This window comes from Musca vetustissima, unplaced genomic scaffold (assembly GCF_032173495.1).
Source record: "Musca vetustissima isolate MV318-11 ecotype Yass unplaced genomic scaffold, APGP_CSIRO_Mvet_v1 utg43337, whole genome shotgun sequence".
Classification (NCBI taxonomy): domain Eukaryota; kingdom Metazoa; phylum Arthropoda; class Insecta; order Diptera; family Muscidae; genus Musca; species Musca vetustissima.
In genome coordinates, this window is record NW_026875633.1 from 23,929 (window position 1) to 168,107 (window position 144,179).

The window sequence follows — 144,179 nt, forward strand, 5'->3', positions numbered from 1 at the left end:
TTTGTTAGATAGATAATATAACCCACGTAATGTAGCCTCCCAAATGAACTCTTCATAAGAATAGTTTCTAAATTCTTAATAACGGTACTGTGACTCCAGCTGTGGAGACAGGTGAAAGAACAAGAAAAAAACAAAAGACTTAAGAAGCATACTTTGCAGTGGCAAACAAAGCGGTCAACCACAGCAGAATAGAATAATCTGTCTGTGGTACTATTTGAAATATGTAAGTATGGGTAATTGATCTAATTTTATTTTTTTCCTCACTCTCTCACACACAAAGAGAAATTTGTGGAATTTTCAAAAACGACAGAAGTAGAAAAAAATCATTTAACAAACCAAAAGGAAAACGCAAAGCAAACAACCTTCATTATCTATAATTAAGACAGAAAGACACAACGCATTGGTTTAAATGTAGTTTCTTTTCTTTACAGGTCCGAATAATAACAAACGACTATTAATGCGAGGGGAAACCTATCTAACCACCGTAAATCCAACAAATCTTCTTTTTTGTGTTTTCTATCAAAAAGTAGCAACCACAACAAGAACAACAACAAATTCTAATCAACTCAACAATAAATAATTGCTTAAATACTGGCTAGCTTATGCAGATCAAAGGAGAACCAGTAGACACAATGGCTAGTAAACAAGACGCACAAAATAATGACGCCACATAGTCTGTGTTGACTGACTATCATCATCTAGAATGGCTACATCCAAAATAAAACAAAAATCGAATCAAGCCTAAGTAACGCGAACGAAAAAGAAGTCACACCAAACACAACATCGACAACAACAGCAACAAAATTGTTCGCTGTACAAAATTGCATAGAAAAGAAAGTGTTCACACACTCTCCTGTTTGTGTGTGTCTACGCACCTTAAACCGCATTTGTAATCTTTGGAAGCAGAAAGCTCCAAAAACGAAAAAAATCGCCACTCCATGACAATCCCATAAAAAATAATAACAAAAATGCAATTATTTGAAAATGCATCGGAAAATGGTATTTCCTCCCCTCCGCTTTTCTGCACTTCTGCTGTTGGCTTGTCTCAGAATGTAGTGGACAGAATTACAATGACAATGCAGATAACATGGACTACAACGGTCCATATTAACATCTGCTGGAGAAATAGGAAAAAATAGCTGTGATCGTGGCCAGGTTGATTGTCGGATATGCTACAAAATGTTAAAATCAAGGAAATTTAGGAATATAAACGTATTGTTACTATTAAGTTCAATGCACAAGTTCTGATACAGACGTATGGACTTGTAGGGGTTCTAAATCAACAGAGTAGTTTTAGAGCCGAAAGTTTTATTTATTTAGCTAGAGGAATGCATGCAAAATGATTGGAACCTCAGCATCCTATGTCCCGTGCACAAAAAAGGAGACAAGATGATATGTGCCAACTATAGAGGTATTAGTCTCCTGCCCATCGCATACAAACTGCTATCCAGCGTGCTGTGTGAACGACTGAAGCCAATGGTCAATGAAATGATTGGACCATGCCAATGCGGCTTCAGGCCCAACAAATCCACCATTGATCCGATCTTCACTCTGTTCCTCGACTATAAAGCCACCTATTCGTCGACTATAAAGCCGCATTAGACAGCCCTATCGGTTCAGAGGTTTTTAAAGCCATGTCTGCGTTTGGCATTCCGCAAAATTAATACGGATATGCAGGATAACTTTAACTGGTACAATGTCAATGCCCTTCAATACCGAACAAGAATTCAGACAAGGTGACAGTTTGTCGTGTGACCTGTGTAAAATCCTGCTGGAAAAGGTCATACGAGATGCAAATGTGAAGTGCGACTGACAGTAAATGGCAAAAAGACCAAGCCGATGGTATCAACGCGCAAGACGCCCAGTAGACTCGGACCCACAGTTTGTCCGAGGTAGTGAACGATTTTATATACCTCGGTACCGCCATAAACAAAACTAATTACATACTTTGAAATCCGTAGGATAATAGTGTTGGCCATCAGAAGCTACTATGGTCTGAGTAAGCAACTCAAAAGCAAGGCTACCTCTCGCCAGACCAAAGTCACACTCTACAAGATGCTGATATTACCCGTGATGTTGTATGGATCTGAAGCGTGGGTACTTGCGCTAGCAGATGAGGCAGCTCTTGGAGTGTTTGAGAGAAAAATTCTCCCGAAGATCAATAGGCCGATCTGCGTCGATGGTGAATATCGTCGTCGAATGAACCATGAGCTATAACATCTATTCTCGGACATCGACATAGTCAGACGAATCGAGCTGCAGCGACTGCGTGGGCTAGGCCATCTTGTGAGTATGGATGAAGATCCCCCACCTTAAAAGGCATCATAAAAGCACAGAAGGGGAAGGCCACGAATCCGATGGAAAGATCAAGTAGAAGACAACATCTCGGAAAATGGTCTTTCAAATTGATGAGGCATATAAAAGCACAGAAGGGGAAGGCCACGAATCCGATGGAAAGATCAAGTAGAAGACAACATCTCGGAAAATGGTCTTTCAAATTGGATGAGATGCACAAAAGACCAACGCGCCTGGAAATATTTTTTAAGCTCGGCTTATGGAACGAAAGTTCTGACACAAGCCAGCTATGTAAGTAAGTAAGATTTATGTGGGCGGTATCAGAAGGAGTGAGCCGACGGGTCTTACTTTCGGACTTGATTCAAGTTTGGAAATTCCATTCGCCTGGTAATCGGTTTATAACTATTAAAAAGTTTAACCATTTGTGGGGAGGTACCAAAAGGAGTAGGTCAATGGGTCCCATCTTCAGATTCGATCTAGGATTGGTAGAGATACTAGGTTGTGCAAAGTTTGGTTTAAATCTGACATTCCATTTGCCTGATATTGGATTTAAAAATATTGAACATTTTGACCATTTGTGGAAGAGATACCAAACGGAGTGGGCCGATGGGTTCTATCTTCAGATTTGATGAAGGTTTGGTAGATATACTAGGTTGTGTCAAGTTTGGCTCAAATTGGACATTCCATTCGATTGATATTGATTTATAAATATTGATAATTTTGACCATTTGTGGCGGGAAAAATGGTGAAAAGAGTGGGCCAATGGATCCCATCTTCGGACTAGATCTGGGTTTGGTAATGATAACAAATTGTGCAAAGTTTGGTTCAAATAGGACATTCAATTCGCCTAATATTGGATTTAATGGATCCCATCTTCGGACTAGATGGCTTGGTAAAGATAATAGGTTGTATAAAGTTTGGTCTGACCATTCTGTGGGGGAGGTACCAGAAGGAGTGGACCGATCGGTCCCATCTTTGAACTGAAAGTAAGCTTGAAACAAATATTACGATGTGCAACGTTTGGATGAAATAGCTTACTCCCTTGGAGAGTTATCATGTGCACCAGCCAGACAGACGGACGGATGGATATTTGTAAACCGACTCCAAACTGTCTAAAATGATTTTTGTCTTAAGAAACGTGGGGTATAAAACCAATATTTCGATGAGGAACATTTTTGCCGTAGCAAAGGCAATGAGTCGGTTGAGGGTAAAAGTTGTATATCAAATTATTCCTCGATATTTTATCAGTAATATTGCCGAAGACATTATATACCTAAAATGCAAGGATTTCAAGAAATCATAATTCGAAAATTATCAAAATTCTTGAAAAGGGGAAATTTGAAAATTTAGGGGTCAGGGACCACACTCTTAAGAAGAGCTAATGGACCATCGATTCTATTTCAATAAAAGAGCTGACGAACCACTGTCTCTTTTTCTATAGGCAAGTTAACGGACCAGAGAATGCAATTCTATAGGCAGGCTATTGGCTCAGGCGGTCTATAGACTTGTTGGCGAATTGTGTCTAATCTCTATCTATATTGCAGAAAAGATTGAAATCACATAGCAACCTCAAATGCTATTTTCCATGATATGACTCAATACCTCCAACTCACGAAGTTTGATTAGAATATCATTCATTTTAAATTCCGAATCTAATAAAAATTGTGATCTGTAGTGTATTTGCATTTTAGTTATGACTACATCTTCTTTATACTTCTTATATTCTCTCCGTTTTATTTATTCATTTATTTCATATCTTTGTATTCGCTGCAAATGGAAAGTTCATTAATTTTTTTTTAGAAACATGTAGTGGTTAGGAAGTAGCAACGCATCTGAAACACAACTTGGATGAGTCTACTTCAACAATATCTAATTTGGATGCCGTAGACATCATGACGATGGTGACAAGGAAGCAACACGCACAAACATGTAATAAACGTATACACTGAGAAGCATAAACAAAGTTTATAAAAAAAGTATTACTGTAAACCAACATTTAATTCTAAATTATATTAGAATTAATCACAATTCTAAATGACTTTATACAAGCGAGCTTTATATACAAATTCGACCATTTTAGTTCCAATATTTTGTGTTATAGGGGTCTCTTGATTGAAAGTCTCAACGTTAAGATACTCCAAAGAATGATGAAATAGAAATTTATTCTTGGCCTTTTATTCCTGTATTTGTTTCAACCGATTTTTTGCTGTGCATCAACAAGCAGAAATGTTCTACTTTCACCAACGCATCTACAAAATCTAACAACATTGGTAGCAAAAAAAAAAAACACTGCAACATTTTGTGACAAAAAACAATAACAATTAACGCAACAACAATTGTGAGGTACAAGAAGTTAGCAACAACATCATTATTAATTGTTGTTAAACACCATTGTTGTTTATCCACAATCTCGGACAGGTAAAGAGGAGGATGTATTGTGTTACTCCAACGGGTCGAACACAATCTGATTGAGTTGGTGGAGGATATTACATGAAGTATCTGATATATTGGGTCGCATATGATCGCATCAGAGGAATATTGTTTAATAACTTCTAATATATTCAGAAGGATTCTGCTCAATGTTGTCACACCCACACACTTAAATATATATATGTTTTAACCAGGAACCTTTTTTTAAAACAAATACATTATTATTTGTGAGTGTGTGTTGTCCCAATTATCAGAGTCCTTCTTTATATCCTATTCTTAGTTATTTTCTATAATTTATACATGTCCGTCCGTATTATTGAAGACAAAGTACAAATGAGTTGAAAATAGGAAAAATCCATGTATTTGGACCAAGGACGAACACTATTGAAATTGGTGAAAATTGGTACAGATTTTTATATACCCCACATATAAAGGTTTGCCTTTTCCACAATAGTTTATGAAAAAGCAATCGGAGAAGCTTTAGGTTTTAGGTGCACCATTTACATAAAATCAGGCGAAACCAGTAAGGAAAGTTCAAAAGTCGGACGGGGCCGATTATATTATACCCTTCACCACTTTGGGTGCATACAAGCTTCTGGTATCAAATAGTGGCGGTGAAGAAGATACCCCAGAACCAATAAGAGGTGACGGTATAGAGTATATACCACCACTCTGTACACCAAACAGCATATGTTACTCGCATAATGGTCGAACATTCCAAGCGGAAACAGCCACCTTTCAACGAATTGAGGCGTCTACCAAAGTGGGATTGGGAGTAAATGGCGAAAAGACCAAGATGATGGTATCAACGCGTAAGTCCTCCAGTAGACTCGGACCAACTGTAGCTTCTAAGTAGTGAACGATTTTATATACCTCACACTTTTGAAATCCGGAGGATAATGGTGTTGGCCAACAGATGCTACTATGGTCTGAGTATGCAACTCAAAAGCAAGATCACCTCTCGCTTACACTCTACAAGTCGCTACATTTCATACCCGATTCGTGAACATAGAACAAACACACCCTCCTCGATGCATCATTTACATAAAATCGGACGAAAATACAAATGGGAGTTATATCTAAATCTGAACCGATTCCAACAAAACTTCACATACATCAATCTGGACCTATTTTAGTACGCTGTACAGAATGTTGTCTCAATAGGACCAATATTGGGAGTTTGGTGCACCATTAACATAAAATCGGAAACAATACATGGAAGCTATATCTAAACCGAATTTCTCCCATTTGAATAGGGTTCATCCTTGGGCCAAATAAGTTACCATGGACGGACGTACAGACGGACATGCATAAATCGACTCAAAAAGTGATTCTATGCATATTCTCAAAAGGAACCATGTGTATATCTCGATTAATTTTGCTTGTTACAAACATTCGGTGTCAAACAATTTTGTTTAGTTTTTCGAATCTACACTAATTGAAGAATGTCCCTACAAAATGTCAAGTGAAAATCTCAAGAACTCTTGAAGATATAGTCGATTTATTGTGTCAGCATCAAGTGACGGCAAGAGTGACTCTCAAACTTTAAACGCATTTTTCTCGAATCAATATGGCGGGCACGATAACTCAAAAACTATTAACCCAATCGATTTCAAATTTTGGGACGTTTCTCTGTGAGTATATAGCTATCGTATGAACTAGGATAAAGTCAATCGGTGAAGATCTTCCTTATTTTTTAACCTAAAAAATAGGAGATTATCCAAAACTCGATTTGCTGTCCAAAAAATTATATTGAGGCACAAAACCAAGAATCGAATTTGTAACAAGCCGAAAAACCAACGAGAAAAACATATTCCATATAAGAGACGAAAAGGGGTTTGCTCCGATAATCCAAAGCTAAGTGCACCTAAACTTGCTGAAATCGCAGAGAAATATCTGGAAATGAAATTTATCCCACAAACAAGTCGAAGAATGTTATGTCAGTCATCTCTTTCACAAATTGCCAACATCTCAACCAATGGCATAATTATGGAAGGAAGTCTTATTTGAGAAATTGATAATTTGAGAAATTGTATATGTAACTCATATATCAATTTCAAATAAAATGAAAAATAAATATTTCCGTCCACATCCGACAAAGGCGAATCATCGCACATGTGGGACAGCATACACTCTTGGCTAAGACTGAAAGATGCGGTTTCCTAAATTATATTGAAAAGAAGGTGCATCTGTCTCTCGAGGCTCTTGTTGTATCAATAAGGTTTCGTTCGAATATAGATGGACGAATACACGACTGCGCCCAAGGTAGGCCACTATCGATAGTCTATGCGCCTTGACAATATTGAAATTATTTCCTCCGAGAATCTCTATCAAAACCCGCTGACTGCCTGTAACAACTTATTTGATTCGCAGTTATACAATTTATTTTATTGGGCTTTTCAATATTCGCAACCTGTAGATGTATCGGATATCATTCAACTTTGCTCCCCGTAGATGAACTCGATTACTTTGCTTACTGATTTTATATTTTAATTTATTTAGATTTAGATATTTGTAAATTTTTAGTGTAAATATACACCACCAATGAACATGTTGTGTTATAAAGATTTTTATCTCATCATATGTGTCACCTTTGCCCAAACGTCCAACATTTCCAACCCGCGCAAAAAAAAAAAAGATTTTCGCCATTCACATTCGAAATCGATGTAAGATTACAGATTTTCAAGGTTTCAACCGGAATAATAAAATCAATTCATTTCCGTTAACTGTCGTTAAATATGTAAAACAAAATCTCGACCGGACAGTCAGTCAGTCATAATAATAATAAATATTATAACACTTTTGTTTGCTTTCATAATAATCACGTTTGTTGCTTAAGTCTTTTGTTTAATCGTCATCATCACCCATCAATACAATGACAAAATTGGTTAAATTAACATAAATTATTATTGCAAATAAACGAGGAAAAATAATAACAACAACGAAAACAAAATAGAAATTTAACTAAAACACCAAAATCAAAAATTTCGATAAAAGCATTTAATTTACTTCCGCATACAAACAGACAATTTCTTTGGCAGTTGCAACCGATAATGCGTCATCTTTGTTTGTCTTTTGGCAGCTAAAACTTTTATTTTTCAAAAGCGCAGAACACACACACACTGGGAGGGTGCAGTGTAAAATTTTAGTTTTTGTTGTAGTTTTGCTTTTTTGTATTTTTTTTGTTATTGTTGGTGTTTGGTTTTGGTTCGTTTCATCATTTCGTTCGTTAAGGTAACAAATAAAATTTTTGCACTTTCACTTATTTGTGTTACCCTAAATATCAGGTTAGCGTCGGCAAACTAACCAAGAACGGTTACAAAAACAGCAATAACACCAACAACAACAATAACAGTGGTAATATCAATGTTGTTGTCGGCAAAAATATCAACTGGCATCATCGCCGAACAAAAAAGCCGCATTCATTGTGGGAAACGTTGGTTGGTTACGTTGGTGGTTTTGGTTTTCAAGCCAAAAAAAGGCAGAGCAACAAAAACAAAAAATCGAAGCACCCAACTAAGTAAATGTATGAACGTGCAAAACAAACGAAAAGAGCAACAATAAAAAAAGAATAACTACAACTGAAATGTTATAAAACTTTTTGAAGACGACAAAAAAAAACTCTCTCACACTTACACCGCCTCTTAACCCAACAAAGTTAGCCAGCCAAGAGTGCCGGCATGGACAGTATCAGTGCCCCAAAACATTGCCAACAATGACCACGTTTATGTTATACGCTATAGTTTTGTTTTTATTATAAGATGTTTTTGTTGTTGTTGGTGTTGTTAACTACAATGTAAGTGGATATGCGAAGCTGCAATCTCATTTCACGATTTGTTCTTTCTACTCAACAAGAATTGTTTTAACCCACAGTACTTGGGATTTGTGTATTTTTTTTTTTTTTTTGATTGGGGAGGTAGGTGAAAGTAAATATAGAAAAAAATTGTTGTTGCCAAAAAAATGGGATTTTAATGAGATGGATATAAATAATTTTAATTAGACTATATGAGGAACAACAATGTTTATGTGTTCTAGTTGGATGATTTTTGTTTAGAGCGGATATTTTTATTTTGAAGATACGTATCAAATTTGTAGAAATTGTCAGCCGGATTAGATTTTTCTCTGAGATGGCAGAACATTAGTAATTTAACACATTGACCTCTTAAGGTAACCCCCTCCATTCTCGGTTTCAAAAAATCGTTTTTTATTCAATAAGAATCTAAAACTTCTCAAAAATGTATCATTAAAATTTCAACAACTCCAGAAGATATAGCCGATTTATTGTGTCAGCATCATACGACGGCAATAGTGCTTCTCAAGTTTGGTTTTTAGTCGAAAATAGGCGATTTTCCAAAAAATAATAATATCCTAGTTCATACCTTCTAATTGCGTTGGAATTTTGATATTCGGTTATTACAGTGATCGGCAATCATGCCCGCTGCGAAAAGAAGGTTTTTTCATTTATTACAAAAGACAACAACAAGACCAAAGCAACATGTTGTCAATTTATTCTCTTCTTCTTTAAGTCTTCAAATACATATATGCAAAGTTGTAAGTCTTTCTGTCTGTATACATGTTTGCCAGCCGGTTGAAACTCGTCGAAATTTGAAATGAATGTTGGGGTTCCCTTAATTTCCCTTTAAACACAACTTCAATGCAATCAAAATGTTCCTCGTCGAAGGTTTATAACTTTGCACATATATATGAAGATTAAAAAAACCAAATCCATTTCTGGTATTTTGGAATCGATTAAGGAATGTCAGGTTAAGGATCTGGAAGGAGCATTTTGAAAAGGTTCTGGTATCAAATAGTGGCGGTGAAGAAGATGCCCCAGAACCAATAAGAGATGATGGAGTATATACCACCTAGCCAAGACGAGGTCAGAGTAACAATTAATCGACTGAAGAACTATAAAGCAGCAGGTGCCTATGTATTACCAGCCGAACTATTCAAGGCCGGTGTTCAGATGCTGGTTGCACCAGCATGCACCAGCTGATTACTACAAATTGGCTAGAGGAAAGCATGCCCAATGATTGGAACCTCAGCATCCTGTGTCCCTTGCACGAAAAAAGGAGACAAGACGATATGTGCTAACTATAGAGGAATAAGTCTCCTTCTCATCGCATATAAAGTGCTATCCAGCGTGCTGTGTGAACGACTGAAGCCAATGGTTAACGACATTATTGGACCATATCAATGCCGCTTCAGACCTGGCAAGTCCACCATTGACCAGATTTTCACTCTGCGCCAAATCCTGGAAAAAAACCCACGAAAAACACAACGTCACATTCCACCTATTCGTCGACTATAAAGCCGCATTCGATGGCCGTTCAGAGATGTTTAAAGCCATGTCTACTTTCGGCATTCCTGCAAAATTAATACGGCTATGCAGGATAACTTTAACTGCCACAAGGTCAGCAGTTAAAGCCGGAAAGGACCTCTCGGAGCCCCATAATACCGAACGAGGATTCAGACAAGGTGACAGTTTGTCGTGTGACCTTTTTAACATCCTGCTGGAAAAGATCATACGAGAGGCAAAGGTGAACAGAAATACCACTCTTTACACCAAACAACACCAGTTACTCGCCTACGCCGATGCCCGTAACAGCCAACTTTGAACAAATTGAGAAGGAGCCTGCAAAAGAGGGTCTGGCAGTTAACGGCGAGAAGACCAAGGTGATGGTATCAACGGGCAAGACATCCAGTAGACTCGGACCAACTGCGGAACTTCGAGGCAGCCAAAGATTTTATATACCTTCGTTCCGCCATAAATAAAACGAATGACATCAGTTTTGAAATTCGGAGAAGGATAGCGTTGGCAAACAGATGCTACTATGGTTGAGTAAGCAACTCATAAGCAAGGCCACCTCACGCCAGACCAAACTCACACTCTACAAGACGCTGATACTACCCGTGTTACTATATGGATCTGAAGCATGGGTACTTACGCAAGCAGACGATGCAGCTTTTGGAGTATTTGAGAGAAAAAATCTCCGAAAGATCTATGGGCCGATCTGCGTTGACGGCGAATATCGCCGTCGAATGAACCATGAGCTGTACCAGCTATTCTCGGACATCGGCATTGTTAGACGTATTGAGCTGCAGCGAATTCGTTGGCTAGGTCATGTTGTGGGAATGGATGAAGATGTCCCAGCCCAAAAGGCATATAAAAGCGAACCAGCGATGTTTCACGCAGAAGGGGAAGGCCACGAATAAGATGGAATGATCAATTGGAGGACAACATTGTCGAATATGATCTTTCAAACTGGAAAAACTGCGCAAAAGACACTGGAAATCTTTTTTAAGTTCGGCTTATGGAACGAAAGGTTCGTGGTACCTTCATTTTTCGAATTTTTAAGAGTTTACCGAGTATAAAGCTCCCATATAAAACTCCTATCATCTGTCTGTATTTTGAAGGATTTATGCGGATAATAATCTCATCAAAGTGGCTGAAATTCGGGGTTCCAAGTGATCGCGAAAGAACATTTTTGCCGAAGTTATTCGATGTAGGCTTATGTTTTGAAATGTTTTAGCTGTAATTTGCATTCGAGATTTCTGGTGAATAAATAATTTCTTCCCAGAAAAATTTTAATATGGGTCAATGGTACGTTTAAGTATCTAGTTTTTAAACATGAATATCTGTAATATGTATGTGTGTATTTAATTCAGATCATAAACAACCCATGAAATAGTATATGAAGATTCAGATCTTTTAAGAAGTTTTGAATGAACACCACAAAGTGGAGGGTATAAAAAAGCCCTTGGCTTATCAACAACTTATCTCATGTAAAAATTAGGGGAATTTGTTGAAACAAATTTGTGACATAAACAACATACTGGATATCTCACAAAAGTGTACCTCTGTCTATAAATAGCATACATCTAGAAGCACTGTTTTCCGAAACGTAAAACCTATGCAGATTTTATATTGAAATTTCAACTTTTGGACTTTTTCTAAACGATCACTATTTTCCGATGGAAGCTAAACGCTATAATTTCTAAATACAATTATTATGCGTAATCATGGTCATTCGATGCAGCGTATAAAATTCCTTGTCCACCGGTTGATAAACACTGTGGATTATTATCCAACTTGTCGGTAAATCCGCAGAACAATTGGTTCACAAAGTCGAAAAAAACCCAAATAATACCATTGGAAATTTTGTCATGCTTTGTTATTGTTGTCTGTATTTTTTGTTGTTCTTGTTGCCATCCATTTGATGATAAGCGCCAGAAATTGTGTGATCAAATAAAATAAACGTAATTTTCATGAATTTCGCAATAATTTGGCAAAATCTCAATGGGAGAGTGAAGAAAGACAGACCATAATAGTTGTTAAACTGCAACCACCACATGAGACATATAAACCGGCTTACCACATGGAGAGCGAGGGAGGCAGGGTGGGCAATACATGAAAGTTAACACCGTTTTCAGTTTCTGGTCTGGACAAATGTTGTCGTACAGCAGACATACATATATCATCGTTGTAATGATGGTGATGATGACGATGTTGTTACCGATGATGATGATGACGCCGACGATGCTGAGTTTCTTTGTTCCGATGACGATTGGTGTTTGTTGATGTTTGGATTTGGGCCTGTTTGGCGGACTGATGATGCTGCCTCTTGATACCAAATGGTGGGAGAAAACAAGGATTTAGGCAAAATTTTCACATTGTATTAGCAGGAAAGAGAAGAACAACAACAAAACACCAGCTTGGTGATACTGAAAAAAGAATGGAAGAGGAACTGTGGTCCCAGTGGAAGAAAAGGGATATTCTATAAAAGCTGAGGAGTTATTCTTCTATAGAGAAAGAGGAGGTCTTGAATATGACAGTTTTTTTCTGTTGAAGGCAGAAAAGTCTTTTTTCTGTTGAACATCAGGAGGTATTTTTCTGGAAGGAAGGATTTCTTCTGCTGAAAACCAAGAAGTCTTCTGTAGAACATCAGGAGGTATTCTTCTATAGAAGATCAGAAGATCTTATTCTATAGAAGTAATATTCTATAAAAGACCAGGAAGTATGATTCCATAGTGCATCTGGACGTCTTTTTCTATAGAATGTCTAAAGTTTTTCTTAGGTCTTCTTCTGGTGAACAGGGGGACTTCAGCTGGTGATTACCAGGAAGTCTTCATCTATAGAAGATGACGAGGTATTCTTCTATAGAAGCTCAGAAGATCTTCTACGTAGACCGAGAGATCTTCTTCTATAGCAGACCAAGAGATCTTCTATAAAAGCTAGGAATTCTGCTTCTATAGTGTACCTCGAAGGCTTTTTCTATAGAATGACTGGATTTTTTATTTATTTTTATACCCTCCACCATAGTATGGAGGGTATATTAATTTTGTCATTCCGTTTGTAACTCATCGAAATATTCATTTCCGACCCTATTAAGTATATATATTCTTGATCAGGGTAAAATTCTAAGACGATCTAGCCATGTCCGTCTGTCCGTCCGTCTTCTGAAGGAATTGAGATAGGGTGCGGAAATTTTGCATAGGGTTGTCTTTTGTCTGCAGGCAGATCAAGTTCGAAGATGGGGTATATCGGTCCACGTTTAGGCATAGCTCCCATATAACAGTACCCCCCAATTTTCGGTATTTTGGGGTTCTTGGGCGCGTTTTTCAACCGAATACGCTGAAATTTGGTACATTGAGTTCTTATTGGGTACTTAATGTCCCTACAAAAAATTATAAATATAGGTCCAGAATGTATCCCATAACAGAAAACCAGAAAGCATTCTTGCATAGAAAAAGCACACCTTCTATAGAAGACCTGAAGGTATTTTAAAATAGAAAATAGATGGTATTCTTCTATAGAAGACCTGGAAGACTTCCTCTGATAAAACCCATTATGTCTTCTTCTGTGGAACACTAGCAAGTTTCTTCTTCTTGTATACCTACTTGCCATCTATTCTCCTAGACGGCAAGTAGATCCTCTGTAGAATACCAGAATGTCGAATCCCTAGAAGACCAGGATGTATTCTTTTACAGAAGATGAGGATACATTCTTCTGTAAAAGAGTAGAAAGTCCTCTCGTATAGAAGACCAAGAGGCCTTCCACTATTAAAGACCAGTAGGTTTTATTCTATAGAAAGAACAATGTTGTTTTCTGATCTTCGACTTACAAATTAAAATTCTTTCCTTGTCGTCTTTATGACCACAGTTGTAAAGCGCCAGACCACCCGCCAGTCTACAATAAAAAATAAAAAAAACAACAACAAAAGTACATTCACTAACAACGAAAAGAAGAAAAGTCACACAGTTTCTCAGCAATCGGTTTTTCTTTCTGTTCCGACATCAGGTTTGAAATCCCGTTGATGGCTGTTGAAGAAAAAAAGTAACAACAACAGCAACGAAGAAAGACAATGAAAAAGAACTGAAATCCAGTCGAGTAGTAACACAGTCAGTCACTCAGTCAGGACAATTCCCACAACTTCCAATTTCATTATAAGTTGCACTTTTGCCACTTAATCATTATGCACCCATGAAGAAGCAACAACGGCAACAACATAAAAGCCGGCTACAAACGACAGCATCCGCAAACTTGCATACACACACACCACGAAGAAGGAGAATAACATCAACGGCAACAAATGTAGACAATAAAACAATTATTGTTGCTGTTTGCTTGTTGATGGTGGCGGTGATGGCAATGATGATGTTGCATGCAACATCATTTCATGATTGCGTTATTGTACGAAATTCACATATGTGTCGTTGCTAATCTGGGTATTGGAGGAGAGTACTTCTTGGTGTTTTTTTTCATCTGAATTTAGCAGACATTCGTCTGGTTAACAGTGTTGACATTAACACACGAAATTAGACAAATAAAATCTAAATTAAAGTAAATTCATTTTCAAATAAATCTGGATTTCTCTTTCAAATTTTTAGGGTAATGATTTTTGTCGTAGAATTTGATACACTTCGTGTCAACCGGTGAAACTTTTACTTAAACTCCAACGAACATACAAATGGGGATTATATCTAAATCTGAACCGATTTCAACAAAATTATATGTCAATCGTACAAATTTTGGTGCACCATTTCTATTAAATCGGAAGAAACTATATATGGGACATATATCTAAATCTGAACCAAATTTCGTGCAAATCGAAAGATATATAAGGACTTTGGTACACAATTTGTATAAAATCGGACGAAAACATATATGGGAGCAATATCTAAATTGGAACCGATTTTCCCAATTTCAATGAGGTTCGTCCTTGGGCCAAAATGAGCTGTACCAAATTTTATCCAAATCGGATTATAAATGCGACCTGTACTTTGTTTACAATTTAACATGGACAGACAGACGTACATGCATAAATCTAGTGATTCTATGCATATTCTCAAAAGAAACCATGTGTCTATCTCGTTTCCTTTTGCATGTTACAAACATATGCACAAAGACATAATACCCTGTACCACAGCGTGGTGAAGGGTATAAAAACATCATTGACATAGTATCAACATCAACAACATCGTCATGGATCAAACGTGGTAATAAAAATTGAACCAATAGATACGAAAAACCTTGGATGCAGCCTGATAATCATTCCAGGATGGACTCATCGTGTACCATAAAACACATTCCTGGTAAGATTCACAAGAACAGTTTAGACAAACGTTCATACGTTTCTACCCCTGTGAATTCCATAGTGGCTTAATGGATACCCACAATTGTCTTGAAACGTAGATTTCATCACGAAGTCCTACCTCATAAGGCGGAGTCTAACACACATCAATCTAGACGTTTTTATGCTCGTCTATCCGTATTGTATTACCGGTATTTTGAGGTTGTTGCCGCATTTTTCAGTGGTAGAGGCTGTAATTTGGCATTTCGGGATCTTCGACATTTTTTCGAATTCTCAGACACAATTTTCAATGGAAGTCTATGTTTTGTCGCATCCAGCCCCAATTTGGATATTTTTAATACATAAGAAGCATTTTCAATCGAATAGCTCTAATTAGGCATTTCCGTTAGTCACAGAACAAAATAAATCTTCGTGGAATATTTTCAATCCAGAAATGTAGTGGTACCAACGGTATTTGTATTTCTTTTTTATACCCTCCACCATAATGTGGTGTCGATTTATCAATGTCCGTCTGTTTGTCGAAATTTCGATAGAGATCGCAGTATTTAAGATAGAGTTTTTTCTTACATTGTTACTACTTCTATGATTTTTAGTTTTGCAAATGGGATAAATCGGTCCAAGTTTTGACTTATTTCCCCATATAAAGGTCTTGCCCAACTTTTGTCATTTTGAAGATTTTAACAACAGTGGCTGTGTTTTGGAATTTTGGATAGATGATAGATACCAAGAAACGGCTCTGATTGACTTTAACATCTTGGTCCCTCTTGCATCTCAATTGTGAACACTGACCTCCCCGCGGTGTCACCTGGGGTACCTATTTTCATCATCCGTTGAAATAGTGAGCTGATATGTACCGCGAGTTCGCCGATAAGAACTATAAAAAAATGGGTTGAGGTTGCCCAGTTGCCCTCATTCGGAAAAAGCTGTAAACACAACAGGTAGCAGAGGCCTAATCCGCTCAACTTACTCACCTGCTTGGCGAAAGCACTTCTTGTCCCGATAATAGTATAGAAGCACAATGGCAAAGAATTTCCCACACCCTACAAACTGCAGGAAACGCAACACTTGGGTACCAAGAACCACCATCAAGAAACCCACCCTGCACATCTTTCTGTAGAGATAAAGAAGGAAGCCTGGTGACAGATACAGACAGCGTGTTGAGGATCTGGAAGGAACATTTTGAAAAGCTTCTGGTATCAAATAGTGGCGGTGAAGAAGATACCCCAGAACCAATAAGAGATGACGGTATAGAGTGTATACCACCTAGCCAAGATGATATCAAAATAGCAATCAGTGGGCTGAAGAGTAATAAAGAGCAGACGAATTACCAGCCGAACTATTCAAGACCGATGGTCAGATGCTGGTCAGGAGCATGCACCAGATAATTAGTACAATTTGGCTACAGAAATGCATGCCCAATGATTGGAACCCCTACATCCTGTGTCCCGTACACAAAAAAGGAGACAAAACGATATGTGCCAACTATAGAGGAATTAGTCTTCTTCCCATCGCATATATAGTGCTATCCAGTGTGCTGTGTGAACGACTGGAACCAATAGTCTGTGACATTGTTGGACCACACAAATGCGGCTCCAGATCTGTCAAATCTACCATAGATCAGATGTTCACCAGATGCCAAATCCTGGAAAAGGCACACGAATATCTTATCGACACATTCCACCTATTCGTCGACTATAGAGCCGCATCCGGCAGCCCAATCCGCTCAGAGGAGTTTAAAGCCATGTCTGCAAAATTTACTACGGCTATGTAGAATAACTTTAGCTGGCATAAGGTCAGCTGTTAAATTCGAAAGGAATTTTCAATATTGTACGAAGGTTCAGGCATGGCGATCCTTTTTAAATCCTGCTGGAAAAGGTCATATGATATGCAAAGGTGAACAAAAATGGCACTCTGTTGCCTACGCCGATGACATCAACAAAATCGGTCGAACTTTGCTAGCGGTAACAGCCACCTTTGAACAAATTGAGAAGCAGTCTGTCAACGTGGGTCTGGCAGTAAATGGCAAGAAGACCAAGCTGATGGTATCAACACGCAAGGCGTCCAGTAGACTCGGAAAAACTGTGGAACTTGAAAACTACAGAGATTTCATCTACCTCGGTACCGCCATTAATAAAACAAATTACATCAGTTTTGAGAATTGGAGTGGGATAGTGTTGACCAACAGATGCTACTATGGTCTAGGTAAGCAATAAGGTAAGCCAGAACAAACTCACGTGGATACTGGCATCCAACACATGAGGCAGCACATTGAATGTTTGAGAGAAAAATTGTCCGAAAGATCTACTGCCGATCTGCGTCGAATGGTGAATATCGGCGTCGATTGAACCACGAGCTATACCATCTATACACGGACATCCACATAGTCAGACGTTTCGAGCTGCATCGATTACGGTTGCTAGGACATGTATTGCGAATGGATGAAATATATTAAAGCATGATCTTTTATTCTTGAAAAACTGCGCACAAGATCGATGCGCCTGGATTTTTTTTTAAGTTCGGCTTATGGAACAAATGTTCTGTCCCAAAATAGCTGAGTAAGATAGATGGTTATTTTATTTTACTAAATTTTAAAACTTTGGTTGGCGCATTCCTCATACGTCAAGGATGTCAGATTTCGGATTTCTTATTAGTGTTATTAAACTGTAAGGTCATACCCATTTGATTTATCATCAGTGCTAATTCTCAAATGAAATTCTGTGTTCACTGAATAAAATGGCGCCCAATATGTGTGTATGTGTACTTTTGTGATATATATGTTTGGCATCAGTTTCAAATCATAAATTGGAGTCTGAGCACAATGAAAATTATGACCCCCCAACGTTGGACAATTTATTCCAATATTCGAGCCTTAATGTGGGTGACTTTAAGGGAGGTTTCTTCTTGGATGACAGAAAGGCCCTATTTTTCTCAATTAATTGACATGCGATATGGTCTCCCTTTATTAGTCATCATTTGTGAAATTTAAAAAATAAACTCACCCCCATCCGTAACTATTGTCCGTTGAGTCATTCGAGATCTACAGATACCGGTCATACAATGGCTTAAAATTGTTCATTCGTTATTGTCTCCTTGACATTGTAAGGACTTGGGAATTACTTCTTGATTAGGCGTTTCATGATCAACATGACAACACCATGAATACAGCCAAAAACTGACATGGTAGGAATACAAATAATATGATGTCGCATGCATTTCAAATTAATGATTCTAAATAAAAGTTATTATTTTAGCAAATGACGCCCAACATGGGTTCAATATAATCAACACAAGACTAAGATATACCTATTTGAAAGTGAAAAGTAGGTGACAATTTCAGTATTTGCTATGTATCTTATTGTCAAAAGAATTCTGATAAGTATAGTTAGCTGCCTATTTTATATAACTTACGATAAAAAATATATTGTAAAAATTTTCATTCTGTATCTGTCTTCAAGGATCGATATTGATACACTGTGAATTGTATTTTCCTTCTCTGAGCATATATTTATTTATATTAAATCATGTTGAAGAAATAGTTTATAGTTTTTTTTATTTTAGATAATTCAAATAGAAGAGATGACAATAATCATCTTCCCGCCAATGTCCGACTATCATATACAGACTCTGTTGAATTTCGCATGTATCCAGAACACACTAATAAATTGTTTTGTTAAGCGTTGGAGTATAGTTAGCATAAAAATCATGACTAGAGTCGTGTTTTTCTTATATTTTTGTTACTTCATTGATTTTTCCGACTGTAGCTTAGCTGTTGTATTTCTATGTCGCTTTGCCTGTTTGTAGCAGCTTGTAAATTTGAATATTTAATGGCTGTTTTCTCATCTTAAGTGTTGGCGTAACATGTTGTTGTTGAGTTTTTTCTGCATTATGTTGCTCCGTTCACATGTAACAAAATAATGTAACTACTAAAGCGGTTGGGATTTTCTATTAAGAAATTCACTATTATTTTCCATGACTGGGATTTCATTGGCATCAGTTTCAAATCGGAAATTGGAATCTGAGCTCAATAGCATATTGGCCCCAATATAGATGTTTTTACCTAAACGAAGGAAATTTTTATCAATAGTAATAATTCGGAATTTTTTGTTTTGAGCCTATAATATTTTCCCCACAAGAAAACGGAGTGGAACTTTTCCACTTTCGATTTCTCGCCAATTTCAATTCTGAAAAGGAATTCTGTTGTCGCCCAATATAAATGTGTGTATTTTTGTGTGTGGCGAAGTTGAATTTTGAACTCATTGACCACCGACGTGCGGTGAAATATAGTTTTAGTATCAGAACAAAATAAATTTTTCGGAATAGTGTATAAACATGGGGCTTCAAGCTGGTGAGTTTAAGGAGCTAATTTCGAATTATATTATTATCTATCATATTCACATTGTTAAATGCATTGGACTTTTCACTTTTGATTTCTCACCAGTTTTAAGTCTGAAAGGGAATTCTGAGTTTTCTAAATAAAATGGCGCCCAAAATTGTAATTGCAGAATTATATTTTTTTTACTAAATTTTTGTATTGTCTAACTCTACATTCGGCTCTATCTGATTTAAATTTGCACCCATTTCTATACCTCTCAATAAATCTTAATTAAATGACAACAATAAATGACATTTTTTGAAATTATAACTTAATTGCATTTTGTTTTAATTGATGTTCGCAATACATTTAAATAGCTAATCATTCGCTTTGAACTTCATGTGACCCTTCATCTTCGTGGATCACATCGTAATGGCTAAATACATAAATCACTTAACTTTAACTTTTGCCAAAAACATTAACATGTTCATATCTATCTACCATGGTGAAATTTATTACAAAACTTCTCGCGAATTAAAATTCTCACAGTATTCTAATGCTGCTTTCACGATGATAGTTCTGCTGCTGCAGCAGCGGCTTCTACCTAAATGCTGTTTTATACCAAACCAGAGGGTGTTAAATCGTTAAGAAACCCACAAACCATTTATCATTAGACCGGAATACATGGACAAGAAGAAAAATGCATTGCCTTACCAAAAAAAACATAATGTTTTGTTTACAGTTTGGGATTTTGGGAAAAAGGGTTTTCAGATATTATGAGTCTAGAATAATGTGTGTTATGTGTCATTGAAAAATATCCACGCCATGGAGGACCTTTGAAAAAATATCCCCGCCTTGGAGGACCTTTGAAAAAACATTTGTTTCTAAATCCAAGCCTTGGAGGACCTTTGAAAAAATATCAACACCTTGGAGAACCTTTGAAAAAATATCCACCCCATGGAGGACCTTTGAAAAAATATGCACGCCTTGAAGGACCTTTGAAAAAATATCCACGCCATGGATGACCTTTGAAAAAATATCCACGCCTTGGAGGACCTTTGAAAAAATATCCACGTCTTGGAGGACCTTTGAAAAAACATTTTATTTTAAATCCATGCCTTGGAGGACCTTTGAAAAAACATTTGTTTCTAAATCCAAGCCTTGGAGGACCTTTGAAAAAATATCCACGCTTTGGAGGACCTTTGAAAAAATATCCACGTCTTGGAGGACCTTTGAAAAAATATCCACGCCATGGAGGACCTTTCAAAAATAACCACGCCTTGGAGGATCCTTAAAAAAAGTTTTAAATAAATCCAAGCCTTGGAGGATCCTTGAAAAAATGTTTTTAATAAATCCCCGCCTTGGAGGATCACTGAAAAATATTTTTAATAAATCCACGCCTTGAAGGATCACTGAAAAAAATTTTTAATAAATCCACGCCTTGGAGTATCCCTGAAAAATATTTTTAATAAATCCACGTCTTGGAGGATCCTTGAAAAATAGTTTTAATAAATCCACGTGTTGGAGGATCTTAAAAAAATATTTTTAATAAATCCACGCCTTGAAGGATCCTTGAAAAATAGTTTTAATAAATCCACGTGTTGGAGGATCTTTGAAAACATATTTTTAATAAATCCACGCCTAGGAGGATCCTTGAAATAAAATTGTAAATCATATATTCAATTTCATTCGATTCCATGACAATAGTCCTCCAAAGATTCTATGTTTGTTCTATAGAAACGATAGGAGCATTTCGGCCCATCCGAATTTGAAAATTCCGTACTATGTTCTCATTTCACTGTGACTTACTGTCACATTGCCATGCTATCTTATACTAATAAAAGAGTAAAGTGATTGACTGACTGACTGATTTAACGATTCATCAACGCCCAGACAAAACGGCTGAAGCTAGAATCTTGAAATTTTGGGTGAGGGTCACTCTTGGTCCAAATGTGACAGATAAGGCTGTGTTTTTGGAAATTTGTACTAGAACGGTACGGAAAGTACTAAAAAGTACTAATCTATACTAACAAAAAGGTAAAGTGATTGACTGACTGGCTTATTTAACGATTCATCAACGCCCAGACGAAACGACTGAAGCTAGAATTTTGAAATTTTGGGTGAGGCTCACTCTTGGTCCAAATGTGACAGATAAGGCTGGGTTTTTGGAAATTCGTACTAGAATGGTACGAAAAGTACTAAATATGGTATCATTTGTATTTGGCGAAACAGTAGATCTAGAACTCTGAAATTTGGATTGAGGGTCACTGATGGAGTGTAGAATAGATGCAACAAAGTATTTTTGGAAATTCGAACTACAAGTATCAGAAAAGTACTGAAATGTACTAAATTTGGTACAATTTCGTAGCATGTGAATGGATTGAGCTAAAAACTTGAAATTTGGAATGCAAATTAAGGTTGAGAAGTAGGGTCGATATGAGGAGAGTTGAGAAAGCGAGTACTCATGTGTACAAAAAGTACTATATGGTACTATATTTGGTACAAATTTGATTTGGAGCTCGAATTGTACCGAGCTGGAATCCTGAAAATTGAAAGTACCATTACCGTCAGAGTGTAGGATTGGGATATGTACGTAGTTTTGGAATTTTTTTACTTATGTTTACGAAAAGAATTAAATCGTACTATAATTGGTACAATTTGGATTTAGATGAAGCGATAGAGCTGGAATAATTAAATTTGGAGTTAGGATCATTGTAGGGATGTAACATTACGGTCAGGATTCAGTTTAACAAATTAATACTTATGGATACTAAATGTTACTAAATTTGGTACAATTTGAATTTTAGGTGAACCAATAGAGCTAGAGTCATGAAATTTGGAGTCAGGATCACTGTGGAGGTTTAAGATTGAAATATGTAGGAAGTTTTCTCTGAAAATAAAATAATATGTTAATACATTTTGAAATATTTCCTACATTCGCTAACGAAGTTGCGGGCATATGCTAGTAATATATAATTGAATTCATTAAACCAGTTTTTTCAAGTGCTATAGTTCATCGATGTAATCTTATCATGGACGAGGTTGATCATACATCTTTGTTCAAATTTTCGAGAAATTGCCCAATACTTGCGGTTCTATTAATACTAATGAATATAGGAATATATTGAACCCCGTGAATATTTTAGTATATACGACTACAAACCTCAAGACAAAAATGGCCAATTATAACTACAGAATATAGATGTCATCCTTGAACTTTATTTGGAACTTCATTCGTATTCGTAGGCCCTGTAAATATTTGAAGAAAAATCCCGCCTAACTATCCCACTACGCATAAAAAGTTTCAAAACCTATCACAAAATGACGATTTTGCCACGGCCACCCATAGCCCTTTAAAAGGAGATTATGGTATGCATAATCGGCTATAGTAATAAAAAATCAAAAGTCGGACGAAGCCGACTATATGATACCCTTCACCACTTCGGACACATGCAAGGCATCCTTATGATGATTCCTGTTGTATGGTACAGTATACACCGATTTCAACCAAGTAAACATACACCCTTCTCTAATAATTTGGTCTTATAGGTATAATAACCTATCAATAGAAGGGAGTACTGACAAGAAATCGGAAAAACTTAAATGTGTGCTCTATATAGATATTTGAAAATATTTAAATCAAATGATACACATGTCATTCTGAAAACTATGTTAAATCCCCTGTAAACTGAGCAGAATTAAGCCGAAGAGAGCATACGGACTATGACTGAATAAAAGTAATATACTCGGGACATTGCAAAAATAAAATAAAGCGATTCAATTAGTGGTCATACGTGTTTCCAAGCGTCAAATTAGCGCTCGTAAATCGGTACTAAGTACAGCGGATTTTTTAAAAAAAAAAAAAAATAAACGTTTTCAACACCAATTACTGAGGAAGCATGTCTGATGATAAGATAAATTAAAAAAAAAACGATTTAACACCAAATGGCGAGAGGGATCCAAATTCAACATGATCCTCCATATTGTAATATTGATTCATAAATGGATAGGATATCATATAGAAGGTCTTGCGGACTTTCTTGTAGTCCATACTCGACTTTCGATATCCTAGGAAAAGTTTCTCAGCTCGTAAATCTTTATTCAATAATATCCTTCTTCGAAGTATTTATTACCATTTACTTAGTTCCTATCCTCTTCAAGAATCAATGACACGTTAGGTTGCAAGAAAAGGGTAAATAAAAAATTGCAATTGTGCAGAAGCACTTCTTCGGCACTCTCATCGATATCATCGTTGTCATTGGGTTCCCCTATTTGTTATTGCTTTTTTGTTCAGTAGTCGTTACGTGGTGCTTTTACTACCAGAAAAGAAATTGTATAGAATTGACAAACAACAACAAAATTGTTGTTACTGCTTCTATTTTGTTGTTGTTATTATTATTCATATTATCTATGTACGTACGTAAATACGCTTTTTAAGCCAATCGATGGCACAACGTCGTTTTGTACTTACCACAAAAGAAGAAGAAAGAGAAGAAGACCACTACTGACCTACTAAAGAGTAGAGCTTGAAACTGAACAGCAACAAAAACCAAAGCAGAGCACGCGTTGCGTTACTTTTGGTTCAGCAATGTTTATCAATATGTATGTACGTATATATTCACATGTAAATACGTACATTGCTCTGTACGTACGTATTTTACTCTCTAGATATGTAAACTGGGAGATTGTCTAAAACCGCAAAGTTAGAATAAGTAAATATCACTGTGCTGAGTTTTAGAAGACGACAGAGGGGGTGTAACAAGCATATAACATGGGCTTAACAGAAGTAATTGGTGAATCTGATGTTATTGGTAACAGTGTCGCAAGAATAGAGACAACAGAATGCAATCGTATGATAAGTCTAATAGGAGGGAATGAATACCAAAAGTTTGATGTTGTTGTGACTGTTATTCTAAAGAGTTTATGTAATTTGGTTCGGAAAAATTTGGAAGGGTGAAAAACATTTTTATCGAAAAATTTCAATATTTAATTATGTTTATAACCTTCACCACACTGTAGTGCAGGGTATTATGTATTTGTGCATATGCATGTAGGGTGACGTAGGGGATGATAGATACCAAGCAACGGCTCTAATTGGCTTTAACATGGCGAAGCCTAGGCTTATCTTGGTCCTTCTTTCATGTCAACTGTGGACACTGACCTCTCCGCGGTGTCACCTGGAGTTAGAATAAGTAAATATCACTGTGCTGAGTTTTAGAAGACGACAGAGGGGGTGTAACAAGCATATAACATGGGCTTAACAGAAGTAATTGGTGAATCTGATGTTATTGGTAACAGTGTCGCAAGAATAGAGACAACAGAATACAATTGTATGATTAGTCTAATAGGAGGGAATGAATACCAAAAGTTTGATGTTGTTGTGACTGTTATTCTAAAGAGTTTATGTAATTTGGTTCGGAAAAATTTGGAAGGGTGAAAAACATTTTTATCGAAAAATGTCAATATTTAATTATGTTTATAACCTTCACCACACTGTAGTGCAGGGTATTATGTATTTGTGCATATGCATGTAGGGTGACGTAGGGGATGATAGATACCAAGCAACGACTCTAACCCTTTCAGTGTTTTTGTCGAATATATTCGACATTTAAAAATACTCTCTTTCTTTGCGATTTTTCGGTTATCCTATGTGCCGTTATTATTGTTGTTTTTGTTTTTGCTGAAAGACAGACGAAACTGTCCGATGATTAAAATGACAATTGCTATTTTTTCTAAACTATGCCCCTTTATATGATTTTAAATACAAAATTTTAGATTTTTATTCCGACAAAAATTTTTATTGACACTGAAAGGGCTAATTGGCTTTAACATGGCGAAGCCTAGGCTTATCTTGGTCCTTCTTTCATGTCAACTGTGGACACTGACCTCTCCGCGGTGTCACCTGGGGTTACTATATTCATCAACCATTGAAATAGTGAGCTGAAATGTTCCGCGAGTTCACCCATAACATAAAAAATGGGTTGCGACGTCGGGATAGTTGCCCACACTCGGAAAACCCCTCGTACTATGAAAAAGCAACGAAAAAGAAAACATAACCCGCATAATGTTGACGACCCCCGCAATCGTATAAAGGATCATAATCTGCGAATCTGCACTTGGAATGTGCGCAGAACAGGCGCAATTTTTGCCCTTGCGGATGTACTCAAGAAGTACAAAGCCGATATTATTGCCTTACAGGAAATGCGATGGAAAGGAATTGCCATAAGTAAAACAGATGATTACGCCCTGTATTAAAGCTGTCATCAAACGAGACGTGCATTTGGATGCGGATTTATGGTTAATAGGAGAATAAAAGATTCACTCCAGTAGATGAGCGAATTGCAATAATCTTATTTGCGACTATGCTCCGACGGAAGACAATTATGAACAGACCAAATATATATTTTACGAGCGCCTAGAAACAGCATATGACCGCTGCCCTGGCAATTTGGCTGGGAGATTTTAATGCAAAAATTTGAAGGGAAATATTTTTGGCCCCACCGTCGGAAAATTCAGCCTCCATGAAGAAACATCCGACACCGGCATGCGGGTGATTGACTTCACGGCAGGAAAAAACATGGTAGTTAGCAATAATAGATTCAAGCATCTCGATATAAACCAGGACTTCTCCTGACCAAACACATTCTCCTGTATAGATGAAAATGGAAACCTGGTGACAGATAGAGATAGCTTGTTGAGGATTTGGAGAGAGCATTTTGCATAGCTTCTGGTATCAAATAGTGGCGGTGAAGAAGATACCCCAGAACCAATATGAGATCAGAGTAGCAATTAATCGACTGAAGATCAATAAAACAGCAGGTGCCGATGGATTACCAGCCGAACTATTCAAGACCGGTAGCCACGAATTAAATGGAAAGATCAAGTGGAAGACAACATTGTATTTCAAATTGGAAGAACTGCGTAAAAGACCGACGATCCTAGAAATGTTTTTTATTCTCGGCTTATGGAACAAATGTTCTGTCACAAGCTAGCTAAGTAAATAAGTATATAAATTTTTTTTTCAGAAAAATAATAAATATATGCGAAATTTAAAAACAAAAATCTACTTTTGGGTTGAATACTTCGGAAATTCTTTATTTTTAGTAGGTGAACGAATTTTTGCATCGATATATTTTGCCAAAATTTGTAAATTTAGTTTCAACACACATACAGATTATAGTTTTAAGATAATTAACAAACTCCATAAAGTATATATGTTATTGACCAGAATAAAATACTGTGTCGATTTAGCCATGTCCCTCTGCCTGTCCGTCTGTTAAAATAACGATTGTGATCACAATAATAAAGATAGAGCTCTGAAATTTTGCACATACATTGCTAGTAATTTTAGGATGTTTGGTATTGGGATATATCAGTCGATGTTTTTGTATAGTCCTCGTATAACGGTTCACCCTAATATTCAGTATTTTGGGCGATCATGTGGACGTTTTTCAATCGAATTGGCTGTAATTTGGTATATTGGGTTCTAATCGGGTAGGAAATGGTTCCCTTTTTAAATATGGTGTCCATATAGAACCTATTTAAGTATAACCCACTATACAGTTTTTAGATATGTTTTTCAACTGTCAAAAGTAATTTTCGGTAGATCCTAGCCCAACATTAGTTTTCTCCTGGTAGCTCTGATCCATTTTTGGTATTTTGAATGCCCAACTACAAATTTCGGCCCGATAGAACTTAATGGCCAAATAAATATGGTCATAGGAAAAAATAAAAATTGAATTGTGACTCAATTCGTTGATTACACTCGATTTGATTCATTATCTTCCAATAATATATGAAGTATTGGCATTACTTCCCAATAGTTATGTTATGTTTACATTACTGTTAATGTTATTATTTAACTCTTTCTCTCTGCCCAATGTTTAGGAGAGAGCCATAGATCTATTTGGCCAGTTAGCTCGATGAAAACTGAGTTCCCATCAATAGTAAACCGTACAAAGAAACGAACATACATACACACACTCTGACCACTATCACCAACCGGCCACGATTGCCCCCCAAGCGTTTATTCATTCACACATATGAACGACATGATCCAAACGCAATGGCAACGAAGATACGGTTATTGCCGATGATGATGATGTTGTTGATGATGATGACTATGTGTAGGGATTGCTTTCTTTGACGACCGGCTAGCTGTTAGCTTACTGGCTGCTTAGCTTGTTGTTGATTATTCAGTCTTAGGCAAGACGAGAATGACTTTTTTCAGTGATTTGAAATTTCGCTCAATTTCAATTTTCTCTCCCCGTTAACATTTTACTTTGGAGCTTACAGCTAACAACAAACGACCAGCCAGTCAGCTAGCCATTTAGCCAAAGCGGAGAGGAAGCGGATGGTTGGTAAACATAACAATGAATGACTCGTTGATTAAGTGACTGACTTACTGACTGAGTAGTAAGTCTTCAGTGCAGAAACAGCTGGGAGTTGGTGAAAGCAGAGATGCCATATTGGGTGGAAAGAAAATAACACTTTGGGATAAATATATATATATATATATATATATAAATAATCATGATAAAATATAAATATAAATTGAAAATATTCGCATTGCACATTCCTTCCACAAGGAAGGTTCCTTGTTCACCAAGAATGTGGAATGCGAAATCACAGCTTCTTCGGAGATAAAACTTTCAAAATATTGTAAATAGGTCGAATCTTTTTTATGGGAACTGTGTCAATAGATGGCGTAGGGGATGATAGATACCAAGCAACGGCTCTGATTGGCATTAACATGGCGAATCCCAGCCTTATCTTGGTTCCTCTTTCATATCAATTGTGGACACTGACCTCCCCCCGGTGTCACCTGGGGTAGCTATTTTCATCACCCGATGAAATAGGGAGCTGATATGTGCCGCGAGTGTACCCATAAGAACTATAAAAAAACCCCCTACTATGAAAAATCAAAGAAAAAAACAAAGCCCCCTAATGTTGGCGACCCCCTCCCAAGCGTATAACGGACTACGATCTGCGTATCTGCACTTAGAATGTGCGCAAGTTGTACAGAACCGGAGCAGCGGACTCAAGAAGTACAAAGCCGATATTATTGCCTTACAGGAAATACGATGGAAAGGGACAGACGTAAGTAAATCAGAAGATTACGCACTGTATTATAGCTGTCATGAAATGAGACATGAATTTGATTTATGGTTAACAGGAGAATAAAATACCTCGTTTCCAGATTCACTCCAGTAGATGAGCGAATTGCTATAATCCGTATAATTGCGCCCATGCTCCGACCGAAGACAAAGATGAGCATATCAAAAACATTTTTTACGAGCGCCTAGAAACTGTAGGGCCTAGAAACCTGGCCATGACATTAAAATTCTGCTAGGAGATTCTGCTAGGAGATTTTTTTTGGTCTCACCATCGAAAAATTCAGCCTCTATGAAGAAACATCCGACAACGGCATGAGATTGATTGACTTCGCGGCAGCAAAAACCATGGTTGTTAGCAGCTCCAGGTTCAAGCATCTCGATATGCACAAGGCCACCTGGATTTCTCCTGATCAAGCAAAGAGAAATCAAATTGATAATGTTGTGATAGACGGAAGACATTCATCCAGTGTATTAGACGTTCGATCGATCCGAGGAGCGAATATCGATTCGGACTACTACCTTGTAGCAGCCAAGGTTCGCACTCGTCTTAATGTAGCAGCAAAGGTGCGATCTAACACAACACGGAAACTCGATATCGAAAAGCTACAAACACAACATGTAGCAGAAGCCTACTCCGCTCAACTTACCCACCTGCTTGGCGAAAGCACTCTTGTCTCGATAATAGTATAGAAGCACAATAGCAAAGAATTGCCCACTCCCTACAAACTGCAGCAAAAGCAACACCAAAAACCACCATAAAGAAATTCGTGGTACGATCAGGAGTGTCGTAATGCTACACAAGTGAAGCGTGTAAGGCAACCCTGCAGACAGTAGAAACACGCAGTGCGATGGAGAATTATCGGGAGAAAAGGAGAGAGGAGAAACGTATTTTCAGAAAAACGTGAGCGTGAGCAAATCGAGATTGCAGGAGTCAGAATGAAGTCTGGACATTTTACCAACGAGTAAACACCTTCCTGTAGGGATAAAGAAGGAAACCTGGTGACAGATACGTACAGCGTGTTGAGTATCTGGAAGGAGTATTTTGAAAAGCTTCTGGTATCAAATAGTGGTGGTGAAAAAGATACACCAGAACCAATAAGAGATGATGTATAGAATGTATACCATCGGCACAAGAACAATAAAGCAGTAGGAGCCGATGGTTGGTTACCAGCCAAACTATTCAAGACTGGTGGTTAGATGCTGGTCAAGAGCATGCACCAGCAGATTGGTATAATTTGGCTAGGGGAATGCATGCCCAATAATTGGAAACTCATCATCCTGTGTACCGTGCACAAAAAGGAGACAAGACGATATGTGTCACATATAGAGGAATAAGTCTCCTTCCCATTGCATATAAAATGCTATCCAGGTCTTCACTATGCGCCAAAACCTGGAAAAGATTCACGAAGAACACATCGACACATTCTATCTATTTGTCTACTATAAAGTTGCATTTGACAGCCCTATCCGTTCAGAGGTGTTTAAAGCCATGTCTGCGTTCGGCTTGGCACCGCATACATAGAACGAATTACATCAGTTTTGAAATTCGGAAGGGATTGTGATAGCCAACAGATGCTACTATGGTCTAAGTAAGCAGTTTACAAATAAGGCCACCTCCCGCCAGACCAAACTCACACTTTACAAGATGCTGATACTACCCGTGCTATTATATGGATCTGAAGCATGGGTACTTGCGTAAGCAGATGAGGCAGCTCTTGGGGTATTTGAAAGAAAAATTCTCCGAAAGATCTACGGGCCGATCTGCGTCGACGGTGAATATCGGCGTCGAATGAACCACGAGCTTTACAATCTATACACGGACATCGACATAGTCAGTCGTACTGAGCTGAAGCGACTACGGTGGCTAGGCCATGTTGAGCGAATGAATGAGAATGTTCCAGCTCAAAAGGCATATAAAAGCGAGCCTACTGATGGTTCATGCAGAAGGGGAAGGCCACGAATTAGATGGAAAGACCAAGTAGAAGACAACATCTTGGAATGTGGTCTCTAAAATTGGAGGAGATGCGCACAAGACCGACGCGCTTGGAAATCTTTTTTAAGCTCGGTTTATGGAACAACCGTCCTGTAACAAGCCAGCTAAGTAAAAAAATCCTCCCTTATAGATCTGACATGTAAAAAAAAATCCGCTCTTATAGCTATAATTTTTTCCGACCACTTTCAATGTGGCAACTCTCCTACCAAGATATTGTCGTGGGATTTGTTCATAGTAGTATAATTGTAAAGAAGCAGAAAGAAACAAAAAATAATAAAGAGTAGTAAGTCGATGGCTCAATAGTTACCGAATGATGGTCTTATGCTCGTACGGCGGTTTGGGTGTTTGTTTATAATGAACGAACGTACGAACGAAGTGATAGCGCGCAATGATGGTAACTGTGACTTGGAACTCTGTGTCTGTGTGTCACAGACCAGACCAGACGCGACCAGACCAAACAGCCAACACAAAAAAGCAGCCAAACAAAACAGTTGCAATCGTGAGTGCAAAGCGTGTGAACGTAAATTTTCGGATTGAAATACGATTTAAGATATAACAAGAAAAAAATCGAAACTATCTTTATGAATTGCGGAAAAAATAAACGAATTGTGATTTTCTTTTTGTGAAGAAAAACAGGAAATATATAATTTAACGATTTTCCCAAACCTTTTTTACATCCAATTTGAAAAATAAAAAAACAAAGGGTGTTTTAAGAAATATTGAAATTTTTATTGTCACCAAGCTGTTGTGTTTCTTTTTGTGAAAGTTTTTTTTTTTAATTTTCTGAGTGACAAAAATATTGAAAGAAAAAAAATTGTGAAGTGAAATATAAAAAAAATATTGTTAAAGTTTTGTAAAAGTTTTACGGTGGTGTTCACCTCAGTTCACATTGGGTCTAGACGTGCAGTGAAAATTAATAAACACGCTTTCAGGCACCAAAAACAACAACAAAAAATACAAAAAAAGAAATGAAAGAAATTAGTGTTGTGCTGTGATTTGATTTGAAAAATAAAATCGCTTTATTTATCAAGTGTTGTGGTGGAGGCTTTCTTTCAACCGGCATTTGCTATCAAATTCTGTGCGTTAATTAAGTTATCGTGAATTACAGAACAATTAAAAGATAACGAAACGCGATCAAACCTTAAACCCCTCTCACCGAAAATAGAAATAAAACGGTGAACCAGAAAACACCTTCGTTTTCATTAAGCAAAAAAAAAAAAAAAAAATAAATAAACACACGAAAGAAGCCCAGAAAATAGAAAGAAAAAAAATCCATTCTAAACTTGCCCTGTGGCACACTACCGACAGCAACAACAACAAATTAATGTCTTTCAACACCATTTGACAAGGTTGCTTGGTATTCTATACAAGACATTTGAAATCAACACCACAACCTTCACCACCTCTTTTACTGCTATCAACAAAACAACAACTAAGCAACAACTTCCAATTTCATTCAACATGGAATATATCAATATGGATAAACGTTTCAAAATCTCCAAAATATTAATTGTAAGTAATTTTCGAAAGAGAAACAAACAATTTAATTTATCGATCAAATCTTTTGGCTCATTATCGTTTGAAAGTTTGTGTCTTAAGTCTTTTGTTTTTTTATTGACATGTTTATGGGAATTTATCCCATTACATAATTAGTAAGTTCGGTTAGTTAGTGTTTTATTCTTGTTATCACCATGTGGTATAGGTTGTCACATTTAGTTTATCGTTTTGTTTCGATAAAACAATAACTGACCATCGTGGTTCTATGGAAGACATATTTAAGAATAAATTTGTGTTCTCAGCAAGTAAGATTTTCTTCGAACAGAGGAATAGAAAACAACACATAATTATTTAAAATGAGTTTGTGTCTTAAGTCTTATGTTTCATACCATATTTTGTAATATTTAAACCGGTGCTTTGAAGTTTTCACCAAACTTTACCACCAACGGTTATCGTATCAAGTTTGTTTCGTAAGTCTTTTGTTTTACAAGGCGTTTTCTATTTATGGGAAACCGTGAATTAAAAATCCAAAATTCGAAGCAGGCTTTTACACATTTATGGTCTGTTCCCGTACTGCAAGAATCTACTACATTTTACTATTTATTTCGATATAATAATGAAAAATTCGTTATCGTAGTAAAAAGTAGTAGTTTCTTGCAGTACGGGATCATACCATATATTTAAAAATTTAAATCATCGAAAACTCGGTGCTTTTATTAAATAAAATGTTGAAAAAACGTGTAACTATATACCGACTACCGGCTAATAATACCAATTAGAATAAAAGATTTAATTTTTTAAAACACACAAGAATGTGAGTTTCAGAACCTATTATCAGAGTGCCAGAGGATATTTTAATAGTTATTTTTTGGGACCGTTCATAAAATTTAAAGTTCTTGCCGATAATATAAAAATAGTCGTTGAAATTGCAAATAAAATGTAAATAAATTAAAATTGGCATGTAGTACAACAACATGTTGATGATAAAATTAGAAGATATTATGTTGGGGAAAAAGAAATCCATTATTTTTTCGCAGATGGCTGTACTGATAGATTTCTCGTAAAATATCGATCAAATAATTTCAGATTTATGCTCTTTGGAAGGGGACATTTCGCAGTAAAAAAAAATATTTTGCCGGTTTTTGTTTGTGCATTCAGTTGTGAGTTACAAGCTGATTAAAATTGATGTGAAAAAAGAGAAAATTCGGTACATTTAGCCAAGCGGCTAAAATTGTGAATGATGTTTATGGTTCCGATACATTAACAGCCAATTATGTGCAATTTTGGTTTCGTAGATTCCGTTCAGAAATTTTTGATTTTAAAGATGCACTTCGCACAGGCAGGCCGGTCGTCAATAAAATTGGAGAAATGACCGAGAAATGCCTTTAAAATGACAACAAAACGGCGCATATTTGCCCCAAATCAAACATTTACATAAAAGCAGACGAAAATATATATGGGAGCTATATCTAAATATGAACCGATTTCAATAGGGTTCGTCCTTGAACCAAATAAGTGAGCTGTCCCAAATTTCATCCAAATAGGATCATAAATGCGACCTGTACTTTGTTTAAATCGACTTGGAAAGTGATTCGATGCATATTCTCAAAATGAACCATGTGCTTATCTCGTTTCCTTTTGTCTGTTACAAACATATGCACAAAGACATAACACCCTGTACCACAGTGTGGTGAAGGGTATAAAACTAGACTTTGGTCCCTACAAAAATTCAAGTGAAAATCTTAAGAACTCTTCAAGAATAGTCGATTTATTGTGTCAGCATCAAGTGGCGGCAAGAGTGATTCTCAAACTTTAATCGCCTTTTTCTCGAATCAGTGTTTTACGAATGGCTGGCACGATAACTCAAAAACTAATAATCCGATTGATTCCAAATTTTGGGACGTTTCTCTGTGAGTGTATAGCTATCGTATGAACTAGGATAAATCCAATCGGCCGAGATCTTCCTTATTTTTTAACTTGGATTATGGTAAAAAATAGTCGATTTTTCAAAAATATTTGTTTAAAGGTCCGCCATTTTGTTTATTTTTGAGCGAAGCCAATAATCCTAGTTCATACGATTGCCAGACATGTACCCGACCCTGGTGATGGTGTGGGCCGCCATAACAGCCGATGGTCGTTCTCCGCTCATATTAATCGACCGTGGCATCAGAATAAATGCCTAATATTATCGCGAAAATATTCTGGAGGGTGTATATTCCAACAGGACTGAGCACCATCGCACTCAGCACGCGCCACCCATGAATGATTACCAAATGAGGTTCCTCGCTTCATTTCTAGCGCACAATGGCCACCAAAATCTCCGGATACCAATCCATTGGACTATTGTGTCTGGAGTATTTGGAAAGCAAGGTTGGGACTAAAAATTACCAAAGCGTCGATTGTCTCAAGCAAGCGCTTCGCCGGGAATGAGCCAAAATACATCAGAGCAACATTCGAGCAGCGTGTGACGTTTCATTGGCCGTTTGAAGGCCATAATTCGTGCCAAAGTTGACCAATTCGAACCAATTAAAACTTATTCTAAAATTTGATGCTATTTCCGACATTTTTTGTTTTCATTAAAAAAAAATAAAAAAGTAAAAATTATGGGTTTTGACTTTGTTGGAGTTTTTTTATCCCATCCTTTATATTGTTGGCCTAATAATGAATTTGGTATGAGTGCCCGCAACGGGTACATTCTGAAACCAGAAATACAAATTCGTTATAGGTAATTTTTTTGAGTTATTAAGATTTTCTGCTGGTGAACCTATTATTAAGGAAGAAGAAGATTCACATCATTGTTTGCTGCTATTGAAATGATTTAAACCCGTAAGAAGCACACGAATTAGAGATGGAAGTAGGTCATGTTTACAAAAAAATTCCTCATTCGATTTGATAAAAGATATGTGATCACAAAAATAACCAGCAATTGCCAATCAGAAGCTGGCATACCTGTTTACAATTTTTACCCGGACATTTTTACTCGGACAAATTTTTCGAGCAAAAAGTTTACATAGAGAACGCCATTTTCTGAGTTAAGGAACGGGTTTCGAGTAAAAAGTTACAAAACTTGTAAAATTAGTATATTCTTTTAGGTTCTGGAATGAAACTTTTATTATTCTAGAACTTTTGACATGTATCATGCCATAACATAAAAACTTGATCTGTGGAGAATTCTAGGTTTTGACTATACTCACTATTGGCTTTCATCCCCACAAAGAAGTTTCCACCTTTAAAATCAAAATGCACAGTTTTATTTTTAAATATAAATAGGTCAGCTGATGTATAGTTCTTTACTGACAATAATTGTTTTTATTTTTAATACTTATTAAACAAATCTATCCATTTTTTTTAAAAATCAACCACCCATAGAAATTTAATAAAAAACGTTCCAACTCTATAATTGCACTCATTTCTCCAATAAAATTGAAAGTAAAACAAAAAAAAAAAAAACCTACGAAATTCAATTAACACAAAATGGCAAAAACTAAAATATAGCAAAAACAACAACATTTCATCGCCAACAAACGATCAGCAATTCAATTTCCATTATTTTTTTCGTATTCTTCTTTTACAACAATTTTCTTTTCTATCAAGTAAATGGCCAACAAATTGGCCGACATTAAACAAACGACAATTAAGTGGCAGTTGTTGAGTTTGAGCCAAACTAAAATCAACAAGCTATTGGTGGCAGCTTCGGCGGCACTATCACTCTAAGAGTCACACTCCGAAGTGCATATCATGCATATTAAAAAAGTAATAGAATATAATGTCCACAAAAACACCAGCTCTTAGCCATGTGACGAAGCAAACAAAAAAACAGACCAAAAGAAAAGACAAACGAACGGACGGATGACAATCACCGTTAAATATACCGGCCAAGTGTAAAGCCACCCAAAACGTAATCGTCATCGCCATTACCATCATCATAATACTCATAATAAAGTGGTTCAAATTATGAATATTTTTATTTGTTATTGTTTTTTCCGCTGCTGCTTCTTCTTCTTTAAGACATTAACAAAGCTTTAACCGTCCATGGGACCAAAAACACCGCACCACACACACTCATACATTCCAAATACACTAAACTTTTATGATTATTACATAGATTTTTTATATGAATGTGAAAATTATTAAACACAATGGTGAGTGAGTGTGTTTGCCTCTGTGTTTTTTATGCTAATGTTTAATGGGTACATAAAAAAACTGCTGCAGCAACAACAACATAAGTTTCACTTTCTTTAGTGGAAAAAAAACAAAAAAATCGTATGAAAAAGGCAAGTTATTTATATATAAACTCACCTACATGGTTATGGACGGCATTGATTAGCCTTCTGTGTAGACCTTTTGTATGGGTGTGTTAAATCTCTTTTTTCGTAAATGTTAATGTATTTGTTTTGTATCTTGACACAAAATATAACGAAAAAAAATCAAAACAGCTGATTATTATCACATATGGTTGTGAAATTTTGAATTTCAACACACATTAGTTTTTTGAGGTATTTTTTTTTGTCAATCAAATAGAAGGCGAGTTTGTGTCTTAAGTCTTTTGTATTGTTTTAAAGTTAGAGGTTTGATATTTAATTTTGTGATGTTTGGGGATTTTTAAACACTCAGTATTATGATTATTGAGGGTGCCTCTTTGAAATATTGTCTTTAGACCCCAAGTTTCTTTGAACCAAATCCCTTTCAGAAAATTTGGAACCGATTTACCAAAGACCCATGGTACAATAATACAAGATAGGGCAGCTTGAGGTGAATAACAAAAAAGCAACTTTGCACGTGCGGCATCTAGGGAATACCATCAAATGTTTTTTTTCATCCATAACAAAGTAATTACTTCCAGACGAACATGTTAAAAACATAATTTTCATTTCAATTAAAATTGAAAATATTTCAATTTATTTTGAATTTATTTGACATAGTATTCAAAACAATACACACACATACACAAAATATATATTTTGATTTGATGGGACAAGCCACCTTGAGAAAAAATTTTAATCAGTTGGTAGCTGTGCCCTACCTTGTAATAATTATTCCATGCAATGACCATCTATCTGTGAATAACAAATTTCTTCCAAACTTTGCATATCGTTCTATTTTTTATACCCTTCAAAACACTGTGGTACAGGGTATTATGTCTTTGTGTATATGTTTATAACATGCAAAATGAATCGAGATAGACCCATGGTTCTTTTTGAGAATATGCATAGAATCACTTTATACTTTCGTCCCACATATATACTTTCGTCCGATTTTGTGTAAATGCAGCACAACACTCCCAATATTAGTCCGATTGAGACAAAAATTTGCACAGAGCAATCAAGTAGGTCTAGATTGATATATGCCAAGTTTTGTTGAAATCGCTTCAGATGTAGATATAGCTCCCATACATAGTTTCGTCCGATTTTATGAAAATGGAGCACCATACTGCCAATATTGGTCCGATTGAGACAAAACTTTGCACAGAGTACTGAATTATGTCGAGATTGATATATGCCAAGTTTTGTTGAAATCGGTTGAGATTTAGATATAGCTCCCATATATAGTTTAGTCCGATTTTATGTAAATGCTGCACCAAACTCCCCATATTGCTCCGATTGAGACAAAATGTTGCACAGAGTAATCAATTAGGTCTAGATTGATATATGCCAAGTTTTGTTGAAATCGCTTCAGATGTAGATATAGATCCCAATCAGTTTCGTCCGATTTTATGTAAATGGAGCACCATACTGCCTATATTAGTCCGATTGAGACAAAATTTTGCACAGAGTACTGAATTATATCAAGATTGATATATTAGCCAAGTTTTGTTGAAATCGGTTTAGATTTAATTTTCATATATATGTTCGTCCGATTTTATGTAAATGGTGCACCAAGGTCCCTATATATCTTTCGATTTGCACGAAATTTGCCATAGCGTACTGAACTGAGTCTTTAATGATGTGTGCTAAGTTTCGTGAAAATCGGTTCAGATTTCGATAAAGCTCCGATATATATTTTCGTCCGATTTAAGGTAAGCTGTGCACAAAAGCCATATATATCTTTCGATTTGCACGAAATTTGCCAAACCGTACTGAATTGAGTCTTGAATGATGTGTGCTAAGTTTCGTGAAAATCGGTTAAGATTTAGATATAACTCCCATATACATTTTCGTCCGATTTTAGGTAAATGGTGCACCAAATACTCTATGTATCTTTCGATTTGCACGAAATTTGGCACAGCTTACTGAATTGAGCCTAGAAGGATGATATGTGCTAGTTTCGTGAAAATCGTTTCAGATTTAGATATAGCCTTATATATTTTGTCCGATTTAATGTGAGTGGTGCACCAAAGTGGTGCAAAAAGGAGACTGGGAAAAACACAAAAATTGTATGGGGAGACCCAAATGTGGATCAGACAAAGCAAATCTTATTATTAAACATAAAGGAAATCAGCAGACAGCATATAACAGCCTGCAGGCACACTTAAATCAGATTGTATGAAAACAACTGGTGTAGAACGTGTGGAGAAGACTGCGAAACGTAAGAACATTTCTTGTGTCACTGCCCAGCCTTTCGTGAAATAACCAACCGTAGGGGATGTGAATGGAAACAACTGAATGACAGGCTTAAGTATATGTTCTAATATTGGACATATGGTGGTGTAAACCACCCCTCTTTTCAACCTAACCTCACATAGCAATTATCAAACAACAAAACGATATCATATGATAGGTAGTCAGGGCTGTACGTCGGATCCATCAAAAAAGGCTGACTCCAATCGACGTATTGTGATTATGTACCACTCAGAATTGACCATTGTACAATGTACAAGCGTAACAGTTGCCCCAGTTTTCGTTCGTCACTACCCGTGACGATCTTATAAACTACTTTTGAAACACAGCACCGTATTTTTCAACATTTCAAGAATCAAAAATATTACAGGGAATTTGTCTAAAATACTTAAAATCCCTAAAATTTGAGAGTGTATGAGGTTTTTATGTTAATATGGACCAATATTGAAAATTTCGGTTCAAAATGTATCTAAAACATTAAAAAACGAAAATCGGAGGTTTTGTTTTATTGAAGCCTTTAAGAAATAAATAAAGCCGTAAGAGATATTATAGCAACATTAAAAATAATAGCAAAATTAAAATAATATACATTATTTGTGTAATCGATTCGGGGTTCGTCATAGGTGGTGAAAATATGGTTCTCTGTGAGGACAGTAAACATTCTATCAGAAACCATGTGAAGCGTCTAAAATATTTGACATCTGGTGCAATTTATAATGACAACGAAGGGGAAATTTATCGAGACAAAAGTTATAGTTGTGGAGACCTTGGGGAGTTCCATTCCTTACAACATGACGATGTAGGAGATTAGTATAGATACTTTTTTTTAATTCTGTATTTTATTTATACTGAAAATCTGTTTGTTAAAATCATCATAAAAATCGCAATATTCAATATAGAGATTTAAAATATATTTGTTATTCAAAATGTCTATAATGTGAAGGTTTTAACAGCCTTTTGCAACCGGTGGGATTTTTTGCACAAAATGTTTCTTATAGGTTCACCCCACTAAAATCTGTTCGTTTTCGTTATTCTTACGGTCCTAGGTGTATTTTCAACCCGGTAATTTATTACAACATTTTCAATATATATATATATATAAATGTTTCTTCCCATTGTTAACTTTATCTTTATGATATTAGATATTTGACATTCCAGGTTCTTAATAAGTAAAAAAAATTTACGATAATACAATATAGACTTAAGTTTTAGCACATCTCTCAAATTTCAAAACTGGGCGTCTGCAATATGATAATTTGTTTATTCAGAGTTAACAAAAAAACTTCATGGAAGAAAATCCAGACCGTTTTTACGTATTTTAAATGCGACCCATCCGAATTTATACACGTTATTATTTGTTATTTGTTGCAAACATTTGTTTATGTATTTCCAAAGATTCAGGACAAATTTACACAATATTACGGTACATATATTCCTACATGTTTATTCAACAGCTATTATTAAACAAAAATTTAAAGAATTTCCCTCTAAACATATATTTATTAGAAATCAACAAAGTTTTTAGTTTTTGTGCCATATTCGGATAAAAAAAAATAAGTTGTTGTCTATATTCGAAACCATTTAATGTTAAATTTCACACCAAATTTAGCAACGCTAAGGTGTTTAGAAGAAATTTAAAGAGAATCACAGTTTGCAGACAGACAAGAACAACATCGATGACAACTTTAATAATCATAATGATAACAATAAATACAACAATACATAACAACGACAACAACTGGTTAACTTACTGAAATGTCTATATACGGATAAATGTAACAAACAACTTTATTTTTATACCCAACTTTCGTCGGAAAAGCACTTTTCATCAATTATAGTGAAAATATACTATTTAATGTTAACCATTTTGTATTAATTGTGGAGTTGCCGGATGGGAAGACCTTTTGGGAAATGTAATTTTTAATATCAGTACACAAGATATTTTATTCACCTTATATAAACTACTCAAAAAATTATTTTCTCTTTAAAGAAAAAAAAACATCAAATAAATAAATATGATTTCACCATCTGGCAAGTCTTTTCTAGTTGTTATTGTTAGTAATTTATTATTGTTATTATTGTTTTAAGTATAGATAATATCATTGCTGTTATGGGAATTTACGGCAAGAACAATTCCAAATTTGTCTCTAAAGACGTCGAACTTTTAAATTATTGTCTTACAGCTGGAAACAGATGACAGCTACTAGACGTGATTATATGAGACATTCCAACACTAAGCATTGCTAGAACTTTAAAATAAAATCGCGAACGTTTCACGCTCTTCTATTGATTGGAAATATATTTTAAAAAAGTAAAAAAAAAACGTCAATAAGATCTAACGGGTCAGGCTTTTTATATCGTCCAAAATGTGGTGTGCTTACTGTCTTAGATCGGTCGGGACTTACATATAGGGACTATGTCATTGTAAATTTCAAAAACATGGGCTTATACATGAGGGATATGTCAGAACATGGAACTGAATTTAAATTTTGACCAGAGATGTTTTTCACACTCCAAGAACTCGGAATACCGATAAAACCTACCGATGGGGTGATATATTTATATGCACAATTATTTTTTTCCCTCAAGTAACGATGAATGTCAAACATAGGTATCAAAATGCGACTAAAACTTGCGAAATACCGAAAATTTGGCGGTACCGGTATATGATAAGTATACCAAATCAGAGACGGATATATCCCATTTGCAAAGCGAAACTCTACTAGGAGATAATTCTACTACTACTCTATCGTGATCGCAACAGACAGATTGACGGATATGAATAAATCGACATTGAATATTATTCTGATCCTCAATATAAATTCTCTATGAGGTCCGCGGTGAATGCCTATTTAATAAATCCACGCTTTTAAAAAAAATTAAAAAATATATATTTTTAATTTTAAAAAGACATATTTTTAAAAAAAATCCATGCATTTTAAAAAATAATTTAAAAATATTTGTTTTTAAATTTCAAATAAAATCTAAATCCACGCATTGGAAAAAACTTAAAAAAAACATTCATAAAATTTCAAATAAAACGGGTGAAATAAGCGTTATGTTCGGACGGGCCGAACTTTGGATACCCTCTACCATAGGTATACTAACATATACTAGCATCTAAAATATAAGGCACATACCCAAAAGTGGACCTATACCAATGTACACCAAATACAAATTTCAGCAATACAATGATAGTGACGACGCATGGTAGGGTGGAACATCTCCAAAAAACTGCAATTAAGAGGTCACAGTTATATAAGGCCATCACCAATATACACAGGTTTTATTTCGGCCTAATTTAGAACAGATATAGCTCTATTTCGAAATCAACATTATTGCATCAGAATACATATCTTTACGCCAAATATTAAAAATGGGGGTTAGTCCTAAATGTGGACTATAGTTCAACGTTCTCGATATCCTCCGCTGCTGAAATAATTACAACAGAGTCTTAGAACCAAACCCAAAGCGCGGAACAAATCAGATAACTTTTTTAATATATAAAGGGGGTTATATGGGGACTACCTCCAAAAGTGGGGTGAATATTAATAATTTTTGGTTGGAAGATTTGTTACCATATACGACTACAAAATACCAAATTTCAGTGAATTCGGCTGAAAAAACGCGCTCAAGAGCCTCAAACTACCCTTATATGGGGGCTACCAGAAAAATTGAGATATTTGGTACCCAATAAAAACCCAATGTACCAAATTTCAGCGAATTCATTTGGAAAACACGCTCAAGAACCCCAAAAATACCGAAAATTTGGGGGAGTCATATGGGAGTTACCAAAAAAATGCGCTTATATTTAAAAAAATTATAATTTTTATTGGAGATATTTGTTACCCAATGTGCCAAATTTCAGCAAATTCAGTTGAAAACGCGCCCAAGAACCCCAAAATACCGAATATGGAGGGGTACCTTTATGTGGGAGCTATGCCTACGTGGAACGATATAGCTTATCTTCGAACTTGACCTGCCTGCAGACAAAAGACGATTCTATGCAAAATTTTGGCGATCTATCTCAATTAGTTTAGAGGCTAGAGTGATTACAACAGACAGACGGACATGGCTACATCGTCATAGAATTTTACGCTGATCAAGAATATATATATGGGAAATTACAAAAATCTTTTAAATTCCTTGAAGCTGGGGTTTGCATATATATATATAATTTTAATTCATTTCTATAAAATGAATTGTTCGTGTCAAAATCTTAAGATAAATAATAAGTTTGGTGGAAGCTGTGATGGTGGTAATGTAAAAAAATGGGTGAAAATGTGTTGAAACCAACGAGTTTTTTGTGTTCCTTCCTGATTTGTTGCTAAACTACACAACGTACGCACATGTGATCAGTGACTAAGTTGCAGAATACCCCATGGACAATTTGGTTCTAATGTATGATTTTTCGATATAATCACTGCATCCACCCGAAACGGATGCTGACCTTTTGAAGCCGGATTTTCGGTGTTTTTTAAATTTTTCTTATAATTAGGATGCGCATCCAGATAATGGACTAAACTAATTATAGGATTGTAGAACTCGCGATTTTGCTTCGTTTAGTGTATATCTCATGAATGTGCTCACGGCAACTTCTTTGCAATTGGGTTCCAAAGGCCAAAATTTGGCGCGTAAATTTTTATAAAAAACATATTTTTTGAGTCTAAAATTAAGAAAACCCATTCAAATTCCGTGGAACCCTGCGTGATTTTATACCGATATGCGAATAATATGCGTATTTTATCCAAAATCGATTGTGGAGGCACATCCGCGCTTCTTAACCGATCCTTTTAAAATAGGTGCCCTTTTGTGTATTTTCATAGGAGATTACTGAAATCGGATGCGCATAAAAATCCTATGCACGTTGCGTGATTTTTAGCCATTTTTAGGGTTTTTGCATAGTAAAGTGCATTGAGCGGCACACTTTGACCGCTAAATTAAATATCGAAAAATTCATAATTATTGAAAGACATTGATTCGGTTTATACAAAAACAGCATGCGCATCAACTGATTTCAACTAATACGCGAATTGCATACTTTTAAATATTGATAATTTTTATGTACTGTAACTGCAATATATTTAGTCATTTTTACAGTAGAAACTGTTATCAGATGAGTATACCGATATTTAACAATCATCTAAAAGTATTTGAAGAAAAAAGCGTCGCATATTTTAGAAGATTAAGGCAAAACCGTATTCTCTTAACCATTCTAAAAAAATCGAAAATTCAAAAAAATATTTCGATTTAATTAAAAAATTAATTTATTTTATTTTCATTTGTCTTCATATTTTTATTTGTTTTTCGCGACTATTAAACCATATTTCAATGCGATTTGAGAAGTATACAAAGAAAACAAATGTGTTTATCCGTTTGTGAAGAAATTCGCGATGTACAACAAATAGGAATTCATTTAATTTATATTTGAAATACAAGATTTAAAATCGCTATAACTTTTGTGCGCAGCATCCGAATTTGTGAACGTGTATATTTCGAATCAGCATATTTTTCTTAACATATGTACCAAAAATCATGAATGTGCTTGCAAAAAAATTTTCAAAATTTTTTTTTATAGAATTTTAAAAGAATTTTGTAATTTCCCATATATACTTTATAGGGTCGGGCATGATTATTTCGATGAGTTACAAACGGAAAAACAAAATTAATATACCCTCCATACTACGGTGGATGAAAAAAGGGGAGTTATATGGGGACTACCCCAAAAAATGGAGAGAATATTAATAATTTTTGGTGGGGAGATTTGTTACCATATACGACTACAAAATACCAATACTGCCCAATGTACCAAATTTCAGCGAGTTCGGTTGCAAAACGCGCTCTAGAATCGCAAAATTCCGAAAATTGTGGTGTACCGTTATATGGGAGCGTGGACCGATATATCCCATCTTCGAACTTGACCTGCCTGCAGACAAAAGGCAAACCTATGCAAAATTTCAGCACCCTATCTCAATTCCTTCAGAAGATAGTGTGATCGTCTTAGAATTTTACCCTGATCAAGAATATATACTTTATAGGGTCGGAAATGAATATTTCGATGAGTTACAAACGGAATGACAAAAATATAGACTAAGAAAATATTTTTTTTAATCCACGCTTTGAAATAGATCAAAACATTTTTTTTTTTAAATTCACGCTTTGAAATAGACCAAAACATTTTTTTTTAAATCCACGCTTTAAAATAAACCAAAACATTTTTTTTAAATCCACGCTTTGAAATAGACTGAGAAAATATTTTTTTTAAATCCACTCCTTTAAATAGTCTAAGAAAATATTTTTTAAATATCCACGTCTCTAAATAGACTGAGAAAATATTTTTTAAAAATCGACAAAGCCATGTTTTAAAAAAGACTGAGAAAATATTTTTTAAAAATCGACGCATTAAAATAGTCTAAGAAAAAACTTTTTTTTAACCCACACCTTAATGTCTGTCCACCATTATGTAAAAGCACTCAAAACTGATTTTTTATAAATTAATGGTTATTTAGAACTTTTATTTAACATTTTTCCAATTTTCACGCAAAATAATCGAAAAGGTGCTTATTATTCACCAACATGTCGACTATAGAAAAACCTTGAACTTTTTTGTTCCTAAGGGCGCATCAATAAAAATATCATAATTACAAATATTTTTTAATTATTTGAAATTCTACAGTATTCTCCTCTAAGTTCTTTACAATTACGAAGAAGATCCGCGTGAAAAATATATAATTTTAATATAGTTACATGTCTTTTGAAATCGACATGCCCACTAATTTTTTCTTAAGATGCTTTTTTCTTAAGGTGAAAAAACCTGGTTAACAAAATGCAAGATTTTGGCTGAATAAATATACTTAGCTCGATTAAATTTTATACAGAGATATGTTGCAGTGTTATTGAAGATTATTCAAGGTATTTTTCATATTTAGTAATAGGATTTTTCATTTATGGGAAGTTAAATAAAACGTTTACCCTATATTCCCAAAAACCCATACTTTAGTTCCCGCTTTAGTATTGTTTTAAAACTACCACTCGTATGGATCTGTCATATTAAAGGTCTGGTATTGTTTTATAAGCTGTACCAAAGTCCAGCTTATAGCTCTGTAGTCGCTTATAGCTCTGCTATTTTTTTAATCCTCTTTCAAAAATACACGATTATAGCTCTGCTAATGCTTCAAATATCCAGGCTTATTAAAAAATATTCTTTAAAATAACCAATCTAGGCATATAGTTCCGCTATTGATTAAAAATATTCTTATTCTTAACTAATCCTGTCTGATTTTTGTTTCTCCTCATTTGCCAATGAAATGTCTCATATCCCCACAATGAAAAACATGTTCTTTAGCAAAATTTCTTTCACACCGAGAAAAGCTGGGTGGAAAACACACAAGAAAACAAATATCAGTACTCGTTGTGTACAGACATTTGTTCTGGGTTGTTTTCTATTTTTCTCTAATGCTCATCTCTTGATCTCTCCCCGTCAAATGTCACCAATCTTTTGCTGGTTTGTTTACTTTTGTGTTGTTATTGTTGCTGTTTATTCATGAAAAAAAAAACAAGACGAGACAACGACTTACGGTCGGTCGGTCGGTCGGTCGAACAAATAATGAAATAAGTTTGCAGTCGTTATTGCACTTTTCATAGAAAGTTTTTGTCTGAAAATGGTTAGATGGATGGATGGTTGTATGGATGGTCTGGTTGAATGGATGAATGTTGTTGGTGGTGGCGGAGCGATGGCAGACAGACAAGTTGATGTTTTGAAGATGTTGTTGGTAATGTCGCATCCCATACATTGTATGGAATAGAGCATCATAAATGATGCATGACTGATGGATGGATGGATCAGCCAACACATCTTCATGTGTTGCAATACGACATTTCTTTTCTTGTTCTCACTCACTCGCTCGCTCGATCTCCCTTTCTTTCTCTTCAACCGTTTGTCATTGTGTGACAACAACGTTGGCGACATTAGGTGACGCTTTGTTGTTCATTTGTTTGATTGTGGCAAATACAGTAAATTGTGAACAAGGGCGCAACATGTCAACTTATCTGTTTTGTAAATGTTTTTCTATGGAAAAGAAAACTTTCCCCGTGCTAATTTCATTACCTTCTAAGAGTGGAGATGTGATATTTACCACAATATGTCAGGTAGCTAACAAATTAAACGGAAATCTTTCTTCCCACTCTAAGAAATGGAAAAAACGGGGCATTATCAGAAATACACATAATAATGTCATTTAGTTATAAACCCCTCACGATAAGAGGACATTTAAAATAACTATACTCTGATCACCCCCGTACAAAAATTTGACTTACGTGACGTAGGTGAGACTGGGGCACCATCGGCATCGGGGCACCTTCGGCAATCGCGTTTTCGATATGAAGCTCTCACCGTATATCACTAGTGTCGATACATAGGTATCGAATATAGAAATAAATAACTGACACAAAGTTTGAAATTTCTAGCTAATAAGCTTATTTAGATACATGGGTTTTTGTATTTTTATAGATGTTTCTGTAATATTTCAATTCCATTTCGTAAGTATTTCGTGTAAAAACTAAATAGTGGTTAACTACAATGTGTATTATTATAGAAATATTTAAAAATATAATGTTTTTACAAAACTGATGGAAAAAAACTATAAAAAGTTTCCTTAAAATGTTTTTGAGTTTGTCTTTAAGGGGACCCCCCCCATTCTCGGGGTCAAAATTTTTGTTGACTTAATTCCAATCTACACTAATTCAAGAAAGTCCCTGCAAAATTTCAAGTAAAAATCTCAAGAACTCTTGAAGATATAGCCGATTTATTGTGTCAGCATCAAGTGACGGCTGAAGGGCTTCTCAAACTTTAAACGCGTTTTTCTCTAAACATTTTTTTGCGAATGGCGGGCACGATAACTCAAAAACTAATAACCCAATCGATTTCAAATTTTTACACGTTTCTCTGTGAGTGTATAGCTATCGTATGAACTAGGATAAAGCCAATCGGTGAAGATCTTCCTTATTTTTTAACTTGGTTTTTGGTAAAAAATCGGCGATTTTCCAAAAATATTTTTTCAAAGGTCCGCCATTTTGTTAATTTTAGAGCGAAGTCAATAATCCTAGTTCATACGAGAGCCAGACATGTACTCTTTCTAGCACCGTTGGAATTTTCGGATTCCGATGTTCCAGTGAGGAGTTATCATGCCCGCCATCAAAAATAAGGACTTTTCTTTGATCACAAAAAACAACAACAAAACAACAACAAAATTTTTTTGTAAATTATTTTTCTTCCTCTTTAAATCTTCAAATATATATGTGCAAAGTTACAAACCTTAACAAGCATTGGTATTCATTTACCAGCCCATTTAAAATCTTAAAAATAAAAAATCGAGAATGGGGGGGGTTCCCTTAAAACTAAACCTTTAATATGGATCGAAATTGCATATATAAGATTAAACGTGCTTGTATTGACTAAAATGCGATAGAAAACCTCTATTTATGATAGTGTGTGCGACCTTGAGATGTAAACGTTCGCCGCTAGAAAATAAAGTCCTATAATTAAAACATTGTGTGGCGTATTAAAACCAAATAGAGCCTTTAGAGGATCAGAATTTCAACCAGACTGATAGCGATGACAATTACCCGGCTATGGCTATGGTGCCGAATGTGCCCCATCAAATGCCGAATCTACCCCGGGTTGGGGCACATTCGGCGAATTTGACTTTTTTTACAAAACTGTAAAAATTTTTAACTAATACTATTTTTTTTATATCTTTTTGGTACTATTTTTTATAATTAAGTGTCAGAGGACAATAATCAGCCATAAAGTTGTTATATATGTTGAATAAGTACTGAGATATAGAGCTCTAAAAAAAGTGCCGAAGGTGCCCCAGTCTCCCCTACATGGTGCAGCCATATGAAAATATTGACCTATATTAAAAATTTCCTCAATATTCGAAGTGCTATTTCAGTTGGAAAATGCGACGGGACAAACAAAATACCTAAATTGGAGTCGGACATTTATATTGGAGCTTCTAATTGCACTCCAAACGATCAAATTACAGCCTACAACATTTACAACATCTAGCAAGTGAAAAACTTTAAGATATTCTGACATTTACTTGAAATGAAAGATGCAACCCCACGTGGAACTATACTGCAGCGAATGAGGTTAGGGAAGAGTGGCTAAAACCTCCGACGTAAGCAAAAACCGGCTAGATCTATATAAACAACATTTTCCAATGATATCCTAGAAACTACTGATAACCAGAACTTTTCTAAATTTTCTAACTTTATTTTTGTCTGTTTTTCTTGTCCCTCTAGAGGTTACACTTATGACCCGAACACCACGAAATTTTACACCGGAAAGGGAATCTGGCCAAAGAATAATCATGACTGTTTCGATGAAGATCGGCCAATATTTAGCGGGTCTTTTGTGTAAAAAATTACTAAATTTGATTTCTTTGGCGTTTATATTTACTCCTGAAGACATAGTTACACGTTAATATTTAAAACTGCCTATGTGTTATGATATTGTTTAGTTTTACTATTCCCCCACTAGAGGGCGGAAATGTTGCGCTGATCCTTTTGGAATTTGACACGAATTTCCGTTTATGGTCAAGGACGACGCCTATAATATTCGGTTATTTATGGGGTGCAATTATTTTTTGTCCGATTTTTAGTCACTCTAGAGGCCATTATTATATGTAGAACATCACATATTATGTTGTTATTTTTAAGCAGATGGCTGTACTGATAGATTTCTCGTAAACAATTTCAGATTTATTATATTACGCAGTAAAAAAATATTTTTCTTTTTTCTTTTTTTGGTGAATTCAGTTGTGAGTTACAGGGTGTTAAAAATGGAAGTAAACAAAGAGAAAATTCGGTACATTTTACAGTTTTTCTTTGACAAAGGCGAAATGCAAGCCAAGCGGCTAAAATTGTGAATGGTTTTATGGTTCCGATACTGTAACAGCCAATTATTTGCAGTTTTAGTTTCGTAGGAATTTTTGATGTCGTCAAAAATCGTAGAAATGATAGAAGTTGACCGGCATGTTAGCAGTCGTAACATCGCCCAGAAGCTAAAAACCGAGAATAAAACTGTTTTAAACCATTTACAATTGACCAGAAACGGCCAGAATTGGCGAACAGGATAAGTGTCGTGTTCCACCTGGAAAACGCTAATCCACACTCATCTACAGTGACTCCCCAGAAACTTTGGGATTGCGAAATTTCTTTAATGGGACCTACACCATTCTCGATTTTAGTTTTTCAATATTTTCAATGGTAAATGAATACCAATGCTTGTTAAGGTTTGTGACTTTACACATATATATTTGAGGAATCCGAAAAATCCAATGGCATTAGAAAGAGTACATGTCTGGCTCTTTTATGAACAAGGATTATTGACTTCGCACAAAAAAATGGCGAAACTTTAAATAATTTTTTTTTTTTTTTTTTTGAAAAATCGCTTATTTTTGACCACGAACTAAGTTAAAAAATAAGGAAGATATTGACCAATTGGATTTATCCTAGTTCATACGATAGCACTCACAGGGAAACGTGTAAAAATTTGGACCGATTGGATTAGAGGTTTTTGGGTTACTGTTTTGAGAAAAACGCGTTTAAAGTTTGGTAACCAATTACAATTGAAAAAAATTAAAATTTTTGAAACCGTGAAAGGGGGGGGGTCCCCTTAATGATAAAAAATTGGTATTTATGGAGGATTGTGAAAATCGACTACTAGAGTTTTTTTTTGCAAATAGAGAGCAGGACTTCTATGAGAGAGGCATTATGAAGTTACTTTTAAAATGGCAACAAATCGGACATTCCGAAGCACGTTAAATAAAGTCCTATAGTCCATATAAAAATAATATATTTCTTTTTCCACAACCTAATATATAAAGGGTACTTGAAGTCTGAGATACCTATATATATATATATATATAGAAAATTATCAATATATATCCTGTTTTGACAAAGCTTCATATAAGGGTTGCGCTGAATTGTCCTATTTTGAAGGTTTTAGCCATTGTAGTGGCTGTATTTGGAATTCCGGGTTATAAGAGGTAAAACATATTTTTGCGTAAAATTGTGTACATAAGCACAAATTTGGTTATGGACTCCACATAAATGCCCAACATTTTCGTATTATTAAGATTTTAACCGATTTTTCTAATCGAAGTGCCAATAAATTAACATATAGGATTTCTTGTGAATTTTGACTTATTATCAGAAATTATTCAGTATAGGGTTATGTTTTAAAATAGTCACACACAAATGTCCCGTTTAATTTTAGGTATGTTAAATTCCTACCCCAGTTTTCGAACCTAAGTCCCTATAATTTAGAACGTATTTTTTCAGAGCATAAATGGATAAAAATAATCAATTTTTGGTACTTTATCAACCGTATTGGCTATGTGCTGAAGGTACAAAAAGTTCTGCCCTACCGAATTTAGCAACATTTTTACTTGTGGAAAGCATAACATGATGAACATGGTCCAACCAAGGACAACCTAAAAAAACTATACTGTACCAAATAAGAAAATAAGTTCCGGCCAAATCCGAAAATCTATGCAACATTTGTTAAGTGGTTCGTTGACAAATGCTTGCAATGATGAGATTTGACTTAATGCCTGCAAAGTTATTAGTTTGCTGACAGAAAACGATTATTTATGCTTCGAAGTTGGCACTGTGGTGGCCTTTCAAAAACAATTCAACAACCGGAGACATTTGAAAGAAATAATAAATAACACTTTCAGACAATTCAACAGCAACAACTACAACAAGAAAATTGTCAACAAAAAGTTGCAGACGTCTAAGAAATATTATCTATGTGTGTGTGTGTTTGTTTGAATGGTGTAACTCTTTGATTTTTCGAAGAACTGGTTAGATGGTTGTGCGGTGGTATCTAATGTTTGTTTTGAGTCGGATCGGATCGAGTCTTGTTTTGTATTTGTAAATTTAATTGGCATTAACTTGTCACAGACGCACTTGTTCGACTGTCCGTCTGTCCTTTTTGTATGTCTGGTTGCCTCTTTCGCTTATTTTTTTTTTATTATTTATTTGTTTGGGTTTTCGTGCTGCTGCAGCCTCAACAAAAATTGTGTTATTTTTCTTTTCTCTGTCCCCCTTTTTTACTTCTGCACACACAGACACACACTGAATGATGCTAATCAATGATGTTAGTTAGTCAAGTTTTTTTTTGTACACAAAATCTGGGTCGATTATGAAATCCAAAATTTCATTTAAAAACAATCTCGAAATAAGAGAATACAAGTCTAGTTTGTTGTATACAAACATGTATGTATGTGTATATATTTGTGCGGATATTGTCAAATACGCATAAATAACTTTATGTAATTGGTGAAATTGTTGTGATAATCTATTAAAACAAATGAACTGGGCGATTTTTGACCTTTACAACAATTCATTACATACATATGAGAATATAATACAATTTATATCTTCAAATTCTCAAAATGGGTACGGGTAATTATATGGGGCAATACCAAACCATGATTTCAAAAAACAGATATCGAATTTTATTCTGATCAAAATTATATATTTTTCATGTTGCAAATGAAGTGTTAAACCGACCATATGGTGGAGAGTATACAAAATTTCGCCTCAATCGGACAAACGTAAAGAGCACCATTTATTTTTTGAGCTCTATAGATCAGTACTTATTCAACAGATGTAAAAACTTTATGGCTGGTTATTGTCCTCAGATACTTAATTATAAAAGTACTACCAACAAAAAAATATAATACATTAGTATTAGTTAAATATTTTTGCAGTTTTGTAAAAAAAGTCACGGGGTAGCTTCGACATTTGATGGGGCAAATTCGGCTCCCATGGGCATGGCTTTATAATTTTCATTCCTATCAGTCTAATTGTAATTCAGATCCTCTAAAGGTTCTATTCCGTTTTAATATGCGACTCGATGTTTGACTTTTAAGGCTATATTTTCTAGCGGCGGACGTTGACATCTCAAGTCCACACACACGATAAGAAATAGTTTTTTTCTATCGCATTTTTGTCTATAGAAGCTCGTTTTGTCCTCCTTCGAACCCCACTTTCAAATGCCGAATCTACCCCATATTTACTTTTTATAGTTTTGTATACCCTTCATCACACTGTGGTATTTTAATTTATTATGTCTTTGTGCATATGTTTGTAGCAGGCAAAAGGAATGGAGATACACCCATGGTTCCTTTTGAAAATATGCATAGAATCACTTTCTAAGTCGATTTATGCATGTCCGTCCGTCTGTCTGTCTGACCATGTAAATTGTAGACAAAGTACAGGTGGCATTTTTGATTCGAATTGGATGAAATTTGGCAAAGCTCATTTATTTGGCACTATTGAAATTGGGGAAAATCGGTTCAGATTTAGATATAGCTCCCATATATATTTTCGTCCAATTTAAGGTAAAAGATGCACCAAAGTACCTATATATCTTTCGATTTGCACGAAATTTGTCATAACGTACTAAATTAAGTCTAGAGTGATGTGTGTTAAGTTTCGTGAAGATCGGTTCAGATTTAGATATAGCTCCCATATATATATATATAAATTGTGCACTAAAGACCCAAATTTTGGCCGATTGGCACACTATTTTATACAATGTACTTAAGTTAGTATAACCTTACGAGTGTCAAGTTTTCTTGAAATCGATTCAGATTTAGATATGTATGTATTCATATATGTACATATTTTAAGTAAATGGTGCACTAAAGCCCCATAGATAGGCCGGTTGACACAACGTACTGAAATAAATATAAAATAATCTCGGGCAAGTTTCCTCGAAATCGGTTCAGATTTCGATATAACATAGCTTCCATTTATAATTTCGACCAATTCATGTTAACAAAATTTAGCATAGGTTGCAGAATGGCATGTGTAGGGATTGATGTTAGTCGGTTTACATATAAGTAAATGATACATATGTGCCTTTTGAGAATATGTATTGAATCACTTTGTGAGCAAAGCGCAGGTCGCATTTATGATCCGATTTGGATAACATTTGATTTGATACAGGTCACTTATTTGGCCAAAGGACGAACCCTATTGATATTGGGGAAAATCGATTCAGATATAGATATAGCTTCCATATATAGATTCGTCCGATTTTATGTAAATGGTGCACCAAACTCCAACTATTAGTCCGATTGGAATAAAATTTTGAATAGCGTATTGAAGTTAATACAGGATGACATCCGCGAAGTTTCTTTGATGAGGGTTCAGATTTAGATATAGTTCCCATATATATTTTCGCCCGGTTTTATTTAAATGGTGCACCGGGGAACCTATTCACGAAATTTAGTCTAAAAAACTTTGTGTTAAGTTTGAATTTTATGTAAATGGTGCACCATATTTTCTGTTCTATTTGCACGATATTTTATTGTTGAAATTGCTTCAGATGTAGATATAGCTCCCACACACATTTTCGTCCGATTTTATGCAAATGGTACAAAATATATAAAATATTGCATTGCGTATTCGATAGAAGTCGGTTCAGGTTTAGATATGGCTTCCATATATATTTTCATCCGATTTCATCTAAATGGTGTACCAAATAACTAAATCACGATAGAGATCACAATATTTAAGATAGAGCTCTGCAATTTTGCATAGACATTGCTAGTACCCCTAAGATGTTTCGTATTGCAAATGTGATATATCGGCCCACGTTTTGGTGTAACCCCCATATAACGGTACCCCCAATAGTCGGTATTTTGGGGATTTTTAATATATTTTCCAACCGAATTGCCTTCAATTTTGGTTTTTTGTGTCTCATTGTATAGCAAAAGCCCTAATATGCAGTATTTTGGACACGTTTTCGACTGAATTTGCTGTAAATTTGTATTGTTAAATCTCACTACCAAAAATTATTAATATTGACGCAATGTTCACTGTACCTCCCATATAACGGCACTCCCAATATTCGGTATTTGGACGCGTTTTTCAATAATAAAATTTTTTAATATTGACTCAAATTTTAAAGTAGCTCCCATATAACGCTACTCCCATGCCGGTTTTTTGTGAAATTTTAGACACTTTTTCAATCGAAATGCCTGTAATTTGGGATTTTTTATAATTATTGTCTGCCAAATTTCACTTCCAATACCAATCCCCGTTTTGGTATAGTCCAATATAACAGTAGCCCCGCTATTACATATTTTGAGAATTTAGGGGGGTCCCATTTTCGATTTAAATTTTTACGATTTTCAATCCGGTGGCAAATGGACGTTTTTTACATTGAATACTTGTAACCTTGTTTAGAGGAGCTTGAAGGCCTAAAAGATATGAACATGAATGGAAATAATTTTGATGTTGTTGTTTTGTAGTTGTGCTTTATAATTAATGAAAAGTTCTTCATTCAAGTTTTCCCAACAGTGGAACGTCAAATTTCGAAATTAACAAAATTGTCGAAAATTTTTTGAAAAAATCCATATTTTCAACCAACAACCGAGTTATAAAATAATGAAAATACTGGCCGATTGCAATTATCCATTTATAGTTTCGTCTGGTTTCATAAAAATGTTCTACCAAAATGTGCTCATTAATTCCTCAACAGTAATTGTTCAACATCAGCATATCAAACACGTGAAGACCAGAAGCAATTAAAACACTACACTCAATATACCAAAGGATGTTTGCATTGTCGCAATCTAACTTCCTTCTTCCTTCCCTTGCGGTCCTGTGGATTATCATGTGAGATTTCCGTTCTCTCAACTGATCCGAAATCAGTGCGTATTTAAGGTGGCATATGGTAAATGGAGCATGGTCTACACGAAAAGACACAAGACAAAGAGGTGCTAGTATCTAAAGTTAAGTAAGACCATAACAAATACTTATACTCTACCATCTCTTTCAAGACAACAACACAATATACTTCTATCTACATGCTTTGATGTATACTTCAAAATCATACCCCTTGACTGCTTTTTGACATCTAATTTTATAATGATATGCTTTAATTTATATGAAAGTGTGGATATATTCATTTTCTTTCAAATTCTTTTCTAAACTTTTGCATTACCATTCTTAATTTTTTACGCCCATACAGAGTGAAATTTATTAATCATTGAGTAAAAAATTTAAAAACTTGCTAACGATGTTTTTAATACGAAATTTTTTATACTTTCATTTAATCGCGTAGTTAATTACTACCTGCTGTCAAAAACAGAGATGAGAATATTAATAAGAAAAGGGATAATTATAGCTGAAAGATAATTCAAGCGTTAAACATTAAAAATACATATTTCAACTAATCCTCCCACAACACTCAATTTCAGCAGGTTTGTTTCTTAAGTCTTTCGTTTTTTTGACCTTTCCGATAAATTCATGATTGCTACTGCAGTGAAAGTGTTCACATGTGTGTCTTAAGGGGACCCCCCCCCCCCCCATTCTCGGGGTCAAAATTTTTGTTGACTTAATTCCAATCTACACTAATTCAAAAATGTCCCTGCAAAATTTCAAGTAAAAATCTCAAGAACTCTTGAAGATAGCCGATTTATTGTGTCAGCATCAAGTGACGGCTGAAGGGCTTCTCAAACTTTAAACGCGTTTTTCTCTAAACATTTTTTTGCGAATGGCGGGCACGATAACTCAAAAACTAATAATCCAATCGGTTCCAAATTTTGCAACGTTTTTCTGAGAGTGTATAGCTCTCGTATGAACTAGGATAAAGCCAATCGGTGGGTGGGGTTCCCTTAAGTCATTTGATTTTAAGCCTGTAGCCCACAGGCCCGCTTATGCATGTCCGTCCGTCGAGTCGATTTATGCATGTCCGTCCGTCTGTCTGTCCATGTTAAATTGTAAACAAAGTACAGGTCACATTTATGATCCGAATTGGATAAAATTCGCCCGATTTGGTGTAAATGATGTACGAAAGTCCCTATATATCTTCCGATTTGCACGAAATTCGGCACAACGTACTGAATTAAGTCTAGAATGATGTGCGTTAAGTTTCGTGGAAATCGGTTCAGATTTAGATATAGCTCCCATATATATTTTCGTCTGATTTAATATAAATGGTGTACCAAAGTCCCTATATACCATTCGATTTGCACGAAATTTGGCATAGCGTCCTGAATTAAGTCTAGAATGATGTGTGTTAAGTTTCGTGAAAATCGGTTTAGATTTAGATATAACTCCCATATATATTTTCGTCCGATTTAATGTAAATGGTGCCACAAAGTCCCTATATATCTTCCGATTTGCACGGAATTTGGCACAATGTATTGAATTAAGTCTAGAATGATATGTGTTAAAATTCGTGAAAATCGGTTCAGATTTAGATATGCTACAATATATAATTTCGTCCGATTTAAGGTAAATGGCGTACCAAAGTCCCTATATATCTTTCGATATGCACGAAATTTGGCACAGCGTATTGAATTAATCTAGAAAGACGTGTATTAAGTTTCGTGGAAATCGGTTTAGATTGAAACATAGCTCCTATATATTCTTCGAATTTAAGGTGAATGGCGACTTTACGACCACTTATAAAGAATACTTAAGGTTGCCTGCATAGGGACATTAAGATCGTTTACAGAGACAAATTTACAGCCATTTAAAAAAAACGACTTGACAATGACACTATATTTAAGGTCCTCTATAAACACTACTTTATGAATATTAACAATCTCACATTTATAACTGTCATATTGCAATACATTTCGTCATCAATCAATCAATTTTAATTTTATGCATGCCTTCCCCAGCAAAAAAAAAAATATGCCAAAGTAAAAGTTAAATAAATACCAGTGCACTGGCCGACAAGCATAAATATTCAATATGCCATGCCAAACGTCACAGTTTTAGACCAACAATTTTTCATTGGAACAAACACCAATAAGAAAAAATATCAATTCTTTCACTTTTTCCTCTACCACCAACCAACATTGGACATTGAACAACAATGGATTTGCTTGGCCGCATATACACCATGTGGTATAGCCAACCCGCACAAATCCATGCAATGCAATCAACCGAAAACATGGCAAAACCCTTTTCATTTCGTTGGCAAGAGGAAATCGAAATAAATGAAATGGATATGGGCAGCAAAACAACTTTCCATTTCAACCAAATGTCTAAAATGACGCCCCAAATAAGTCAAAATGGTCATACACATTAAAAACCACAACAAATGGATAGGCCACAAAGCCTATTTATATTTGGAAATCAAAGAAGGTAATGCATTTTAGGCTGGATGTGTGTGTGTGTGTGTGTAAAATTGAAATTTATTTTAGTGTGGTTTGTTTTATTTGATAATTGCACAATTTTGATTAATATGGTGTAATAAAATGGCCATAAATCTAAAACAGTCATTAACAAATTTAAAAGAAAAATTGCATTTGAGATTATATGGGAAATAAATTATGGTTTTTTTCTTTCTTTTTAAAAATACGTACATAAATAATATATTTACTACTGAAATTAAACTTGAAAGTATGCAGTCTCTAAAGATATAATAGTTCTTATTCTTATCCATGCAGACAAAAACGGGATAAATTATTAGCAAAATAAATAAAATCAAGAGAGACTTGAACTCACTGACAAATCGAAATTCCTGCACAAATTTGATTACAACTGAAACATATTAAAGAAAACAGTGAACACTATACATCTGCCTCTTTATTAAAACTTTCTTAGTCACTTTTCACACAAATATTTTATTGACCGATGAGCCATGACTATAAATAAATCTAAAAAATGTGAAAAATGTTGAAAGAAAAATCGGAATATGTTCGTAAAATTCGCATTTCACAATGAAAAACCAGTGAGCGGAGCAGTATAGTCGGACGGGGCCGACCATACGATACCCTACACAACTACCACGGAACTCTAACATTCTACGGATTTTTATTCCGAGCCTGGACAATATTTCGTGATAGTTTCACCCTGTTGCCCGATTAGAAATAAACAGCACCTCTTCCTTACACTGACATATATTCCAAGTATTACTAATATTCAGTACAGCTCTTCTAATTACTTGTCCAGATTGCCTTCACTGTGGTTTGTGTTGTGATGTTCGACTTTCAATTGTGGTCTATAGATTGACTCGAAAAAACACAAAAAATTAAGTTTTTAGTCCAATTCATCCCAAAATTATTATCTGATCATCACCGAAAATTATACCCGATGTTCTTGACCATACCTGGATCCTCATGGAAAATTTAAAAGCGATCAGTGCTATATTTCCGCCCTCTAGTGTGGTAATGTATTACTAAATAATATATGAATACATAAGAACCTGTAAATATGTAAGTGTAACTCCCACATCCGAGTACATACGACAATATAATTGGTATCAATTTAAAGGTCATCAACTCTTCTTGGATATACTATCAATTTATCGGGTCTATGTCCTTCAGGAGTAAATATATACGCTCTAGAATACAAATTTTGTAATTTTTCACACAAAAGTAAGGGTACATTTGAAATATTGACCGATCTTTATCAAAACAGACATGCTTATTCTTTGGCCGATCCCCTTCTCCATGCAAAATTTCTCGATGTTCGGGCCATTATTGCGGCCTCTGGAGCGACCAGAAAAACCGACAGAAATTTAGTATTTGGTCCATTTCATCCCCTAAATATTAACCGATCTTTCCCAAAAACAATAGGGGTCTTCATTGGCCAGAACCCATCCTGCATGCAAAATTTCATGAAGATTGGTCCATAACTGTGGCCTGTATCGTGTTTACAAATTATAATGGACAGACGGACGGACGGACACACATGTCTAGATCGACTCAGCTAGTCGAGATATGACGATCGGTATACTTAAAGGTGGGTCTAGGACCAATATTTCGCGGCGTTACAAACTTTTGGGGCTGCACAAAGCTATAATACCCTGACAACATAGTTGTGTAGGGTATAAACAGTAAACTCTACACATCTGCCACTTTATTAAAACTTTCTTTGTCACTTTTCACACAAATATTTTAGTCCATTTGGCCGGCTAAATATTGACCGATAAGAAAAGAAAAATCGGAATATGTTCGCATTTCACAATGAGAAATAAATTATTGAATATGGAGCCTATTATTCTCAATGAAGACAAAAACGAAAATTATTATTTGTCATTATGTATTTAGCTAGCAAAATTAAACCAAAAGAACCATGCCTGTTCGTTGTATTCAATTTCGACAAAAAGTTTTGGTCCATTTCATCACCTTAATATCATGCAATCCCTACCGAGAATTTTACATTTAAAATGTCTAAATCGAAACAGCTAATCGAGAGTTGAAGATCAGTATATTAAAATGTGGAGCGATATCAACCGCTATGGCATTAAGCAAGTAAAAATTTCATTCGGCGTTGTCTGCAGATAGCATAAATGTAGTATACACATATCCTGAATTTTGTATGTTATTTTGGTTTGCGGAGATCTTCCGAATCAGTGTCGAGGTGGAAGATTTTTATCCACTTCACCACACTGTGGTACGGGTATATGTTTGTTACAGGCAAAAGGAAACGAAACCATGTTAAATATGATCCGAATTGGATGAATTTGAGTACAGCCAAATCATTTAGCCAACCGAAACCTATTGAAATTTGAGCAAATCTGTTCAGATTTAGATATATCTCCCATATTTGTGTTTATTTTAAGTAAACGGTGCAGTAAACTGCCAATACATGTTCGATTGATAAATTTTGCATAGATCACTGAATTTGCATAGATCACTGTTCAGATTTAGATATAGCTCTCATATACATTTATATATAGAGTTTGTAATTATGTTTGTCTGATTAAGACGAAATTTGCGTCAAAATCGGTTCAGATTTTGATATAGCTCCCATATATGTACGTTCCTCATATTTTAGGTAAATGATGCATTAAACTCCCAATGTATGTCAAATTAATACGAAATTTGGAATACCATACCGTATTGCATTTATAATGATGTGTGTTGAGTTTCGTTGAAATCGATTCAGATTTACATATAGCTCCCCTATATGAGCAATATTACCAATTTTTGAAAACATAGAGGTTCATCACTTTTAATTCCATAATTATTAAAGTACATAAGAAAAATTTAGTAGTTTCGAATTTATTGATTGACCTCCAAAGTTTATTTACGTGCATGATGTGTCTACTTTAATGTCAAAAAATGGGCAACCCAGATTTATGTTTATTTTCGATTTGTGACTAAGCCACTCATTTCACGGCCTTCGTGCTAAAGTAAAATGTATTTGCATCTACCTTTAAATTATTCTGACATTTTAAGCTCGATTTTGAGTGTTTATACCCTTCACCACACTGTGGTATCTGTTTGTAACAGGCAAAAGGAATCGAGATAGACCCATGGTCCCCTTTGAGAATATTCATAGAATCACTTTCTGAGTCGATTTATGCATGTCCGTCCGTCCGTCCGTCTGTTGATGTTAAATTGTAAACAAAGTACAGATCGCATTTATAATCCGATTTGGATGAAATTTGGCACAAGCCACATATTTGGCGATTGAGAAAAAATTTTACACAGAGTACTGAACACACATCAATCTAGAATCTGTTCAGATTTAGATATAGCTCCCATATATAGTTTCGTTCGATTTTAGGTAAATAGTGCACCGAACTGAAAATCTTTGCCCTATAGGGACAAAATTTTGCACATCGTACGGAATTTACTCCAGTTTAACATCTGTGAAGTTTTGTTGAAATTTAATTCTGCCCGATTAAGATGCAATTTTTTTATAGATATCATAATGTTATGTGTATGATTTTTTATTGGTTCAAATATCTATGTAGAACACATTTGTTTTTTGCACGATTCCATGTCAGCGGGCATCCAAAGATGCTATGTCTCTTCTATCAACAGGATATTGTACACATTATCATATTTTGTATGTATCCAAAGTGGTGAAGGGTATCATATAGTCGGCCCCGTCGACTGAAGATTCCTTAAGGATTAAAGATAAAGGTTTCCATCCGTTAGAACCCGGAATACCAAAATTACAACGGTTTAAAACTGCATTCGAAATCTTCAAAGTACCGAAATGTGGTTTGGGGCTATGACCTATATTGATCATTTATGCCAGCCTCCAGAGCCTGGAATGAAAAATTGCAGCCATTTATGTAGGAAAATATCACTACAAATCTCAAAATACCGAAAATTATTGAACCCATATAGACAATTTTCTTCATAGATGTATCCCAGCCTCCAGAACCTGAATGCCAAATTAAACAAAAATTCCGTGTGAAGATACAAAATCTCAAATGGCCGTTCCATTTTCGGTTATATGTAAGCTATACCAAAACGTGGAAACATATATTCCAATATCAAACTTCCTAGGAGTAGTAGACGTCATTCAAAACGGACGTCAACTGATCGCTGACAATGAAATATGCGCATCAAAAGGTGGTCTCTGAAGTCATAAATGGCTACAATAAATCCTAAACCAAAATCATCCTGCCAAGGGGGTGAGTGCGTGCCTTTTTCCTAAATAATTTCGTATAAACAGATCCCAAAAAAAATGTCATTCCTGTCAGCAAAGGTCTCATGGCCCACATCATGGACTAATGCATACAGCGAATAAAGGTGTCACCATTTCTATGACTACCCTCTTCCAATTCTAATTCCGTTCATACACAAAGTCACAATGTTGTCAGTTTCTGACAATGTTGTCAGTTAAAAAAATGTCGACTACAGCAAACCTATTACAACAATTCATTCTAAACTTAATTCGCCAATATAGAAACAATTTCGTGATAATCGACCAAGCACCACTTATATAAATTTGAACCGATTTTTCAGACTCAGTTCGTAGTTTATGGTTAAAAATTAACTCTTACATGTTCGAGAGTACTTTATAGGTCCAAATGATTTATGTCGCTTAAGGTGATTCTGGCTAATAGGAAAAGTATTTTATGGTCCATTCCGACACAGTATTAAATATTGTGAAAACTTTTTCGAATACCTAATAAAAAATATTATTACCGTTTTAAATTACAAACAAAGCAACAAATTGTACTCCCTGTTCGAGCAAACAGAAAAAAAATTAATCCACAAAAATAATAACCAGCTATCATCCAATATAAGGCACATAGACAAAATTTCCATTCAAAAGCACTTGTAAAGTCAAAATGTAAGAATTTCAATAAAGGTTTTGGTTGTGGTAACGATTACAACATTTTCTTGATTTGTTTTGGACAAATGCATAAATCTATGACATATGCATTTTTGGGTGCAATGGGGAAAACCGGTTACATGGATTGCATTGTCTATGGCAATGGATGGTATGATTATTGGCTGACTCACTCACTCACTTAATCCGTTCACTTTTACTCTTATTATATTTATGGGTTTTTTGAAATTCTTGGAAATCTTATATAATTTCCATCTTTTTTTCAATTTCAATGTAATTGGAGCATAAAACCAACTCCAACGTAATTTAGAAATGTTTAAAAGAAAACACTTTTCTAAGCAGTTGGGTATGTGATGTGGATGTGGGCATTATTATGTTTATTCATAAGTGGGTGTAGATTTAATTAAATTTTCTTGGCTATTTCCTTTTAAAGCCAATTTGAGAAATGTACTGTCATTATTGACCTGTCTGTGTGTAGTTAAACAAAAGACTTAAGACACAAGCATCCAACGAAATTATTACAATTTTTAATTTCACTTTCATACACATTGCACTGCCTGTCAATATACAGGCTAGGAACGAATGAAGGTTATGGTTTAAAAATCTCTATAAACATATTCCTAATAGGATTAATATTGAAAAGGAGGGGAAAACATAAAATTATAAATTTAAGGTTTAAATTTAATCCATTTTTACATTGCAACATTATGGTACGTACTATGGACCCAATATTTACCAGATAAAACAATAAAATTTCCCAGCTAAATTGTTTGAAGCACGTGTCCAAGCTCCCCAAAATACCGATCTATGCATTGCGTGCAGCATTGTATGGGGATATCCATAAAAGTTACACCAATATAGATAATTTATAGTAGTAGGATTTACTAACATACCACAATCTAAAATAACAATACAACCAATTAGGTTGTAACATTTACCCAAAACCATACTCGGTATTTAGATGATTATGGGTACGGAGTGTACCATTATATGGGGGCTACCCCGAAATATAAGCCTCTATGTTCCCTCGAAGGAAAATACAGATGTCTTTCAGCAACCTATGCTAAATTTAATTTCATTCGGACTACCATACCACAACCTAAAATAACAAATTACGACCAATTAGAGTCGTTTGCTTACAATAGAAATCGATTTATAGCAAACTTGATATACGCTATTCAGTATGCTGCATTAAAATTTAATCTCAATTAAATATCCGTTCAAAATTTATATAGGAGATATGTCTCAATTTGATACGTTGTGCAACATACATTAAATCGGACGAAAATATATATGGGAGCTATATCTAAATCTGTACCGATATTCTCGAAACTTTACACACATATTTCCAGTCTTTATTCAGACTCCATGCCAAATTTCTTGCATATCAAAAGATATATAGGGACTTTGGTACTCCATTTATATTAAATCGGACGAAAATATATATGGGAGCTATATCTAAATCTGAACCGATTTTCACGAAACTTAACACACATCATTCTAGAATTCATTCAATGATCTATACCAAATTTCGTGCAAATCGAAAGATATATAGGGTCTTTGGTACACCATTTACCTTAAATTGGGCGAAAATGTATTTGGGAGCTATATCTAAATCTGAACCGATTTCCACGAAACTTAGCAGACATCATTCTAGACTTAATTTAGTACTCTATGTCAAATTTCGTGCAAATCGAAAAATATATAGGGACTTTGGTGCGCCATTTACATTAAATCGGACGAAAATATATATAGGAGCTATATCTAAATCTGAACCAATGTTCTCGAACTTAACACATATCATTCCATATCATATCATTCCAGACTTAATTCAATACGCTATACTAAATTTCGTGCAAATCGAAAGATATTTAGCGACTTTGGTATACCATTTACCTTAAATCGGACGAAATTATATATGGGTGCTATATCTAAATCTGAACCGATTTTCTCCAATTTCAATAGGGTTCGTCCTTGGGCCAAATAAGTGACATGTGCCAAATTTCGTCCAAATTGGATCGTAAATGCGACCTGTACTTTATTTACAATTTAACAAGGACAGACAGATGGACGGACAAGCATAAATCGACTCAGAAAGGAATATTATGCATATTCTCAAAAGGACCGGTGGATCTATTTCGTTTCCATTTACCTGTTACAAACATATGCACAAAGACATAATACCCTGTACAATATTGTGGTGAAGGGTATAATAATTTTTCGTAGGCAGATCTGACATCCAAAGAGAATCAAAAATATTAATGTACAGCTGATCCTGTTGAAAAACGTGTCTAAACCCCCAAAAATAACAAATAATGGAGGCTACCCTAAACAATTGACTAATATTGATCATTTTCGGTATGAAGATTTGATACCTAATGAGAACCAAACGAGTCAAACATTGCCGTAATACTGTTAAAAGTACAACATTTGATATTCGTAATAAAACGAATTTTTATAAAGCTAAAAACATTTGATAATCTTCTGGGTTCTTAATATATAATATTCGCCGAGGGCTTTCGTTTTTAAAATAAATTTTCCGTCAGATACAATGAATTGAGCTTAAAATTTACTTTATTTATCCTAAAACAATCTATTCTATTCATTGCTAATCAATTGTTTTTCCATTTTTTTCCTTGCAGGGAAATTTAATATTTCTTCTACTGTTTGCCCTACTCGTACCAGAAACTTCGTCCTTCGGCTATGATTCGTCATCATCATCATGCAGCCCGAACACTAAACAATCACGTCGTGGTCGAGCACAAATGTTGGCCGCCATACCCTGTGATCTCCTGACACAAGCATATTGTGCTCAGCCTGGTTCGGCATATCCCTGGCATGCTGTCCGGCGATTTGTTCATGAAAATCAAGGTTTGATGAAACGAATGTATGGCGATGTACGTCACATATCGGTTTTGCGCGATGAAATCTATAATAATGAAATCGATATTGATGATATTGAAGCGGCGACAGAGAGATATTCACGAGATGGTTATAATCGTCGATCTTCGAAGCTAATGCGTCATCGTGAAGAGTTCGAAAATTTCAGAGTTAATGATCGGGTTAACGATATTTTGAGAGATCCACATTTTAGACCGGTGACAACGACAACAACAACCACAACAACTAGAGGTACTACCAGGAAAACGACTACAACCGAAACGCCTATAACTACATCGACAACGACCACACCCGAAGGAGTCGAATCTACTGTGGTGGCCAATGATGAGGAGACGACCACATTGGCTAGCAGCACTACACCCAGCACAAAAAGAACAACTAAAGGTACAACACAAAATCCAAATGATGTTACCGATTCCGAATTAAATACCACCAATGGTGAAGAAGTGCAAGATGAAGAGGATGAGGAGGTCATAACAAGAAACGAAAATGATACCACGAAGTCAGAGAATTTATTTGATAATCAAATAAATCCCGATGGCGACGAAGATGATTTGACAACTTCTGCAGATAGGGAGGACGATTTGGATATTATTAATATCGAGGCGAATAGTATTTTCGATGAAACCAGTGATGATGCACCACCCACGGAATTAACTGGGGAAAATATTGAAATTGTCGCATCTCCTCAGCTCGGCTTGAGAAATCTAACTACGGAAATACCAACAACCACAAATCCAAGTAAAACGGAAAGTTCAACGGTGGCAACGAAAACCACAACAAATAGTCCCACAATTGCCAGTACAGCTTCTACAACGGAAGAGACAACAACTAGCTCGAAAACCACACCTACAACATCGACCTCAACCACTTCTACAACCATAAAACCCGAAACCGTGGCCGAAAGATCTCCAGCCAAAAAAGAAAGAAAACCTTTTGTACCCTCTTCCACGAGACTACAACAAAGACTACAGCAACAACAACAGGGACAAAAGGCGGAATCTACAATATCCGCCAAATTAAAGCTCAAGATAAATCCCACCCAGGCAACACCTACCAAAGCGGCTACCACCACGACCATAACACATTTGGATAAGGCCTCACTGAATGCTACAACCCTCACAACTCCCCTAACATCGATGAAAACTTCTCCATTTAAAAGTCATTACAACAACAAAAATTATAATCGTTATACAACAACACATAACAACAAATACAATGCGCCACCTTCGGCAGCACCTTCAGTGTCAACAACATCGCCATCACCCGCCCAACAACAGCAACAACCTATTAAACCGAATTCAGATCTTTTGCTGAGTGAGAAAATACGTAGACCTGGAGCGAATATCACACCACCATCGGTAGTCTCGAATAAACCCATCATGAAAGATGGTCAACTATTTCAGGATACCATGAAACAGGAAGCTCCAGCACCTGTGCTAAATGTTAAAGGAGTGTAAGTAGATCTAATTTCGAATACGATATGTATTTTAAATTCTATAAAAGTGTAGAGGGATTAGTATTTTTTTGAAGCGATTACGAGGGCTGCTTTATATATTTCTGAATAAAAAGGCGAATGCTTGTAATCGGAATTAGGTGTATAGTTCTTTAAAGTCTTGAGACACCTCAAAAACATGGGGTTTAAACGCTTCAGTAGGTCTACAGTTGTTTTACAGTCATGTAAAACAACTTTTCAATCACGGATCGCTATTGAATTTATAGCTTTTGAATTTATACCTATATCACTTGATTGTCTGAAAAATGCTACACAGTAATGCTGAACAAGCATGCGAACTGGTGCCCTTGTTTACATGGATCAATAAGCTCGTTCCCTGCGTTCTCTTTTAGCAAGTCATTTCATATTGCCTACTACACAGTTTGTTAAGTTTACAGTGTACGTCAAAAAACATTTTTATTGAAGGAAAGCAAAATATGTCGGAAATAGCATACAATTTTAGAATAAGTTTAGATTTGTTCGAATTGGTCACCTTTAACACAAATTATGACCTTAAAACGGCCAATGAAACCGTCACACGCTACCCGAATGTTGCTCTGCGGTATTTTAGCCCATTCCCGGCGAAGCGCTTGCTTGGTGTGATCGACACTTTGTTATTTTTTGAGACAACCTTGCTTTCCAACTCTTTAGCTCTTTTGAGTCTATTTTCTTTCTGTTGTGGTGTAAGTTTATGCACTTTTTTGAATTTCAATGGCTCAACTCGAGCTCATTTCACGAGCCATTTTTCGGCCACTGCGACGCGGGTTTCTAGTGTTGTAAATAGAATGGAATATAGTGTAGTCTTTTAGTGAAGTGTGACTCGGCTCCCAAGGTTTCGGGATGAAGGTCACATTTTTCACTTTCCACAGACCTCAGTTTGACCAAATTTCGATCTGCTGCAGCATGGCTAGAATTATGATATCTGGTCATGACGATTTGAAAGATTAAAAGCTGTTTATTGACCATACCAGTTTTGGGTAGCTTATCATACCTTCTATTTGCCTCTCATCAACCTCCGTTCGAAGTCTATGATGGTCAGTGTTGCCAATTTAGCACTTTTAGTGCTAGATTTAGCACTTTTCAAACTCGTTTAGCACCAAAGAAAGAATGGTCGGGTACTTTATATACGGAATGCCAAAATCTAGCCATTCCAGAGTACTGGAAATGGGTCGCGCCCCAATTTAAAATGAGGTAATGGACTTACGTCGAAAAATTTCGAAAACATGTTTTTTAAAGTTCTAAACCTGAGCAGTAAGGAAAGTAGTAAAGTCGGACTGGGCCGACTATATGATACCCTTCACCACTTTGGGTATATTGTACATATGTATCCTAACAATTGCATGTCCAAATTCCCTTTTTCTCCAACCTATCCTAACTTTAATTTCATTCGAGCAGATTTAGAGCCGTCTGCGTAACATGGGGAAAATTTATGGAAAAAGATTTATAGCAAAAAAAAATATATATATAAAATATTAACCAATATGCCTGATGAGCCGCTTAACCAACGGCGAAACGCGTCGCATAATGGTGGGTACGTAGGTTCTTCTCCTGGCTTTCCTTTTCATTGCAAAACTTAGATCATCAAGCCACAAGATCATAACCACTTAAAATTACTTTCAAATGATCACTGCCCTTACAAGGCAAAATTCAAATAACTAATATATATATATATATATAAGATATATGTTAAAAATATAATCTATATGTGGGAGCTATATCTAAATCAGAACCGATTTCCACGAAATTTAACACACATCGTCTTAGACTTAATTCAGTACGCTGTGCCAAATTTCGTGCAAATCGAAGGATATATAGGGACGATGGTGCATCATATACATAAAATCGGACGAACATATATATGGGAGCTATATCGAAATCTCGACCGATTTTCCCGAAACTCACCACTCATCATTCTAGACTCAATTTAGTACGCTAAGCCAAATTTTGTGCAAATCGAAGCATATAAAGGGACTTTGGTACACTATCTACCTCGAAGTATATATAGAGACTTTGGTACACCATTTACCTTAAATCGGACGAAAATATATATGGGAGCTATATCCAAATCTGAACCGTTTTTCAGGAAACTTGACACACATAATTCTAGACCTAATTCATTACGCTGTACCAAATTTCGTGCAAATCCAAAGATATATAGGGACTTTGGTACACCATTTACCTTAAATCGGACGAAAATGTATATGGGAGATATATCCAAATCTGAACCGAATTTTCCCAATTTCAATAGGATTCGTCCATGGGCCAATTAAGTGACATATGCCAAATTTCATCCAATTCGGATTATAAATGCGACCTGTACTTTGTTTACAATTTAACATCGACAGACAGACGGACGGACATGTATAAATCGACTCAGGAAGTGATTCTATGCATATTCTCAAAAGGAACCATGTGTCCTTTGCCTGTTACCAACTTATGCACAAAGGCATAATATCCTGTACCACAGAGTGGTGAATGGTATAAAAAGGACGCAAATAGTATGGAACCTTTATATGTCTAAACATAGACCTATGTAGAAAATTGCCAGCATAAATATATTCTACTCTACTTTCATATATCCAGTCTACTTTCATATGAGGTCTATGTGCAAACCTTCACATTGACAATTTTCTATATAAATTCCATTCACCAAAACCCCACAAAAAACGGCATTAATACATTTTATTGGAAAAATTCGACACACCATAAAAATTATACGAATTTCTCTGATAATTTTTTTAGCACTTTAACTTGGAATTTTTTTTAATTTTTTAGCACTTTCTAGCACCTTTTTAAACAAAATCTAGAATTTTTCATCAACAGAGTTTTGGCAACACTGATGATGATGTACTTTCTGTAGATGGCTATCGAAGTCCTCTTGACCGGAGTTTCTACCGATTTGGGGTCCTTAGATAATACTTAACGAAATCTGGTCGCTTTGTTAACTCCTTCAATAGACTAATTAAAACATACCCAAGACCTACGTTTAGACTTCTTGATTTCACTTCTGTATTTTTCCCTATAACCATTCCAATCAGTACTAACTTGTATGATTTACGAGCAACATTCCTCAGTGACTTTCTAAGCGGACTTGTGATCTTGTTGTAGTATCATTACAACAAGATCACAAGTCCGCTTGCTGGAAATTTTCAGTATAAGTTGACCTTCCATCAAATTCTGTACAATAATCGAATACAAATCCAATGTATGCTTTCCATTATTCTAATTAATATATCAAATATGGCGATTGTTCTCCGAAGATTGTATTACCCTGTATTATCGAAACATTCCCCAACAACTTTATGTTGTGTTGGCGTAGATGAAGGATCATCATCTCAGATATCTATTCATGAGGAGACACTCGGAATTCTACGTTGCACTAACATTGGCGGACCAAACTGGACCCGCATAGTTTCCCACAGAGCGGGCTATCGATGTATAGTCAATAAGGTCTCTTTGTCAGTTCCCCAAGTACTGTCGACTAGTAACTTGAGAACCTTGTTCTTCTCCTGACCATATAAGAAATAGTTGTGACTAGCGAGGACTTCTTATATTGACCATCGAATATTACCCAAAGAACCTTGGGGAATTATTGGTCAGAATTTCGAACTGTCTGACCGTTGACTTCGTGACAGATATTTTCATATCCCTCGAATGGAAATCTGATATGTCCGTCATAAATTATACGACGTACGATCGTACATCCTCCTACGTAATTAACTTAATACCGTCTGGTGGACGGGATATTCCATCAAGGTAGAGGTTAAACAGTCCCGGAGATATACCCCCTGGTATTAAATGCCTTTAATAGGTCAATCACTAGCATCCTATCACACGGTCTGTTCTGGTTAAGTCTTTTCGTTATGACGTTTAATATCCAGTCCACCTCATTTACACAGAAAAAAAATAATTCGTATATTAGACTTGTTGTTCGAATCAACACTTTTTTGATATATTATATTTAGCATTTATATCGAAATAAATTGGAAAATACATATGAGAATTTTGTAACAGTAGTCAAATAAACGGGAGCAAAAATGATAAACACAAGTGAGGGGAGAGGCAGAGAGCGATACCAAAACAAAACACAGCCGAACAACGAATGATGGTTGTGATGTTTTTTCTTGGGATGAAAACATTTGTTTTTGTCAAAAATAGAGAGAGACTGTACATAGTGATAAAGTAGAAGTAATAACATAACTTTGATATTATTGAAATGTTTAATTTTTTAAGTAGTTGTTTATATTGAAGGCACAAAAAGTCACTTTTTACATTTCTACAAGGAAAACCCTCTATAGATCCATGCTTTTTATATACATAGGACCCATCATAGATATTTGAGATATGACTTAGAGTTTTCATTGTCCTCATATTGTCGGAATCACTCTCGTTTAATTATATTTGGCTCCAATTGGGACAATGTTTTGACATGATCGACATAAAACCGCCCCAACCGACCCAACTTCATTTACTTCCACCTCAAAGTGAAGGTTTTAAATAGATTAAAATATTTTATTTCTATTTCCCTTATATCATTACTGATCAACCTAACTAAAAATTCTCCTCTATCTTCTTTTTTTCTTCCAGCAATGCCTGTCCAGTAAAGGAAGAAGTTGTCGCACCATTCTGGGCAAACAACACTCGAGGCGAAGTGTTGGCTCTACTCAATCTCTATCCCTTCGAACAGTATGTACACTGGGAGAAATGTACACATGAACACAAACAAATGTATTGTCGAGAGGGTTGCCGCTGTGAACAACAATATCGTCTACATCGTCTGCTGGCCTATGATCCACACAATGAATGTCGTGGTATCTTCTCAGATTGGTTTAGATTTCCATCGTGTTGTATCTGCAAATGCTACAATATACCATTAGATTTTCGGGCAACATCAAGATCACCGCGATCCGAGGGTGGTGCCGAAGATTATCGTCATCCCATTGATATTGCCGAAGAACAAGTTAAAAATGCTATCTATGAACATGCCACGGAAGATTGGTATAGACCAAAGGATGATTTTGATTTTTATGAGGGTTAATGTTAATGTATCCTCTTGAAATTATTTGTTTTGTTATATATTATTGTGGTTTGTTTTTATTTTTTATTATATTTTGTTTTTAAGAAAACGTTTTTTAATGTGTTTTTGTAAACTAGTCGAAAATTTGTTAAAAATTTTGTAAGACCTCTCAATGGTTTTTAGTATTTCACAATGTGAACCAATTGATTGCGGTTAACCTGAATAGAGTTCTTTTGTTATATTTTCTCGGACAGGAGATGCTAAAAATATAGAGAGTCTATATAGTATAAGATTATATGTATTAATTTATTTTATATTTTTAATTTTTAAGTTAAGACGATTATACAGTTAAAAACAGTTATAATGAACAATGTTTCACTGATTTTAATTTGATAAATTGTCTTGTCAGTTTGATAAATTGTTTCTTCAATTTGATACATTGTTTCTTCCATATGATAAATTCTTTCTTCAATTTGATAACATATTTCTTCAAATTTGATAAAATGTTTCAAAGTCCATTATAACCGTTATTAACTGCAGTTGTTAATAGCAATTAAGCAACAACTTTTGTGTTTGTTTGTAAATATAGTTCGAAACACAATTGTTATAAGTTTTTCATGAGCAAAGAACAAAAATCGAAAAAGAGCGTTTTGTACCTTAAAAATACTTTTTAAACTTTTAATTATCCTTATGATCCGAAATACAGAGATCATATAGGTAAGCTAATTTAAGTTATAAAATATTTAGTTTCTTAAATATTATTTATTCAAAATACATACATATATACACAATAAATATGAACATGTACAGTGTGGAGCAAAACTGAATAGTCGTGTATATCACCTTTATAAGTGTTTTAGTAAATAAAAACCATATCGTTTGTCGTAATGTTACAATTTCTTTTACATATATTTTTTATATTCGAAATATTCACCTGTGACCACATGAGATATATATATATATATACTTTACATAGCTGCCTTGTGACAGAACATCTGTTCCACAAGCCGAGCTTAAAAAAAAATTCCAGGCGCGTCGGTCTTGTGCGCAGCTTTTCCAATATGAAAACCCATGCTCCGTGATGTTGAACGACCTATAGATCTTTCGGAGAATTTTTCTCTCAAACACAAGAGCTACCTACTTTGCTTGCGCAAGTACCATTGCTTCAGATCCATACAACAGCACGGGTAGTATCAACGTCTTGTAAAGTGTGAATTTGGTCTGGCGAGAGGTGGCCTTGTTTCTGAATTGCTTACTTAGCCATAGTAGCATCTGTTGGCCAAAACTATTCTCCTCCGAATTTCAAAACTGATGTCATAAGTTTTATTTATGGCGGTACCAAGGTTTATAAAATCTTTGACTACACCGAAGCTGTAGTTCTCAAGTTCCACAGATGGTTCCAGTCTACTGGACGCCTTGCGCGATGATACCATTAATTTATTTTGGTCTTCACGAAATTGTTCACCTTTGCCTCTCGTATAACCTTTTCCAGCAGGATGTTAAAAAAATCACACGACAAACTGTCACCTTGTCAGAATTCTCGTTCGTTACTAAAGGGCTTCGAGATGTCCTTTCCGACTTTAACAGCTGACCTTGTCCCTATAAAAGTTATACTGTGTAGCCGTATTAATTTTGCAGGAGTCGCTTTAAACACCTCTGAACGGATGAGGTATCGAATGCAGCTTTATAGTTGACGAATAGGTAGAATGTGTCGTTTTTCGTGCGCCAGGGTCTGGTGCAGAGTGAAAATCTGATCAATGGTGGATTTGCCAGGCCTTAAACCGCATTGGTATGGTCCAATAATGTCATTGGCCATTGGCTTCAGTCGTTTACATGCGATGCGAAAAATACTTATTCCTCTATAATTAGCACATATCGTCTTGTCTTTTTTTGCGCATGGTACATAGGATGCTTAGGCATGCATTCCTCTAGCCAAGTTGTACTAATCAGCTGCTTTATTGTTCTTCAGCCGATTAATTGCTACTCTGACCTCATCTTGGCTAGGTGATATACACTCTATACCGTTATTGAGAATCATGGAGAATCATCCTTCAGGATAAGAGGACTAGGAAACCGTAATTACTGCTTAGATTTAGATTAGGTTTTAAATACAAAAAGCGTCGAACTTTTTAAGGCCAACCACCAATATTTTTGTGGATGCCTTATGAGTGACGAACATGAATTTAATCGACGACTGATGCAGATGGTTTAGATGACCAGATCGGCAGATATTTTAGAACTTAAACCAAATTTATAAAAAGGGTCTTTGGTCCTTTCCTTAACTGGGATTTTTTATTATTTCTGTATAGTTTATCATCAAATACAAATGTGAGCGAAAATTGTTTATAAGAAGATCACGTTTTTATAAAACAGCCAGCCAAAAGAGTCAAAAAGTCTAAAAGCTGACTTCTTGGTTACTACGTATCGTTACTGTACATTAATACAGCGTTTGTGGAGACGAGTAGAGTGGCTTAAAATTTTCGATACAATAACAAAAATTGTCAGATCCATTTTCTCTGATCCTAACCCTCTACTTGTTTTCTTACCTATTTGAATAATATTTAATTTCGAAACCAATTACTCGACATTCTACATAAAGGCCATATTATTGTTCAGATAAAAATTGTTTGTAAATTATGCTGGTTTTAATTAGTAAACCTTTTTCGATTATCATTTAAAATCCTTACCATTAAGGTAGACATATTTTTAATTGTATATTATATATTTTTTTATTTGTAATATCTATTTTTAAAATGTTTTGTAAATTTTAAGGCTAGTGATAATGTGATCTTGTAAATGCCTATTTCTGAATGAAGAATCGACCGAACGATGGCGGTATTCAGAAATGTAATACATATTTTTTATTTGTTCATAACAATGTATTCATTTTTATACAACTATAATCGAATCTAATGTATTTATGTATATTACTATTATTTTTTTATTTAAATGTTATAATTAAAACAACAATAAATTTTTGCATTTATATTTAAAATCGTTGAGTTTTTATTAATAAATGCATACAGGGTGAGATAAAAAAAACTGCAACAAAGTCAAACGCCATCATTTTTACATTTTTTTATACCCTTCACCACACATATGTTTGTAACATGCAAAAGGAAACGAGATAGACACATGGCTCCTTTTGAGAATATGCATAGAATCACTTTCTTAGTCGATTTATGCATGTCCGTCCGTCTGTAGATGTTAAATTATAAACAAAGTACAGGTCGCATTTATGATCCGATTTCGATGAAATTTAGCACAAGTCACTTATTCGGCCCAAGGACGAAACCTATTGAAATTGGGAAAATCGGTTCAGATTTAGATATAACTCCCATATATATATATATTTAACCGATTTAATGTAAACGGTCCCTATATATCATTCGATTTGCACGAAATTTGATACAGCCTAATCATTTATGATGTCTGCCAAGTTTGGTGAAAATCGGTACAGATTTAGATATACCTCCCATATATAGTTTCGTCCGATTTCATGTAAATGGTCCACCAAAGTCCCTATATATCCTTCAATTTGCACGAAATTTGGCATAACGTACTGAATTGAGCCTAGAATGATGTCTGCACAGTTTCGTGAAAATCGTTCCTCATTTAGATATAGCTCCCATATATAGTTTCGTCCGATTTTATGTAAATGGTGCACCAAAGTCCCTATGTATCCTTCGATTTGCGACCTGTACTTTTTCTCGAAATTTTGCAGACATCACTCTAGGCTTAATTCAATACGTTATGCCAAATTTCGAGAAAATCGGTCAAGATTTAAATATAGTTCCCATATATAGTTTCATCCGATTTCATGTAAATGGTGCCCCAAAGTCCCTATATATCTTTCGATTTGCACGAAATTTGGCATAACGTACTGAATTGAGCCTAGAATGATGTCTGCCAAGTTTCGTGAAAATCGGTCAAGATTTTGATATAGCTCCCATATATAGTTTCGTCCGATTTTAGGTAAATGGTCCACCAAAGTCCCTATATATCCTTCGATTTGCACGAAATTTGGCATAACGTACTGAATTGAGCCTACAATGATGTCTGCCAAGTTTCGAGAAAATTGTTCCAGATTTCTATATAGCTCCCAGATATAGTTTCGTCCTATTTCATGTAAATGGTGCACCAAAGTCGCTATATATCTTTCGATTTGCACGAAATTTGGCATAACGTACTGAATTGAGCCTAGAATGATGTCTGCCAAGTTTCGTGAAAATCGGTCAAGATTTTGATATAGCTCCCATATATAGTTTCGTCCTATTTTAGGTAAATGGTCCACCAAAGTCCCTATATATCCTTCAATTTGCACGAAATTTGGCATAACGTACTGAATTGAGTCTAGAATGATGTCTGCCAAGTTTCATGAAAATCGGTCCTTTAGATATAGCTCCCATATATAGTTTCGTCCGATTTTATGTTAATGGTGCACCAAAGTCCCTATGTATCCTTCGATTTGCACGAAATTTGGCATAACGTGCTGAATTGAGCCTAGAATGATGTCTGCCAAATTTCGTGAAAATCGGTCAAGATTTAGATATAGCTCCCATATATAGTTTCGTCCGATTTTAGGTAAATGGTCCACCAAAGTCCCTATATATCCTTCGATTTGCACGAAATTTGGCATAACGTACTGAATTGAGCCTAAAGTGATGTCTGCCAAGTTTCGAGAAAATTGGTCCAGATTTCTATATAGCTCCCAGATATAGTTTCGTCCGATTTCATGTAAATGGTGCACCAAAGTCGCTATATATCTTTCGATATGCACGAAATTTGGCATAACGTACTGAATTGAGCCTAGAGTGATGTCTGCCTTGTTTCGTGAAAATCGGTCCAGATTTAGATATAGCTCCCTTTTATTATAGATTGATTTTAAGTAATTGACGCACCAAGGAATCAATAGGCTGATAGGAACAAAACGTTCTGAAATTAGTATAACCTAACCTGTGACACCTGTTTGTTTGAAATCGCTTAATATTTGGATAGAGCTTCCATATATATTTCCCCTCCGATTTCAAGTAAATTTGACATCAAACTCCTCATGTTAGTCAGATTGACATCAAATTTTGCACAACGTACAAAATTGAGCATAGAATAGCGTAGTTACGTTTTCTAGAAGTACAGACATAGCCCAACGGATGACCTATTTATATTTGTTTGAAGTTGATTTACATACCTTTGTCCCATTGTAACTAACGAATGACATGTTTATGGATAGATCTAGGTAGATTCACATTTAGATAAATATCACATATTTTATTTCATCCAATTTCATGTTAATAGTCCTGTTTAATATACCCATGGTGGTGAAGGGTATCATATAGTCGGCCCCGTCCGACTTTACTACTTTCCTTACTGTTTTTTTTTTAATTTTATTGAATGAAAGCAAAAAACGTGGGAAATAGCATCAAATATTAGAATGAGTTTAGATTTGTTCGAATTGGTCACCTTTGGCACGAATTATGGCCAATGAAACCGTCACAAGCTGCCCGAATGTTGGTCTGCGGTATTTTGGCTCATTTCCGGCGAAGCGCTTGCTTGAGGTGATCGACACTTTGGTGTTTTTTTAGTGACAACCTTGCTTTGCAAAATACTCCAGAATAATGGTCCAGCGGATTGGTATCCGGAGATTTTGGTGGCCATTGTGCCCTGGAAATGAAGCAAGGAACCTCATTTTGTAACCATTCTTGCTGAGTGCGATGGTGCTGAGTCCTGTTTGAATGTCCAGAATATTTTCGAGATAATATTCGGCATTTATTCTGATGCCACGGTTGATTAATACGAGCGGAGAGCGACCATTGGCTGTTATGTCAGCCCACACTATTACCATGGTCGGCGCTTGAGTTCTGGTGACCTCTTTGGCAAGTAAACACGATCATTTTGATTGTTTACAAACTGCTGGACAACGAATGTTTTCTCATCGGAGAAAACCAAATTCGGCAGTTCACCACTTTCGACCAAGCGAAGCAACTTTTTAGCTCTTTTGAGTCTATTTTCTTTCTGTTGCGGTGTAAGTTCTTGTACTTTACCCCGAGCTCATTTTTCACTGCGACAAGGATTTCGATCAAGTCGCTTCTTTACTTTATAGCTCCAATATAACGGAACACCCCCCTTTTTCGTTATTTTGGGGTTCTTGAGCGCGTATTTGAATCGAATTCGCTAAAATTTGGGCTCTTATTGAGTGGCAACTTTCTCCACTAAAAATTATAAATAGAGGTCCCCAATTTTCGTTTTTTTTGATGTTTTTGAGCACGTTTTTCAAACGAATTCGCTGTAATTTGTTATTTTGAGTTTTTATTGGGTAGCAAATCTTTCCGCTAAAAATCATATATATATAGTTCTATTTTTTTCGGGGAACCCCCAAGTAAAAAGACAAAGAGTACTCCCCCATTTTCGGAATTTTGGGGTTCTTGAGCGCGTTTTTCAAACGAATTCGCTGCAATTTGTTATTTTGTAGTCGTATTTGATAACAAATCTCTCTCCCAAAAATTATTTATATATAATTTTATTTTTCCATTTGTGACTCACCGAAATAATCATTTCCGACCATATAAAGTACATATATATTCTTGATCAGCGTCGACTTCGAGATTTCTTCAAAAATCAAAAGACGACTTCGACTATTAGAATTTCAAATACAAAAAATCGAATGTCCCTAAGCCTCATCGAAATCTTACCGCTACGATGAGTTTAAGGTTTAGTTATCAAGTCCTTGTCATGGTAAGGAGGCTATGCCATGGTCCTTGAGGCTATGCCTTGACCTTGTGTCCTCTAAAGCCTTTTAAAACCCCCGTCATTCAAATTCAAGGTTTGACAGCCTTGGCACCCGCAGCCTCAATTTTCACAAATGCTAGAACTGGGCTCTCAAGAATCAAAGAACGTATGCCCACGGCGGATGTCTCAATCCTACTCAATGGCTATGGCGATGAAGAGGACGAGATAGACCGAGGAACAGCAACCAACATGCTCCTTTAGCAGCCAGGATGAATAGTGGGAAGGCTGTCATTGGGAAGACGAAAGGCGAACCTATTCATATAAGTATTGGGAAGACTACCACAGTAATGACGAAAGTCGGCAAGTCGTCACAGGAAGTCAATCATATGATTGACGATTTTTTTGCCTATTATTGAAGAATGCGATTTGGAGAATATGTGGTTTCAACAAGACAGTGCCACATGTTATACAAATCGAGCGAATTTGGATTTATTACAAGACACGAAATGAATAACCCGATACCATTCAGGTGAACCATAAGTTGCTCAGGTAACAAACTTGCGAACGGCACGACTGCTCAAGCTTCTGCAAGACGCGCCTGACGGTAACATCCGTGCTTTCAACCCTCCATACCTCCATGATTTTCTACTTCTAAACTGACAGATGACCGCTCCCAACTTGCACTTGCTCCCAATCTGCACTTGTTCTGATGTGATTGCTTCGTTTCCACATTCTAGATGAAATCATTAATTTATTTAGCCATTCGGTTTCGGTTCGGTTTTATGCGGAAAATAAAAACAAAACAATCAAATAAATTCTATTTGATATTTTTTAAATATTAAAATACAATTGCTTTATTTTATTTCCTTTTACTTGGAAGAAATAATTTCTTCTTGTATATATAGATATGTATATAAATTGTATATAGATTGGGTAATATATATAAATAATATATTATTATATTATTATTTTGATTTCTTTTTTCCATAAATTTGTAATTATTATTGTAATTTGTCATCAATATAAAAAACAAAAATTATAAAATTTGTTATATATATTATTAAAATAGAACCCTGTAACCCAGACATAATTTTTTGTTTGTTTTTAATTTATATGAAAACAATAAAGATGAAATTAAACAGAAGGAAAAATTATATAAATTTATTATATATTTAATTACATATAAATTATTTTAACTAATGACAAACATTTTACAAAAAAAAAAATATTTAACAATTTTCAATTGTTTTTAAAATGTGTTTTTCGTTTAATTTTTTTTTAATTTGTATATAAGTAGATACATATTATTTGTATATATATGAAGTAGTTAGATAGACATTATGTATATATACTTTCGATATATATTTTTTGTATATAAAATAGAAGGCACTTAATTTACATAAGTAGTTGTTATTGGCATAAAGGCATGTTATGTTTTCTTAAAGCAAAAATAATTGGAAAATAACACGAGAATAGAAAACATATAATTTTTTTGTAATAAGAAAAATAAATATAAACTTATGAAAAATAATGAAGAAATAAAGTAAAATACATTGCAACTTAAATGGGGGAAGGAATTAGGATTTTTAATTATATTAAAAAAATGAAAACAAAAAGCTAACACTGTGCTACACAGTTAAAAAAAAACAATATGTCCTATAGAAAATTAAATCGGAAATTTGTTTACCCTTGACAGAAAGTAAATATTGTATTTGTAAAGTGTTGCGTGTATGTGTTTGTGTATTTGTTAATCTATATTAATTAAAACAAAATATGTTGCATATAAATAACATGCAAATACTTTTCAATTAAAGCGTTTAGTTTGAAATAAAAAAAGACATTAAATTATAGTAGAAGAAGAATGTTATGTTATTGTTTATGAGAAATTGGTCGGGCACAAATTGATCACTATTGCCAAAAACCTATACAGTCGAGATCTTTTACAACGACATATTGGTTATACCTGTGGTAACCAAAAGTCTCAAAAAAAGCCTTGTTATCGCTTATAGCGACCAATTTCACCGGAACTTGTCTTGCCGTTAAAACGATTTCGACAGTATTAATAAGAAAATGAAAGGGAGGGAATTCAAAACTCCTCGAAAAGTATCAACAAGGGAATTATAGAAAGGGTCAACAGCGATAATTCTTTGAGAGAAAATATTCTCTTCATTATGAACTCGGAATGACCAATTGTATTCTTGGCTATTTTAACCCTCAATCTTTTGGCTCTCCCGCCCTTTAGCTCTCATAAAAAAACAGGCAAAAATACAGAAAACAAAAAAAACACAAAAAATAGAACTAATAAAAACAAACACAAGCGACAAAAAATCAAGCAATTAACATAAAAAAGAATACTTGCAGTTATTAGTAGTATATATAACTTATATAAGTAATAAAATATATAAATAAAAAAAGGATTACACATTGCTTGTTTTTCTAAAATTTAAAAAAAAAAAAATATTTCTACAGCAGGGAAATGAAATACTTAAAAATTGGTCGTAGTGTTTAAATTATTACTAAAAACAAAATATATAAACAATAAAAAATATTCTGATATGTGCGTATTGTGGTGTTGTTCAATGAAGAATTCTTAGAATATTTTTGTAGAGATGTAGAAGAAGAAAAGAAATAGGCACACTAAATACTATTTCATTATATAGTATTAAAATGTTAGTTATGCACATTTCATTCTTCAATTATTAGAAACTGGAACCCATAGAATCTTATCCTGTTCCTTGTCAACGGCATCTTTGATTTGGGTACACATGTGTTTAATGCTAACACCAGGAATAACAGCTGAAAGAAAGATATAAGTAAAAGATAATCCACTGTTATTAAGGTTCGTAAGCTGTTGTTAAAAATTATAATTGGGGGGTAGTTTTTAAGTGATTATTGCTATCAAATGATATTCTCTTGATGTTTCCTCTTCTGGAATGGGCGATAAATAGTTTTCAATCCCAGATGGTGTAATACCGGCCATGCTGCAACACGCAGATGAACGAGTATTATCCTCTCTGCAAGACATTTTTAGGGCTTGTCTACTTCCTTTATCCCGAAAGCCGTGAAGCCGATTCAAACGCTACGAAAGGACTATAGACCGATTAGCCTCTCTTCCTTTCTACTCAAGACGTTAGAAAGGTTACTAGACTCAGAAATCAGATCAAAACAAAATTAGCAACTCCCAGCATGCCTACATCAAAGCCAAATCAGTGGATACGGCCTTACATGAGGTGGTTGGACGCATTGAGAAGAATATGGACTCATCCGGCTACACCTTGGCAGCGTTCCTCGAGGGAGCTTTCAACAATGTGAAGCTAGAGGCCATCCATTCTGCTCTTGTAAGCTCAGGTATCCCCTAACTTCTAACGGATTGGATTGATAAAATTCTGGAAAGCACGGATGAGGTACACCAAAGAGTGGAGTACTATCTCACCTTCTGTGGCTTCTGGTGATAAATAATATACTACTGAAATTCGATCATCTTAAAATAAAGGTTGTAGCCTATGCCGATGATGTAATCTTGCTGGTTGGTCGGAAATTTCTAATGACAATTTCAGATATTATGGAGAGCGCCCTTTCAACTCTGTCCAACTGGGCACACGCCAAGGGTCTTGGTGTAAACCCCACTAAGACAGAATTAATGCTCTTCACTAGGAAACGTAAGATTCCTAGTTTCCGGCTGCCATCTTGACCGCAAATTAACGTGGAATAGGAATGTTGAGGAACGCTCTAAGAAAGGACTGATAGCACTCTACTCTTGCAAGAACTCCATAGTTTTCGCTTGCCATCTTTGAGAGGAGTGACCCTATCCCTTTTTGAAGAAGCAAAATACCTTGGTACAATCATTGACCCCAAATTAACGTGGAATAGGAATGTTGAGGAACGCTCTAAGAAAGGGCAGAGATCATACACTGGCTGTATGTGTCGTTCTCCCCATTCTGACATATGTTTGCCTTGTATGGTGGCAGGGGGTCAACAAAAAGATACTGCTGACAAAATTAAACTCTGACTACCGGAACGCTAAGACGTATGGTCATGCTAGTATTCTCAACATAACGCCAGGTTGTGATTTCCTGAGGAGAAATACTCACATTAGTGACTATGTTCCCTCTCATAGAGACTTTGATGACATCAGAGGAAGGCACTGGTGCAGGCGTTTACTGTAGGGAATTAGAAATATATTACTCATATAAACTCGAGGTAGTCGGTAACAAATGGTCGAGAGAAGCTGGTTGCAGAATCTGAAAAGATACCTGAATTCTCTCGCCGAAGAACTTCTTCGCTGTTGTCACATAATAAGAGAGAGATCATAACAGGTCACTGCATTTCATTGGCGAAATCCGCAGAAGACACACTTTGGAAGATATGAAATTGATAACCTAGATTTCTTCTCCAAAATAAACCCCAATCAGATTTTAGGCTTTGCCAAAAATCTGGCATAGCTAAAATAACCATCTTCTAGGCTCTCCTTCTCTCACTATCTTTTCCTTGTTCTTCCACTCTCTGTTCTCTTTCTCTTTCAAGGTAAAAAAGGATGATCACAATGGACATTAGTCTCCAAGTGGACGGTTGTTACTAACAACCGTACATCCCTAACCTAACCTTCCCCCTTCTTGAACAATTAAGGACCCTCAACGGGGACTTGCATCATTGAACCGAAATCCCCGGAGATTTGAAGAATAAGAAAGTGTTTCTTCACCAAGGCTTGGGGAGTTGATAAAAAACCTTGTTGACAACCTATAGAGCAATAGGTTGATCAGTAATAAACTATGAGCCTCGAGTGTGGTTCGCAAAAGTGATACGCAATGTTTTTATAAATAATGGGAAAAACAAACGAATACGATTATAGCAATGTATATAGATTTAGGACAAAAGTTTTTTTTTTTAATCATACTACGCGTTATATTCAAATTGGTCCCTCTTCTTGTTACATTCTATCGGATTTGGAACTATCTTTCTAATAGTCTTAATCTATTTTCATACTCGTATCACACATTTAAACTAAAACTAAGATCCCATTATTATTGTTTATATAAATATTGGGAAAACAAATGAATATGACGATAGATATGGTATATAGATCTAGGACTAATGTCACATGATGTTACACATTTATAATACGCTCAAAAATATAATTGTTGAGCGTATAAACACATTCGATTGTTAAACTTACCAGATATATATTGTTTGTAATCATTTTCCAGTTTGAGTGCACGTTCATACATTTCCTTGGCCGCCTTGGCGGAAATTTTATCTGTGCCAAAGTCACGAATTTCACGTATTTGTTTTGCCGATTTAAAGCGTAACAATAAAACTATTGGATAGATTTGTAAACGTTGTAGACGTTCCACGGCTGATATTGATATGTCAAGTATGCAGTGGCGACGATCCTAAGGGAAAAAATTACAGAAAAATACAAAAGTAAATTTAAAACATGTATAAAATTCCTTCGGCCAATAATTTACATTCTTGCAGGCATTATTAATTGTCTCAATCGTTGTGCATTCAAATTTATTGCCACGCCGTCGATAATCCACAAAGATATTCTGTTGTAGACCCTCTTCCATAGCATCCTGAGAACAATCCATAACAGTTACATCGCAAAATTTAAATAAATTGGAAAAATCAATTGTTAGCCGTTCCATAACACATTCGGATAGTGGGCCAATTATTAAAACGGGTCGTCGAACGGGTGCTAAATTACAAATAAACAAATTATATATGTTTCATTAGTTCTTCTTGTTTTCAATTAAACATTGTCTTTTATACTCACAATCTAAACGTTCAACTCGTTGATAACTTAATATCCCACCATCGTCATTAAGGATGCCTGAGTCAGGAAAGTAACTCAATTGTGTATTACTGAAACTAGCGATTTCTGTTGAATCTCTCGAGGAGCTACGTTGATGTTTTTTCCGACGAAAAAATGATCGGCGTGTCGATGTACTACCGCGGCGAGCAGTGCTACCACTTTCACATTCCACAACTTCGGCAGCACGCATTTCTTCTTCAACTCTGAAATTAATAATAAAAAAATGATTTTTCCCATTAAAATTACAAATATAATCACTTACTTCATTTGGGATGGTATTATACCACACTCCTTACGATATCCTTTAGAATCCAATTTCCAAGCACGCCACAATCCGAAAGTCCCATTGAACACTGTATTATCTACATAGAGAACTTCATCTTTGACAAAACGTAAATCACCTTCGTTCAAGTCACCAGTACGATCAAACCCCACTCGTATATAAAAAGAATCACCAGATTTGTCTTTGATTTGTTTTAATTCTATAATGAGGAATGAGAAGAAATAAATTAATTTTAAAACTAAAATCGATGACGGCTCCACAATGAATTAGGACAAAGACGGAAAAAATCAAAGACTACAAAATGTTGTGCATGTTTTTTGGCGAAGTTTGTGTGCCACTAGCTGTCAACCGAAATTATTTTGGTAATTGACCTCACTACTTACTTTTCAGTTTATTTTGCACCAACATTGTTACAGTATCGGTCAATTTTGAGATCTCATTTGCTGCTTGTTCGGCCGTAACACATCTCAGATCCACACCATTATACTCCAGAATTTGATCACCTTTACGGACGCCGGCCCGATCTGAGGGCGAACCGGGATGTACATCGTGCACGAATATACCAACTTTATTGCCACCGAAAAGTTTGATACCCGGATTTTTCGACTTATCCATGTGTAGGGTAACATAACGGGGCTCCTCTTCATATGGCAGTGTTGATGTTGTTGATGCCGTTGTTGTGGTCGTTGCATTTGACGATGGCAAATCTTGACTTGAACTGATGTCCGATTGATTTTCCAAACTATCGGCAAAACTTTGATCCTTAATGGATTTTTGTGATATCAGCGATGTAGATTGTGGCATTATTGCACTTTGTGTCATAACATTTGTTGGCTGTTGGTTCGATACAATGGGCATGGGTGGCAGTGAGGCCAACATTGGTCGCAATGGGGGACGTGGTGAATTACGTGGTGTTGGCGAGCCCGAATGATTTACCGGAGATTCAGGTTCTAAATTGTGAGTGCCTTCATATTCAGCTGAGTGAAATTCTGCAAGATATAGAAAAAGGAAAAAATTTAAAATGTACCTCCACCACTCACTTTGTAATCGCATGTTCCTACTCACTTTCTGGATTATATTGCACCAACATCGTTATGGAATTACCACATTGACGCAATACATTAGCTGCTATATCATTTGTAGCCGAGCGCATATTTAAGCCGCAGACTTCTAAGAGTTGATCGCCCACCTGAAGACCAGCACGAGTGGCAATACTTTTGTCGGCTACAGTTGATACAAAAATACCGCCTCCATTGTTATTACATTGAATTGTAATACCGAGCGACTTGTCGCTCTTATCAATCGTGACTCTTCTAAGATCTCCAGGGCATAAAAAATCCGACGGCACATTGGAATTGCGTTTGCTGCCGCCATGTGATAGCACCTCAACGTGAACCTGAGGCATGGGTGAACCGCGACCACTGTTGCCGCCATTGGCCGCGACATTTGTTAGGGCCGTATGATGATGCTGATGATGTGAACTAACCATGGCTCCACCGCCACCTCCACCCCCATATGGTGACATTGAGGAGCTGGTCATCAGCGACGATCCCGTCGTTTGACCCGATGTACTATAGTGATGATCTATGGATCCAGAACTATTCTTCACACCACTATTTTTACTAGCTACACTTGGATTCGAGGGTATACGCAGACGTTGGTGATCTTTTTTACGTGGAAATGTACCACCTTCATAGATTACACCACCTTGACCCATGCCCGATGAAGACGATGTGGGCATATTGCCGCTCACTGGTGAGGGATGATAGCCGGCGGCATGTGAGGGTATACTGGGCGGGTGATAGTCATTTAGGTAATGAGGATGATTTTGATGTTGATTGTGCTGTTGTTGTTGCTGCTGTTGCTGCATATAATCCATTTCGAATTTATCCACCGAAGATGTGGGTATACCAATTGATGAGTCCACCAAATGATGGGCATTGGAACCACCACCTCCAACGCCTGTACCACTGCTGCCACCTTGCAATAGTGGCGGTGGTGAGGGTAATGTTAAGGGACTAGAGTGGCGTATTGGTCTCATAGGTGAATGTGTGGATTGTGTAAAGGAGGGAAACAGAGGCAAATGTCTTGAGTGAAGTCCATTATTGTTGGAGGAGAGAAAAAGACCGGCTCCACCCCCACCAACACCGGCGATTCCGGAAGCTATACTCTCGCTATCACTTGGATATTTGGAAACATTTTTCGTGGCAGAGCCCGGTGCGGATTGTGGCATTGGTATACCTCGTTTAGGGTAGTTGGCAAGTACTGCATATTCACTTATTGGCGGACTTTTGGTCGACAATATCGAATCTATGGAATTTTGAGATTTTAATGAAATCATATCCAAAGAGTTTTGTTGCTGTTGCTGCTGATTGGATGAATTTGAGCGAATGAAATTGTTTGAATGTGGCGGCGGTTGGGGTGGTTGTAGTGGAACAAAATGGGCCGGATGGTGTGGCATTGGCATTTGTTTATTGTTCGACGACGTGGAATTGTTGTGGAACATATCAAACAGATGTTGTTTGCGTGATATTAAATCGCCACCACCACCGCTCATGGACATTTGTTGATGTTGCGACAACTGTTGTCCACCATTATTGATGACCTGTTGCTGGGCCTGTTGCCCCGTGGTCTTATACAGCTCTGTCGGCGTTATATTCAACGAATAACGATTTTGATAGTTGTGATTTTGTAAGCGAGGATTTCCATATTTATCGGTCTGCTTCGGTCTCATATTAGGCACTACAGCGCTACCCATAATGGGATTTGGCCTTTGCAATGGTTTCGATTGTTCCATAACCAATGGTTCCGATTCCATACTCGTGGGCGTTGCATACACCGAATGTCTCATATAGTTATTGACTGCATAGTTGCCCCCATTGCCACCGCCATTGCCACCAACACCTGAACCATTTGGACTTTGAAAAAGTACAGAACTGGGTATGGGATTGGAATTACGATTTGGATTGTGTTTGACATTCGATCCAACACCGTTGCGTATATGAGCCTGAGGCTTATTGTGCATGGGCGGCAATGGTGGTGGAGCTTCATCAGAATCAGCTCGCTCATCATCTTTATCCACATTAATGGGACCCGCTGTGAACAACGACAGCGGTGCCCGTTTCTTTTCACGATGTACAATAGTTCCCGTCGGATTTTCTTGTGATGCTTGTAGTATATTGGTACGTGGCCAGGTGCCCATACTTTTCGCTGCCGCCTCCTTTTCTTTCTTTTTCGATTTGTTACGCTTGAAGAGATTTTCTTTACTCTTCTCCGAAGAATTCTCACTTAATACTGAATCTAAGGCAGCCAAGGCGTCATGCTCTTGGGCAAAGTGGTCACCACCATCCGAACCCGGTTTCGATATGTGTATCTTCTCTTTAAACTTACTCAGCATTTCGGCAATTTTTGATGGATGTTTTGTGCCCGTTACACGATGCATGGAGTCAATAGAATCGGTTTGTGCTGCCGAAGTGGTCATACGTCGTTGTGAATCTGAACCGCCACCTGAATCTTGAACATTTTTCAAAGCAAATATGGCAATGGATTCGTTGCGTTCATCATTTAAAATTGCCATGACATCCTCCAGCGATTGTATACCCTCCATGGATTTATTGTTAATGGAAAGGATGCGATCACCGGCCTCCAGTTCCGGCTCGAAAGCAGCCACAGAATTTGGTTCGATTTTCGAAATGAAAACTCCCGTATCCAGGTGAAGACCATGGTTGGGATTTTGTTGCAAATTCAAATGTACGGTGTAGAAATGCCTTTTACTCTGCCGTGTCCTCGACACTAGCAAAGTACATCTAGGCGCTGAAGCTCTGATTTCATCGATCAGCATACGTTTGGTTAAATTTTGACAATCAATATTATTCACCTTAACTATAACATCGTTTATCTTCAGCTTCCCAAATGCCGGTGAGACATTGGTAACACCGCACACCAACTGCCTTTGATTGCTGTCATCCAAAATCAAACCTATATCACAATCGGCATGATAATTTGTTAAATCAATCTCCAAAATATCCTCTGCCTCATAGGTGCTCATACGAAAACTACGCCTAGATGCCGAATCATTATTTTGATTTTGCTCTAATTGTTCTTTGAGCACATCGATTTTTCGTTGAGCTTCATCCTTTTGTTTTTTGATTTTTTCACTGTCCCGGATGGCGGAGAGTAAATCGGAAATTGCCTTATCTCTTTCTTTGCGCAAGTTATCACATAATGTCTTTACCGAGTCACGTTCCTGTACAATTTTCTCACGCTGAGATATGGCCCAGTCTCGAACACGTTTCGCCTCCTCTGTGTCCTGGGCAGCACGTTCCACCTCGGCATGGGCTTTTTCAAGACTTTTTCGTAATTTTTCTATTTCCTTAAAGTCATCCTTACTGTCAGAGAACTCTTTGGACCAGGTGCTTTCGCGAGACTTGAGCAGATCCCTTTTCTGTTGCAACAACTTCAGTTCGTTTTTATACATGATTTCATCCTTTTTATATTGTTCTATTTCCTTATTTGCTGCTGCCAAATCATCGGACATTTTTTGATGTTCTTGCAACACGTTGTCCTTTTCGGACAGCAGTTGATTTAGTTCTTCTTCAATGCGACTCTTTTGCATTGATATCAACAGATTTTTATCCGTTTCGCTTGCCAATAGACTTTGTAATTTTTGATTTTCTTTTTCCATAATTTCCCTTTGCAATTGGAATTGTTCCCTTTGCATGTTGAATTGATCCCTTGAGTCTCTATAGAATTTTCGCTCCTTTTCCAAGTCCATTAATACGGCATTGAAACTTTTCTTATATTTCTCCTTTTCCTTCATTAAATCGTTGTTACGCTCCTTAGCCAATATGAGTTCTTCGCTAAGTTTTTCCGTTTCCGGACAATTGCCATCACATTTAACAACAACCGCACCACCATTGCCACCACTCGAAACACCGCCGCCGCCACCACCAACACCTCCTCGCTCATTATAATCACAGTAATAGGAGTTGGCATTTCTTTCGGCCGAACTTTGACTCTGACTCTCATTCTCGAGACGCATTAATTTCCGCTCGAGCATTGAATTTTGTTGTTTGAGCCTTGCATTTTCCGCCACAACATCACCCAATTTATTACGTTCGGAACTTTTAATTTGATTCATAGCTGCATTATATTGTTCCTGATAGAATGCCAATTGATTTTCTAAATTATCACACCGGCGCACGGTGTCGGCATGTTGATGTCGCAATGTTTTTAATTCCATTAACGCTGAATCATATTGAATTTTGATAGTATCGAATTTCTTTGGATTACCAGATCCTGAAGAACTCCCACTGACGCCACCACCGCCAATGCCGCTGCCACCACCAGAGCCATTATTATTTGAATTATTGTTATTCATGTTGCCAGCTGTTGTACTGCCACTCGAATTCGATGGAGGACGTAATGTCCGGTCATAATCAACATATTCAGGACCTTCTTCTGCAAAAGAATAAACATTTTTTAGTTAGAAAATCGCTATAGATAATTAAGATAATATTTTTAAGTTATCTAGATAATGTTTAATATAATAATTATGAATGAAGATATTTAAATCATATTAATAAAATAATAGTGGGGAAGCCGGTGCTTCAGAGGCAGTCAAGTAAATATGAGAGTGAACTCCGAAGGCAACTTGGGATACTCAAAGGTAACTAAATAAATTTAAACTGCTAAATTTAAAGAAACGCTGGAAGCAAGGTGTTGTTGTAGCTTTTACGCAATGAGCTGACGAGGTGGCAGACTCCTCCGTCGTGGAAACGTGATTGTACTGTTGTAATTACTGCTACATATAATCCATTTCGAATTTATATACCAACGATGTGGGTATACCAATTGAAAAGTCCACCAAATTCTGGCATTTAAACCATCCATGACAAATGTCTAAAGTGAGGTCCATTATGGTTAGAGAAGAGAAAAATACCAGCTCGACCTTATCCACTATCAGTGATTCTTATCCTACCCTTTCACTATCACTTAGATATTTAGGAAAATTTTTCGCAGAACCCAGTGTGGACTTAGGCTTTAATATTCCTCGTTTAGGGAAGTGAGGCATCTTATCTTCTGGTCTAAAGAATTGATATATCCCGTAATAGAGGCGGATGAAAGAAATAGCGACATGGTGGATCCCATACTCTGGATATCCAAATACCTTATACATGATCGAAAGTCGTGTAATTCCGGGTAATAAAAATCGCACCACAAAAAGGCTGTGCCCTGTATAGTTTGTGAAAGGTGGTGGCATGCCATGTGGACCAGTACCACATGTTTAGGCTTTTTTCGGCGACGCGTGTTCCCCGAGGCTCTTTATTTGTACCCTCCGGACCACTTGATCTCTCCATCGGATTCGTGGCCTTCCCTTTCTGTGTGAACCATCAGCTAGCTCGCTTTAATATGCCTTCTGGGCTGGGGCATCTTCATCCATTCTCACAACATGACCTAACCAACATAGTCGCTGCAACTCAATACGTCTGACTATGTCAATGTACGAGAATAGATGCGAATATTCAGCGTCGACGCATATTCAGAGCTCGCAATGTTCGACCCATTATGTTGATGTTGTCGGCGTAGACGAGAAACATATGTTGTTTGCCATTTCTATTCACATTTGCATCTCTTATGACCTTTTCCAGTAGGATGTTAAACAGGTCACACAACAAACTGTCACCCTGTCTGAATGCTCGTTTGGTATTGAATGGCTCTGATAAGTCATTTCGGACTTTAACTGCTGACCTTGTGCCAGTTAAAGTTATCCTGCATAGCCTTATTAATTTTGCAGGAAAGCAAAACGCAGACATGGCTTTAAACACCTGTGAGTCGACGAATAGGTGGAATGTGTCGATGTATTTTTCGTAGGTCTTATCCAGGATTTGGGGCAGTGTGAAAATCTGGTCTATGGTGGATTTGACAGGTCTGTAGGCCTATTCTGTATATGTTTAACAACATTCGACATTGTTTATTTTACAACAATTTCATTTGTTTGTTTTGCTGTTTTTACAATAACAATAGAAAATTAAACAATATCGAATGTTCTTAAAAGTTACAGAATAGGCCTACTGAAGCCGCATTGGTATGGTCCAACAATGACCATTGGCTTCAGTCCTTCACACAGCACGCTGGATATCACTTTATATGCGATGGGAAGGAGACTAATTCCTCTATAATTGGCTTGGGTTAATTAATGATCGGAATTATGGACTAATTGACCTGCACATTCAAAGGTAGTCGCATCTCCGCTGCACATTTGGTAAAAAGGGTGGCAGTTGACTTCATGGCCTATATTCACGTATAAAAAACATGTGTTTTGGCTAGATTATCACACCTAATTTCACCCCCTCTTTTCTTCTTTCTTTCCAGCAATGTAAGGTGAACACAATTAATAAAATATCTTCAACAGGAGGGTTTTTTTAGCATTGGGTATGCTATAACCTACCAGTACGTGGGCAGGATACTTTCTATATAAATAAAAATCCTCAATACTTTGTTAACAATCCTCGCAGGTTGAACACAAAAATCATTTGACAAATTAAAAAAAAACACACACACATGAAAATGGTGCATTCTAATCTATAATAAATTCAATAATAATGACATAATTTCCCTTTAATAGTATCACAACAATTATAAGTTGAAAAAAAACTAACTCTCCTCAAATTGTTGTTGTTGTTGATTTTAAATTATGGTATTTTGAACGTAATCAGAGATATCAACAATAGCAAGAAATCACGACCTTGTCTTTTATTTATTATTATAATAACATTAATACTACTACTTTGAATATCACATCGAAAAAAAACCAGTAAGGAAAGTAGTAAAGTCGGACGAGGCCGACTATATGATACCCTTCACCACTTTGGGTATATTCAACCGATGAATCCTAAGAGTTGTCGCATTTTTGAAGGACCAGTAAAATGAAATTGGATCCATAAACATGTCATTCTGCAACCTATACTAAATTTGTGCAACATATACTAAATTACTTAATTTAAAATCGGACAGAAATATACATAAAAGCTATATCAAAATCTAAACCGATTTCATCGGAACTTGTCCCAGGTTATGTTATACTAATTTCAGTAAGTTTTGTGCATATCAGAAACATTTTAAGATCTTGGTGCATCATTTACTAAAAATCGGGAGATAATATATATGGTAGCTCTATCCAAATTTGAGCCGATTTCACCAAAACTTTCCAAATTTTAGGGACTTTGATAAAGAATGATATATAAGGACTTTGGTATACCATTTAATTAAGTCTATCCAAATTTGAGCCGATTTCACCAAAACTTTCCAAATTTTAGGGACTTTACCATTTAATTAAGTCGGACGAAAATATATGTGGGAGCTATATTTAAATCTGAACCGATTTGCATGAAATTTAACACGCATCGTTCTAGACTTAATTCAGTACGCTATGTCAAATTTCGTGCAAATCGATGGATATATAGGGGCTTTGGTGCACTTTTTACCTAAAATCGGACGAAAATATATGTGGGAGCAATATCTAAATCCGAACCGATTTTCATTAAATTCAACACGCATCGGCTTTGGTGCACTATTTACCTAAAATCGGACGAAAATATATATGGGAGCTATATCTAAATCTTAAACGATTTTCACGAAATTCTACACACATCTTTCTAGATTTAATTCAGTACGCTATGCCGAATTTCGAGCAAATCGAATGATATATAGGGACTTTGGTGCACCATTTACTTTAAATCGGACGAAACTATATATGGGAGCTATATCTAAATCTGAACCGATTTTCCCGAAACTTGGCAAACATCATTCTGGACCTAATTCAGTACTTTATGCCAAAATTCGTGCAAATCGAATCATATATAGGGATTTTGGTGCCCCATTTACCTTAAATCGGACGAACTTATATATGGGAGCTATATCTAAATCTGAACCGATTTTCTCGAAACTTGGCACACATCGTTCTGGACCTAATTCAGTACTCTGTGCCAAATTTCATGCAAATCGAAAGATATAGAGGGAATTTGGAGCCCCATTTACCTAACATCGGACGAATATATATATATATATATATATATATATATATATATGGGAGCTCTATCTAAATCTGAACCGAGATTATCAAAACTTGGCACACATAGTTCTGCACCTAATTCAGTACTCTATGTCAAATTTCATGCAAATCGAAGGATGTAGAGAGACTTTGTTGCCCAATTTACCTTAAATCGGACGAGGTATATCTAAATCTGAACCGATTTTCTCGAAACTTGGCACACATCATTCTAGACCTAAATGATTAGGCTGTACCAAATTTCGTGCAAATCGAAAGATATATAGGGACTTTGGGGCACCATTTACATGAAATCGGACGAAACTGTATATGGGAGCTATATCTTGATCTGGACCGATTTTCTCGAAACTGGGCAGACATCATTCTAGGATCAATTCAGTACGTTATGCCAAATTTCGTGCAAATCGAAAGACATATAGGGACTTTGGGGCACCATTTGCATGAAATCGGACGAAACTATATATGGGAGCCAGCAACGTACACAGGATTTCATTTCGGGGGGGGCCCGGTAGTACAAAATGAGAAAAATTCGCTGTTGCAAACATAAATTTACTGTGAAAAAAAATCATTCGGGGGGGGGGGGGGGGCCCGGGCCCCCCGGGCCGCCCCCCTGCGTACGTCCCTGATGGGAGCTATATCTAAATCTGGACCAATTTTTACGAAACTTGGCAGACATCATTCTAGACCTAAATGATTATGCTGTACCAAATTTCGTGCAAATCGAAAGATATATAGGGACCGTTTACATTAAATCGGTTAAATATATATATGGGAGCTATATCTAAATCTGAACAGATTTTTATGAAACTTGGCAGACATTCTAGACCTAAATGATTAGGCTGTACCAAAGTTCGTGCAAATCGAAAGATATATAGGGACTGTTTACATTGAATCGGTTAAATATATATATGGGAGCTATATCTAAATCTGAACCGATTTTTCCCAATTTCAATAGGGTTCGTCCTTGGGCCAAATAAGTGACCTGTGCTAAATTTCATCCAATTCGGATTATAAATGCGACCTGTACTTTGTTTACAATTTTACATCGACAGACGGACGGACGGACATGCATAAATCGACTCAGAAAGTGATTCTATGGATATTCTCAAAAGGAACCATGTGTCTATCTCGTTTCCTTTTGCCTGTTACAAACATATGCACAAAGACATAATACCCTGTACCACAGAGTGGTGAAGGGTATAAAAAGCGTTGAGTTCGACCGGGCCGAATTTTTGATACCCTACACCATAGGTATACTGACAGTTGAAGGTTTCAACAACATGTGGAAAAAGCGAATGAGATTGGAATGTGTGGTTAAAAATTCCGATGTAAACAAAAACGGTCGGGATATTTATGTAGAAGATAGTACAGATAAGTGAATCTATGCAAACAATGTTTATGTTACTGATGGCAAAATTTGTATATTTTACAGACATTTTAGATGGAACTCTTCCTAAAATTTCCAACATAGGGTGTTGACATTTATTTGCAATCGATTATGTCATGAATAATAAGCGGGATCATAATATATAGAATATAGAACCAGTAAGGAAAGTAGTAAAGTCGGACGGGGCCGACTATATGATACCCTTCACCACTATGGGTATATTAAACAGGACTATTAGCATGAACTTGAATGAAATAAAATATGTGATATTTATCTAAATGTGAATCTACGTAGATCTATCCATAAAGTATGTAAATCGACTTCAAACAAATATAAATAGGTCATACGTTGGGCTATGTCTGTACTTCTAGAAAACGAAACTACATAATTCTATGCTCAATTTTGTACGTTGTGCAAAATTTGATGTCAAACTGACTAACATGAGGAGTTTGATGCGCAATTTACTTGAAATCGGGCCAAATATTAAGCGATTTCAAACAAACTTGTCACAGGATACGTTATACTAATTTCAGAACGTTTTGTTCCTATTGGTTCCTTGGTGCGTCAAGTACTTAAAATCAAACTATAATAAAATGGAGCTATATCTAAATGTGGACCGATTTTCACGAAACAACGCAGACATCAATCTAGGCTCAATTCAGTACGTTATGCCAAATTTCGTGCAAATCGAAAGATATATAGGGACTTTGGGGTACCATTTACATGAAATCGGACGAAACTATATATGGGAGCTATATCTAAATCTGGACCGATTTTCACAAAACTTTACATACATCATTCTAGACTTAAGTGATTAGGCTGTACCAAATTTCGTGCAAATCGAAAGATATATAGGGACTTTGGGGCACCATTTACATGAAATCGGACGAAACTATAAGTGGGAGCTATATATAAGTGGGAGCTATATAGAAATCTGGACTGATTTTCATAAAACTTGGCAGACATCCTTCTAGGCTCAATTAAGTACGTTATGCCAAATTTCGTGCAAATCGAAAGATATATAGGGACTTTGGGGTATCATTTACATGAAATCGGACGAAACTATATATGGGAGCTATATCTAAATCTGAACCGATTTCCACGAAACTTTACATACATCATTCTAGACCTAAATGAATAGGCTGTACCAAATTTCGTGCAAATCGAAAGATATATAGGGACTTTGGGGCACCATTTACATGAAATCGGACGAAACTATATATGGGAGATATATCTAAATCAGGACCGATTTTCATGAAACTTGGCAGACATCATTCTAGGCTCAATTCAGTACGTTATGCCAAATTTCGTGGAAATCGAATGATATATAGGGACTTTGGGGCACCATTTACATGAAATCGGACGAAACTATATATGGGAGCTATATCTAAATCTGGACCGATTTTCTCTAAACTTGGCAGAAATCACTCTAGGCTTAATTCAGTACGTTATGCCAAATTTCGTGCAAATTAAAAGATATATAGGGACTTTGGGGCACCATTTACATGAAATCGGACGAACCTATATATGGGAGCTATATCTAAATCTGGACCGATTTTCCCGAAACTTGGCAGACATCACTCTAGGCTTAATTCAGCACGTTATGCCAAATTTCGTGCAAATCAAAAGATATATAGGGACTTTGGGGCACCATTTACCTGAAATCGGACGAAACTATATATGGGAGCTATATCTAAATCTGGACCGATTTTCACGAAACTTGGCAGACATCATTATAGACCTAAAGATATATAGGGACCGTTTACATTAAATCGGTTAAATATATATGGGAGCTATATCTAAATCTGAACCGATTTTTCCCAACTTCAATAGGGTTCGTCCTTGGGCCGAATAAGTGACCTGTGCCAAATTTCATCCAATTCGGATCATAAATGCGACCTGTACTTTGTTTACAATTTAACATCGACAGACAGACGGACGGACGGACGGACGGACATGCATAAATCGACTTAGAAAGTGATTCTATGCATATTCTCAAAAGGAACCATGGGTCTATCTAAAAACAAAAAACTAAACAACTTACCTTCTTGACTACTCGTACTTGTTAAAGAAAGATCCCCTGAAGCCATTTTAGCCATCACATCATTTTTTCTACTTCTTCTTCTTCGTTATTTTTGTAAACTTTCGAATTTAACAAATCACAGTGTGGCCGTCGTTGTTCTTAATAACGACTGTGAGGATGATGACGATGATGATGGATGGACGAAAAAGAATGAATGAAGAACGTACGAACAAACGCAGAGCAGAATAAACAGAACTCGAAAAAAAGGGGAGGGAACGCAATCTGAAATAGAAGATTACACAAAATAAATATGATTAGTATATTGTTATAGCAACACCGGCAATTATCTACAATTGAATATTAGATAAAATTAACAACGGTAACAAAAACAAGAACGGTGAAACTGCTGCTCGTAGCAATTACGAGCAGATATGATAAGAAACAAACCACTGTCAAACTCCTCATTGTTCCACATTTATAATAACCATACGCACCCACATAATCGACAAATACAATTATATTCATAGCTATATAGGATAAAATAAGAAAAAATGGGGGGGCGATTCGAATATATCCGCTAATACTGTAGGTGCGGTACTGTAATATTACATTTAAAGTGATCTTTTATCTATTTAGGCTGCCATATTGGCGCATTTGTGTAGTAACAATCAACATAAAACATAGTCAGTTCACCTCGAACTTTAAGCCTTATTTGTTATAGAACAGATGTGGTGACAAGCTATTATCTCCCCTTCGTTGCAGTGATGCAGATTAATCTGCAAGATACGCAGCTTTTACCCATCCGGAACCGAAGTTCAATTTTCGCTCACGCTCTCTGAGATAAGCCTCCCCAGATGGGTCAACTGTCATTCTTGCATCCATCCCTCCATCCTCGTTACAAGGAGTAAGACTGACGACATTCCAACTCGAGATAGTGAGGCTGGGATTTTGCAGCGTCAGCATTCTCAGCAGGAGCTCTTTGTCCACCGAGGGTGGGGGAACCCAGGCTGAGAGAATCCGTCTGGATGTGATCTCAAGTCCAAGCCAAAGTCAACAGTTTTCACAAGGAAATCTCTCGACTTCTTAAGTAGTTTATTACTCCACCCTTATGGATGACAGTTTGTGTTGGGATGTGCTCCACATCCTTTTTCATTGCCTTTTGACTAGGGTTAGGTGGGGCTACTCATAGCCTTAGCACCAACCGCTTCACCATTGTCAATTGGCGTAGAATCGGGCTTTGAGACAGAACCCTCCACACGTCGATCCCCTTCTGGATGACAGCTTCTGTTGGGATGTGCTCGACAGCCTTTTTCATTGCCTTCTTTCATTCATTAGGCTTAGGGTCAGAAGTCAGCTTCGCACACTTGTCAGAGACAGTGGACTTCTCATCTTGCCCTTGATGAGATGAACCTCCCTCTCCGAATAAAAATTCGCATATACTAAGACAGAATTGGTGCTCTTCACTAGGAAACGTAAGATTCCTAGTTTTCGCTTGCCATCTTTGAGAGGAGTGACCCTCCTATCCCTTTTTGAAGAAGCAACCTTGGTACAATCCTTGACCGCAAATTAACGTGGAATAGTAATGTTGAGGAACGCTCTAAGAAAGGGCAGATATCATACACTGGCTGTATTTGACGGTCGTTCTCCCCATTCTTACATATGGTTGCCTTTTATGATGGCAGGGGGGGTCAACAAAAAGATACTGCTGACAAAATTAAATTCAGTACAGCGATCAGCTTCGGTCCTGACTACCGTAGCGCTAAGAAGTACACCACAGGCAACCTTGAATGTGATCTTAAATCTCCAACCACTGGACATTCTTATTAAATTCCAGGCTGCTAGATGTGCCCTGAGGCTCCGAGAAACGTATGCCTGGAAATCGCTGACGTATGGTCATGCTAGTACCCTCAACGTAACGCCAGGTTGTAATTTCCTGACGAGAAATACTCACATTAGTGACTATGTTCCCTCTCATAGAGACTTTAATGACATAAGAGTCGATTTTTCAAGTAGGGAATCCTGGACTAGTGGCTCCTTACCTCTGCAAGGTCTGTAATTTTTCATAGACGGGTCAAAGATGGAGGAAGGCACTGGTGCAGGCGGTTACTGTAGGGAATTAGAAATATACAACTCATATAAACTTAACAATCTTTGTAACGTTTTTTAAGCAGAAATCGTTGCAATCACGAAAGCTGCCGAAATAGTCAAAACACTTACTGTCGATAACACGGAACCGGTGATTATATATGTCGATATTCAGGCGGTCCTCAAGGCTTTAAAAATGTGTACTATTAACTCAAAAGCAGTTTATGGTTGCAAGTCAGCTCTGTATGATATTTGACGGATATTTAATTTATGTTGGGTTCCAGGACATAGCAACATAGAAGGGAACGAGATAGCCGACGAGGGTTCACAGTCGTCAACGTTCCGATTAAGAGATCTGTGCAACCACCAATTTGCATTGGCAAAATCCGCTTGTTCTACGGCAAGGTAGTCGGTAACAGATGGTCGAGAAAACCTGATTGCAGAATCTCAAACACTATATGGCCTGAATTGCTTCGCCGAAGAACTTTTTCGTTGTTGTCACATAAATAAAGAGAGATCAAAATCACCACTTCGAAATGGGATTCCAACGGAGAGGATTACTGTCGGCTATGCGAGGACGAAGAAGAGCTAGAAACAATTGAACATATCCTCTGGAGATGTTCATCGCTGAGTGGCAGAAGACACAAACAGTTTAAAAGATATAACATTAATACTCTAGATTTCTTCTCCAAAATAGACCCCAATCAGATCATAGGCTTTGTCAAAAATGTGGCATGGCTAAAATAACCATCTTCTGGGCTCTTCTACTCCTACTATTTTCTCCTCTCTTCCACTCTCTCTTCTTTTCCCTTTTCTTTTCAATAGTCTCCGAGTGAACGGTACATCCCTGACCTCCATTAAATTGACAAAAGCAAAGGAACCTAGACTACTTTGTTACAACCACTTGACAGTTTCCCATTACCCATTTAATATAGGTTTCCTATACATATACATAAAAATATTTCACATTATTCCTTCATATTTCAAAAAATAAAAAATAGCTACCACAAAGTTTGTCTTACTTTCAAAATTAGTTAAAACTATTTCACAATAGTAATAATAAAGCAAAAAATATAAATTCAAGTTATTTTGTTGTTATTTGACTTGAAACAGATAAGCAAAAGAGAAAATACACATTTGTAAAATGTTGTGAACGGCAAGGTCGTTTGTGTTTGGATTTTGTTTTTTTTTTTTTTAAGTTAGAGCTCTGTTTAGTGAAGTGAACAGTGGCTACATAAAAATAAAAATTGGCAAAGTGGTATGGAATATAATGGAATGCGAAAAAATAAGAGATTTATACTTATAATCTGGTTTAGGTAAAAAACATGAACTTTAAGATTTTCAGGTTCATACTTTTTCCTTATCGGTGTCGTGCAAATAGGTTGAAAGCAATATTGTGTAATTTAGGCTACGTGACTATCAAACATGGTTTCTAATAAGAAGTGAGCGAAAAATGGACCGAATCAAAGATATCAGTTGAAACTCTTCACACCCATATCTAAGATCACATCTTGTAAAGTTGAAGAAGTTTTCTCTGAACTACCTTTGATATAGGGGCTCAGCGCTTTACTGATCTTATATGAGCTACGAATATGTATAGTTAGTAGAGGAATAAGTCTCCTTCCCATCGAATATAAAGTGCTATCCAGCGTGCTGTGTAAACGACTGAAGCCAATGGTCAATGACATTATTGGACCAAACCAATGCGGCTTCAGACCTGGCAAATCGACTTATGGAACGAAAGTTCTGTCACAAGCCAGATAAGTAAGTAATATGAGTTATTTAGGTTTTAAGAAGATCAAGAGAAAATAACAGATACACCAATTGTTCCTGACCAATTGTTTTTTTTCACCTTGTTTTTTTTCACATTATATATACATAACAGTATAATGTCCAGAAGTTATATACTTCCCACATGTCCAGTTGTAACTTGTTGCCAAATGGTCATTTGTATGGCCTTGGCTATTTCCATATTTTTGCATATTCCATTCATTGCAGTCTGGCATTTACAAATTGAGTTCAATTCATGAATAATTTAGCATAAAATTGAATGTAGTTTTTTATTGTACTTCTTGAATTTGCCGCAAATATGTTGTTGCGCCACAAAACACATACACGCACTCTCACATGGAATATTGCTGCTTGGTCTGTAACATTTCGGTGTGTGGCATGCCGTTAATTACACTCCCTACACTTTCGCTAATTAACAACACAAAGCCAAAAGAAATCATGATGAGGATGAGCATGTGCATGAACTGCGGCTAACTGTTGCTTGGCAATGATGAGCAATCAGCAGCGACGGCAAAAAATAAAACAATGCAACAAATAAAGTGAAATTTAGATATTTACAACAACCACAAGAGTAGAGGAGCATAGCTAACAGCCAACATACCACCAACCAGCCAGATTAAATTGAATTGAATAAAATTAAAAAGAGACTGAAAAATAAAAAAAAATTAAGAAATACATTCGCAATTATTGTATAGACATTAGCACAAGCGTGAATGCTTAAATAAAAAAGTCCAACTGCTTTTCTTCCCTAATTAAGATAAAATTTGGGTGTACTGGACAAGAATCTTCTGCGCCAGATCCTAAAAAACCCACGAAAAACTCATCGACACATTCCACCGATTCGTCGACTATAAAGCCGCATTCGACAGCCCTATCCGTTCAGAGGTGTTTAAAGCCATGTCTCTCGGAGCCCTTCAATACCGAACAAGGATTCTGACAAGGTGACAGTTTGGTGCTCAACAACCTGCTTGAAAAGGTCATACGAGATGCAAATGTGAACAGAAATGACACTCCAAACAGCATATGTTACTCGCCTACGCCGACGACATTGACATAATGGGTCGAACATTGCAAGCGGTAACAGCCACCTCTGAACGAATTGAGAAGGAGTCTGCCAAAGTGGGACTGGCTGTAAATGGTGTAAAGAGCAAGCTGATGGTATCAACGCGCAAGACGTCCAGTGGACTCGGACCAACTGTTGAACTTGAAAACTACAGCTTCGAGGTAGTTAACGATTTTATATACCTCGGTACCGCCATAAACACAACTAATAACATCAGCTTTGGAATCCAGAGGATAATAGAAGCATGAGCTATAAATCTATTCTCAGACATCGACATAGTCAGACGGATCGAGCTGCAGCGACTACGTTGGCTAGGCCATCGTGTGAGAATGTATGAAGATGCCCCAGCTCAAAAGGCATATAAAACCGAGCCAAGTGATCGTTCACGCAGAAGGGAAAGGCCACGAATCCGATGGAATGATCAAGTAGAAGGCAACATCTCGGAAAATGGTCTTTCAAATTGGATAAGATGCGCACAAGACCGACGCGCCAGGAAATATTTTTTAAGATCGGCTTATGAAACAACCGTTCTGTCATAAGCCAACTAAGTAAATAAGTTGACTATATAATTGTAATCATGTTTAGTAAAGGGTTATGAATTATATATAACCCTTTACTATATGGCTGGAATTCGACATCTGACAAACTCTGTTTTAACCCATTTTATTTTTTTCAGTTGAAAGTTTGACATTGACGATAATGGATCGCTTAACTATCTCAAAACATAAAAAAATCTCAAAACCTACAAACAAATTGTGATTTTGCCTCAGCCACACACTGTGCTTCAAGAGGTGATTATGGTTTATATAATCGTCCAAAAACACAAGCAATTGGCAAAATTGTGAAGAAATTTGAATAGACTGGAGCGTTTCATTTCGTTCTTTCCGCTAATAATATCACTGCTGTAAGTGAAGGTGTTGCCGGAGACCCTAGTTAATAGATTTCTTGTCCTTCTCAGAAAGGTTGCGTCTATAGTTATGATACGCAGTGTATAATCGTCCAAAAACACAAGCAATTGGCAAAATTGTGAAGAAATTTGAATAGACTGGAGCGTTTCATTTCGTTCTTTCCGCTAATAATATCACTGCTGTAAGTGAAGGTGTTGCCGGAGACCATAGTTAATAGATTTCTTGTCCTTCTCAGAAATTAGATCTGTCTTATGCCACAATATGGGATATTTTGCACTAAGATCTACACAAAAATCCATAAAAAGGCCAGCTCACTACAACTGAAACAAGCTGACTTAAATTGCACAAAAAAGGCGATCAACCCAAAAATTGTCTCATTAGGGGTTGAGAGAGTTTTCAAGTAATTTTGGAGAGGGTATTACATCCGATGACGATAGATCGACTGTCATTCGTATTTTCCTTGTCGCTGTTTGTTATAGCTTATCTGAGAAACGCATACTCTTTACAACAACTGTTTGTGTTTGTGGTTTGATCCCTAGAGTACACCATTATGGGCTTTGTCCAACAACTCCTTTTCTGTCACAAACATTGCTCTTTACTGCCATAGCCCTTGTAATGGTATTCATGGCGCCATCTTGGTCCGTCAATGTAGAATCATCCCAGAGATAACTCAGAATACTTTATTGGCTATGACAGATAGATCAACCTTTCTTGATAATTTCCCCCCGAGACAACATTTTGAAATGGTTTAACTTCGAAGGCGTATTTGCGATATTATAGATAAGTGAATAATTTTGCCAACATTTCAAGATGCTAGTAAATTCATTTTTACGCCTATTGAGATTTTACTAGATAAAATTGGATGAACAATACCAAAGTTGGGAATATGTTAAGAATTTGCGGCATATAAAAAAAAAATTTTTCTCAAGAAGAAAAATGAAACAAATTTTCCTATCAGTAAAAATCTTAAAATGGCGCCCGCTTGCACAGTTTTTAACTAATTGGAATCAATAAGAATTCATTCGACGCGAAAGTAAATTTGAATGTGTTACTAGAATAGATCATTGAACAAACAATGGCGCAAAAATTGCCCCAAAGTTGGAGGATTTAAAAAAAATTGAAAATTTGAATTTCGTTCATCTGCCGTTTCATCAGTTTTTACTAAAAAAATATAATAAAAAAATACCGTTGGATAGGCCTATCTTTCCTCTTCCTAGTAAAATGAAAAAAAAAATATGCAAAACGCATATTTGGCCATAACTTCCGATTTTGAGGGTGTATTGAAAATTCTAAAAATGCAGTTTTACTCAGCTTTTTAAGTCGCACAAGGGCGGCACTCATAAAAATGTCATAATTACAAATATTTCTTAATAATTTTAAATTCTAAAGTGTTCCAATTATGAAAAAAATCCGAGTGAAAAATATACAATTTTAGTATAGTTACGAGTCTTTTAAAATCGGCATGCTTACTACTTATTTCTAAGGAAACTTGAATTGTCGTTAGTGGTGAAAGAACCACATTGAGAAAAATCTAAATTACTGCCTAATAAATTAACTTAGCTCTATGTAATTTTACACAGAGATAGATGACAATATTATTAAAGATTATTCAAGGACGTTTTCATATGTAGTGAGCGGATTTTTTTAGCTATTTGAAGTTATATGCAACAGATGCCGACATTAGGAGCACTTACCCTATGAATAAATGTTTGTATATAACAATATATTTATACAACTTTAAATGTGTAATAATACCCACATTAACAATACACTACGTATTTTCAGAACTTCAAGGCCCAGAAATGTTTTAACATCCTCCAACTATTTTTTTCGAAATTTTAAATCCCTAAATCTTCAAAACTTTCTGAAAAATATCTCGAGAGTAAATTTAACCGTCGACGATTTTATTACAAACATAACGCCAAGAAATTCCCCAAAATTCAAAAATGTTCGAAACCACCTAATACACACAAATAATAATAAAATAATTTTAATTGAAGTTCATTACAGATATAAAGCCAAACAAAAAACGCCAAACTTACCTTAATTCCAAATGAAGAAAAATCCTAAAATCCAATTAAATGCGTGAAATTAAAACTCCATTTTATGGGTCGGTTATAGAGCGCTTGTTGCTAGTTGTTGTTCCCAGATGTCAGTAAATAAGCCGCTTAAAAGTTGTCGTCACAACACACACACACGTACGTACGAGCATACACAAACACAATCAAGCACAGCAAAACCGCACTATCTTCTATGTGGTCCAATAAAACATTTGCTGTTGTACAATTGGAAAATATTTTTTTAGTTTTACTTCACTTTTGAAAAAATTATATGAAATTTGGTTGTATGAATTAAAGGAAAAAAATAAAAAAAACAAATATAACTGAACACTGCTCATTTAACGCAAATATAGAGCATAAAAATGTCACATTAATACGGCACAAAAATAGTAACTATGATTGGGGGGCGAAACACAAGACTCGTTTGAAGTTCGTTGTTCGTCATTAGTTCATAAGTCGCTTTTGTTATTGTTGTTGTTGTTGTTCTTGTTGTTACGGTGTGCAAGTCAAGAAAGCGGTAACGAAATACAATCAGCAGGTTGATTGCAACAACAACAACAATGGCTGAAGGTTGTCAAAACCGAGAAAACAAAATACAACTACTATACGTGTGCTGTTTGGCTAGCTGGATCAGAGTTATAAAGCCCAGACTAAACTGCTGTTGTTGCTTTTGTATTTTATGATATCAATTTGTGTTGTTGTTATTGTTACTTTTTTAAGGTTTGTTGCTTGTTTAAAAAAACAACAACAGCAGGAGAAAAGAACAAACAAAAAATACCGACAACGTTAAGGTTGAAGTTGACAGAAGATGATTAAAAGAAGAAGAACAACAACACCTTAAAATCAAAGAACACGGTTGACGGTAGACGACAGGTGACAATAAACAAGCAATATATGACGTTTATGTTATTGTTGCTCCCTTTTTTCATTCACTGTTGCAAATACATGCATGCATGCATTCATACAAATTCACCGAAAAAAACATCACACAGATACAACAACGAATTAAAACGAAAAAGAAACCGTTTAAAAAAGGTCTAAACAAAAACACGATGGACGGACGACGGACACCACAAAACAAGTATCTCCAAAGCAAGTTTAATTTTGAAATATATTTTGAAATTAATTAACACCGCCGAAAGAAACTCTTCTGATGTGAAATGTGAAACGTATAGACAACGAAAACAAAATAGAATAATAGAAAGCTACAGCTTACGAATGTGGAGAAGAATCGATCATTTTTTCGTCTTCTTCTTTACTTTTACGCATTCATACACTCTCTCTCACACCCGTACTCACTCGTTTCACATACGCACATCATCTATTGTTGTAGATGTATTTGTTACCGATTTTTTTTCTTTCTTTCTTAATGTTAATTTTCACTAAAAATCCCGTTAGAACAAATCATTAACTTGTTGCTTGCATATACAAATTTTCATTGTTATTTTTCTCATTTCATTCTTGTGGAATTCATTCAACACTTTTCTAAAACATTTCTTTATGTATATTCAATTTTATTTTTTAGTTTTCCACTAAATTCCATTGGCTGCTCCACCATTCACTGGTTTTGCTTTTCCCCAATTCATCATTTTTTTTATTCTTCATCGATCAGATACACCAGCAGCAGCAGACACAATTTTTTCTATAGATTTTTTCTTGCACTTTTCAATTGCTTTTTCTTTGTCAATATTTATTAATTTTGCTATGTCGTTTGATGGTTTACCTTGGTTTTAATCAAAAATTTAATGATTTATAGAAATTAAAGTATAAAATTAAGTTTTATTTTCCGAAATTCCGATTCTCTTTGCCGTACTTGTAACTAACTTTTAACTTTTGTCCCAGAGTACTAAGTAGGGATAAGTAAATCGACTTTCGACTAATCGATTAATCGACTTTTTGTATTGAAAAGTCAAAAAGTCGAAGTCGACTTTTGATCTTTGACAAAATCGCAAAGTCGTCTTTTCAATATCGACTTTCGATTGTCTTCATTAATACTTTGTTTATACGGCATTTACATTTGAAATGTTTACCGGGTTAACCTACTTTATGAGGATTTATTTGATTTATTGATTTGATTTATTTGAAAGGAATTGAAAATTTAAACCCACTGGGTTAACCAAATCTGGTACAATGTAAACGTACTTTTATTGTCACAAAGCATAAATTTCCCAATAATTACATATTTCAGAACTGTTTTCGTCTGATGACAAATATTCATATAAAAAATTATAGTCGATTTTGCATTAGCGTACCTTTACACTATTCGTCATAGGCATTCGTCATAAGACTTTATTTAAAGTACATTTACATATACGATTTTAAATCGACTCGATTAACGAAATCCAGAAATACACCCTAATTGTTTACACATACCCTTAATCATGATTTAAATGCCGATCAGCTGATGTTTGTTAGTATACATACAAAATTATTAATTTGCGCCAAAAATATTTGTTTGCAATTTCAAAAAGAATAGAAGAATTACCACAATGGAAATGTTTTTGCAATACTGTGATCGTTTGGAAAGTAAAAAAAAACACCTAAAAACACAAAAATTCTATAATTAATTTTTATTTTCCTTTGATCTGTCATTTTTGTATTTGTCAGCCGTTAAATTTAAAAACAAACGGCATGTAAAAACAGTTGCAAATTTTGGTACATTGTGAGAGAGTTGTATTTTTTCGTACAAAACCCGCGTTGCATCTCAGTAGTATCATGATTTCGATCATGATTTAAAATAAATCCTGCTGCACGATGATTTAAATTTGTGTGGTAAATCATGGTAAATTTAGCCTGATTAAGAAAATAAACCCTGATTCAGCCTTTAATCATGATTAAATGTTATATGTAAATTCGCTTTTATCTCTCATTGGTGAATAGAGTGTAATTAGAGTTGGGCTATTTTTAATTTTGTAACAGCATACATTTTGTTCACAAGGGCTAAACAGAATGTTCGCGTCGAGCGTTTTTTTGCAGGGTTTAAAATGCTAACGCCAAAATAGCAAAAACACAGAAAATTGCCGCACTGCTAACTAAATTCATCCTCAAAATATGCAGCACAGTCAAGCACAACTTCAACAAATAGCAATACATTACGAAAAATTTTAGCAAGCAAAACTAAAGCTTCTTGATTTTGTCAGCAGCTACAAAATAGCAATGAACAACTACAACATAATTGTCAACGCGACTAACAACCAAAGCTTACAATAAAGACTAAAGGGCTAAGCAGAATGCTCGCGTTGAGCCATCCGTCGCGTTATTTGTCATCGAAAATACAACAACCACAAGGAAACGATAACACAAACGCATATCGTTTCCTTGTGGTTGTTGTATTTTCGATAACATATACGCGACGGATGGCTCAACGCGAGCATTCTGTTTAGCCCTTAAGCACCTTGACTTTGGCTGCTTAGCAAAATTTTTAGCAAACAAAACCCAAGCATTTTTCGAGTTCAGTGTTGTCCATTGAAATTATAAAAATTATAAGAGATAATTAAAAATCGCGATTATGATAATTTAATTTTTTCCAACAATGACAATGATTAATACTTGCTAAAGGTTTTTATTTAATATATAATTTAGTTTTTAGTACTACTTATTGACAGCTTTTAATTGCGATTTGGCAAGTTTAAATTAAATAACAACACACAAAATGAATTGCCTTTTTTCTAATTTCTGCGTTGGCAACACACAAACATAAAAACAACCATCGGCTGAATATTCGTCGGAAGCGAAATATGAATATGTAGTCGTACTGCCGATTAGTCATAATAAAAAAAACTCGCATGTGAAATACGTGCTTAACACGAATGCTATGAACTAAAAAAGCTAGCCGTTTGCTGATTTAGTATGACTAAATGTCAATGTTTTTTAGCAGTAACAGTTTAGAGCTAAAGCTAATATTTTTTGATGCTGCATTTTAAACCCTGTTTTTTTTTTTTTTTTTTTTTTTGTTATCGCGTTAACGTGCGCAAAAAGTTAAAATGTACTTAACCCCGAAGCGCAGCGCACATTAGCTTCGAGCGTTTGTGTTATCGTTAACACCATGTTACAATTCTACATGGTAGAGTAGCTTTTATCAGAAAGGAGAAAATACACCTCATGGTATAATTATTACAAGGAAGGGCACAGCTACCAACTGATTACATTTTTTTCTCAAGGTGGCTTGTTCCATCAAATCAAAGGTGTATGTGTGTGTAATGTTTTGAATACTATGTCAAATAAATTCAAAATAAATTCAAATATATTCAAGTTTAATTGAAATGAAAATGATGTTTTTAACACGTTCGTCTGGAAGTAATTACTTTGTTATGGATGAAGCAAACATTTGATGGTATTCCCTACTGGATTTTGGGAAGAAATCATAACCTTTCGTTCATTTTTCGCGTTTTTTGTTTTGTGTTGAAAAAATGTCAAATAAACACAAACACTTGTTGCGTATATTTATTTTATTTTTGACAGAAGAAGCCACACGTGCATAGTTGCTTCTTTGTTATTCACCTCATGCTGCCCTACCTTGTATTGTTGTACCATGGTTGTAATTAAAATTTTTTTCGTAGTATTGAGAATAATTCTTTTTATAATCATTGATCTGTTCCCGTACTGCAAGAATCTACTGCTTTTTACTACGATAACGAATTTTCTTTTATGATATCGAAGAAAATAGTAAAATCGAGTAGATTCTTGCAGTACGGGAACATACCACATATTTGCAAAGCAATATTGTGAAAAAAAACTTGAAATACCATTAATTTTTTGCGATATTTTCCTTATTCAATAAAGTTCTAAAAATATGTCAAATAAACAAACAACCTGTTTATATGTATATAAGATAGATATACTACAGTTTTTGTTAATTTCGTCAAGCAATGCGTGAGTATTTTAAATTCTTATGAAACCATTAACTACTCTCATTTAAACATATCAATAGATTTTTAAATATTCGTTGCCACACAAAATCACCGTAATCGATAAGTTTTATATCGATTTGCAGAACCCTATTTTCGATTAGGAAGAAGAGAGCCAAAAAAAACTTCATCAGCAGAAAAGTTTGTGAAGTGCCTCTGCCCTATTAATATATTTATTTAAAATAAAGTTATATCTTCATTGTATTATTACTCATATAGCATTTGCTGAACAACTAAGAAATTCCCCAAAACCTGCCCACTAGATCTTCCACGACGAAGAGTTTTGCATTGGCATATAATCTGTACAACTAACCACGAAAAAAATAAAACCCTAAAAATGGTGAGTAATAAATAAATATTTTGGAATATGTGAACAAAAAGTATAGAAAACAAACACACACCTCTTCGTCGGGAAAGAAAGAAGAAGAACAACCAGAAAAGATTTTCAAAAAATTGAAGATTTTGTGAACATTCAGATGGTCAGGTGCATTGCATTCTGTGTGGAAAACGTACAGAGTGAACACTGTGACATTATGCTGTGTGGGGGTGGTGCATAACGTTTATATGATGGGTCCTCTTTCTCTGCCGGTATTCAAATACTTGAAATCGACAGCTATGATGTGTTCGATGATGATGATTCAGTTTAGAAACTACCACAATTGCTTTTGTTATCATAAGTCCGTCGCCGAATATTAGAAGTTAATACTGCGTTTATCGCTAATTTATCATTTAATTTCGTTTCTCGTTGTTTGTTTTCAGTCGGAACTACAAATGGATTGTGCTTTGGATTTGATGCGCCGTTTGCCGCCACAACAAATCGAAAAGAACTTAAGTGACCTCATTGATTTGGCGCCTGATTTATGTGAGGATCTACTTTCGTCCGTGGACCAGCCCTTGAAAATTGCCAAGGATAAGGAGCATGGCAAAGATTACTTATTGTGTGATTACAATCGTGATGGTGACTCGTATAGGTCACCCTGGTCCAATACTTACTACCCACCGCTGGAAGATGGTCAAATGCCCTCAGAACGGTTGCGTAAACTGGAAATAGAGGCCAATTATGCTTTCGATCAGTATCGTGAAATGTACTATGAAGGTGGTGTGTCCTCGGTATATCTGTGGGATTTGGATCATGGTTTTGCTGCTGTCATACTTATCAAAAAGGCCGGTGATGGTAGTAAAAAGATTCGAGGCTGCTGGGACTCGATTCATGTTGTAGAGGTTCAAGAGAAGCCAACCGGTCGTAATGCCCATTATAAACTCACCTCCACTGCCATGTTGTGGCTGCAAACAAATAAACAAGGTTCGGGTACAATGAACCTGGGTGGCTCGTTGACACGCCAAACGGAACAGGACGCCAATGTCAGTGATTCTTCACCCCATATCGCCAACATTGGTCGCATGGTCGAGGAAATGGAGAACAAAATACGCAATACCCTTAATGAAATCTATTTTGGTAAGACCAAAGACATTGTAAATGGTTTGCGCAGCACGGTGCCTTTGGCCGATCAACGACAACAGGTGGCCATGAAACAAGATCTAGCTGCTGCCATTCTTAGACGTACTGTAAAACCAGAATAGAACTGAAAATAAATGTGCGGTTCCAAGAACCACCACAAAAATATGCAAAAGCAACCTTATACACACACACACAAAAGAAGCATAAGCGAAATCACATTAAGTTTAAAGAGGATGGCGATGATGACCAAAAGCAGGGGGTATGATTATGATGATGTTGGCATGGAAGTTCGTTGCGCACTGTAGTAAAAGAATACAAACGAAAAAAATTTTTGATTAAAAGAAAACAAAAGTTGATACATGTTATTATTTTTTATGTAAACGAAGTATTAATAAGATCACGTTTTGACTGGGCATTAAGACGTCAATCGAAATCATTAAAAAAAAAAACAATTCTTTTAGTTGGTTTTTTTCTTTCATTCATTTTTTTATACACTTTTAGGAGAAAATAACAAAAAAATAAAAAAGAAATACTTAAAACAAATTCAATTACAATCGATCACAAATAAAAGAACAACATGTAGGCCTAGTTATTTAAAACAAACAACAACAACAAAATCGTAATAGTGTAGACTTATAAAGATTTAACTACAATTAAAATAAATTTAAAAAACGTATAAAACTAATTACAAACAGTAACAAAATTGGTTGGTGAAATTTCTGTGGTGGGAGTGAAGTGTTAAATATTAACAGGATTTTTTGCTGAGAATTGGAATATTTTCTAACAGTGAAAACAAATAGAGAGGCGGGAAAACATCGAGGAATATACGAAGGTAAATATTCTTGTTTGATTCGTTGACTTATTTATAAGTCCATTACTAAAAATGGATGCAAGTATGTGCAGTACTAATGTAACAGTAGCGTTGTCTTAAACCGTGATTGAGTTTTTCAATCCCATGAAATTGTTACGAATTTGTAAGATTTGATTAACACATACAAAATAATTAAATAAGAATGAAACTCTTTGAGTCTTTCAATGGCCAGCGAAGCATATTTATAACAATAGCACTATAAACCAAATAAATTATATTGTTGTTGTAGCAGCCCTATTGCCTTTACACAATGGGCTGAGGTGACAGCCGTTGGCCGAGAAAGACTCGGGTCGTTTCGGATCGTAGACCCCTCTGTCGTGGAAACGAAATAAATTATATTAATGACCGTGGTTGGCAACGTTAACCCATTGAGCCCCGAATTTTTTCCGCAATGTTAGAACAAATTTCTGTTCACAGATTTAATGCAACTATCCTAAATAGGATATGCACAAAATTTGACATCGCTATATCCTTGCATTCGGGTGATACAGTACATTCTTTCGGAAAAATTTAAGTCCAATATCAAGAAAACTAAATGCAAAATCGACATAAAAATCATTTTAAATTATTCTCTATATTCATTTTTACAAGAATCAAAAATAATTCCGATGGCAGAACTCATACAATTTGAATACGAAGCGATTTAAATAATTTGGACTGTATACACAAATTAGTACTGTACACAAATTTACCCTCTTCTCTATGTTGAAAAGCTCATAACTCTACCAAAATTTTGAATTTTTTGGATTTTTCTTTTGATATGTGTCGTCCATAATCACGTCTTGACATATGAAATCCAAATAATATATATTTACTAGCTGCATATTAAATATAAGCTCTAAAACATTTTGTTGCTTGTGGGCAACATTGGCCACAAAGGGTTAATGAAAAGATACCAAAAGAAGAGTCTGACAGTAATGAAGCAAATATGGGCAAGAGTGAATGCTCTAATGAGTAAAGTCGGCATCCAAAAGTGTTAAGTTCAAAGATTCACTGACAGAAAAAACTCGACAAATGACTCCAGATGAACAAAGAGAAGCCATCATTGGCAAGACTTCAAATTGTTTGATAGGACTAGGAACAACTCTAGTTGCTCCTATTGACAGACACCATCACCGGCTACGCGACAGAATCTCCTCTTAAATAGAATAGTTTTTCGACTTTTAGGGAGTTTTTCAAAAAAAAGTTGAGGTCCAAATAGAAAGGTATTTTAATATGCTTTAAAATGATACCCATTTTATAATAAACGGATCCGTATAACCGGGTACCGGTACCCGAAAAAATTTTCAGAAAAATCTGATCGTTTTTACTATAGTTAAGCCTAGGATTACCCTAAATATGGGGGTCAGTGGTAATAAGTAGTACCTTATTTTGGCAGTAAATAACCTCAGGTCCCTTTTGGGAGGGTAGTAATATAACAGTGGTACCCATTGGAGGGCTCCCGTGCGTAATGGTAATTGGAAATTGGCCTAGAGGAAGAACTCCGTTATTCACCTGTTCAATGCTTTTTAGAAGAACGGAGGACACATCGCAGGTTTAAAAAGATTATATAAATTTCGGGCACCGATTTAAGCAGATCCATTTCCCCATTCCCTCCGCAAAAAAAACAAAATCCAATTGTCACAGCCTTGGATATCGGCTTTGGCAATTCGACAGGGGGTGAATTGACAGAGGGTGGTTGCGCCTTATCGTCCTTCTTTTTACGGGCTCTCCTTCTGGCCGACTTCTACAGTCCCCTATCTTCCGTCATTGTGGATGCTGGTGTCTGGGACGTTTCAGTACTCAGTTTGCCCTTGGGGGTACTGAGGGTTCAGAAGTCTCAGGAACCAGCTTCCTAGGTGTACTAGGACCTCCGACAGGTTTCTCCTTTTTTGAAGGGACTACCGTGGTGGTCTTCGTACCGGGATGAATTTGAGGTCCCTCTTGATCAAAAGGAACGCGTTTCAAATGTTAGTCTCAATACATTCGTTGCTTAGACGGAAATTCACACTTCCCTCTAATGCGGGAAATAGTACTACTCGTCATTTAACAAGATTTACAATCAGACGTTGTTGTTTGTGTAACAGTTGTACATGTACTTCTTCTATTTCCTGTTGGAACCAGGTTCTGGATTAATCTACAAATTAGGAAATGCAGCTTTTTCCATTGGATATAGCCACAAATCTTCTGGACAATGTTGATTAGGATTGGCAGTGTACGACTGCACTATTCTGAACGTAATTGAGCAAAACTACGCCCAGGACGGCATCATTTAACACGTCGAATGTGAATACCATTCAGGCCTGTTCGATAAGCTTCTTGATCGACGGATTCCTTTTTATATCGTTGGACTTCTCTATCTAAATCAAGCTGACCCTTTCTGACACGCCTGGGTGCGGGAGTTTTATCCACCATGAGACGCTTGAAACGCAGGATTTCAATGAACTTGACGTGATTGAAAATGTGACGTATCCATAATTCATGCAGTGCCTGCAGCCAACCAGTTCATAATTTCTTTACCATGAAAAATGAATTGGCAACTAATCCTAAAACATACTACACGACACCTTTAAATTTAGTTAAAGCAATAACTGGGCACCGTAAGAATGCTGATCGGCACATAACATCGTCAATTGGTGAGGACCATCAATATGATAGAAGAGATCATCAACACTCGGCAATTTAATTCGATATCTGTTGACTAGCATTGATTTCGCATTGATCGCAATCTGTGGAAGAGTTTGGTAGTATTCAGATCAGCTCTATTTCAAATAGAATGGTCTAGCCCAATGTGTAACAACAACATACGTAAACTACAAATATATGAGAAATTGTGAGATCATAATTCTTTCTAGCTTCTTTCGATCTTCTACTTAGGCAGATATACTCCATCGTCATGAAAATTGGTGGAATAGAAATCCATGATTTGTTTTAGCGGATATTGAGAAGATCGACCAGTGTTTAGCCCTGAGAACATTCACCGCTGCGAAGAAAATCAGTACAGAAATTATATAGTTCCTTTGTTTCAATTCAATTAGCCTAGTTGAAACCACAAATGGAGTGAATATGGAATTTGAAGCTCCCATATTCTATATTAGTATTTCCAGAAATATTTCATATAAGTTGAGTCCATTTGCATTTCCCTACTTTACATTTTCTGTATATACATATCACAAGTCTGAGCATAGCGGCAGCATCAGGTGTCAATATCAACATTGATCAAATTGCATTTGACGAATAAGAAACCGAAAAAAAGTGTTGAAATGCCTAAAATAGTTTCTGCAGTTTTATGCTCATGTACCTACACGCTATTTTGATTGACATAATCATGGCAGCAAGCCATCCACAGGAAAGCAAACGCATTCGAGTGGTCTCTGTTCGATATTTCGCACATTATATATGTACATACATACATATATATTGTTGTTTCTGTTTACTTTTACTCTCAGAAATGAATGTCTGTTGTAATTAAGAATATCAGCATTGTAGTACGTAAATAGTTCGTAAAAATAGGTTTAATGATAAAAAATTTACATTAGCTCTGATATGTATTTGTAGAAAGTCTCGATATATACAATTTCTGAAATCTGGTATTAAACCATCCGTCACTAGGCTTTCAATCTGTAAACAAAGCAAATACATTTTTTTAGTTTCCGAAACTAAACATACATTTTATTCCAAATTAAGTCTTATTTTACTGGCTTTTTTGTAGCGTTTACTTGCTGCTATACGACATCTTAGATTTAGTACGCTGGTCTCACAATAGAACTCTCAATATTCATAATAGAGCTTTGAAATTTTACACATACATTTTATTGACCGATCACTATCAAAGAGGTGATCCGATACCCTATTCCATAAAACTTTCGTCATGTTCGGCTTATAATAGTGACCTCTCGAGCGACTAGAAAACCAGACGAAAATAAAGTTTTAGGTCCAATTCATCCCAGACCATTTCCTAGCCATTACCGCTACATTTCCTTTAAGGTGGTAATATTAATCAGAATACGTAGTCACTTGTAAATATTTACGTATAACTCCCACATCCGAGGACATAGAATAATATAATTGGCACCAATTTTAAGTTCAACCACTTCACTTGGACATACTGTCAACTTCTCCAGTCTATGTCCTTTAGGAGTAAATATATACGCCATGGAATGCAAATTTTGTCACTTTTAACACAAAAATCTGGGTCAATTTGACCCACTAAACTAATTTGATACCCTAAATATTTAGCGACCATTACCAAAAACAAGAAACCCGTGATACCCGTGATCCGGAGTGTCGTAATGCTACTGAGGCGAAGCGTATCGTATTTTCAGATAAAAAAGAAGAAAGAACAAGAAAAACGTGAGCGTGAGCAATCGAGATATACAGGAGTCATAATGAAGTCCAAAAATTTTACCAACGAATATAACACCTAACCGAAGGCTTTGGCGCAGGCACATCCTCCTGTAGAGATGAAGATAGAAACCTGGTGACAGATACATATAGCGTGCTGAGGATCTAGAAGGATTACTTTCAAAAACGTCTGGTATTAAATAGTGGCGGTGAAGAATATATTCCAGAACCAATTAGAAATTACGATATAGAGTGTAGCCAAAATGAGGTCAGAGTAGCAATTAATCGTCTGAAGAACAATAAAGTAGCAGATGCCGATGGATTACCAGCCGAACTATTCAAGACCGGTGGTCAGATGCTGGTCGGGAGCATGCACCAGATCATTTGTACAATTTGGGTAGAGGAATGCATGCCCAATTATTGGAACCTCAGCATCCTGTGTCCCGTGCACAAAAAAGGAGAAAAGAGATATGTACCAACTATAGAGGAATAAATCTCATTCCCATCGCATATAAAGTGCTATCCAACGTGAAAGACTGAAGCCAATCCACCATTGATCAGATTTTCACTCTGCGTCAGATCCTGGAAAAACCCACGATAAACACATCGACATATTCCACCTATTCGTCGACTACAAAGCCGCATTCGACAGCCCTATCCGTTCAGAGGTGTTTAAAGCCATGTCTGCGTTTGGCATTCCTGCAAAATTAATACGGCTATGCAGGATTGATAAGGAGTCTGCCAAAGTGTGACTGGCAGTAAATGGTGAAAAGACCAAGTTGATGGTATCAACGCGCAAGACGTCTAATAGACTCGGACCAACTGTGAAACTTGAAAACTACAGCTTCGAGGTAGTGAACGATTTTATATACCTCGGTACCGTCATAAACAAATCGGGAGGAGAATAGTGTTGGTCAACAGTTGCAACTATGGTCTGAACAAGCAACTCAAAAGCAACGCCACATCTCACCAGACCAAACTCACACTCTACAAGATAAGTAGAGTGATAAGTATTGAATGATTGAGGACCAGACCCGAGACCGCTAGCAATCGGAGGATAAAGCTTAACTTCTCATATAGATGGCGCCCAACGTGGGGGTCCCAACCTACGATACTGAGCTTAGGAGTATTATTCTCTATTGACTGAACTCTCCGCACATTGCAATGCGACCCAAAGTCAATAACGACCAATGGATAAAGTCATACTTTAAAATCCATGCTTGTATATACCTTGCCGAATTCAAATTGATTTCAAGTGATACACATTTTAAAATTCTCAAACATATTGCAGTTCGGTGTGAGCTCTCCCTTTTGATGTTCGGGTAGCAGAAACGAAATTCCGAGACATCGATATAGCTGTAGCAGCTGGTCGAATACGCCAAATGGGTTCTAATTTCCCAGAAGAAGAACAACAAGCACTCCGAGGGTGACAGGAAGAAGCGAAAAGTACAGCAATTTGCGTTGGCTGTCAAAGCTATCTGTGATAAGCTAAAATGTGGGAACCAAGTTCTCAGGTACTTTAGTCTTACAATGTGATAGATCGGTTTTTGGCCAGCTATTCGAATTCAGTGTATTCTACGAAAGACTGTCAATACGCCGTCTTGCTAACTACAACAGGATGTCTCATAACGACTCCAGTGGACCGTGTACATGAAGTGACGAAGATTATTCTCTAGCGTCAGCATTTGTTGCAGCAATTCCTCCAAATTTCGATGGCGTTTTTGGAAGAATATGTATGATCGAATGAGAGAAATTCAAAAATATAAAAGAGAACCTATAGAAAACCTATTGGGCAGTTCTGAAAAAGTAGTTCGTGAGACTATAAATAATACAGCCGAGGAGTGTGCCGCAACTGCAATTGCCTCGATTCGTATTGGGGGCTGATTGATAACAATGTGAGGATATTTGATTTGACTGTCGGATCTTCTCCTCAACTTAATAGAGGAAACCGTCTCCTTCCGCCTTAGTCAGGAGAGGATCCCGAATCAGCTCTGGGATGACTCACCCTTGTCAGACGAGGAAGACATAATGGAAACTACAGTAATTAGCACTACGGTGACAAACACGGTAGCGATCCTGGTGTCTCCTCCGAAGCAAAGTGAGTTCTCAAAGATGATGAGTAGGTATATAAACCCTGGCGAGGTTGATGATCCGCACTCAATCTCCATGGCCTGCAGTGATGTCGCGAGATTAGTTGTAGTTGGCTGTCGAAGCGGTACTGGTACTGACGAGACTGCCGTAGTTAAGTTGGATGAATCACCAGTACCAGTAACTGCTAGGCAAGTCGATGCCAAGGAGATCGCTGCCAAGAAGATGTACCGGAGAGCAGTTAACTACTGCAACCGATTCATCGGACGGGACAGCGATTATATCACGGGAAAGGAGTTCCTTTTTATCAATTTCCAGGAACTATCCGAATGATATTGCGTGGGACTTCTTGATTGAAAGGATCCCCGACCCAGTACGAAGACCACCTCGGTAGTCCCTTCAAAGAAGGAGAAACCTGTCAGAGGTCCTAGTACACCTGGTGCCTGAGACTTCTAAGCCCTCAGTACCTCCAAAGGTAAAGTGAGTACAGGCATCAGCATCCACAAAGACAAAATGTAGGGGACTGCCAAATTCGCCCCGAAGGGGAGCCCGTAAAAAGGCCTCCAAGAAGGCCGATAAGACACCACCCTCTGTCAATCCACCCCCTGTCGAATTGCCAATGCCGATATCCAAGGCTGTGACAATTGGGCAGTTGTTGGTGGAAATTATCTTAGTTTCATCATGTCCGATAAATGACGTAAGCTGGCATCCCGTAATTTCCCGCGGATCACTTTAACATCCCCATAATCGTCTCCGTTTATAGACCACTCGACTTTCTTCAACCATGGGAAAGCTAATTGACAAATTTTAACAAAGTTTCCACTCACAGCATAAGAAAGCCCACCCCTTCTGTTCCTCGGGTAGTTGAGAGGAATTTCCTACTGAACGAATACCCGAAATAATAGCAATCTTCCTAGCAGAGGCGACGGTATTTCATCGTACGACCTTTGAAGACCCAACAATGTAAGGACTTACCCTTGAAGTCAATAGACTATTATACTAGCACAAAAGAAAAAGGTGGCTTCACCAGCCGAAGCAATGAAGCATTGCGACCGGAACCTAGAAACGATATAAAATAAAGCTTTAAAATGCCACCGAATATGTTCAGATGTCGAGTGTGAATTACCTTCATTTGGGAAACAATGATACCTTTGGTACAGCTTCCATTTAGGAGATGAAGTTAAAAGCAAAACTAATTAAAAAAATACTCATATTTATTCTGTTTATATAAAATTATATTTATTTTCATTTTTTATATAAAATAAAATAATTTTTTAAACGTTGTTTTCATTTGTTGTTGTTTTTTTTTTTTTTTGTATTGTATTCTAATACAACTTCTACATCTGTTGGAATTTTATTTTCTTTTTCATTACTAATTCCAGGGGAATTTTTAAATAAAATAAAAAACAAGAGAAAAATAAGTTGTTGCAATTAATTAATTTGCAAATATTTTTTTTACACACCTAAGAGATATTTTCGATTTTAGTTAAACTTATTATTAATATATTTATATATATTAATTTCTTTAATATTTTCATAAATATTTACAAAGCATATTATATAAAGAAAATGTGTTATAAAATATATATGTATGTTAATACGAAAGCAATATCATATTATGTGTATATCTACAAATATATATCTATGTAGGCATTTTAAAACTAAAATATGTTAAAGAGCAAGAATGGGGAGTTTTGGTTAGGATGATTTCGATAAAGAGGTGTGGGGTCAAGTCGAAGGATTATCATATGAAAATCATTAATGGATAATGACACACAAATTTATATATCTTTTACAAATATTTTACATATTTTCTTTAGGTTTGATTTTTTTTTTTATTTTGAAAGGGTTTTTTGTTTTATTTAGGAACAATTAAGAAAGACGAAGCTTAGATGTGGCGGCGGCAAATGAGTACATGCCAATATGTTTTGATTTTTTATTCGTTTACTAAATGATTTTTTTTTTTATGTTTTGCAATGATTGTTTTCTGTTAAGTATTTTGATTGACCAGCAATTTATGTGTAAAGACAAACAAACAAAAAATCTAGCATTGTTTTTCTTTTAGCTGTGATAAATCTCTAAATAGTATAAGTCTTATTGTTTTTGTTTTTTTAATTGTGGTGAACTATTGAAAACTTAAAAAACAAAAAAAATACTTGGCTTTTCATCTTTGAAATGTGTGCTGCTAAACGCATAGGTTTCTAAAGATTTCATATATGAAAATCAGTTAACTAAGGCAATAACAAAATTAAAAAAAGGAATAAAAAATCTTGCTAAAACTAGCAAATACAGTCATATAAATAATTCATTTTAACGAAAAAAAGTAATAAATAATAATATTTTATATATTTTTAGCTTATTTTATATATATGTATATTTATCTTTGTCTCTTTGTTTTATTTATTTAGTTATTATTATGTGTGTGTGTTTCATTCATGTCGATGATCTATTGCATTTTCGACACTTCGAATTTCGTATTGATAATTTCTTCGTCAGAATCAAGGGCGGGTAATGTAACATCAGCCATTGATTCGGGTATATTTTCTTCGACCCAACGTAGATCATCTTCTTCGTTGGTTGTCGTTTTGGATGGCGGTGTTTTGGCTCCGTTACTGTTGGTGCCACGCATTTTCACACCATATACATCTGCCACAAATTGATCCTCTTCTGAAAATTGAAAAAAAAAACATTTAAAAGAATTTCATAGTTATTAAATCGAGTTCTTTTGAACATTTTCCAGAATGATTTCTTTTGGAGGAGCTGTAGGTTTCCTCGTAGAAGAGTAAACTATATTGTTTTAAATAACTTTAACAATTTCAAATTAACTTACCCTCATCATCTTCGTCTTCGGGATTATCGAGCAGTGGTGTAAATGCATATCGTTGATTATTATTTGTGGGACGCCACAAAATCATGATAACCAATAACAAAACTGAGAATAGGATATGCCAAAATGCTGTATCAATCCATATATTACGCCAACCCTAAAATATGGAATTTTTTGTTTTTAATAAAAATAGGAAGAAATTTTTCGAAAAAATAGCAAACATACCGGCGTGCAATTTTCAGCTTTACGTAAACGTAAAGCATACAACATAAATATAACGGAAGCAATTACAGAAAATATTAATGTATTTGTGAAATGTCTATACAAAGACAATTTGACCATGTTTCTGTAAACAGCAAATTGAATATTAAATTATTAATAATATTTCATTTTAATAAATAAAAATTAATTACATACCTTCGTAAACGTAGAGTACGTGTGGTCTGTACCAATGATGTAAAGATCCACCAACAAATTCCAGTGTCTAAAACTGCCAAAGGAATACTGGCCACCAATAATTCATTTTGCACATCCGGTTTGTTACGCATAACACGTAAATAACTTTCAACACAGGCCAACAAGAAATACAAGAGGCCAACACCTACCACACGATGTAGTAATGGGCCCAGACGAGGTCTATGACAATTAAAAAATAAACAATGCAATAAAAATAAAAAAAAAAATTGTTAACAAAAAAATACTTACTTTACAATACCAAAACCCAAACTCATGATGATCACCAACATGCGAGCCAATGTTCTTTTGGCACACGATACAAATTCAGCAGTTAATTCAGCGCCCGGCACCGAAACACCACTTGTATTTACCGAATGATATTCAGCATAGAAAAATGCCTTTTCCAACATGCCCAATAGAATGACACCACCTATCCAGAATTGTATACGCAATAAATCACGCCATTGCATAAAGGATACACCCAACCAAATGACACCAAATATTACGTAGACAATGCACATTATACCATAGAACTGGAACAAGGACAGGGAATGCCAATTTTTTTGTTAAGTTTCATTCGATAAAGGAGGAGTGAAAAAACTTACCGGTAAAAATGGAAAATCGGTAGCTGATATATAACCATATGGACCCAACATTTCCACTGTGACCATGGCTGAAAAATCTGTAGGTTCTGGTGTTTTTGTTTCAACAGTTATGGATAGTTCATAGATACCATCATGCGAAATGGTATATAAGGGACGATTGGTTGGCTGGAAGTAAACAAATAATGATATAATAATTGTAATAACAATTTTTTCTCTTGATTGAATAGAGGTCACCTAGGCAAAGAAATTAACATTTTTATTTTAAATTGGCGGCTATAGGACCCGAATTTAATGAGGAAGTACGAAAGTGGAAAGAAATCCAAGGTGGAGACTTAGATAACCGCAGTTTTATATGCCTCCGCCGTTGCAAAGAAGCCATGTTGGAAAACTACCAGTGAGATGGACGAATCAATAACAAGGCTAGCGATCACTGGATGCTGTTCGACTTAAGACAATATTCTTTTCGACCAAGGTAGATCATCGAAGATACCTTCTAAAGTAAAACATTCGGATTTTTTTTCTTCTGTGACTTTTTTTTTATTATTTTAGGGAAAATTTTTTTGGTTCGCTAGTGAAGCCTTTTCTGGTATTGTAGGAAAGATCTTTCCGATATTCTTTTTGCCTTAATCGGAAGGACATTCTCTATATCTATGAAATCTTCTCATACGAAATTATGTTCTATCATAGAAAACCATTTGGTATTTTAAAAGAATACCAAAAAGTACCTACCTTATTTCGAGAAAAACTTCTGACATTGTATGAAAAAATCATTTTGTTCTTCTTAGAGCATATTCGTATCTTCTAAAGAAGATGTTTGGGCTTCTAGGAGTGAACATGCCTTATATGGGAAAACTTTCTAGCTTCATATGAGAAGATCAACTGTTCTTTTAAGGGATGATATATGTCCTCTAGTAGACCTAAATGCTTCTATACTAGTCTTCTCTGAGATGTTTCATGGTCTTTTAAAGGGAAATTATTCTTGAAGACCTTTCGGTAGTCTATGTGATAATTGTTAACTCCTCTAAGCGAAGAACATTTTTAAAACATTTTATTTATCTTAAAAAAAACGACTTGTTAAAATATGTATTCTTTTCAAAAATGCTACCTCCATGTGGCATTCTAATTCGAACAAGTGGTTGCTTAAATTGAGTTTATGTGATAAGAAGTAATTGTTTTCCTAAGCAAAGACAATTATTTTTAAACATTTAGTTAATTTTGTTTTTTGCCTAAAGATATACTGGAGACATTTATATCGAAACCATAATGAATGGGTACAACAGAGAAAACGAAGTAACAAATGTGTAAGTATTAAATATGTGATAAGAGGTTTCTAAAGAAATAAGATAAGAAACCATTGGTTCTGAAATGAGGGGGGTAACTAAACAAAACATTTGGCCAATGAACAGGCAAACAAGGCTATAAAGAATGAGGATAAACAAATTATATCCATTCTGAAAATTTTTTTGACATTAAACAATAGAGATAACATTTAGGGTTCCGAATAACTAACATATATTCTTATACCCTGGACAATAAATATTTCAATGACATAAACTATTTATTGTGGGTTAAGTATATTCTAATGGATTAATACGTTCGTCATATCTGTGGAAAATTTATATTGTGATTGCTTGCAGCAATGCAAATTATTCAGTACATGTAATTCACTATTAGTATGTTCCACTGTAATTACTTTTGTGATTCATAGAAAATACTGCAAAACATGACTACAAATACACACACAAAAGCGGTAAAGAACGCACTTCATTGGATCTACTCACCGACAGTGGATGTTTGGCATTTTTCAAAGTATCAGCAGGGGATTTAGCAGTCAATTGTGATGTTGTATCACCGGGCTTCACCGTTGCCGTATCAGCCGATGTCAAAGCATTAGCTCCAACAGCACCCTGAACCTCATTGTTAGGTATTTCCAAAACAATTAAATGATGTGGACATGTACCGGCTATTTGATATTTATGCACAACTTGGGCGCTTTGATTTTGAGCTCTTTGTTGACTTTCCAATATGTCGAATGCTTTTTGGACCTGTTAACATATTAGAGAATCAATTAAAAAAATATATGTTTTGTGTTGAAATGAAGCGTAACAACATACCTCGGGGGCATCGAACCAACATTGTCTCTCCACCAGCGATGTACTAATTATGATATCGAATTCAGTTTCGATATTAGCTTCACACTCCACTGCAATGAAAATTGGAACAATTAGTTTTTATTTTGTTACGTGTTTCTCTTTCAATTGTCTTCCTCCACCCACATCCTTCTAGCATTCGCCACTACTTTCTTACAACAACACAACTTACATTTTGCATAGATTTTTGTATTGGCCAATAGGGGTCTCATTTCCCTCTCCGTTGGAGCATTCTGCCAAGAAGAAAGTTATTAGCAATTTGCATATTATTTCTATGGTTACTTCACACTTACTGGAGATAAAGTAAATTTTGTTATTCCTGGATCTGATACACATGAAACAATCCCCCATATTTCCAGCAACGTCACCCAATACAGAAACTGTTTTATTTGTTTTGTTGTCAGCATTTTTGTTATGCCTTACAATTTGCCGGTCGTGTATTTTCAATTATATTTGTTTTATAAATGATGTAAACACCTTTATTTACGTATTTATTTAATAAAATTCATGAATCTTGCGGATATTTTCAATTGGAAATTTTATTTTTCTAGCACGTACATATTACTCTTTTTTCCTTTTTGACACTCTGCTACTGCGCCGCTTTAGAAATGTTCTGTTGTCAGATTGTTCAGTGTTGGTAAGTAGTCAAGTAATCGTAAATGCTAAACGTGACAGTAGGTTGAGTAGGGTTGTCAAATCAAATTGTTTACATGTTATGTTGATTACTTGACTTGCTCGAGCAAAAATAAGGCAGTATACACACTATGAGGTTTGAATGACAGTTCGGCACAAATTTTTTTTGATCGAGTGAACGTTAATGTACGTATGAAAATATTCAAGTTTAAAATATATATATATATATATATATATATATATATATATAAATATATATATATATATATAAAGAAGCCGACAGTTCAAACTAATAATTTGTCGATAGCCACCCACGTCTTTCCCGAAGTTTGACTATGGGCAAGATGGTTGTTGTTGTAGCAGCCCTATTGTTTTTACACAATGGGATGAGGTGACAGACGTTGGCCGAGAAAGACTCGGGTTGTTTCGGATCGTAGACCCCTCTGTCGTAGAAACGGGGCAAGTTGGTTGTTGTTATTGTTGTAGCAGTTTATATGAATATAGTTTTCCTGTTTAAATCCAATCTGGTTCTGTCTCCAAGTTAAGAAATGCAGCACTGTCTACTTCCAAATCTACTCGTCAGGAGTAAGGCGAGTAGATTTTACTGGGCAATTGAATAAGTGCAGTGTGGTATGAGGCCTGTACCACATGCGTGCCCAATTCGAATTTAGACGACTGGACCATCCTGAACGTAATTAAGCCAAACTTACTCTGGTTTGTCTGAGCAGCTGACGTTCTTCAGCGGCTATGGGTGGGGGAGAGCTCCGAGGACGGCATTCAGTATGTATCCGTTCAGTACTGCGGCTACTGCATCAGTATCAATGCTATTCAGAACTGCTCGATAGGCAACTTGATCTAGAGGCTCCCTTTTACAACGTTGAATCTCCCTCTCTAGATCATGAAGATCCTTCCTGACACGTCTGGTCCACCATGTGGTGGTTGGGATGATTGTCCCTGAAGCACCCGAACAGGTACTGCAACGAAAGCATATTGCTATGCTGACGTAAGGGAAGGATCTTCGCCTCCTCATGAAGATGGTCCACCCCAGGGCGGCGTTCTGACTGGTCTGAATACTTCTCCATTGCGTATCACTAGTGTTCGCAGACCACACAGGAACCGCATAGATTGCCACAGACCTACCGCTAATTCGACGAGAAAGGCGTTCGTCTTCAGATATATGTCCTCAACAATGGGACCCGACGTCATGATCGTACAATCGTCTGCATATGAATACCGGAAAGGTAGAGTTTAAACAGTCCCGGAGAAATCACTCAACACTGGGGAACTCCATGTTTAACTCTACGGGGTTTAGACTTCTTGTTCCGGAACGTTACCAACACTGTTCTACCGCACGGCCGGTTCTGGTTAAATCCTCGACTTATACGTGTTGAGATGGCGTGCAACGCTGTTGTTGTAGTGTGTTGCTTACGGAATCCATGTTGATGATTCGCAACTGGATAGCTTTCTCTAAAGCTGGGGTGAAGTAATGCCTCAAGGGTCTTCGCTACTGGCGACAATAGTGAAATCGGCCTGTAAGATTCACCTTTGCTGGCATCCTTGCCCGACTTCAGTAGCGGGACCACCCTACCCATTGTCCAGGCTTCGGGAACGACGCGGGTGGCTATCGACAAGTTGAGGACCTTGGTCAAGCACTCGACTCCATTTTTGCGGAGATTAAAAACCTAACTCCAAACTGATGGAGGTAGATATGAAATCTGATGAGTATCCCATTAGTAAAATTAATGTTTCAGCAGCACCATATGCGCTAAAGAAGCATCCAGACCAGGTTCAACCGGAAGTTCTCCAGAACATACCAAAATAATGAGAGATTTCTTTATGGAAAGAATTCCCATTTCTCGCACAAATGTGACTCTAAATTACTCCCATCGGGCGATACAAGACATGGAGTCATGAGCAGGTACCTTGATGCTCTGACATCGATTTAAAAGCCGTTAACATGGTTTCTTTGTCTAGGCAACAACTGCCGGTGTAAACAGTGTGAAAGAACAACAGGATCCGACGATATTACTGATATTTGTAAAGTGTCGAATACCGGTATAAGCAAATTATAGGTTATACAGCCCCGGAGATATAATTCAACCCTTGGGAACTCAAAAACTTCGCGAGGTATGTATAATTTGTTCCGGAACGCCAACAGCTGTCTAGTATACACACATATAATTGATTATCTAAATTTTCAAACGGCCGGAGAAAAGAATTCTCGATGTTGTCAGGGTTGGCGATATCAAAACCGTTGTATGCTACAAGCTGTTTTGGTATATGTTAACAGGAAACAAAAGTAAATTCATCCTATATAATTCACCGTAGCTAGCATCCTATTCCGGTTTCAGTAGCGACGCCAACCCGAACGTTTTAAGATTTGAGCTATCTGAAACCTTGTAAATTGACTCTTTGGTATGATGATGGCATTTCAAATCTTAAAATCATCTAAATATAGATGATCAGCACACTTGCGGAATTGACGATATTTGGCACTGACGTGACTAGAGTTTATAATAGACTTTCAATGACATATCTAAACACGGCGTTTTATATGGCAACATTTTCGACTTTACAAAAATAACAGTGGATTCCACTCTACTTTTGTGGTAAATTATGTTCCCTGTAAACATGGTATTAGAATAATTTATAACCGATGGTGTACACATAATTGTTTAATTTCTTGTTGGTGGATGTAAATGTATCATTACACTAATATGTAACCCATTATATACATTTATTAATTTGTATATTTTCTACACCCTGTGTCATTGAAATCACCATAAACAAACAAAAACATCTGTTTTGTGTGCTGATTCGATAGTTCGATTAACAACGTAACAGCTGTTATTTGTCGGCATTTAAATAAAAATCGGCAAGGAGCCAATCGCTGGTTGGTATTGTTATATTTTGTTTTGTGATATAACCCCTCCAAAATAAGAGAGTAAAAATACAAAATGCTCAGAAAGGTAAGCAATTATGAATAGAAATTGTTGAATATTATAAATAAAACATTTAATTTTGTTTATTGCAAATTAGCTCAATCCTCTTGTTGGTCAAGTATTGAAGCAAACAAATGTGCAAGCAGCTAGAAATGTGGTAACAACTTCATGTGTCCGAGCCACAGATGTATATGAACCTGACTATTTGGATGTATGTATTTTGGGATTAAAAAAATGAATTAGTTTTTTATGATTATTATATTATTATTTTTTGCAGTCTCTCAAACCAAAATATCCACAATATCCCAGTTTAAATGTCCAAATAAAAGGTTACGATTATCCAATTTTGGAAAGCTATCAACGTTACCTGCATAATGTTGCCGAATATTTGGATATCGATGTAGCTGATTGGTAAGTAGACAAGTGTTTGTTATTATTGTAATACATTTTTAGTAAATTGTTGTTGAATTAAGAAAAAAATATATAGTTCGAATATCAGTGGACCTGTTACATGATATGCACAAAACCGTATATGTTTTGAACTTTAACTTCGAAGAAGACATTCACACTGTATTTAAGTGGCGCATCGGCAATTGCATTGGTGTAAATTACATTCATGTCGTCTGTAAGGCGTGGAATATCGAAAAAGTAGAGGTTAAAAAGCGCCGATACAATCCCATGTCATTTCTGTTTTTGTGTTATTCTCATGTGTTGTTGTTGTAACTGGTTGTTTGTTTATGAAAGTTCTTTCCTGAAAATGTTGATAAAAAACGGAAGAAGGAAGATATATTAATTAATTATTAGGAAATTGGATTTGGCCATAAGTCTATAGGCAATAGACTTGTAGGCTCGGACGGACAATTGAATAGATGGTGTGTGTCATGAGAGCTTTGCTGGCAGGAGGGGCACCTGTTTAGGGTTCCGGGGACAATGCGCTCTCGATGCGAGTTGAGAACATTGCTGTATCCAGACCTTAGTTGTGCCAGAATTGAACGAGTTTGCATAGGAAATTGCAGGAGGATTTTGTTGTAGGACTTTATTGCATCTGTAGCCATTTATTGTTTCGGAGACCAGTGGATGCACGGATTTTATCGCATTTGCTATGGAAAATCTGTTCATGTATTGCCTTATAAGTCGTTACCAACGTTTCTTTATGCTTGCCCCAGGAGGTGCCAGCCAAAGCTTTCAGAACTTTATTCCTAGATTTCACATTCTGGTTGATGTAATTGGAATGTGATGAGAAATGAAGGATGTTATCGAAGGATTATGGACGGTGGGGATGCGTCTACCTTCAACGGAAATGTCAAGTTCTAGATTGACTTCTCGCGTCCAGGAAGTGACACAGTAGACTTTAGTTGGTGATGGTGGCTAAATAGTTGGAAATTCTTGCACTGACGTCGTCAATTTTAACGCCGTACGACACCACTGAAACATCTGGTGGAGGAATGGGGAGATTGCGCAAGATACATGTTGAAGAAAATGGAATATAGGTCACCGCCTTCCGGTACTCCCATTTTGATCTTGCGATATTTGGATTTTTTGGCTACGGAACTCAACGAGGGCCTGCCGCCCATTAAGGTAGTTGGCAAGCCAACGCTTGATATCATTCGCAAGGGATGAATTTATGATGTATGATATCAGCTCGGAATGATCGACCGTATCAAACGCCTTGGACAGATCTAAAGCTGCCACAATAGTCCGTTCAGGTGGTCGTCGCTGATTGAGGCCATTCGCAATCTTGGAAGTAATTTCTTGCAAAGACGTCGTTTTGCTATATGATTCCCTGAAACCGTGTTGGTTGGTAGCAAGAAATGCTGTTTCAGGGACATAAGCAACAGAGACTCTAAAACTTTAACTACTGGTGACAGAAGAGAAATCGGGCGGTAGAATTCCCCACTAGTAGCGGACTTATCACGTTTTAGAATTGGAATAATGCGGGCAACTTTCCAAATGTAAGGAATTACCAACTGTGACATCGATAACTCGATAACTTTGGTCAGATAGCCCAGCCCTATTGCTCCAAGTTTCTTTAACATGAACATGGATATGCCCTCAGAATTAAGGGCTTTTGATGGCTTGGATTTGGAGATAAATGCCTCTACCTCTCTAGATGTAAATGAAATTGGCTGCAGGTCTCTTTTAAGATTCTTGGATCTGCGGATAACTGCTCGCGGGGCCTGTTCTGCGAAGATGGAGGCTCAATGAATTGACGGCAGAACTGCAATGCACACTTTTTGGCATCAGAAATAGCAGGGAGATCAGATAGACTCTTAATTGTAGACCATAGCTGTTTTAAATTTATATTGCAGTAGTTAAGGTGTTCTAACCATTTAGAGCACCTGTTCTGTGTTGTTATTGTTGCCTATTGCTTTTAGTATACTATTTTTCTGAATGTATTTTAAAATGTGCTGTCCTCGGTATAAAAAAATTCCCTATTGGAATTAATTATCATATTACTCATTCGTATATTAAAAAAATCTTTCAACTTAATTTTGTTTGTCTTTGCAGTTATGCACTTCCCCCACAAAATATGACCGTACAAAGACTCAAGCCCAATTCCATGGTCACCGATTCAGAATATCGTCTGAAAATATATGAACGTAATCTACAATTACAAGATGTCGATGTTCCATTGTATCCAGCATTTTTGAGAATTGCTCAGGCCGCTCTACCCGAAGGTGTTGAATTGACTGTACAAGAACACACAGACGAATGCGAAGAAAGACGTTATGTACCCGATAAAGATTTATTGGAACTTAAAGCTGAATTGGAGAGAATGCAAACTGGTGGTAGTGGTGGCAAGAAAAAGTAAAACTGTAATAGGGATGTGAATATAAATAATTTTTTGTTTGTTTTTATTTCGATATAAGAAAGATAAAAATAAATTGCGTACAAAAACGTATAAAAAGTGTTTGAAAAAAATCATTTACATATAAATAAACCATGTTTTTGTTGTTGCACTACTCAATATACTACAATAAAAATATTTGCTATACTTAAAAAATAACACGTTTAACAATCATTATAAATATTGCAAAAAAACTAGCATTTAAAACTACAAACTTATAACCATTTTAAAGCTTTATATCTAGAGAAGGGGAGAAATGGGAATGCATCAAATATATGTTCATATATGTTTTGGAAGACACTTTCTTTTAGATTTAACATAATCAATTCTATGATTATTAAATTGCATTTATAATTAAACAACACCAAAATGTACAACTTTCACGGGTGTTCCATTAGACGATGATGATGCTGGTGGTGGTGTCATGTTCGTTGACGTCACATTATGTCCAGTGTTGTTATTGTTGATATTCATGGAATGTTGTTGATATTGTAGTTCATGCGATGTTCTATGATGAGATTCAACTAAAAATTTACAACAGTCAGTTTTGTTTTTATGTACACAGAAAAAATATAAAATAAATTCATTTTAGAAATGTTTTTGCCATTTCTCAAGGCTGGCTACCTGCAGGCAATGGATTAAAATCTTTAAGATAATCATCATTCGGATGGCATAATGGTAAACTATCTTGTAATTCCTTTTTTGGATTGGTAAAATTTCTTGGTGGTGGGCGGGCATAACCATTACGTTTGGCCATCAGGGATTTATCTCGTCGTGGTATTTCCTGTAAAGAAGCAACAGCCTTTCAATTAAATAAAATTTTATTTTTTTTCTGAAAATAAGTTTTTTGATTTATAATTTTTATTTTTAATGTGATAAAGACCAGACTCTGATGATAACGTTTCTAGTGAGATATTAACAAGTGGAAAAGGGTTAAGTTCAAATTCGAAAATTGGGAATATCGGTCCACTCCTTCTTGTACCTCTCACACAGGGACTAGGGACCTAAATGCGGGTTATAGTTCATTATTGAACCTTACGTTCTCGTTTTTTATCTCGGTATCCTCCGCAGGTGAAATGATTACAACAGAGTCTTAGAACCAAACTCAAAACGCGGAACAAATCAGCTATTTTAATATAAACCAGTAAAGAATGTAGTAAAGTCGGACTGAGCCGACTATATAATACCCTTCACCACTTTCGGTATATTGTACATATGTATCGTTAAAATCGTATTTCAATGTTCCCTCGAAGGAACAGATTCAGCGTGCCATGGAACAAATTTATGGAAACTATTTATTGCAAAATTGATACACGCTATTCGGTACGCCGCACTGTTAAATATTTAATCTCAATCAGATACCCGATCGAAATACATATGAAAGCTATGGCTACATCTGCACCTATTTCAACAAAACCCAATAACGTCGTTCAAGTCTCAATTTGATACGTTGTACAAAATTTCGTGTTAATCGGACAAACATTAAGAGTTTGGTGCACCATTTATGTAAAATCGGACCAAAATATATCTAAATCTGAACGGATCTTCACGAAACTTAGCACACATCATTCTAGACTCAATTCACTACGCTATGCCAAATTTCGTGCAAGTTGAAAAATATATTCGAACTTTGGTGCAACATTTACATTGAATCGGACGAAATATATATATATATATATATATATATATAGGGCTATATCTAACTCTGAAACGATTTCCACGAACCATAGCAAACATCATTCTAGGCTTAATTCAGTACGCTGTGCCAAATTTCGTTCAAATCGAAAGATATTTAGGGACTTTGTTGCACTATTTACCTTAAATCGGACGAAAATATATATGGGAGTTATATCTAAATGTGTATCGATTTTTCCCAATTTCAATAGGGCTCGTCCTTTGGGTATCCTTATATTGGGGCTATCCGAAAAAATGGATCTATATTCATAATTTTTTTGTGGTACCTATTAAGAACACAAAATACTAAATTACAGCCAATTCGGTGGAAAATTAAGATCAAAACCTCCAAAATACTGAAAGTTAGGAGGTACCGTTATATGGGGACTACTATAAAAAGGGGACCAATATTTATATTTTTGTGAAGACATTTAGTACCCAATAAGAACCCAATATAACAAATTTCAGCGAATTCGGTTGAAAAACGCGCTCAAGAACCCCAAAATACAGACAATTGGGGGCTACCGTTATATGGGAGCTATGCCTAAACGTGGACCGATATATCCCATCTTCGAACTTGACCTGCCTGCAGATAAAAGACAAACCTATGAAAAATTTCAGCACCCTATCTCAATTCCTCCAGAAGATAGCGTGATTACAACAGACGGGCATGGCTAGATCGTCTTAGAATTCGACGAGTTACAAATGGAATGACAACATTAATATACCCTCCATACTATGGTGGAGGGTATAAAAACATAACATCCCTAGAGTCTAACAGTTGTTGTAACCTCTCTTTTATAAAATATTAACAGACCTGAAACCCTAACATACAATCGGATTCAAGATGGTGAAAGACTAACTCTTGTGTATCCATACAGGTTAGATAGCGACTAGGCTGTAATCTTCGAGATTTGGAAGGTTGCGGAGTTAATTAAACATCTGGATGCTGAGATCATTGAACCGGTGAGTATCTGTTGATAGTTAGACGGCTCGTAAAGCCATCACACCTGCAACATCAAATCCATAATGCAGAACAGCTTTAGAAACACTATCTAACAGCTACCGACTTCGTTGGGTACCAGGACACTGTGATATTATGGGAGATAAAAAAGCAGGCGAACTACTAGACGAGGATAACTATCTACAGATCTAGCAATCGCTGACTCTATCAAACAACTCAATGTCATATTTTTCCAATTATTGAGACTTTCTTCCACGTAAGAGTCAGTGAAATATGGCACGACGAACCTATATGCAATGTGACCCATCTGGCCAACTCTATCAGATTAAAGAACTAACCTGAGCAAAGCGGAATAAGAATATGTGGCTTACGCTGTCTCTGACTACGAAACTTGGAGTTTGCCTTTCCAGAGGAGGTTGATGCCTTCTCTGTACTAGGCTTTTTCTCCGCCGTCAGCGACAGCCGCATAAGAGGTAGATGGGTCAGCCAAACGCGAAGTCATCGTCTACTTGGGTGAAGGTTGCGGCCTTCTGAAAAGCGGATGCGTCTCGTCTCTCTCCCAGGAGACGATGGTTCCTTGCCGGACTTTCCCTTCTTCCTATTCCGACCAGTGGTGGATCAACCCAAAGCTTTAGCCTCACTTTTGTCGCTAGGCGTAGAATCGGGCTTTGAGACAGAGCCCTCCAGTAAGACGAGGATCTCAATCAACAGATCTAGCAATTGATGACTCAATCAAACCACCCATATGTCATCTTTTACCGGAACTTTGAGGCGTTCTTCGACAAAAGAGCCTATGAACTTTGGCACAACAAACCTAGGTGCAACGTGTCAAGATCCATTTGGCCGACTCTGCCTACCAAAAGAACGCACTCACTGTTGAACCTGAGCAAAGCTGAAATAAGAATAATGACAGGAATCGTTACTGGTCACTGCAATATCAGGGCCTTTACTAGTAAATGGGATCTAGATGCAATTGATTACTGTAGACTCTGCGTTGACGAGGAGGAGACGGAGACAATTGCGCATCTTCTGTGTCACTGTCCAGCCCTGGCTTATAGGCGGCACAGACTAGTGCTCATTTTTTACCGAGTCTTAGCTTCTTCTCAACACCGGACCTGCTCTAATTTACAGCATAATTAGGAACTAAAGTGGTTGGGAAAGTGCAACCTTGACACGTAATATATCTTCTGTCTGTTTTCTATAGCCATCGACATTATTCCAATCTTACCTTTTTTATATCTTTCTGTAAGCTTCTCATCTCTCTTTATTTCCCCAATCTTCTCTCCCCTATAGATCTGTTTTCTTCTCGTGGATGATCACAACGGACTTAACGGTCTCAGAGTGCTGCAGCCACATAAGTGACTGCACATCCCAAAACCTAACCTTCTCATTAGCCTTTTCCTTTGCCTTTTGACTAGGGTTAGGCTTCGAGCTAGGCTAGGTTAGGCTTCGAGCTGGGGTCTCAACAGATTCCCCATCGTCGGACATCGCCTCCGCCGCAGATTGCCTCTGAAGTTTATTGTCGGCAAGTGCCGACACATGACCTGATGTAGTCAGACTTGAAGCCGGTTGGTCAAAAGGTTCTGCCTTCGTTAATGCTACAACAATCCCCTTTTGAGGACTTGGCTGGGATCACCGTGGTGTCCAGCTCATCATCAGTTAGGTTGAGATTCAGTAGCAGTTCCTCCGGAAGCGTATCCCCACATTGCTCTTCCGTTATCAATCTGTCTAACTAGTCGAAGTTGTCCTTACTTTGCTTCTCTAGACTATCGCGGATTTAGAGTCCCGTGTAGGTTTTCCCCTACCAGAACTACAGCCCTGTCAGCTAGACTGATTTTCACCAGTCCAAACATGCACGTTTGCCAAAAGAATTGCCGGTTCGTCAACGTTCGGATTTGAAATTGACCTTATTGTAACAGATACAGCTGCACAATCGCTTGATCTCGACGTGGGTGATATATCCGGAGCTGTTTAACCCCTGTCTTTACTGTATTCAACTGTAGATGATTATGCGATAATGGCGTCGTGTCCTGTCGTTGAAAACATATGAGAAAAGTTGAAAACCTCCCTATCTCATCAATTTGGCAACTTCCTTCCACTTGAGGAATGTGCAGGTCGAGGAACACTAACTCCCATGACTATCTACCGCAACATAGACAAGCTGACGCTAAGGAAATCGCTGCCAAGAAAATGTATCGGAGAGCAGTAAATTTCTGCAAACGGTAAGGAGTTCCTGTTAATCAAGAGGAACCTCAAACTCATTAGGAAGTTCTCTAGGAACTATCCTGATGACATTGAGAGGGACTTCTTGATTGACAGGATCCCCCGACCCAGTACTAAGACCACGGCGGTAGTCCCTTCTAAGAAGGAGAAACCTGCTGATGGCCCCGGTACATCCAGGAAGCTGATGCCTGAGACGTCTAAGCCCTCAGCACCCCCAAAGGGTAAACTGAGTACTGAGACGTCTCAGACATCAGAATCCACAAAGACAGAAGGCAGGGGACTGTCGAAGTCGGCCCGAAAGAGAGCCCGTAAAAAGGCCTCCAAGAAGACCGATAAGGCACAACCGCCCTCTGTCAATCCACCTTCTGCCGAATTGCCAAAGCTGACAGCCAAGGCGGTGACAATTGGGCAGTCGCCAGTGGTCAAGCAGAAGGTAGCGGACGCGAAGCAGGTGCCTGCGTCTGCTGGGCATACCTCTGCAGTAGCTGCTACCCCGGGTGCCAAATCTCGGCCACAGCCCACGGCTGTCAAGAGAATGAGGTCCTCGGAGGAGCAACAACCTGCTGCAAAGAGGCCCACGCAGTCGTCGGCCGTACAGAGCTCTGCTTCCTTTGCTTCGGTGGTAGCGTCGAAGGAGAAACCTGCCAAGAGCAGCGATTGTGGGGTGAAAACCAAACACGCTGTCTCGAAGCAGGTAGCCCAGACACCTACAACTGAGCAAAGCGACTCTGCTGATCCGAAAGAGGTTCCGGAAGATCTGCGGGTAGCGATCATCGACCGAGCTGACCCTGACGGGTTTATCAGTGAGGATAGATGGGAGCTGGTCGACAGCTATCTGAAGGACCTCTTCCTGTCCGACGAGGTTGATCGAGAGAGCCTGCGGTTTGGCCTGACCTCCTCTTACAAAGGAGTAAAGGTTGTTGATTGTCGCACTAAGAAGACTTCAGATTTTCTTAAGAAGACAATCAACAGCCTGGACCCCCTTTGGGAGGGTGGTCGTCTGGCGGCCGTAGCGGTTCGAGAGATACCGAGCGGTATGGTAACCTCGGTGTTTATCCCAAAACCTTTCAAGGGGCTGGAGAAGACACTGAGGTTATTGGAGAAGCAGAACGACGGCCTTCAGACGAGGAGGTGGAGAATCCTCGCCTCGTTTGAAAGGAACGGCGGTGTAGTCGCGAAGTTCGCTACCGACTCTGCGGGAGAGGAGTACTTGAGGAAGAACAAGGGTGAGCTTGTTTATGGAATGGGGAAACTTTGTTTCCGCCTCACCACTCCAAAACAATAGGCAGGCAGCAGCAAGCGCTTAACGTGATCCAGATTAATCTGCATCACTGTAAAGCAGCAGCTGCTGAACTGCTACTCACCCTTTCTTCCTCAAACATCGACGTGGCGCTCATCCAGGAACCTTACCTGTACAAAGGTAAGGTGACTGGACTGGGCGACACCAAATATACGCTTTTGTCTACCTCCAATGGAGAGAAGGTGAGAACGTGTATTCTTGCTAAAAAGGAGTTAAATTTAATGCTTCTTTCTAATTTCAGCAATGGAGATATGACGACAGCAAGACTAGACAGAGGTACCACGAAGCCACTGATAGTCTCTGCCGTCTATCTTCCCTACGAAGCTCCTGACCCACCCGGCACTGTTGTATGCCGCCTATTGGAGGAGATGAGCAGAGTTGGTGACATCATCTTGGGATGTGACGCCAACGCACATCACTTCTATTGGGGAAGCAGCAACACAAACACAAGAGGTGAGTCCATCTTCGAGTTTATACTTAGCTATAATCTTAGAATTTGTAATAGAGGCAATACACCAACTTTTGTTAATAGGGTGAGAGGTGAAGTCATTGATATAACCCTCACAAATATGGACGACTCTGGGGTCGTAAACTGGGAGGTGTCTGAGAAATGTTCCTTTTCGGATCACAGACTCATATCCTTCCAGATTCCTACCTCTAGAGCTAAACAGAAACCTTATAGGAATCCTCGGAAGACGAACTGGGACAAATTCAAAGCTAAAACAGCAGCCTCTTTTCGGGATCGTAATGATCTCAAAACGGTTGAGGATGTTGAATTAGCTGTGAAAAATGTCACGGCCACTCTTCTGAAGAGCTATGAGGCATCTTGTCCTCTAACATACCCTGGGAAGAAATCTCAGCCGGTATGGTGGTCACAGGACCTTGCAACCTTGCGGAAGGCTGCAAGGAAAGCTTATAATAGAGCTAGTAAGACAAAGCTCAGTACAGATTGGGATGTCTATAAAAGACAATTCAATAGGTACAAGGGCGAAATCAAGAAAGCTAAACGTGAGTCTTGGGTCTGCTATAGCGAGTCGATCGAAGGAGTCAACGAAGCGGCCAGATTCCGCAGAGTACTCTCTAAGGATCCAAAATCCATAGGAAGTATTAAGCGAAGTGATGGAACGTGGACAAACTCTGGTAGTGAGACTCTTGATCTTCTATCATCAACCCACATTCCTGGTTGTAAGGACTATAGGGAAGATGCGCAGTGTGTGCATCAGCTTACAGTTCGGACGAGGGAAGAGGAGAAGATGATAGAAGACACTATAAGATACCCAAAAATGATATGGGCGATAAATAGTTTTCAACCCTACAAATCTCCTGGTCCAGATGGTATAACACCGGCCATGCTGCAACACGCAGATGAACGGATAATATCATATCTGCAGGACATTTTTAGGGCTTGTTTACTTTTGTCGTACATACCCAGTCTATGGAAAGAGGTTACCGTGACCTTCATCCCGAAAGCCGGGAAGCCGAGTCATACGGTACCTAAAGACTATAGACCGATTAGTCTTTCTTCCTTTCTACTAAAAACTTTAGAAAGGTTACTAGACTCAGAAATTAGAGATACCATTGACCGTAATAAACTTAGTAAATCCCAACATGCCTATATCAAGGGCAGATCAGTGGATACAGCTCTGCATGAGGTGGTTGGATACATCGAGAAGAATATGGAGTCCTCTGGCTACACGTTGGCAGCATTCCTCGACATCGAAGGAGCTTTCAACAATGTGAAGCTAGAGGCAATCCATTCTGCTCTCGTAGACATAGGTATCCCCTCACTCCTTACGGAATGGATTGATAGAATGCTGGAAAGCAGAATTATCAACTCATCCCTAGGAGAGAGTTCCGTGAGGAAATCTGTCAACAGAGGCACACCTCAGGGTGGAGTTCTTTCCCCCCTTTTGTGGCTTCTGGTGATAAATGAGGTACTTATGAAATTCAACCATCTCAGGATAAAGGTAGTAGCCTATGCCGATGATGTAGTCTTGTTGGTTGGGGGAAAGTTTATTACGACAATATCAGACATCCTAGAGGGTGCTCTTTCAACGCTGTCAAATTGGGCTTGCACCAAAGGTCTTGGTGTAAACCCCACAAAAACCGAACTGGTACTCTTCACTAGGAAAGTTCCTAGTTTCCGTCTGCCATCACTTGGTGGAGTGACATTAACCCTCTCTGATGAAGCTAAATATCTTGGCACTGTCCTAGACCGCAAGTTACTGTGGAATAGGAATGTCGAGGAACGCTCTAAGAAGGGATTGATGGCACTCTATTCATGCAAGAACTCCATAGGCAAGAGTTGGGGATTGAGACCCGGAATTATACACTGGTTGTATACGACGATTGTCTTACCCATACTTACCTATGGATGTCTTGTCTGGTGGCAGGGGGTGAATAAAAAGAAGCTGCTGACAAGACTGAGCTTAGTACAGCGATCGGCTTCAATTCTGATCACTGGAGCATTAAGAAGCACACCACAAGCAGCCTTGAATGCAATCTTGAATCTCCAACCATTGGACATTCTGATCAAATTCCAGGCTGCTAGGTGTGCCCTGAGACTCCGGGAAACAGATGCCTTGAAATCGCTGAACTATGGTCATGCCAGCATTCTAAACATAACGCCAAGTTATGACCTTTTTAGGGGGGATAGTCATATCAGTGATTATATTCCCCCCACAGGGATTTTAATGACATTAAAGTCGAATTTCCTGACAGGGAATCCTGGACTAGTGGCTCCCTACCTCTGCCAGGTCTGTCAATCTTCACAGACGGGTCCAAGATGGAAGAAGGCACTGGCGCAGGCGTCTACTGCAGGGAATTAGGTATACGAAACTCATATAACCTCAACAATGATTGTAGCGTTTTTCAAGCAGAGATTCTTGCAATCACGAAAGCGGCCGAGATAGTAAAAGCACTTAATACAGACTTTACAGGACCGCTGACTATTTACGTAGATAGTCAGGCGGCCCTGAAAGCGGTGAAGTCGCATACTATAAACTCGAAAGCAGTTCATGATTGTAAGACCGCTCTGAATGATATACGTCAAATAGTTGGGTTATGCTGGGTTCCAGGACATAACGATATTGAAGGGAATGAGATAGCCGACGAGCTTGCTCGAGGGGGGTCACAGTCGTCCAGTCTTCTGATTGAGAGATCTGTGAAACCCCCTATTAGCTATTTCATTGGCAGAATCCGCGCGTTCTATTGCGAGGTAGTCGGCAACAGATGGCTAAGGGAACCTGCATGCAGAATCTCTAAATCCATCTGGCCAGAATTCTCTCATAAAAGAACGTCTTCGCTGCTGGATCACAACAAGAGGGAGATTAAGATCGTTGTGGGGATCATTACTGGTCACTGCAAAGTTAGATCTCTCACTTCTAAGTGGGACTCCAGTGGAGAGGATTACTGTCGTCTATGTGAGGATGAAGAAGAAGTGGAAACAATTGAACACATCCTTTGCAAATGTCCATCGCTGATCAGCAGAAGACATAAACAGTTTGGATGTTATGAAATTGATAATCTAGTCTTCTTCTCCAAAATAGACCCTAACCTAATTCTAGGCTTTGTCAAAAAATTGACTTGGCTAAAATAATGTCTCTTCCGCTCCCACCTATTCTGACTACCTCTCTCTCTACTCTTCCACTATCTTTTCTTCTTTCTCTTTATAGGTACACCTATACATAAAGGATGATCACAATGGACATAGTTTCCGAGTGGACGGTTGTTACAACAGCCGTACATCCCAAACCTAACCTAACCTATCTACCGCAACATTATCGGGCCCACAGAGACAATATGTCTCTGGAACTGTTAATATAAAAAATAGTTTCGTTCAAAAAAGCTTCCTGTAACCACGACCATAATACTTCTTACATTTTTCTCTATTGGTGTATTAAAAAAAAACCTATGTTAAAAAATATCATACAATTTTGATACTTACCGGGACAACTGCCACTTGCACGGTATCGGAAAATTTCACTTTATTTTTTTCACCATTTGATGATTTACCCCCACCACTATCTTTGGCATTGCCATTTTGTGCGCCGCTTATGCCACTCAATACCGAGGTGTTACTACCATTTTGAGTTGTCGAACCATTCGAAAGTATTGAAGCGGTGGGTTTTTTACTTAATAACACTTTTTGATATTCTTCATTGGATATGCTATGGGCTGCCAGAGATGTACCCGCCGCACTAGTCGACGCTGATGATGGTATAGTGCCAGATACCAGAGGATGTTGAAAAAATTTCGGTTGATACATGGCAATTGGTGCAATGGGTAATACTGTGGATGGCGTTGTTGTTGCTGCTGTTGTCGACGACGATGACATTTGATAACGTTGTTGATGACCCATTAGATGGTTGTGGTTGTTGTTGTTTAAGGACTCACTTGTTGTTTGAAAATAACCATGTGGAGCAGGTGATGTTGGCGGTATGTGGGGTGTATGTAAATTTACATTGTTGTTATTTAGACCACCGTTGATCATCAAACCACCATTGTTGTTATTTGTATTATAGAGTGGTGTAAATGCTGATTTGGTAGCTGGATTTGGATTTTTTAATGAAATCCCCAAATCAGACCACTGCGGTGTTATGGAGGAACTATGCATATTCATTGTATTATTATTGTGAATGGAATTTCTTGCACTTTTCATGCTGAGATTGGCTAAATTACTACTTAAAGCTGCCGTTTTTGCCGCAGACAATGTAGTAGGATTTAATATAGTTTGTTTTTTATCCGGTATTGGTGGAGGTGGCGGTCTTGTCCTTTCCTGATGTTGTTGCTGTTGTACTATATGATGAGAATCCATATTGTGGACATCTGATTTTGGCATATTTATTTTGATCATTTCAGCATTAAAAACTTTCGATTTAAAGGAGGGCAAAGGTGGCACATAATCTTTAAGGAATTTTTGATATTGTTGCTGGGTGGTGGGTGGTAATTTGTTACGACAATTGGTGGTGTCCGAACCAGTTGATTGTGAACACACCGATTCTGAACGAAAATCACTTGCACTCACATTACCATTGACCATATCTTCCTCGTGAAGTATGGCTGCCGCTTGACTAAAACATGCTGCAGAAAATTCCACAAGATTTGGATCACTTTTTGTAACATTAAAGAGATCCATAAATAGATCATAGTCTTCAATGTCTTGGGCCACTTCGAAGGCTTCAGCAAAGAGATTTTGTCTAGACAAAAGAAAATGGATTTTAGAAAATAAATTAAGATACTATAAAACAAATGTCCCACACATACCTTAGAAGAAAAAAGAAAAACCTTCTCTTCAAATCAAAAACTTGATCACTGAATTCATCTTTTGTTTCTTCGGTAAGGGAATCGGAAAATGTTTTCAATGCCTTGTTCATAAGTTCAATACGTATTTTCTTTTGATCCCCACGATAGAAAACATGATTGGCAATTTTATGCAAAGATATTAGACATACTGCTCCATAGGTTTCCCAATTTAAAGCATTTAGAAGGTTAACAGCCTTTTCCAGTTGATTTAAGGCCAAATATTTATCCAATATGACATCGGCGGTTAGGCCAGAATTATGAATATCACCACGCATACCAGCTCCGGCAAAGAATCTCAAGCAGCCAATAGGACCCTGATCGTATAGCAGTAACAGAAAACAATCTGTGGCTGCGTATGGATGAGAATAGTGATGCAATTCTGGTTTACGACTAAATGATATTTGCAGCAGGGTTGGTTGGGCGGAAAAATAATGTGATAAATCTAATAAATTCGAGGGTGTTACATCTTCACTTTGCAGTTGATTGCCAACAGGTGTAAGGGCCAAATCAAAACACTGAAACTGTGATCTGGTGTTGGCAATAACAATTAGACTGGAATCACTATGCCAAGAACATTGTATGGGGACCTAGAAAAATAAAAGATTTTATGTTAAATATTTGGGCGTGTTTTTGTTGTGTTACTTACAATATCAATTTGTGTAACACATTTGGTTGTTTGCAATACCAAGTCGTGTAGGCAAATATTACGATCTGCACTACCCAAAAATAGTTTTTCCTGATCTGGACTAAATGCAAAACATGTTATTTGAGTACCCACCGCAATGGAGGACAATGGGGTTCTTTGCATTTTACCCACAACTATTTCATAGCTACAGACTTCAGCGGAAATTTCGCCCTTGCGGGAGATTTTTTGTTCCAATGTTAATATTTGATTATCGGTGGAACGTAAAAAATCCACACACAAAGGATCATTTTCGGACCAACAATAGGCAAAGAAATCCAATTGATTTCTGAAAATAAAATGGAAATTTACAATTTTTAATAAAAAAAATTCCGTAAAAAATCACTCACCCCTTTAATTTAAACACATGTATATTGGCACGATCCTGATCTCGTATTGTTGGCCGCCAAGGAAACA

General features: G+C 36.5%; 6 protein-coding genes across 6 annotated transcripts in view; 3 read left to right on the top strand and 3 right to left on the bottom strand.

Annotated features, from left to right (window-relative positions):
* The first annotated feature begins 32,207 nt into the window (after positions 1–32,207).
* Positions 32,208–72,319, top strand: LOC133338151 (protein spaetzle 4). The gene is made up of 4 exons (XM_061546334.1): positions 32,208–32,253; positions 65,528–66,947; positions 67,023–67,242; positions 71,869–72,319. Exons 1-4 carry the CDS (start codon positions 32,218–32,220, stop codon positions 72,317–72,319), a joined length of 2,127 nt encoding a protein of 708 aa, XP_061402318.1. The 5' UTR covers positions 32,208–32,217.
* Positions 72,320–81,710: 9,391 nt separating this feature from the next.
* Positions 81,711–97,682, bottom strand: LOC133338152 (disks large homolog 5). The gene is made up of 8 exons (XM_061546335.1): positions 97,621–97,682; positions 86,185–90,579; positions 85,503–86,108; positions 85,099–85,318; positions 84,798–85,039; positions 84,490–84,719; positions 84,198–84,414; positions 81,711–81,820 (listed from the first exon to the last, which is right to left on the bottom strand). The coding sequence occupies exons 1-8, from the start codon at positions 97,673–97,675 to the stop codon at positions 81,717–81,719; spliced, it is 6,069 nt and encodes a 2,022-aa protein (XP_061402319.1). The 5' UTR covers positions 97,676–97,682; the 3' UTR covers positions 81,711–81,716.
* Positions 97,683–110,583: 12,901 nt separating this feature from the next.
* On the top strand, positions 110,584–112,044 carry LOC133338159 (F-actin-capping protein subunit beta). Its single transcript, XM_061546340.1, has 2 exons — positions 110,584–110,753; positions 111,173–112,044. Exons 1-2 carry the CDS (start codon positions 110,751–110,753, stop codon positions 111,992–111,994), a joined length of 825 nt encoding a protein of 274 aa, XP_061402324.1. The 5' UTR covers positions 110,584–110,750; the 3' UTR covers positions 111,995–112,044.
* A 9,548-nt stretch (positions 112,045–121,592) lies between these two features.
* LOC133338153 (transmembrane protein 87A) lies at positions 121,593–125,627 on the bottom strand. The gene is made up of 10 exons (XM_061546336.1): positions 125,486–125,627; positions 125,365–125,425; positions 125,157–125,245; positions 124,824–125,087; positions 123,043–123,207; positions 122,687–122,970; positions 122,399–122,617; positions 122,207–122,327; positions 121,985–122,138; positions 121,593–121,821 (listed from the first exon to the last, which is right to left on the bottom strand). Exons 1-10 carry the CDS (start codon positions 125,597–125,599, stop codon positions 121,601–121,603), a joined length of 1,692 nt encoding a protein of 563 aa, XP_061402320.1. The 5' UTR covers positions 125,600–125,627; the 3' UTR covers positions 121,593–121,600.
* Positions 125,628–128,782: 3,155 nt separating this feature from the next.
* Positions 128,783–131,580, top strand: LOC133338154 (large ribosomal subunit protein mL48). Its single transcript, XM_061546337.1, has 4 exons — positions 128,783–128,794; positions 128,865–128,978; positions 129,036–129,178; positions 131,276–131,580. Exons 1-4 carry the CDS (start codon positions 128,783–128,785, stop codon positions 131,577–131,579), a joined length of 573 nt encoding a protein of 190 aa, XP_061402321.1. The 3' UTR covers position 131,580.
* A 633-nt stretch (positions 131,581–132,213) lies between these two features.
* The window catches only part of LOC133338155 (WD repeat-containing and planar cell polarity effector protein fritz), a 16,057-nt gene continuing 4,091 nt past the window's right edge, over positions 132,214–144,179 (bottom strand). Inside the window, exons 2-6 of the mRNA XM_061546338.1 lie at positions 144,113–144,179; positions 143,727–144,051; positions 143,042–143,667; positions 141,723–142,974; positions 132,214–132,399 (exon numbers count right to left, since the gene is read on the bottom strand). The exon at positions 144,113–144,179 is cut by the window's right edge and continues 234 nt beyond it. Coding sequence (XP_061402322.1) covers positions 132,226–132,399; positions 141,723–142,974; positions 143,042–143,667; positions 143,727–144,051; positions 144,113–144,179 — 2,444 coding nt within the window. The 3' untranslated portion in view covers positions 132,214–132,225. The remainder of the gene's footprint in view (positions 132,400–141,722; positions 142,975–143,041; positions 143,668–143,726; positions 144,052–144,112) is intronic.

What these genes read in the sequence shown, in the direction of transcription:
- LOC133338151 (XM_061546334.1), top strand. Translation starts at nt 32,218, where the DNA reads ATGGATAAACGTTTCAAAATCTCCAAAATATTAATT. An exon ending in AAATCTCCAAAATATTAATT is followed by an intron (nt 32,254 to 65,527) that starts GTAAGTAATTTT and finishes TTTTCCTTGCAG; the next exon opens with GGAAATTTAATATTTCTTCT. An exon ending in GTGCTAAATGTTAAAGGAGT is followed by an intron (nt 67,243 to 71,868) that starts GTAAGTAGATCT and finishes TTTTTCTTCCAG; the next exon opens with CAATGCCTGTCCAGTAAAGG.
- LOC133338152 (XM_061546335.1), bottom strand. Translation starts at nt 97,675, where the DNA reads ATGGCTAAAATGGCTTCAGGGGATCTTTCTTTAACAAGTACGAGTAGT. An exon ending in ACGAGTTGAACGTTTAGATT is followed by an intron (nt 84,720 to 84,797) that starts GTGAGTATAAAA and finishes TTTGTAATTTAG; the next exon opens with CACCCGTTCGACGACCCGTT. An exon ending in TTACAAACAATATATATCTG is followed by an intron (nt 81,821 to 84,197) that starts GTAAGTTTAACA and finishes TCTTTCTTTCAG; the next exon opens with CTGTTATTCCTGGTGTTAGC.
- LOC133338153 (XM_061546336.1), bottom strand. Translation starts at nt 125,599, where the DNA reads ATGCTGACAACAAAACAAATAAAACAGTTTCTGTATTGGGTGACGTTG. An exon ending in CAAAATTTACTTTATCTCCA is followed by an intron (nt 125,426 to 125,485) that starts GTAAGTGTGAAG and finishes TCTTCTTGGCAG; the next exon opens with AATGCTCCAACGGAGAGGGA. An exon ending in CCGATTTTCCATTTTTACCG is followed by an intron (nt 122,971 to 123,042) that starts GTAAGTTTTTTC and finishes TCCTTGTTCCAG; the next exon opens with TTCTATGGTATAATGTGCAT.
- LOC133338154 (XM_061546337.1), top strand. An exon ending in ATGAACCTGACTATTTGGAT is followed by an intron (nt 128,979 to 129,035) that starts GTATGTATTTTG and finishes TTATATTATTAT; the next exon opens with TTTTTGCAGTCTCTCAAACC. An exon ending in GATATCGATGTAGCTGATTG is followed by an intron (nt 129,179 to 131,275) that starts GTAAGTAGACAA and finishes TTGTCTTTGCAG; the next exon opens with TTATGCACTTCCCCCACAAA.